Source organism: Balaenoptera borealis, assembly GCF_965194805.1.
Source record: "Balaenoptera borealis genome assembly, chromosome: 1".
NCBI classification, from domain to species: Eukaryota; Metazoa; Chordata; class Mammalia; order Artiodactyla; family Balaenopteridae; genus Balaenoptera; species Balaenoptera borealis.
This window is the reverse complement of record NC_138860.1, coordinates 193939358-194053263: the sequence shown is the minus strand read 5'-3', so window position 1 is coordinate 194053263 and position 113906 is coordinate 193939358. Positions and strand designations below refer to the sequence as shown.

At 60.2% G+C, this 113906-nt stretch overlaps 6 protein-coding genes and 2 long non-coding RNA genes across 35 annotated transcripts; 5 read left to right on the top strand and 3 right to left on the bottom strand.

The window, feature by feature from the left end:
- Positions 1 to 6358: 6358 nt before the first annotated feature.
- On the bottom strand, positions 6359 to 10336 carry LOC309623121. The gene is made up of 2 exons (XR_014241263.1): positions 10270 to 10336; positions 6359 to 9035 (listed from the first exon to the last, which is right to left on the bottom strand). It is a non-coding gene; the product is annotated as an uncharacterized lncRNA (long non-coding RNA).
- Positions 10337 to 10411: 75 nt separating this feature from the next.
- On the top strand, positions 10412 to 11757 carry ISG15 (ISG15 ubiquitin like modifier). The gene is made up of 2 exons (XM_082379653.1): positions 10412 to 10513; positions 10997 to 11757. The coding sequence occupies exons 1-2, from the start codon at positions 10511 to 10513 to the stop codon at positions 11594 to 11596; spliced, it is 603 nt and encodes a 200-aa protein (XP_082235779.1). The 5' UTR covers positions 10412 to 10510; the 3' UTR covers positions 11597 to 11757.
- Positions 11758 to 13637: 1880 nt separating this feature from the next.
- On the top strand, positions 13638 to 60890 carry AGRN (agrin). Of its 5 annotated transcripts, XM_082351552.1 has the most exons (41): positions 27383 to 27539; positions 28149 to 28196; positions 31645 to 31860; positions 32088 to 32312; positions 32401 to 32625; positions 32814 to 33020; positions 34102 to 34320; positions 34395 to 34589; positions 34681 to 34881; positions 34964 to 35121; positions 35209 to 35314; positions 36168 to 36284; positions 36367 to 36531; positions 36687 to 36830; positions 36928 to 37052; positions 37128 to 37233; positions 37326 to 37658; positions 37738 to 37875; positions 38327 to 38454; positions 38612 to 38726; positions 38806 to 38925; positions 39043 to 39390; positions 39616 to 39808; positions 39921 to 40136; positions 40606 to 40835; positions 40928 to 41062; positions 41161 to 41257; positions 41363 to 41527; positions 41643 to 41754; positions 42212 to 42328; positions 42458 to 42650; positions 42732 to 42819; positions 56901 to 56937; positions 57094 to 57190; positions 57433 to 57512; positions 57860 to 58015; positions 58227 to 58358; positions 59089 to 59243; positions 59349 to 59416; positions 59606 to 59924; positions 60067 to 60890. In XM_082351552.1, the coding sequence occupies exons 1-41, from the start codon at positions 27392 to 27394 to the stop codon at positions 60119 to 60121; spliced, it is 6432 nt and encodes a 2143-aa protein (XP_082207678.1). In that variant the 5' UTR covers positions 27383 to 27391; the 3' UTR covers positions 60122 to 60890. The 5 variants fall into 5 exon arrangements, with proteins under 5 accessions (XP_082207676.1, XP_082207675.1, XP_082207674.1 ...); XM_082351549.1 differs by lacking the exons at positions 27383 to 27539; positions 56901 to 56937; positions 57094 to 57190; ... (5 more) ...; positions 59606 to 59924; positions 60067 to 60890 and adding exons at positions 13639 to 13955; positions 16149 to 16410; positions 44073 to 44297; positions 44777 to 44880; positions 45233 to 46656 and having other exon boundaries at positions 34681 to 34872; XM_082351548.1 differs by lacking the exons at positions 27383 to 27539; positions 56901 to 56937; positions 57094 to 57190; ... (5 more) ...; positions 59606 to 59924; positions 60067 to 60890 and adding exons at positions 13639 to 13955; positions 16149 to 16410; positions 44073 to 44297; positions 44777 to 44880; positions 45233 to 46656.
- Positions 24130 to 27106, top strand: LOC309609825 (uncharacterized protein). The gene is made up of 3 exons (XM_082351798.1): positions 24130 to 24217; positions 24417 to 24539; positions 26184 to 27106. The coding sequence occupies exons 2-3, from the start codon at positions 24511 to 24513 to the stop codon at positions 27091 to 27093; spliced, it is 939 nt and encodes a 312-aa protein (XP_082207924.1). The 5' UTR covers positions 24130 to 24217; positions 24417 to 24510; the 3' UTR covers positions 27094 to 27106.
- LOC309609830 (tyrosine-protein phosphatase non-receptor type 11-like) lies at positions 48341 to 56913 on the top strand. Its single transcript, XM_082351810.1, has 6 exons — positions 48341 to 48392; positions 54254 to 54376; positions 55365 to 55562; positions 56244 to 56430; positions 56511 to 56626; positions 56824 to 56913. Exons 1-5 carry the CDS (start codon positions 48379 to 48381, stop codon positions 56610 to 56612), a joined length of 624 nt encoding a protein of 207 aa, XP_082207936.1. The 5' UTR covers positions 48341 to 48378; the 3' UTR covers positions 56613 to 56626; positions 56824 to 56913.
- An 836-nt stretch (positions 60891 to 61726) lies between the features above and the next one.
- On the bottom strand, positions 61727 to 65057 carry RNF223 (ring finger protein 223). Of its 2 annotated transcripts, none has more exons than XM_082351771.1 (2): positions 64450 to 65057; positions 61727 to 62955 (listed from the first exon to the last, which is right to left on the bottom strand). In XM_082351771.1, the coding sequence occupies exons 1-2, from the start codon at positions 64729 to 64731 to the stop codon at positions 62188 to 62190; spliced, it is 1050 nt and encodes a 349-aa protein (XP_082207897.1). In that variant the 5' UTR covers positions 64732 to 65057; the 3' UTR covers positions 61727 to 62187. The 2 variants fall into 2 exon arrangements, with proteins under 2 accessions (XP_082207897.1, XP_082207898.1); XM_082351772.1 differs by lacking the exon at positions 64450 to 65057 and adding an exon at positions 63260 to 64363.
- A 3681-nt stretch (positions 65058 to 68738) lies between these two features.
- LOC309609753 (uncharacterized protein C1orf159) lies at positions 68739 to 97300 on the bottom strand. Of its 22 annotated transcripts, none has more exons than XM_082351608.1 (13): positions 78044 to 78282; positions 77695 to 77898; positions 77010 to 77514; positions 76833 to 76908; positions 76557 to 76657; positions 75555 to 75619; positions 74156 to 74242; positions 73741 to 73806; positions 71832 to 71966; positions 71212 to 71237; positions 71067 to 71097; positions 70660 to 70848; positions 68739 to 69938 (listed from the first exon to the last, which is right to left on the bottom strand). In XM_082351608.1, the coding sequence occupies exons 1-13, from the start codon at positions 78138 to 78140 to the stop codon at positions 69841 to 69843; spliced, it is 1680 nt and encodes a 559-aa protein (XP_082207734.1). In that variant the 5' UTR covers positions 78141 to 78282; the 3' UTR covers positions 68739 to 69840. The 22 variants fall into 22 exon arrangements, with proteins under 22 accessions (XP_082207734.1, XP_082207728.1, XP_082207717.1 ...); XM_082351602.1 differs by lacking the exon at positions 75555 to 75619 and adding an exon at positions 74884 to 75201 and having other exon boundaries at positions 68739 to 70568; positions 71832 to 71917; XM_082351591.1 differs by lacking the exon at positions 75555 to 75619 and adding an exon at positions 74884 to 75201 and having other exon boundaries at positions 71832 to 71917.
- Positions 97301 to 97396: 96 nt separating this feature from the next.
- LOC309609833 lies at positions 97397 to 100071 on the top strand. 2 transcript variants are annotated; one of them, XR_014233607.1, is made up of 2 exons: positions 97397 to 97909; positions 99855 to 100071. It is a non-coding gene; the product is annotated as an uncharacterized lncRNA (long non-coding RNA). The 2 variants fall into 2 exon arrangements; XR_014233608.1 differs by having other exon boundaries at positions 97397 to 98715.
- Positions 100072 to 113906: the final 13835 nt, after the last annotated feature.

Below are 113906 nucleotides of genomic sequence, written 5' to 3'. Positions count from 1 at the left end.
AGGCTCACCTTCAGGGCGAGCGGGGGCCGCGGGAAATCTGAAAGGAAAATTCGCGAGGGGGACCGGGTGAGGCGCCCCCGAGGAGCCGGCGAGCCTCGGCCCGCGCGCCTCTGCTCTCCGCGGACCCAGCCGGGCCCTCGGGCCTCCGCGCGGCCTGCGAATCTGACCCCCGCCGGCTGCAGCACCTGCACGAGGCCCCTGACACGGTGGACGTGGAACACCAGCCGCTGGGCAGGAGAGAGGCTGGCTGGCCAAGGTCGTAGACAGGCAGAGTGGCATCACGGGACCAGTGAAGGTGATGCCACAAGGCGGGCGGAGTGACGTCATCAGTCAGGCAGGATGACGTCATGGAACAGAATGTCAGGCCGTCACTGGGCAGGCTGGTGATGTCTCAGGGTTAAGGTAGATGATGACACAAGCCAAATGGGGTGATGTCATGGTCGCTGGTGATGTCACTCTCTTCCAGATTACCCAACAGTGAGCCAAGCACTAGCAAAGTAGAGCTCACAAAAAATGAGGGACGGGCTTCCCTGGTGGCACAGTGGTTGGGAATCCGCCTGCCAATGCAGGGGATATGGGTTCGAGCCCTGGTCCGGGAGGATCCCACATGCCACGGAGCAGCGAAGCCCGTGCGCCACAACTACTGAGCCTGTGCTCTGGAGCCCGTGCTCCGCAAAAAGGGGAGCCACCGCAGTGAGCAACCCGTGCACCACAAAGAGGGGTGGGCCCTGCTCACCGCAACTAGAGAAAGCCCGTGTGCAACAACGAAGGCCCAACACAGCCAAAAATAAATAAATAAATAAATTTATTTTTAAAAAAATGAGGGACACCTGTTAAAATTTTGTTTGTTATTTCAAAGAGGCATTGTGGGGAAAAAAGAGGGCTAAGCTTATTTTCGCGTTTGATGTTTTCGTTCTGAATTCCCTTGCGCCGGCAGTCTGGTGTTTTGAGTACTGAGGGTTCCAGGCCACTGTGGCCTGGCGGCCGTCTTGTCGGCATCCCACAGATGTCTCCTGAGGCCCACGGTAGACCCGGCCTGCCCTTGGGGCTGAGGAAGCGTCTCCCGGGCTCTAATCCGACGCGGGGGGCGACGGCAAACAAGCAAAATTATGTCGCAGTTGCCAGAGACAGAAAGAAATGGGTAGGTTGCTGGGGGAGAGGAAACCCCTCTTTCGACTGGGTGGTCTGGACGGCTTCTTTGCGGTGGGTTCCAGGAAAGAAGGCAGATCTGCAAGGCCCGGGGAGGAAGTGGCATTCCCAGGGTGGAAAGGGACCACAGGGCCCGAGGGAGGAGGGGCAGGGGCAGGTGGGCGCGGGGCCCGGGAGAGTCGTGCTGGGCTTTTCGAGCAGCGGAGTGGGCCGACTGGCAGCTCCGAAGGGTCACCTCGGTGCTAGGCCTACCCAGTGGGTGGGGTCGCCGGCTGGCCCCTTACCCAACACCAGTTCCCGGGGTCCCAGCCCAGGGTCCCGGTGTAGACGCCTTTTCTCCTTTCTGAGGCCAACCTAGTCTGGCCCTAGCCTCGCCCTCTGGAACCCCCCCCATCCCACCCCCTGCGCGAAACCGACCTCTCAACCGTCTGCGGGGGCGCCCGGGGTGGGGCGGGAGGCGGCTACACTGGGTGTGTCTGTGGGCTGTCACCCCCGAGGCCAGGCCGCCCTCTCCCCTCCCCGGCCCCAGAGGCGCAGCCCCAGAGGAGCGTGCGGGGCTGGGAGCGTTGGGAAGCCGCGGGCATTGGGCAGGAGCAGGCGGTGGGGACCCATCCAGCGCAGAAAGCCCTGGGAGCGCTGACTGCCCCGGCGCCGCCGGGGTGGCTGGGACCAGCCCTGCGGTGGATGAGGCCGCGGGAGTCGCGGAGTCCCCACCCCGCCCCCACCCCCGCCGGCGGGCTGCACGCAGGAGAGAAAGCCCCCGAGTGCCCCGCTGGGAAGCGTCGGCGGAACCCCAGGCCGGCAGGCGGGGCGCTGGGACGCGGTCTGGGTGGGCTCAGCCCCCCACCCCCAGGAGACCACACAGGCAGGGGGTTCAGACCGCAAGGAGAGGCTCGAGGAGCCATGTTTGACCATTCTTTACCTGCTAGCGGTTAGACGGGTTCGCTTACGCTCCGGTACCTGTTTCCTCACCTGTAAAATGGGCTATCTTTTCATTTATCCCTGGGTTGTTGGGAAGATAAATGAGCTCCTATTCGGAAAACACCCAGCACAAGTCAGCTTCAGTTGGTACTGCCCGGGGGAAGGAAGCAGATGCAGGCAGGGAGGAGCCACCTGGACTCAGCTCGGCCACGTGCCCCTCTGCACCCTCTGCCCTCTGAGACGCCCCCTCCCCACCCAGGGTCTCCAGGGGCCTGTGTCTTGGCCTCCCAGCCCCAGCCCCGGCAAGGAGCCTTCACTAGCCCAGAGCAAAGTGAGTTTCCCTGGGGTTGTCACCCACACTGTCTGTGTGGTCGTGTCTCTGGGCCCTCCTACCTCTGGCCGTTCCCCTACCCTGCCTTTTACATCTGGGCTTGATCTCTGGTAGGGCCGCCGGGTCTCCTGGGGGTCGTAGGGGCTCCCTTGCTCTGAGCAGGGAGGGAGAGTCCTGGGCTGCAGTTGGGAAGTAGTGCTGAGGACTATTGATGTGGAATATTGCATTTTCCAAAGATGGCTACAACAATATCTCCCACTCCAAATACCCTTATGGTGCACCTTGGTGAGATTTTGTGATGACATCGACCAGCAAAGACAGGGGCAGGGGTGAGATGTGAATTCTGAGGCTGGACCTTAAAAATGCCACACACGTTCACCTTGCTGTCTTGGGAAACCCGCTCTTGGAACCCGTTTGCCCCTCTGTGAGGAAGCCCAAACTGGCCCCATGGAGAAGCCCCAAGGAGAGGCCCCATGGAGGGGCCTTGTATAAGTATTGAGCCAGGAGCCCAGAAATCTCAGCTGCTGGACAGGTGATCCCAGCCTACTTCAGAGCCCCCGCCTCATGCCTTCCCAGCTGCTCCTGGGTGCTTTGTTCCAATTCTTGATTCACAGAATACGACAGTTGTTACTGTGACCTTTGGGGGTCATTTGTTACACAACAGTAGTAACTGGAATAACTAAGATGGCCCAAGCCCTGGATCTCGCCCTCCCCCCTCCCCCCTCCCCCACCCCCACCCCACTCCCCATCTTGTTCCTTCCTTTCTCTGGCAGGAAGAGAGGCACAGGAGCTTGGAGCCCTGGCTGTCCATCTGACGAGTTTGAGTTGATTTTTGCAAGCCATCAAAGGCCAACTATCTGTCCTCCTAGATCCAGGCTTGAGTGGGCCAAGCCCCAGTTGGCTGGTGGTCCCAGAGACATCTCCAGGGCCCACTGTTGGCCACCGAGTATGGGGAGCAGGGGGCTGAGGCAGGAAAGTCAGTGGGGGAGTCTGTGTGGAAAGACAGGTGTATTTTCCAGGCCAGACACTGGGCTCCAGCCTTGGGTTGGGGGGGGGGGATGGTCCTCTGGCTACCATGACAGCGTTCCACACAACATCATTCAGACAGTGTCCCTTGGGGGTCTGCCACGTGCGATCTGTGAACACGTCCCTCCCAACCTCCAGCATGGGGATGGCACCTGCATTCCCACTCTGCCCCTCAGCATTCCACAGGCATATGAGCCCCAGAACATCAGAGACATCATAGACCACCCCCTCCCTCCGGCACCCCCTACCCTCCTGTTCCCTCCTCTTCTGCCAAGAGGCAGCGGCCTGTGGACTCAGGCAGCCAGGACCAGAGTTGCCAAGTAACCAGGCTAGACCCGTTGCAGGTCCTCTCCCGCAGCATGGGAGTTGGTCGCTGGGGTGATAAAGTGGCGGAGGCCAGGGCTGGAGGAATGCAGCCTTCAGGCTAGAGATGAGGGAAGCAGATACCCAGGACCCAGGCAGAGGCCGGGAGCACCAGGGTGCCGACAGTGAGGCTTGAGGTTCAAGGGCAGTCCCCACCCCTGCGACGGAGGGGGCGTCTTCCACCCTTGCAGGTCATGAGACCGACATACCTTCCCCTCGGCCGCCTGATGCCAGGTGGTGGGAGCGTCCTCCCAACACCTGACGCGTGACGGTACCTTCCCCGTGATCTGGGCACTGTCAACATCTTTCTCCTGAATTGGGCGTTGACACCTCTCCACGTTTGGGGAGCCATGTCCCCCAGCTTCTGGGTGGTGACAGAATCTCCTTCCAACCCCTATCTGCCTGGCACGCTGCCTCCCTGTGGGCTCCCGTGGGCGCTGCTTTTCTCTCCACTTTCCTTGGGCCACCGCTCCTGGGGAGAGGTGGGCTTCCCTGTCCTTCCTGCTTGGCGCGTCCAGACCGGTTTCTTCTTCACCAAAAAAGCCCCAGCTTTGAAACCTCACCTTATTAACAGACCACCCCTTGCTTAACAGACCACACAGACTGCAGTCGACCGCAACCGTGGGGTCGACCCCGCCCTTCCTGAAGGGTTTACTCCTGGTTCCCTGTCACTTTCTCCAGACACTCCTGTCACAGTTCTTGGTGATTTCAATATCCACACGGATGATCCTCCAACCTTCTGGACTTCCTCGCCTCCATGGCGTGTCCTGGGGTAACGTCAATAACTAAGCTCCGGATCCCAGGTGCTGGCTGTTGACTGTAGCTCTCAGTTTCCCACCCACCCTGGAGGCCCCACCCACCGGAAGCCCCGCCCACAGGGGGGCCCAGGTCGGGGCTGGAGCCTGAGGCGGAAGGTCCAGCGCCCTTCGGCTGCTGTTCTAACAGCGTCGCCTGCGGTCCTGCCTCCTCCCTCCACATCCCCAGCCCTTTCTCTCAGGTCCTGTCTCCCGCCCGCCGTGACTCAGCAGGGCCCCAGCTTCTCCTCGTGCCTTTCAGTCTTCTGGTACTTGGGGAACAAGTCTTCACACTAACTTTTCTGTCCAGACAGCTGGAGAGGTCTCTGCCTGGTGAGGGAGCCTGACTGAGGCTCCAGCCTCCTCTGCATCTGACCCTCTGAGAGTTCTCAGACCAACATTCTGCCATCATCCTTGACCCTTGGAGTCCACTCCCAATGCTGCCCCATCAGGTCCTACAGCAGCTCTGTCTCCCTGACGTATCCAAACACCCACTTCTGACCTCTTGCTCTCTCACCACCGGCTGCAAGCCACCACCACCTTCGACCTGGATTTTTGCAGAAGCTCTTTGCCATGGCAAGGAGGCCAGTGTTGGAGCCAAGCACTTGGTGGGGGGAGGCGGGCAGGAGAGGAGATGAGAGGGCCAGCAGAGTGGCCAGACGAAGCCTAAGCTCCTCTGGTCACTCCGAGGGTGATGGGAAGCCACGGGAAAGAAGGTTGTGTGTAGGTCACTCGGCTAATGGGCCAACAACAAATTATGGGGGGCAGAATAGAAGCACGACCACTGGGATGTATCCGCAGTAGCCTGGGCAAGAGGTGATTGTGCCCTGGACCAGGGTGCACAGGTGTACGTGGTGAGAACTGCGAACTTCTTGGGAGGGTTTTTTGTTGTTACTGCTGCTGTTAGATCATTGAAGGGCTTAAAAATAAAAGCAAGTGTGTTAAACATGATATAGATACTGTCTTAAAGGTTTAAGGAAGTTTAAGTTAGTTTGTAAATGAAACCAAATATTAACCAAAGAACCCTTTATAAGTGGCTGTTGTAATTTCATAAATAGGATATTCAGGCAGGTTTGTGACTAGAACTTATATATTTTGTGGTCATGTTATTAGGTGCATACGAAGTTAAAATCTTTTTTTTTACCAATGAACTCAACCTTTTATTGCTATACAACCTTCTGTATCTAATAATGCTTTGACTATAAGATTTCTTTGTTAATCTGTTAATAAAATTGTTAATGTAGCCACATGGGCTTCCTTTTAGTTAACATTTACCTGGTAGGTTTATTTTCATCCTTTTACTTTCAGTTTCCCATATCCTTATATTTCAGATGATTCATGTCTTCTGTAAGCCACATAAAATCAGATTATTTTTTTTTTTTTAATTTTTTAATTTATTTATTTATTTATTTATTTATGGCTGTGTTGGGTCTTCGTTTCTGTGCGAGGGCTTTCTCTAGTGGCGGCAAGCGGGGGCCACTCTTCATCACGGTGCGTGGGCCTCTCACTATCGCGGCCTCTCTTGTTGCGGAGCACAGGCTCCAGACGCGCAGGCTCAGTAATGGTGGCTCACGGGCCTAGTTGCTCCGTGGCATGTGGGATCTTCCCAGACCAGGGCTCGAACCCGTGTCTCCTGCACTGGCAGGCAAATTCTCAACCACTGCGCCACCAGGGAAGCCCCCCAGATTATTATTATTATTATTATTATTATTATTTTTAATTTTACCCTGTGTATTTTTTTTTTTAATAGAAGGGTTTTTTTGTTTTTATAAATTTATTTATTTATCTATTTTTGGCTGTGTTGGGTCCTCGTTTCTGTGCGAGGGCTTTCTCCAGTTGCGGCAAGCGGGGGCCACTCTTCATCGCGGTGCGCAGGCATCTCACTATCGCGGCCTCTCTTGTTGCGGAGCACAGGCTCCAGACGCCCAGGCTCAGCAGTTGTGGCCCACGGGCCCAGCCGCTCCGCGCGCACGCGGGACCCTCCCGGACCAGGGCTCAAACCCGTGTCCCCCGCATTGGCAGGCAGATTCTCAACCACTGCGCCACCAGGGAAGCCCCCCCCAGATTATTTTTAACAGGGCTGACAACCCTGGTCATTTAGTCACCCTGGATTTCAGACCTCTGCTCTGTAGAACTGTGAGGGAATAAATTTCTGTTGTTTTAAGCCACCAGTTTGTGGTGATTTAAAAGCCACCAAGACACGGAGACACGTGCTTCCAGGTGCTATCACTTTGCCTGCCTAAAGCCTTTGTGTTTAGTTCCTCTTGTCAAAAGCAGGTGACATTCAATGAAGTAACTAAAAGAAAATAAAGATTCTATTACTGTATGTCAGTATTAAGAAATCAGGAGACATATATGCCATGTTTTTGTTTTCTCTTTTTAAATTTTTAAAATTTTTTAATTTTTAATTTCTTTTTAAAAAATTTTAAATTGTTGTATCTTTGTGCCATGTTTAATAATGGTCATCTGGGGACTTCCCTGGCGGTCCAGTGGTTAAGACTCCTGGCTCCCAATGCAGGGGACATGGGTTCAATCCCTGGTCAGGAAACTAAGATCCCACATGCTACACAGCATGGCCAAAAACAGAAACAAAAACAAAATAATGGTCATCTGAAGGAGATGGAGAGATTTTCACATTCTGTATTCTTTGTTATGTTTCTGGTTTTCTTTTTATAATACTAATATTATTTATGCAAGGAATGAGTCAAGATAGAAACTTAAAATAATATAAAGAAACAATTTTTTAAACTGTTTTGTGCATGTTAACAACTTTGGTGCCATATGAGATTATTTTGGGGGAGGGGAGGTGGAATGATCAATTCATATGCAAAACAATTTGTTTTTTCCATTCTTTTACTTATTTATTTAAAAATTTATTTATTTGATTTTTAATGTATTTAAAAGTATTTATTTTTAAGTATTTATTTTTATTTTATTTATTTATTTACTTATTTATTTTTGCTGTGCCATGCAGCATGTGAGTTCTTTTTTTTTTTTTTTAAGTATTTGTTTATTTATTTATTTATGGCTGTGTTGGATCTTCGTTTCTGTGTGAGGGCTTTCTCTAGTTGTGGCAAGCGGGGGCCACTCTTCATCGCGGTGCGCGGGCCTCTCACTGTCGCGGCCTCTCTTGTTGCGGAGCACAGGCTCCAGACGCGCAGGCTCAGTAATGGTGGCTCACGGGCCCAGCTGCTCCGCGGCACGTGGGATCTTCCCAGACCAGGGCTCGAACCCGTGTCCCCTGCATTGGCAGGCAGATTCTCAACGACTGCGCCACCAGGGAAGCCCAGCATGTGAGATCTTAATTCTCTGACCAGGGGTTGAATCCATTCCCCCTGCAGTGGAAGCCTGAAGTACTAACCAGTGGACCTCCAGGGAATTACCTAAGTATTTATTTTTACTTTAGCTAACATATGGCTGTGATGTGCTGTTTGTGGGAATAACCTACATATTCAACAATATGGGATTGGTTAACTAAATTACACTCTATTCTATAATGGACTCATGAAACTATGGGCAACATATGCAGCCATGAAAACAACTTGCATAAAAGTATCTATTCATATGGAAAAATGTTTGTGATATACTTGTGAATAAAGCAGTTTACAAAATGGTGAGAGTAGCATGAGGGTTTCTTTTTTTTCAGTTTTCTTTTTTATTGAGGTGAAGTTCATGTAACATAAACTTAACCATTTTAAGGTACATAATTCAATGGCATTTAGTATATTTAGTACAACCATCACCTCTATCTAGTTCCAAAACATTTTATCATTCCCAAAGGAGGCCTTGTCTCCATGAAGCTGTCACTCCCCATGCCCCCTGCCCCCCAGCCCCTGGCAATCACTAATCTATTTTCAGTCTCTATGGACTTGCTTATTGAGGACATTTCTTTTTTTTTTTTTTTTTTTTTAATTATTTTTTTCTTTACCTTTTTTTTGGCTGCGTTGTGTCGTTGTTGCTACACGTAGGATTTTTCTCTAGTTGCGGCGAGCGGGGGCTACTCTTTGTTGCAGTGCGTGGGCTCCTCATTGTGGTGGCTTCTCTTGTTGCAGAGTACTGGCTCTAGGCACGTGGGCTCAGTAGTTGTGGCACGCAGGCTCAGTAGTTGTGGTGCACGGGCTTAGCTGCCCCTTGGCACGTGGGATCTTCCCCGGAACAGGGCTCAAACCCATGTCCCCCGCATTGGCAGGTGGATTCTTAACCACTGCACCACCAGGGAAGTCCCTTGTGGACATTTCGTATCAGTAGAATCACACAATATGTGACCTTTTGTGTCTGGCTTCTTTCACTGAGCACCATGTTTTCAAGGTTCATTCACATTGTAGCCTGCGTCAGTGCTTCATTCCTTTTTACGACTGAGTAATATTCCATTACAAGGATGGACCACACTTTGTCTATGCATCCACCTGCTGATGGGTTTGGTTGCTCCCCCAGTTTCTACCATTCATCTCCTGTGAATAGAGCTACTGTTAACATTTGTGTGCAAGCATTTCTCTGAACACCTGTTTTCAGTTCTCTCGGGCATATCCCTAGGAGTGGAATTACTGGGTCACGTGAAAATTCTGTTTAACCTTTTGAGGAATAACTAGACTGTTTTCCACAGTGACTGCACCATTTCACATTCCCATCAGCAATGTATGAGGGTTCCATTTTTTCTACATCTTCACCAACACTTGTTATTATTCCCTTTTTAATTATTATTATTATAGTTGTGCTAACAGGTGTGACATAGTATCTCACTGTGGTTTTGATTTGCATTTCTCTAGTGACCAATGATGTTGAGCATCTTTTCATGTGGTTGTTGGCCATTTATATATATATTCTATTTTAAAATGTCTGTTTAAGTCTTTTGCCCAACTTTTAGTTGAGTTGTTTATCTTTTTGTTGTTGAGTTGTAAAAGTTCCTTATATATTATGGATACTAGACCCTTATCGGACATGTGATTTGCAAATATTTTCTACCATTTTGTATACAGTTTTTTTCACTTTGTCAATAGTGTCCAGGAGTTCATTTTTGTAGAAAATAAGATACATCTCTTTCATTAAAACAATCGGGACAGAGACTTCCGTGGTGGCACAGTGGTTAAGAATCCACCCGCCAATGCAGGGGACGCGGGTTCAACCCCTGGTCCAGGAAGATCCCACGTGCTGAGGAGCAACTAAGCCCGTGTGCCACAACTACTGAGCCCGCATGCCGGAACTACTGAAGCCCGCACGCCTAGAGCCCGTGGTCCGCAACAAGAGAAGCCACTGCAATGAGAAGCCTACGCACCGCAACAAAGAGTAACCCCCACTCACTGCAACTAGAGAAAGCCCGTGCACAGCAACGAAGACCCAAGCAGCCATTAATTAATTGATTGATTGATTAATTAATTAAAAAGCAATCTGAACAAATATTGTCATAAACAAATGGTGGTTATCTCTGGGCAGTTTAGATTGTCACTATTTTATGTTATTTCTGAATTAACGCTGGCAATGATTTCCGAGTTTACTAATTTTGCAGATTGGTAAATGGAAAGTGAAAGTTTCCAATTGTTAGCTCATGTTATGATGTGTGTGTGTCTTGCAAAGGACCCGAGGTGTTGGACATGCAGGGGGTTTCTGAACACACACCCCTGGAGGTGGGGATGCTGTCACAGTCCCCAGGCCCCGCCGGCCAGGTGGAAAGCCCCAGCCCACACCTACCTCACTTTCTTGTCATTGTCATTCTGTTTTGTTTCTGCTATTCACTCCAGGGCCCGCCTTGGGAAAAGGAAACCGAAACTGAAGCTGAATTCGGCTACTGTGCGGCTGGCTCCCCGACACCGCCCTCTGACGTGGTTGCTCAGGCTTTAAAAGGGCTGAGCTGCCAGGGCTGGAGAAGAGCTGAGAGCCAAGAGGCAGCCAACCAGTGCTTGCGGAGGACCTGGCGCCAGAGCCCACAGCCATGGTGAGGCGGGTTTGACACGTGGGGCAGGTGGGCTCGTACCCCTTCCCCTGGTGGCATCTCCTAGGGGCGGAACACCTACATGTGCAAGGCAGGCAGAGCTGCTCAGAACCCCCAGGTTCTTAAGCGTGGGGGGAAGGACAGGGCTCCTTCTGACAGCAGGGTCTGGGTCCTCAGAGGTGGGTTCTGCCCAGTGGCCAACCCTGAGATCCCTTGGGATCAGCACAGGGAGGCATCTTAGCAGGTGAAGGGAGGCAACATGTGGGGGTGGTGGCTATTCTTCTAGAATGGGTGGGTGGTGGCTATTCTTCTAGAAATGCCCGCATGCGCTCTCCAGCACCTGGCGTCCCCCTCCTGGTGGGTGGGGAGGCTGGAGAGGAGGGAGCAGCATCCCCGGGGTCTAACAGCGTGCCCCACTGCCAATGTCACGCGTGCAGTGGTCCCAGAACTGGTGCCAGGGTCTCTGAGCCTGTGTGATGCCCACAGGGTAGGAACCTGAAGGTGAAGATGCTAGGGGGCCAGGAGATCCTGGTGCCCCTGAGGGACTCCATGCTGGCATCCGAGCTGAAGCAGCAGATCGCCCAGCAGATCGGCGTGCCCGCCTTCCAGCAGCACCTGGCCCACCAGGACACTCGCGAGGTGCTGCAGGACGGGGTGCCCCTGGTCTGCCAGGGCCTGGGCCCCGACAGCACCGTCCTGCTGATGGTGCAGAGCTGCAAAGACCCCCTGAGCATCCTGGTGAGGAATGACAAGGGTCGCAGCAGCACCTACGTGGTCCAGCTGACGCAGAGGGTGGCCGAGCTCAAGCAGCAAGTGTGCCAAAAGGAGCACGTGCAAGCCGACCAGTTCTGGCTGACTTTCGAGGGGAAGCCCATGGAGGACAAGTGCCAGCTGGGGGAGTACGGCCTCACAACCCTGTGCACCGTGTTCATGAATCTGCGCCTGCGGGGGGGCGGGGCAGGGCCAGGAGGGCCGCGGGGAGGGCGCCCCACTGAGCACCAGGAATACAGTTGTAGCACCCTCTGTAGCACCAGTCTGCACCCTTCCGGAGAGATTGGGGGAGGGGTGGAGGAGGGAGTGGTATGAGGGGACCCAGGGTCGCTGGGGGGATCCGCAGGCTAGGGTGGCTAAGTTAAGGGACAAGCCTAGTGGGATCAAAATGGTGACCTCCCCCCGCCCCCCGAGAAACTGAAGATGTGGAAATTAACTTCTAGAGAAATAAAAAGAGGCATATCTGCTGGAGCCTATCCCTGTCTTCACATTGAGCCATGGTCAGCCCCTGCCTGCACAACTGGTCCCCACCCCTCACATCTGGGTCAGCAGATAGCACGGGGAGGGGAAGGCCTGGCGAGGTCCCAAAGGCCACAAGGCGAGTGTCCCTGGAAGCGGTGAGTCTGTAGGGCCTGCCTGGGCCAGTTGTGAGGGAGGCTTCCCCACACCAGCTGGGGGCTGGGGGCCTCTTGGCCCTCCAGGAACCATCAGCCTACACTGTCCAGCCTGCATTGGTCTGCGGAAAAGTGGTGACAAGGCCTTGGGCACACACATCACCATCAGGGCGGGCTGCTGAATCAGCAAATACACCCTCCTTCAAGGTTCACTTCAGGGAGGGGCCACAGCCAGTAGGTGAGGGGGTACCTGGGATGGGGGTTCCTCCCATCCCTGTGGAAGAGTTTGTCCCAGATAGGGGGCACCTAATTTGGCAAAACGACAGCCACTTCCACACTGGATGCATCTTTCTGTGCCAGCTTTCCCCATGAGCCACTCGGGAGCCAGGCTGAGTCAGCCTTGGACACGGGTGCGGGGGTGGGGGGGCACAGAACGTACACCTCTCTGGGCCAAAGTCCATGACTCTGGGGACACTCAGTCCTCAGCCTTCAGACTCTTCAGTGGCATTTGGCCGGAGACCCAGAAGCCCCCTTTCTGGTCTGTGGGAGTCCGTATCTGAGCTGGGGGACCCCCCAGACCTGGCTTGCCTGTGACAGATATGTGTAGACACGCAGGTGTGTGTGTGGGAGGGCTCCTGGCTCCAACCTCATTTCCTGGGTCCCCAACCTCACCTCTTTGTCATACTGTAACTTAACAAGTGTAAGCACACCCCCTCGGTGCCACCCTCCTTTCTTGAATCCCCCCACCAGGGTCTAGGCGAGGTAGGGTCCTCCAGAGGGGCCTCTGCTGTTGTTCACCCTTCATCGCCTCCGGCTCAGAGACCTGCGACTGGCTTGGGTGAGGGGATGTGCGGCAGACCCGGCCCTGGAGGGACAGAGGGGTCTCCTCTCCCTCCCCACCCCCACCATCTTCAGCTAGGTCGGGGTCTAATTTGGACCCTCCGGATCTCGGTTTACCCCCCTGGACCCTGCGGGTCTGTCTGGAGAAGCGCCTTGGGGGAGCTGGAGAGGGGGCGTGGCTGGCCGTCCGCCGCAGACGCGATCGCCGCCTCGGACAGCAGGGGGAGCCCGCAGCCCTGCAGAGGGGCCGGAGCTGAGCCGGGACCGGGAGGTGGGCGGGTCTGCGCTCCGTTGCGACCAATCGCCGCAGCCCCCGGCCCGCATTGGTCCCGGCAGGCCGGGGGTCCCGGGCCGGCCGAGCTTCCGTCCCCAGTTCCAGCGAGGGGCTGGGGTCCCCCGTCAGGTTCCTCCTGCCGGGGGTGGGGGTGGGGCGCAGCCCTGCAGGGCTCGAGGGGCGGCGGGGCCCCGGATCTGGCAGCCCCTCCCCGCGGCCGGGGAGCCCCCGCCACCCCAGCCCCGGCGCAGCCTGGAGCCCCTTGGAAGTCCCGTCACGTCGCTTCCAGATTATGCATTAACCCGATTTCAGCCGCATTTCCTGGCGGGGGTGGGGAACGTCCGCGCAGGCGGGGGAGGGGCGTCCGTGGGGGTGCGCCGCAGCAGGGAGAGCACCCTCGATCCCGCCCCGCCCCCGCCCCTCGGCCGGGCCAGGCCCATCACCCACATGGGCCCGACCCAGACTGGCCCTCTCCCTCCCCCAGCCAGGCCTCCGCCCGGCGCCGCCGTCCCGGCGCTTTGTTCGCGGCCGCCGCGGGTCGCAGGGCGCCGGGCGGGCCGGGGCGGGGGGGGCGGGAAGGGGGTGGTGCTGCCCCGGGTCCCGCCCCCGGTCCGCCCCCGCGCCGCCCGCGCTCCCGCCGCCTCCCAGGAGCTGCGTCCCGTCCTGTCCAGTCCAGTCCCTGGCGCGGCCCGGCCCGTGAGCTTGCTCCGGCCGCCTTCCGCCGTCCTCCGCCCGCGCCATGGCCAGCCTGCGGCCGTCCGGCCGGGCTCCCCTGCAGCCACTGCTGCTGCTCCTGGTGGTGGCCGCGCGCGCCCTGCCCGGCGCCGACGGGACGTGCCCCGAACGCGCGCTGGAGAGGCGGGAGGAGGAGGCGAACGTGGTGCTCACCGGCACCGTGGAGGAGATCCTCAACGTGGACCCGGTGCAGCACACGTACTCGTGCAAGGTGGGCCCCCGCGGGACCCCCGGGACCCTGAGCCCCCTTCGGACCGTCCTGGAAGCCTGGGTTGGGGGCCTCTCCCCCGCGATCCCGGCCCCCTAGCCCGGAGGTCCTCCCATCGCGACGCCGGCCGCCCCGCTGAGACCCCCGCCCCGGGCCGTGGGAACGAACCCCAGACGCTCCGCAGCGCCCGCTCCCGCTCCCTTGGCGACCGCCGACCCCCGCGTGGGGCGCCGGGTCTGGGAAAACTCGCGAGCGCTGGAGGGAAAGTTCTTGCGGTGCCGCTGCCATCCCGCCTCGCGGTGCCCAGGCCCCGGAGACCTGATCGTGTCTGCCCCTTCAACCCAAGCCCACTCCCTTACTGGAAACAAGTGCGCCTCCCCCCAGGGAGAATGTTCGGCTACCGCACCCCCTACCCACCGGCCAAAGAAAAGGAACAGGGACGAGGGGAGGTGACGCTTTCTGCTTGGGGTGGAGGTGGGGTTTTGGCCTGTGGTCAGTGCTGTCGCCCCCCTCCCCCCAGAGGCGAGAAGGGGTGGTCAGGAGAGAGTGGAGGGGTGCACATCTTATCTCCCAACCCCAGGGCTCCTGGTGGGGCATGCTGCAGTGATGGGTGTGGGGGCCGGAGCAGAGAAGTGGGCGGGGCCGTTGCTGAGCCTCAAGTGTCGGGGTGCAGGGCAGGTGCCCCATCCTGCTCCTGAGAGACTTGGATCTCCCCCGGCCACGGGGAGGGGGGGACTTGCCTGGCCTCCCCTTCAGTTGGATCTGGGAGCCCCCTGGGATAGGTCTGGTGGGGTTTTTCCCACAATCTGTTCCTAGGGAGGGCTCAAGGGACCCAGGGCCCTGCCCCGCTCTGGCCCCTAAAACCACCTCCCCGACCAGAAATCGGATCATTCCTCTTCCTTGGAGATGGGGAGGGGTGGCAGCTTCTTTCAGCCTGGCCTGTGCGGGCTACAGCTGGGATCCCCCGCCGGGCCCCCTCCCCTCCACCACCGCCAGGGCACTTTGCCAAGTCCCTGCAGGATTTTCCCGACTTCCTCCCCGCTGCTCCTGGGTGTGGCTGGGGTGGGGGGAGGCGATGAAAGCCACTCAGCCCTCCCCTGCTAGTTGTCGTCCTTCTAGAGCCTACTGTGTGTCTAGGGGTGGGGGGGGGGAGAGTTGGCCAAGGCTCCCCCACCTCCCCTGGGCCACTGGAGGGTGGAGGGAGTCCCTGCAGATTTCTCAGACCCGAGGCTCCCAGCAGGGGCAGGCAGGTGGCCGGGCCACCATTGTCTTTCATTCCCCATTCTGGAAGTCGTGGCCCCCCAGAGCTCCTGAGGAAAGGGGTGTCTTCCCAGGCGCAGCATGCATGGGCACGTGTCCCCATGGACCTTTTCCTTTAGGGCCGCCTGTTCTGACTGCAGCCCCTGCGACCCTCCTCCCCCGACCCCCAGCAGGCCGTGCGCGTCCCAGGGCCTGGTTTGTCAGAGCAGGTACCCTCAGGGCCCCAAGAGCAGAGTGGGGAGGGCGGGGCTACCCTGTGCTGCCCAGGCTTGATTTTGAGGTTCACAGGCTGCCTTGACCGCACTCACTGTAGGAGCCTTGCAGGAGGAGGGCGTTTCACCTGCTGGGGGGCATGGTGTCTTCGCCCACCCACAGGGCTGCACGGAGCCAAGCTGGCCCAGAGCCCTGAGCTCAGAGCTCATCACCCTGAAACTTCATCATCTACCTCAGCTGCTCCTGGCTCTGCCCAGGGGTGGGCCGAGCAGTGGGTGGGTCGATAGGGAGAGTGGGGCATGGAAGGCAGGCACCCCAGGCCGGCTGGGTCCCCTTCCCGTATCCAGCCTGAGCCGAGATGGACATTATTGGAATTGGGGCGGCTGGGGTCACTTAGACCTGGGGGTCGGGGGGCTGCTTCCTGAGGAAGGGGTGTGTTTGCAGGCCAGGTGTCCTAGTGTGTGACACACACGGGTGGGCAGTGGCATCCATCGTGTGTGCGCTTCCCTGCAGCTTCCTCCCGGGGGGGCTGACCCAAAGATCTCTGCACATCTGCCCAGGGTTTGGGTCTATCTACTCTGGACATCTGGCCTGAGCAAGTGAGGTGGGAAGAGAGGAAAAAGCCCAGGCGCCAGTCTGGTGTTTGCCTCTGGCCTCTGCGGCCACCCCTCCCCAGTGGGAAGAGGATCACTGACACCTGCGCACCCCCCATGTCCACCCCAGGTTCGGGTCTGGCGGTACTTGAAGGGCAAAGATGTGGTGGCCCAGGAGAGCCTGCTGGACGGAGGCAACAAGGTGGTGATTGGCGGCTTCGGAGACCCCCTCATCTGTGACAACCAGGTGTCCACTGGGGACACCAGGATCTTCTTTGTGAACCCCGCCCCGCCGTACCTGTGGCCGGCCCACAAGAATGAGCTCATGCTCAACTCCAGCCTCATGCGCATCACCCTGCGGAACCTGGAGGAGGTAGAGCACTGCGTGGAAGGTGCGTGAAGGGCAGAGCACAGGAGGTGCCTTGGGGGGCAGAAGAGAGTTTGCTGTAGGCTAGAGCACTTGGCATCTTGCGGTCCAACCTCCTTTTCTGAGTCCCCGCTCCCTGGCTTCCCAGCCATCTCAGCTCCAATCTCTGATATTAGCAGCGCTCCCCACCCTGGCCCTGGGGATGCCACCATTTTTTGTCTTGGAGCCAAGCGAGTCCCAGACCTGCAAAGGGACAGGCCTCCTTTTTCTTCCTTCCCCTCCCCCTCCGTAGTTCTGCATGCCCCTTCCTGGAGTTCCCTGTTCTAGGAGAGAGGCTGGGACCAGGTGAATGAACATCCGTTGTTTGTGTTCTGCAGAAGCCCAAACATCTGTTTAGACAGGGCCCAGATGTTGAGCAAACCCGTTGGGGTGGGGCTTAAGGGTTGTGCTGGAGGTGGGGCTGCCCCGCCATGTGTTCCAAGAGGCCTGTCATTTCTGGGAGGGGCAGTTACGTGGAGTGGGCTGCTTCCAGGAGTTTGAGTGGGTGTGGGATCCCCTCACAGAGGTACAGAACCTTTCCTTGTCTCCTCTCCCCACGTGTCCATTCTGAATGGCCCAAGAGCATCCCTCCCCCAGCCCAGCCTCTGAGAGGTGAGCGGGACTCACGACCAGGGCTCACCCACCCACCTCAACCCAGGAGAATCCCAGCTGGGGGCTGAGATCCTTGGCTGAGGAATGTAGCAGGGAGAACGTAGGAACTGCCCGTCGCCCTCACATCCTGTCTGTCCCCTCATGGCTGCCTGGGAAGGGATGTACGGGAGAGGGCGGAGAGAGGAGAGAACGCTTCCTCCCAGGGCAGTGGGAAGGGTCCTTGACTTCCTGTCCTGGGAAGGTGACCCTGTCCCTCTGATTTGCTCTGTTGGCCAACAGGGAAGTTCCATCTTCTACCCAACTTACTGCTGTGATGCTGGCTTGGCTTTTGCGGGGTCCTGGGTGGTGGACTCATCCGGCCTGGGGTGGACTGTGCAGGGGGAGGGGCAGGGCCTGAAGTGGGGAGCCCTGTAGCACCCTGCTCAGCCTGTAGTGCGTTGCTCCTGGGGCTGTGTCCAGGGTCCCGGCCTGCAACGTCATACAGAGAGGCCAGCGGGGCTGTGTCCCTGGTCCCTTGCAGCACCAGCTTAGCTGAGGAGGTCCCAGCATGGCCCTCCCACCAAGTGAGGACTGGAGACCCTGGCCCTGCTCTGGAAGCTTGTGGTCTAGGGAAGAGATGGGAGGGTGGCATGGGGACGGGGCAGGCTGTGGGGTGTGATGCCCAGTTTTGAAAGAGGAGTTGGGGGCTAAGGAGAGGGGTCAGGGCGCAGAGAGTCCCGTTTCTGCAAGATCAAGAAGGCGCGTCACCAACTCCGCAGCTGCGCGGGTCCAGCCTGAGGGTCCACGACTCAGTAACCGGCCTTCTGTGGGGTCAGAGGGCATGTGGCAGGAGGGCCACCCCGGGCAGAACAAGATTTGCCATCTTGCCAGATCCTGCTCTACCCAGGCCAGGCCCTGGTTCCGGATACATCAGGCTGGGCAGAGGGACACCTGGAGAGGAGGGCCCACAGGGAGAGCTCCCAGCGAGACTTCACCTACTGTATGCTGGCTGCCCAGGATAGGGACCAGGCTAGGCCCCCAGCTCCAGTTGGGCCGGTGGGGGGAGGGTGGTGCTGGGACCCACAGGCCAGTGTGTAGCAATGGGGTGAGCACCCAGAAGGGGCCGAGGCCACCAGACTCTTCCGGGGTGGGCCTGCCAGGAGGAGGGTCTTGGGGAAGGATGTTCATGGAGAGGAAAGGAAAGGAAGTAGCCTTGACTGTAGCTTGGAGCCTTGTTGTAGAGCCAGGGTGGAGGGGAAGCCCCCAGGGAGGGGAGGGGCCCAGAGTGAGAAGCTTGGGGTCCGCTGTAAGGAGCCAGGGAGCCCTGGAAGTTCTGAGCCCATGACACGGATCCCTTCTTTGGAAGCAAACCGGGGCACCTTGAGGGGCAGGGGCTGCGGGCAGGCTGGGTGCATCCCAGGGACCCCAGTTAGATGGGGGTGCCTCCCCCTTGAGCCTCCCGAAGGCCTGAGGAAAAAGGCCCCCTGGAGCCGGGGCCAGGCTTCGGGAAGAGACAGGCCTGTCCCCGCCTCCCCAGAAGGCTGGGAGGAGGGCCCGCCGTCCGCTCTGCAGGAGATATAAGGACCTCAGACCCCACTCCAGGCCCTCCAGGGAGCCAAGGCCTCACCCTGGTGAGGGCTCAGGGTCAGGGGTGGGCACGGCTTGAACTAAGATGACCCCTCCCTGTCTGATTCTGACCCTCTTCTGTTCCTGGGAGCCCACAGCTGCCCCTGCCCCACAGGGCCCAGAGTGAAGGCTGGGCAGCCGCTGATTTGTGGAGGTCGCCCCGAGACCACCCAAGACCCCTGTCTCTATCACACCTCTCCCCGGCCCCCAAAAGGCCCACAGCCGCCAAGGTCAGGGGCACACCCTGCCAGGCCCACCTCCCTGGATGCCCCCAGCTCGTCTCCACCTGGGCCCCAGCTCTACCGGGACTGCCTTCCTCAGTTTCTCCCCCAGGGCCTGCAGGGTCTTCCTGGCTCTGGGCCCCTGCCCCAGCCTCCAGCCCCCAGGAAGCTCCTCCCCAGTCCTCCGCCCCGGGGAGCCACATTCCGAGCATAACTGAGACAGGTATGTGTCCCTCCCTCTGCGCCACCTGTGGGTGAGGGAGACCGCTGCTCTGCTCCGGCGCAGCCTCTTCCGGAAGGAGCCCCTCGCCCCCTGCTTTGTCAGGGAAGTGGCCTGGCCTCTTCCAGTGCCAGCCGCCCACGCACCGTGAGCCTGCCCAGGCTGGCAGCCGAGCAGGCATCTCCTCCAACCTTCAGCCACTTTGCCCTGGTCTGGGCAGCGCCCATACACTCCCACCACCCTCCCCTCCCCCACCTCATGAAGACCGGTCCTGGGGCCCCCTGAAGCCCCTAGGAGGGGTGCACGCCTGGGGCCCTTCCCTGCCACTAGGAGCCAGGAGGAGAGAAAGGAAGTGTTGTCTGCCCTCTCCAGGTCTGGCACAGGGACAGGGTCGGTGAGTCTGGCTCTGGCCCAGCTCAGCCCTGCCCGGCCCTGAAGCCTGGGGTCCTGGCGGCCGTGGCCTAGCCTGGCCAGCCTGATTCCAGCGAGCACCCTCCCTCCCTGCCAGGCCAGCCTTCTAGGGCCTGTGGGAAGGCAGTGCTATACAGCTCAGGCCGGAGAGGTGCTGGGTCCCGGGCCGCCAGCCCGGCACTGGTGCAGGCCCTGTGGCCGCGGAGCTGGGTGTGGACTGCAGGCACCCCCAGGCAGGGACTGGCTCTCCCTGAAGCGGAGCGGGGGCCGGTAGGAGTCCAGGGGGAGCTCCCTGGGCGGGTCCCTCTGCTGTCTGGCACTTAGCTTCTGTGCCCCCAAGTCCTCTGAGCCTGTCCTACTCCCGCCACATTCCTCCCTGAGGTGGGAGGTGGCTCTTTCCTGTCCGTTTCCCTCTTCCAGACTGGAGGTTCTCACCCCACCCCTCCGGACCCGCCCAGCGCCCTCTCGGCCCCTCCCCCAGGCAGGTCGTCGGAGAGGAGGCAGGCCCAGGCTGGAGGCTGCCCGCCCAGGCTTTCTCCTTCCTTCCAGCAGCCAGAGGTGGGGCATCAGCTCAGGTGGGGCGTGACCCGCCCCCCCCCATGCCTGTCCTCTCCCCACCTGGGGGTCCGTGGTAGATAGTCAGCGCTAGAATGGACCTGTGCCGGCTTTGACTTCCCCTGGGCCCACGGTGGGCTGGCTGGCGTCCTCCCTGGGGCAGCCCCGGGGGCTTGGGTGGGGGGCTGCTCCTGAAACCAAAGGGCTTTGGATCCTGTCCCTTCACTGCGCCCGACTGAGCTAGTGGAAACAGCTCTGGGCTTTTTCCAGACCCCACCCCATACCCCTGCTCCACACCCAGAGAACAGCCCTGGTCTCCATTCTCCCCTGCAGATTGGAAATGCAAAAAAAAGTTGTTTTGAAACTGTCCTCCCCTCTCCCGCTGTCTATACTGGCCTCCCCCAGGGTGCTGGACAGAGTGGATTCCGGTGGGGCCTGCCTGTGCCCTTACAGCATCTCTGGGGGTGCTGGGACCCACGTGCACAGAGGAGAAATTAGATTCATCTGGTCAGGGCTAGCTGGCCCAGGTGTGGGGCTACAGCCCCCTGCCCCGCCAATCCTACAGGCTGAGGTGGGGGGAGTGTAGAGGGTGGCATGGGGCTGCCAGGTAAGGTTAGCAGGGGAGTGGGCCCAGACTTCAGGGCCGTGGATCTAGCCAGAGGTCACTCTCACCATCACCCTGCTACAGTCAGGCCAGCACAGCCTCCTCCAGCCTGCTTTGCTTCCTTCCTAAAGGGTTAATTCCCCCCAGCCCCCTGAGAAGCAAAGCCTGCCCCCACCCCCATCACCACAGGAAGGTGGAAAACAGCTGCAGAAACAGGCCTCTCTCCTGCCCCTGCACCCGCCCGTCCTCTGCCTCCACCTGAGGGCTCCAGGCCAACTTCCCTCCCTCCCCCCCCAAGTTCTACCCTTGCCTAGAGGCCTGGGGGGGGGATGAAAAATGGGCTCCCTTTCCTGTCTTGCTCTGCTGGCCCCAGCCCCCCCTCACCATTGAGATAGGGGAACCATGGCTCCCCACGCAGGCCCCCAAGGCCCAGCTGCAGGCACAATCACTGAAATAGCCCCAGTAACCCTTGACACCCCAGAGTCCCAGGGAGTGCCCACCTCTCACTGAAGAGAAAAAGGGATCTCAGAAATGAGACAGCGCCCCAGCGCCAATTACCCTGATGACAGTGATGCAGCTCGTGAGAGGGCACTGTGCCCCCATGGGCTACACTGGGGCTCAGGAGGGATCACGTTCCAGTCCCAGGCTGTGGCTGGGAGCCGGGCAGGGGTGACCGAGGCCTCTGGTGCAGTTTCCAGTGGGGAGGGAAGCTCCCCTCGAAGGGGCCTCTCCCCCCAGAGCAGATCCTGAGAACTTCCTCTGAGGAAGGCCCCCTGCCAGGGGCTGCTTCCAGCTGGACCTGGGAAGGGGAAGATGGCCCCTCCCAACTCCCCTCCCCACCAGGGCATAGAGGCATGGGAGGGGCAAGCTCTCTATCCTCCCAGGCAGCCTGCTGTTTCCAGCTGTGTGGCCTGCACGTGTGCACGTGTGCCTGCAGCCTCAGGTGTACCAACCGGCACATGATTCTCATTGAAACCCCAGCTGGGCTGTGGTTCCTGCCACCCTTGTATCAGCCTGGGGAGGGGATTCTGCAGGTGCTCTGCCAGCAGGCTGGTAGCAGGCAACCTTGGCTTGTGTCCTAGGGGCCTGGGAACAGGGATCCAGCCCTCTGCCCTCATGTGGCTCCCATCTCCTGCCTGCTGCCCCAGTGTCCGGCTATGCCCTCCTCCCACCCCCTGTACCCGGCAGAGGTCTAGGCCCCGCCTCCTGTGGGCTCTGCCTCTGGGTTTCTCAATGCCAGGATGGAAGGACTGTGGGAGGGACAGGAAGAGTCCCTGGGGCCACTTGGATTCCCTGTCCCATCTCATGCCTGCCGGACCCTGAGGCTGGCACTGTTAGGGGTTAGGTATGGCAAGTCAGGAGAGGCTGGTCTGCCTCTGGCCTGAGGCGGGCCTGAAGCTTCCCTGCCCCTCCCATTGGCAGCTGCCTCTGGGCCGCCCCGCGCTGGCCCCGGCAGAAGCAGGCAGCCTGTCCCTCTGGCCACAGATGCGGGCTTCCCGTGTACACGAGGGCGAAATAAGAGCACAGCATCTGGGCCAGACTGTGGCCTGTCCCTGACCCACCAGTGGGGAGCAACGTGCGTCCACTTCTCTCCCTGGAGGGGAGGCGGTGAGGGTCGCCAGGGTCCATTTGTGAATCCATCCGTGGGTTCCTTCCTCAGCCACCCCGTCCGCTCACGGGCCCCCAGTAGATCCTCACAGGGCCGCTGGACGGGCTGCCGCTGCCGCCTGCACAGGGCCCTTCGAGGTTCTGGACGGGCTTTCCAAGGAGGCCAGGTGTAGCTGCGTGTTGAGGAGCGAAGGCCAAGGGGGAAGGGTATTCCGGGCAGGAAAGACAGCACAGCAAGGTTTGAGATGCAGGGAACAGCCGGTAGTCCCTGCAGCTTGGCTGAGGGGTGGGAGAAGGCAGCTGCGGGCGTGGTGCGGGCGAGAGAGCTGGAAACCAGGACTCCAGAGCTACAGCCCGCTGGCTGGGAGAGGGGGACCCTCCCCTCTGAGCAGGAGCCTTCCCACCTGATGCTGCACCTTTGCTGCTGGTCCGGGTCACCCTCCCCCATGGGAGAAACTCCGCCTGCACCCTGGCTGCCTGCCTCTGCAATCTCCTGTCCTGCGTCTGGTCTTCCGTCTTTGCGGCTCTCTCCTGTCTGGCCGGTCTCTCTGCCCCTTTGTCCCCTGCCTTTCTGGTTCCAGTAGGTGTCTGTCTGTCACTCCTCTTCATCCTGACATCCAGCCGGTCAATACCTCCAGGAAGCACCGTCCCCCAACTCAGACCGTTGTGCTGGACTGTGCATCCCTCACTGCCTGGCGTGGCCCTCAGCAGGACACAGGGTCTCCACTCACCAGGCACTGACCACACTTGGGTGCCACCCTGGCTCTTCCAGCTTTCTCTTTCCTCCCGGAGATGGGCAGGGCCTGGCCGAAAGAGGTGGCTTTGGGGCTGTCCTGGATGGGAGGGACCGAAGGCGTGGATCAGCTCCACCGCATCCCCCTCTTCTGCAGGTGCCTACCGGCCCCCTCCTCTGTTCGTCTGGCGCCCCCTGGTGGCTTCAGCCTATGTCTTGGCAGGTGTCCAGGCCCTGGACCGGGCTCCCCCCTCCCAGCGTTCCCCAGGCCGGAGGATACGCCCATGGCCCCTGTTGCCCTGAGGGGCCTCACCAGGCTGGCTCCTCCTGGTCTCCTGCAGCCTCCTGAGCCCGTTGTCACCTGGGCCTCTGTAGTTGCCCCTGTCTGGAGGTGCAAACCCCTCTCCTCATCCTTCGGGTCTCTGTACAGATAAACCCCCCGCCCCCCCCCCCGCCCCTCCGATCTAGTGCACTCTCTGTCACAGGGTAACCTCCTCCCAGGGTGCAGAGAGCTGACCCGACTCGGGACACGCCGCCTGCACTGAGCCTACCCCCGGAGGAGCTCAGACGGGCTGCTGAGGGCGGCTGGGCCCCGGGCAGGAGGAAGGCTGAGTAATGAGGGAGGAGGGAAGCCAGGGGTCAGCGGCCGCAGCTGTCGTCCAAGCCGCCAGCGGCCGCCACCCTACGAGCTGGCCCTGCTGAGCCCCTTCCCCAAACTCTCACTTAATCATACCGCCTGGCGGCGCCGGCGGCGCCGGCTAACCGGCAGAGTGTGGGCCCTGCCCGGGGGCTGGTGGGTGGGCACACAGCCAGCGGACTCAAACCTGGGCGCCTCCCGGCCTCGGCCTCACCTGAGGCGGCGATCGGGGCCCGGGCTGGACGCCGCCTCCTTCCCAGCGGCGGGCCCGGGTCCAGCAGCGACGTCCCGCCGTGAAACGCCCATTGTCTGCTGAGGCCGAGGGGGAGGGGACGGCCGTAGCCTGAGACCGGACACCAGGAGGCCGGGGCTGGGGGAAGGGGCCGCCCTGCCCCGTCCTCTTCCCCTCCCCCACCGGGACGGCCAGACACCTGTGACTCCGGGCCGCCTGGCGGCCGGCGCTCGACTGTTCGATGCGCTTCCCACACAAGCGGGGTACCCTCGAGGTCCCGGCGGTGGGGACAGGCGGACCGCGCGCTCCGCGGGACCAGCCGAAGCGCCGCCGGCCGCGAGACCCGACATTAAAGGTGTGTGCGCACGCGCGGTGTGTGCTCGCCGCCGGGAGGGCGGTGCCGCCCCACCCCCCACCCCCTCCTTTCGGGGGCAGCTGGGCCCGGCCCCTCCGGAGTGAGGGAGGGGTCATCTGCGTAAGAAAGGGGTCGGCGGGGGGCCAGTAGGTAGGACTTCCCATCCTCTCTAGACTCCATTCCCCATCTTCCTTCTCAGGGCCAGGGAAGCACCTGGAGGGGCGCAACCACACCGTGTACTTGGGGGCACACCCAGTGTGTGTTGTGTGACCGAGGGGCAAGTTTTGCATTGCATGAAGGCGTGCAGTGTGTATGCACGCAGGTGAGTGTGTGACACCCAGTGCCTGTGCAGACTTAAGTGAGTGGGTGTACATGTATCTGCGTACGTGAGGCCTGGGACATCGACTGTTTGTGTACACATGTGAGCAGTAGCGTGTTGCTGTGTGTAAGCCCAGAGGGGGGCCGATTCTTGGCTCGGAGCACCCTCTGTTCCTGGGGTCTGAGCCTGCGTGGCCTGGTCAGGGCTGAATGATTTTGAGTTTGAAGATCCCAAAATAGCCCGGGTAGCCTGAGCTCCCCTCCCCCAGCTGGCTCTGAGGCCTCAATGGCCCTTTGTCTCTCTGAAGGCATCCAAGCCCTGTGGGGGCTCAGGCTCGGGCTGGGGCTGGGAGGGACCGGGCTGCATGCGGGTCCCCTTTCCCCAGGCCAGACCTGACAGGCCTTGAGCACCGCCGCCGCCGCCACCACGTGAGCCCTAAGGCCAGCCCATTTGCTGGCAGAGTCCAGGGTCTCTGCCTGGGGGAGGCCTGCCCTGCCAGCACTGGCTCCCACTGATCCCAGGGCTTGCCCCTCCCACACTCTGGTCCCCTTGCCTCCCCTCCTCCAGCAGGGCCCAGCCATGATGTCCCAAGCTGCAGTGGCAGCAGCAGACAGGGCTCCTGTGCGAGCGTGTGCCCAGTGCGTACGTCTGTGGTTTAAACCCTGGCACTGTCTGTGGGCCCCTCCCTGAGTCAAGGGATTCAAACTGCAGTCCTGGGGGCTGCAGTGAGAAGTAAATGAGAAATGTGTCACTGCCTGGGCTCACCACACCAAGCTCTGGGCTCTGGGCCAAGCTCTGCCCGGAGGAGATAAAAAGTCAGACCCTGCCCTGGGTGCTCCAAGTCCGGGGCATCGCCACTCTCAGTGTGGTGTGGGCAGTGCCAGGGTGTGGTGTGGTGAGGTGAGGGGGTGGGAGGCTCCCCTGAGGAGAGAGTGAGGCCAGCCAGGGGCAGGGTCTCCAGGTGGCCTGACAGATTGCTGCTCTGGGTCCATCGCGGCCCGGGGTGGGGGGGGACCACTTTGTGTATTGACTTTTCCTGCAAGGTTTCAGTAGACCCTCAGGTTCCAGGGCTCCAAGAGGTCTGAAGACCTCTGCTGTGGGTGATGGGGGACCCGGACAGGGTGGGCTGAGCCCGCTGGGATTTGGTACTAGTGTGCCTGGGCGCAGGACTGAAAGGAGTCCAAGGAGATGGACCTGAAGAACTGGGTGCTGGCTGGCAGGTGGTTGTCCCAGCCAAGGAAGGGGGGGGAGAGCCCACCCGACGAGGAGGGAGTGAGCGAGCTGTGTGTGGGAGGACTCCAGGGACATGTTTGTGAGGCAGCTGCACACGTGATGGGGAGGACGGGAGTCCCGGGTGGGCCGCGCGCCCTGGCCCGCTGTGACGTCAGGGTCTCGACGTTCCCGGAAGGCCTCTAGGGGGCGCTCCAGGCGTGCGGTCTGGGCCTGGAGCCCCGCGACTATTTGCATAACGCTCATTTACATGGGACTCATTTGCATGATCCTGTCACCTCACGGACGCGAGTTGGGGGTGCGCGGATGGTTTGAGGTGCTGCTGTCAGTTCCTAGGGAGGGGTGGCGCACCCTCTGAATTGAGCCCAGCCCACTCCCCACCTGTGTGTATGTACCTGGAGACCCTACCCCCCACAGTGCCTGGGTCGCGCCAGCAGCAGAGACATTGACACGCACACGCGGTAACACGCAGACCGCAGCCCAGAACCGGGTCCTTCGTGCAGGCCGATCCCCCCCGCGGGGACACAGACAGACCCTCGGACACTCCGCCGCGCCGCTGCTCACACGCACAGCCCAGCCCAGCCCAGCCCAGCCGGGTGGGAGCGGGAGGGGACTCTGTCCCGCCCTACTCTCGCCCACCTACTCGCCCCCACTCCCCAGCCCCCCACCCCGCCCTCACCTGCCTTCTCTCCAGCTCCAGCCTCCGCTCCCCCTCATCTCCTACCCCGACCCCGGCCCCCATCCCGACCCTGCACCCTCCCCAGCCCCAGCGCCCCACCTCTGCGCCCTCCCCGGCCCCCGCTTCCTTCCAGCTCCGGTCCCCCCAGCCGTCCTCCAGCGCCCGCAGCCCCTGCGTTCTCTTTTGTGCCGTCGCCCTCCCGTCCTCATCCGCCCGACCCTCCTTGCGGCGGGAGCCGCGACTCCCCGCGGACGCTGGGGTCCCCGGAGGCGTCTTCCTTTGTCTCTGCTCCCCGCCCTCCCTCCGCGGCGCCCCTCGCCCCTCGCTCACCGCCTCAGCCCCGGCCTGGGCGCGGGGAGCGGGCGCGGCCCTCCGCGGCCGGCTCTTTATTCTCTCCCTCCGGAGGCGCGCTCGCTCCTCCCGCTCGCAGCCGGCGCCGCTCCCGCCTCCGCTGGGGACCGAGCAGCCGGGACCCGTCGAGTCCCGGGCGAGGGGCCGCTCGCCGCCCTTCCCACTCGGACCGGCTTCTCCTGGGCAGCCAGGCGGGCAGGATCCGGGGCTGCGGGACCCCCCGAGGCTGGCTCCGGGAAGACTGAGCCCAGCGGGAGCCCCGCGGAGAGCTGCCGGCGCCTCTGGCCCAGGCGCTGACCGGTGTGGACAGCAGGGGTGGTGCTGGCCCTCGGGTCCTCCTCCGCCTCCCTCCGAGCCCAAACTTGGGATTTCTACTCCAGGAGAATTCTGCACACCTCCCATTATGAGCCTCAAGGGCTGTGGAGGGGGCCTGGCGCCCCCCACTCCCCAGCTGTGACTGGAGCTGAACTTTGAGAATATAGCGGCTGTCAACTGCCCCAGGGGTCCAGGAATGGGGCGAGTGGCACCGAAGAGGCCCAAGGGCACCCCGTGAGGACCGCCACGCCTCAAGAGTGGGGGCTGAGGAGCCCGGGCCATGCCTCCACTGCCGCTGGAGCGGGACCCCCGGCAGCGGCGCGGGGTCTCCCTGCTGGTGCGATATTTCATGATCCCCTGTAACGTCTGCCTGATCCTCCTGGCCACCGCCACGCTCGGCTTCGCGGTGCTACTCTTCCTGAACAACTGTACGTCTGTGGGTGTGGCAGTCTCCTGGGCCCAGGTGACCCTGCCTCTCTGCTCGCTGAGGTCCCCTGCCTCAGCCACCAAAGATTAGGGGACAGGCAGGGTCACAGAGAGGCCACCAGCTGTGACGTGGCTCAGATGGGCCACTGCATCGTCTGGGAACACCATGGGTCGTTCTCCGGATGCCTGGGCCCCCCGAAGGCTGTCTGTGGGCTGGGGGTGGGGGCAGGGGCTGGCCCTCATCCTGAGCTGCAGAGACAACTTTCGTTGGGGGGTTGGGGGCAGCTGGCTACGCTGGGAATGGGGGCTTTGGCAGGGCCTGGGGCTCATCTCGGGAATAGGTGGCCGCCCACATCCCTGCCACTGGGCCTCCCCGACAGGTGTCAGACCATGATGGTACAGCTGGAGGGGCAGAGAAAAGCCAGGGCCTCTGTCTTTGTCCACCGCCAGGCCTCAGCCTCTGTCTTTGTCCACCTTCAGGGCTCAGAGTGGAGCCAGGGAAGGGATGTGTGCAGGCAGGGGTGACCCCTCCAGGCTGGACAATGGGACAGGCTTTGGAAGGACTGGCTCGGGTGGGGGGGGGGCTGACTTGGAGATTTGTTTTTTTCCAGACAAACCTGGGACCCACTTCACGCCAGTGCCCCCAACGCCTCCGGATGGTGAGTGAGGGCTCTATTGGTGACAGACTGAGCTTGGCAATCTGTGCCTGGAGGGGCGGTGGCACTCTTGGTGGTCAGGGGGCCATTCTTGGGGTGTGTGCATCAGACATGTTAGCTGTGTCTGGAGCAGGAGGAGGCTGGATGCGGGAACCTGGGTCCTTCCTGGGGAGTCCACAGTGGCAGACAGCAAAGGGAACGTGGGGTCCGGAGTCCCTGGGCCTGGCCCCATCTTGGCCTCAAAGTTGGGACTGACTTAGTCCTGGAGCCCACAGGTTGAGAGATGGGTCAGAAGATGTGTACAGAGGGCGTGGGGGGCCAGGGGCTCAGGGAGAGGGCCTCGGCAGGACCAACAACAGCTGTCTGAGGAGGGATGGGCGGGTCTGTTCCTGGACTGAGCAGACTGGGCCTGGCCTTCTTGACCTGCTTTGTGGGCTGGGGCCCGGCCTCCCTGGGGGCTGCTGTAATTAAGCTAATGTGAGAGGGGAAGAGAAGAAGCTGTCAGGGCCTCAGGAGGGCAGGGGAAGGGGTGGCCTGGGGTCCTCCTGGGAGAGGGGGCTGCTCCCAGGTCTGCTTTCAGTGCCTGGGCCCCCTGCTGGGCAGGCACGGCCCGGGTCCCTGGAAGTACACAGAGGGCCGTCCACACATGGGATGGGCCGTGGGAGGGGGCAGGTCTGCACTGGGCTGGGGGTTTGGGCCCAGGACTGAGCCTCTCATAGGCAGTGGACAAGAGGCCTGGAGCTGGCTGGATTTAAACACCTTCCTCTCTCCCAGCATCCTCAGCCTTCTCTCCTCAAGCCCCAAGGCCTGCTGTGTCTCTTTTCCTTCACGCATGCATTGGCTCGCCCCACAGCCTTCCACATGGGCCCCACACCTGCACTCTGATCCCATCACACATTTTCGGGACAGCTACCCCACACGACCATCGTCATCCCTCCCAGGCGCGCACACAGCACATTCTTGGTCACAGGCAGGGCTCAGGGCATGCGCTCCATCCTCCAAGCTGCCCAAGTCTGGGGAGAGAGTTAAATATACCCACTCCAACCGGCAGAGGCTTTAAAAAGCCACCACCGCCTCCGGCGTCGCACATTGTGAGGGAGCCTTGGGCAAGGAAGGAGTGAGGCTCCTTCAGGAGGGCAAGCATGGCAGAGCCCCAGAGGTGACGCTTAAGGGCCATGAAGCTTGCAGGTCTCTGGGCGCTCCACCTGCGCTAAGGAGGGGCAGCCTGCATGATGAGGGTGCAAGTCTTGGAGGACGAGGAACCTACTGGTCATACAGGAGTAGGTGTCCTTGGCCCAGGGGTTAGGACCTTGGGTGGTGTCCGGCTGGGCCAGGGTGACCAGAGGGAGAGAGAGGCTTGAGTCCCAGGGCACAGACAGAGAGCAGCTGGGCAGGGAGCCTGAGGGGCAGTGTGGTGACCAAGTCCTCGGCCATGGGGTCAGGACCCTGGGAGAGACCTTGATCAGCAGGTCCAATTGAAGCCAGATAGAGCAGCCAGCCAGACGGGGGGGAGTGCCCGTGGCTTTGGCCTGGGGGTCCCCAGGGCCTTGGGCAAGTGAGGGCTGAAAGTGAGAGGAAGTGCTAAGGGGAGAGAGAAGGAGAGCGCGGGAGATGGAAAGCGAGGAGAGGGGCTATGAGCAGGCAAAGCGTTGAGCCAGGACAGAGGGGTGGCCGATGTGCGGACAGCTCTGACTGCTCTAGCCATCGCAGCGGCTGACCCCCCACCCTGCACAGAGTGGCGTGCTGGGCCTCTCCAAGCCTTTGCAGGTATTGGCCCCTTTAGCCTCACAACAACCCTGGAGGGTAGGTTCTATTGTCCCCATTCACTGGAGGAGGTGCTGAGGTATGGCGAGGCGATAACTTGCCCACAGTCACTTGGCGGGTGAATGCCGGTGGGGCAGCCTGGCCCCAGGATCTGATGAAGCATCTGCGTGGGTGCCCAGATGAGGTGGGGGGAGGACAGGGGGGTTGCAGGGAGTTCAGGCTGGGTATCCGTGCTGGCCCCACCCTGGCCTCCAGCCCCAGTTCACTCAGCCTGTGGGCGGTGGGGGCAGGGATTCCCAGACAGACTCGAAGGAGCCTGGGGTGGGCTGTTGCTATGGTGACAGCTCCAGCTCCCCGCACTGCTCCACCCCCCTCGGAGTTGAGGGTGCTTCCTCCTGCCCCACTGCCTGAGCCTGCTGGGAAGTGATGGGGGGGCACCCCCAACCCCCATAACTTATTAATGATAAGTGCACCCAATTAAACATTTATTGGATCCAGACAGCCGCAGCCCGTAATGGGCCTGCCCCGCCTACGGGGGTGTCACCCTGGGTGGGAGTCCTGAGGAGTCAGCCTGCCCGCTGCCCTGACACTGTGCTCGGGGGGGCCTGTCCTGACGGCTCTGCGACTCAGTGAGCGGGTGTGTGCTGGCGACACTGCAAAGTTGAGAGCTAAAATGTTTAAAGAAGAAAACAGTCGGGTCCGCAGGGCTCGGTGTGCTGGGGTCCCTGAGGAGGTCACGCTGGGTGTGAGGTGGGGCAGCAGGACCTGGGGAGGGGGTGGGGGTGGGGACATTTCCTGAGGTGGGGGCCCAGGAGGATAGGTGAGGAAGGATGAGGTGTGTGGATACCCGAGGGGCCCTAGGGAGAGACTGCAGCTGGGAGGCCTAGGAGGGAGGGCAGGCCACGAGCCACAGCAGAGCACGGACCCGGGGGAGGCTGGCTGTGGGGACATGGAAGGTGGGGGAGTGGGCAGAGAAGAGCCCAAGTGGGGACAGGCCTGAGGAGAGGGGAGGCCTCCAGAGAAGCAGGAAGGGGAAGAAGTGAGAAGAGAGGGGTGGGGGCCGGCGGGGCACTGGGTTCTGGGCCGAGGGTGGAGCATGTGACCTGACCTCAGATAACCCCACCCCCTGTCCTGCAGCTGTGTGACCTCAGGCCGGTCCATGAAAGGCAGAGGAGCTGGTCCCTGGGGAGGTGGCAGGGGCCAGGTGTGGACGGGGACACTGGAGCAGCTCCCAGGGAGGGGGCGGGGCGGGCCGGGGTTCTGAGGGGTAGGTCACAGTCGGAAGAGAGGCTTCGATTCTGAGGTGGGGATGCTGATTCCCTGTGATAGAGGCGGCCTGGGGGCTGTCTGTCTGTCCTCGGTGTGGGGAGTGGGTCAGGAGCAGATGCAATGCCCCTTCCACAGTTGCGGGGCTGAGGGGGGCGGGGGCAGAGAAGGCTCTGCCGGGGGGGGGGGGGGAGAGGGTTGTTGAGAGGTGGAGGGCATGAGGCCCTGGCTGTGATGGGCGCACCCGGGGTTCCTGCGAGCGCCAGCACGAACATGGGTGGGCACGCATGTGCATGTGTGACCGTCCGTGCAAGATCCTGGCAGGTGTGCGGACGTTGGACTGTGCATGATGACCGGGGGCCTGGAGGCGGCAGGGGCCGGGCCCCTACCCACCCCGTCGCGTCTTCCGCCCCACCCGCAGCGTGCCGAGGAATGCTGTGTGGCTTCGGCGCCGTCTGCGAGCCCAGCGCGGAGGAGCAGGGCCGAGCCTCCTGCGTGTGCAAGAAGAGCCCCTGCCCCAGCGTGGTGGCACCCGTGTGCGGCTCGGATGCCTCCACCTACAGCAACGAGTGCGAGCTGCAGCGGGCGCAGTGCAGCCAGCAGAGGCGCATCCGCCTGCTGCGCCGGGGGCCCTGCGGTGAGTGCGGAGTGCGGGGCGGGGCCTTGGTGAGGGGGATGCGGGGGGGGGGGGGACTGTGGTGAGGGGGGTGGGGGTGGGGGTGGGGCCTGCAGTTGGGGGGGTGCGCGGGGGCGGGGCTGGAGCGGGCCTTAGCGAAGAGGGATGAGGGGCGCGGGGCCTGCAGTGAGGGGGTGTGCGGAGGGCCGACCGCCGGCCAGTGTGACCCCACCCTGCTCCGTCCACAGGGACCAGGGACCCCTGCTCCAATGTAACCTGCAGCTTTGGCAGCACCTGTGCACGCTCCGCGGATGGACTGACAGCCACGTGCCTGTGCCCTGCCACGTGCCTGGGGGCCCCCGAGGGCCCCGTGTGTGGCAGCGACGGCACTGACTACCCCAGCGAGTGCCAGCTCTTGCGGCAAGCCTGCGCCCACCAGGAAAACGTGTTCAAGAAGTTCGACGGCCCTTGCGGTGAGCGCCACCCCTGCGCGTGTAGCATGACCTCAGTCAGTGTGTGCACACAGCGGCAGTGCCCTGACCTTCGCCTTCCCGCCCCCAGACCCCTGCCAGGGCTCCCTCAACGACCTGAGCCGCATCTGCCGTGTGGACCCACGCACGCGGCGCCCCAAGATGCTCCTGCGGCCAGAGAGCTGCCCTCCGAGGCAGGCGCCCGTGTGTGGGGATGATGGGGTTACCTACGGTAACGACTGCGTCATGGGCCGAACCGGGGCCATCCGAGGCCTCCTCCTCCAGAAAGTGCGCTCTGGCCAGTGCCAGCCTCAAGGTGGGCGGCTCCTGGGGGAGGGCCCCGTCCTGGCACTCTGCACGACCCAGGGCCCTGCCTGTCCCCACCCTCCCCTGCATGCCTCATGGGTCCCCACTCATCACCCTGTGTGCCCGTGGTTCCCCTGCACATCCCAGCGTGGGGGCTGGCATGGTACTCTGGCTCTTCTGATCTCCTTGCCCCCCCAGACCAGTGCCCAGAAGCGTGCCAGTTCAGTGCCGTGTGTCTGTCCCACCGAGGCCACCCCCGCTGTTCCTGCGACCGTGTCGTCTGTGATGGGGCCTACAAACCCGTGTGTGCCCACGACGGGCACACATACGACAATGACTGCTGGCGCCAGCAGGCCGAGTGTCAGCAGCAGCGCAGCCTGCCCGCCAAACACCGGGGCCCGTGTGGTGAGCACCGTGGGCGGGCTCCGTGCTGCGAGCAGGCTGGTCCGGCAGCCCCGCTGCCTGTCATCACGTGCCATCTCCATCCTGAGTCATGCTTCTCCTTCCTGGGGTTGTGGGCGACAGCCGGTCACTCTGGGGAGGCTTGGCAGGGCTCTTGTCCGTCAGCGGGCTCTGGGGTGGTGGGATCTGTCAGGAAGCTGCCTGCAGCACCCGGGGGGATGTGGGGCAGAGGCAGGGGTCCATGGGCAGGCCCCCTGGTACCTGCCCGACAGCCCTCAAGTCCTCCGGGTCCCACACTCTTGGGACACACAGCCCCCTTAGAGGCAGCGTCTCAGTCGGGCTTCGAGGGACCAGGAAGGGGCAGAGACGGCGTGTCCTGCGTGGCGTGGCCTGGGGCTCCGCCCACCTCTAACTCCGTCCCCGTCGGCCGGTCTGTCCATCTTTCCGGTCTCTCTTTCTGCGTCTGTTTCCTCTCCTCTGCTCTCTCTTCCCTCTTGGCTCCACCTCTTGTGTCTTCCAGCCTGACCTGCTGGCAGGATGAGGTACCGCGCCTGCCGCCAGGAGCCCACAGCCCGAGGTCTGCCCCCCGCGCGGCAGGGGGGGGGTGGCTCGCTGCTGCCTGGCCTTGTGGTCCTCAGAGCAAGTGGACAGACACCTCCCCCCCCGTGTGGCCCTGGGTGTGGCTCTGGGTTGCAGACTCCTCCCCCCACAGAGAGAGCACCCCCCCCCCCATGCATGGGTGTCCCAGGGCTGCTGGTGGTCAGGGGTCAGTGGCCTGGGTGGGCTGGTAAACCTGGCCCTCCCACCAGCCCCTGAGATCAGTCCAGAGGCTGCTGTGTCTAGAGGGCAGCCCCGCCCCCCGCTCATGCAGGGACCTGGGGCCGTTAGAGTCTGTGTGCCTGTCCATGTCTGTCCTGCGTCTGTCCCTTTCTCTGCTGTGTCCTGTGCATCCCGCCCTTCTCCTGGTCCACTCTTCCTACACCATCCCCACCCTGGGAGAGGGTCTGCTGCGTGGGGCTGGGGGCTTTGTGCGTTGCCTAGGAGAGCAGGTGGGGACCCTGCTGAGTGCCCACATTCTCCCCAGACCAGCCCCCGTCCCCATGCCGCGGGGTGCAGTGTCCATTTGGGGCGATGTGTGCTGTGAAGAATGGGGAAGCCGAGTGTGCGTGTCAGCAAGCGTGTTCAGGCATCTACAATCCCGTGTGTGGCAGCGATGGCGTCACGTACGGCAGCACGTGCGAGCTGGAGGCTACGGCCTGCGCCCTTGGGCGGGAGATCCGGGTGGCTCGCCGAGGACCCTGTGGTCAGTGGTGGATGAGTGGGTCTGGCTGGGGGGTGGCCGTCCTGGTCACCGTGGTGATGGAGCCTTCTCCCCAGGCCGCTGTGGGCAGTGCCGCTTTGGAGCCCTGTGCGAGGCTGAGACCGGGCGCTGCGTGTGCCCCTCCGAGTGCGTGGCCTCGGCCCAGCCCGTGTGCGGCTCTGACGGGCGCACGTATGCCAGCGAGTGTGAATTGCACGTCCACGCCTGCACACGCCAGATCAGCCTGCACGTGGCCTCGGCTGAACCCTGCCGTGAGTGGGGCTGGGGGCACCCGGCGGGCTGTGGTCCTGTGCCTCCTCCACCCAGTGTCAGCTGACCCCCGCCCGGCCCCGCCTTCTGCAGAGACCTGCGGAGACACAGTGTGCGCCTTCGGGGCCGTGTGCTCAGCGGGGCGGTGCGTGTGTCCCCGGTGTGAGCGCCCTCCGCCCGGCCCCGTGTGTGGCAGCGACGGCGTGACCTACCGCAGTTCTTGCGAGCTCCGCGAGGCGACCTGCCAGCAGCAGATGCAGATAGAGGAGGCCCGGGCGGGGCCATGTGAGCAGGGTAGGCTCGGGGGCGGCTGGTGCGGGCTGCTGGGCGCCAGCCTCGGCCGGGACCCCGAGGTGACCTGGCCTCCTCCCCGCAGCCGAGTGCGGCTCGGGCGGCTCGGGCGGCTCGGGCTCTGGAGAGCACGGTGAGTGTGAGCAGGAGCTGTGCCGGCAGCGAGGCGGCATCTGGGACGAGGACTCGGAGGACGGGCCGTGCGTCTGCGACTTCAGCTGCCAGAGTGTCCTGAGGAGCCCGGTGAGGCCCCCACCCTCCCCTGACTCCCGCTGGGCAGGGAGGCGGGGGCCGTGGCCGCCCACACCTGCCCTGACGCCATTCCTCCAGGTGTGCGGCTCGGACGGGGTCACCTACCGCGCCGAGTGTGAGCTGGAGAAGGCCAGGTGTGAATCGCGGCCAGAGCTGTACGTCGTGGCCCGGGGAGCCTGCCGTGGTGAGTGGGCGTGCGGGCGTGTCCGGCTGTGTGTGGGTACACATGCGCCTGTGCAAAGGTATGTGTGCCCACGGGTGTGAGGCTTGTGGGGGTCCGTGTCTTGTTCGAAGCTGTCGCGTGTATGCCCCGGTGGGCCTGTGTGAACACGTGTATTGTGTGTGCAGTGTGTGCTGTTAGTGCATATCCGTATTTGTGCAGCTGTGGTGCGTGGACGTGTGTGCCTGCCGCTCAACAAGTGTGCGCTAAGCACCTACTGTGTGCAGGGGGGCATCAGTGAACCAGCGAGGCCCACCCTCCGGGCACTTTTCCTTCTGGGAGGAGACTGATGGTGACCGGCAATCGTTGTAGCTTTGTGCACGCACAAGTGCGCCTGTGTGTCTGCGCGCGGGGGAATGTGGCGTACGTGTGTGCCTGCCACCTTGCAGAGGCCCACTAATCCGAGCGTGTGGCTCTGGTTGTACGTGTGTGCACGGGGCTTCATGTCCACGATCTGTGGCTGGTTGTACGTGTGTGCACGGGGCTTCATGTCCACGATCTGTGGCTGGTTGTACGTGTGTGCACGGGGCTTCATGTCCACGATCTGTGGCTGGTTGTACGTGTGTGCACGGGGCTTCATGTCCACGATCTGTGGGCGTTTCACATGTTGCTGGTACCTGGTGTGCAGACACATTATTGTTCTCTTATGTGGTATGGGGTTCTCACCTGTGACCCGAGCTGCAGACCCACAGGCCCTGGTGGGAGCCGGCATCAGGAGGGCTGAGTGGTGACGGCGGGGGCGGTTGAGGCAGAGTGGCCGTGGCCAGGTTGAGCGTCTGGCCCTGCCTGGCATCTCAACCCCTGCCCCTCCCCGCAGCGCCCACCTTGGCCCCGCTGCTGCCTGCGGTTTCCCTGCACTGCGCTCAGACCCCCTACGGCTGCTGCCAGGACAACATCACTGCTGCCCGGGGCGTGGGCCTGGCTGGCTGCCCCAGTGAGTACCCGAGCCTGGCCCTGACCCGCAGCCAGACAGAGCCACGCAGCTGCAGTGACCCTGTCTTGCCCTGGCCTTGCAGGCTTGTGCCAGTGCAACCCACACGGCTCCTACAGTGGCACCTGTGACCCGGCCACAGGCCAGTGCTCCTGCCGCCCGGGCGTGGGGGGCCTCAGGTGTGACCGCTGTGAGCCCGGCTTCTGGAACTTCCGTGGTATCGTCACCGATGGCCGGAGCGGCTGTACCCGTGAGTGGCAGGGCCCGTGACCGGTCCCCAGCTGAGCGCTGCTGCCTGTCTGCCCTGCCCCTGTTCTCCTCACCCCCCCTGGCAGGGGCTGGGCCAGGCTCTGGAGCCCGTGGGGAAGCCAGGCACAGATCTCAGCCTCCTCCCCTGCCTCCCAGCCTGCAGCTGTGACCCCCAGGGTGCCGTGCGGGACGACTGTGAGCAGATGACCGGGCTGTGCTCCTGTAAGCCTGGGGTGGCAGGACCCAAGTGCGGGCAGTGTCCAGACGGCCGTGCCCTGGGCCCTGCTGGCTGTGAACCAGGTGAGGGCCAGACCTGGCACTGCCCCCTGTGCTGGGGATGAGGCCGTCATAGGGACGGGCTTTCCTGAGCCAGTGGGCTCTCCCGTGTCTGCCCCAGACTCTTCGGCACCCAAGACCTGTGCTGAGATGCCTTGTGATTTCGGGGCGTCCTGCGTGGAGGAGGCTGGCTCCGCCCACTGCGTGTGCCCAACACCCGCCTGTCCAGGGGCCAATGCTACCAAGGTGAGGGATGGGTAGTGTGGAGGGTAGCGGGGGTGCGGAGGGGCCTCCCCCCAGCATCTGTGCCCTGTGCCCCAGGTCTGTGGGTCAGATGGAGTCACCTATGGCAATGAGTGCCAGCTGAGGACCATTGCCTGCCGCCAGGGCTTGGACATCTCTATCCAGAGCCTTGGCCCTTGCCAGGGTAAGACCTTACCCACTGCCCCAGACTGACCAGGAAGGCCTGACCCTGCTCTGACCACCAGCCCCGCCACCTGGAATCTCCTCTCCTTACAGAAGACGTCACTTCCGGCCCCCGTCCGACATCCGCATCTGTGGCCACCTCAGGGCTTGACCTGAGCAAGGCACTGCTGCCTCCACCCAGCGCCCTCTCCCTGGCCCCCAGCAGTACCCCTCGCAGCCGGCCCACCTCTCGACCCGCATCACCGCCTCGGACCACCGCCAGCATCCCCAGGACCGCTGCAAGGCCCGTGCTGACCGTGCCTCCCACGGCCCCCTCCACGGCAGCCAGCCTCGCCACATCTGCCTTTGGCGAATCTGGCAGCGCTGATGGGAGCGGTGACGAGGAGCTGAGTGGTGACTTGGAGGCCAGTGGGGCTGGCTCAGGAGGTGAGCACAGGCTCCGGGACATGGGGGCAGGGCCCAGGAGGGCTGCATCTGGGGCTGGGCTCAGACGGCACCTCCCCAGGACTCGAGCCCCCTGAGAGAGACAGCGCTGGGACCCCCGGGCCACCCATGGAGAGGGCTTCGTGCTACAACTCGCCTATGGGCTGCTGCTCAGATGGCAAGACGCCCTCACTGGACGCAGAGGGCTCCAACTGTCCTGGTGAGTGGGTGGCCGGGGGCCAGGGCGGAGCGTGAGGAATGGCCTGGACGCATCCAGGGATGCCGTCTCTCCTCCCGGCCACGGGCCTGTCCAGCAGGTGGGCTCCCAGGGTTTGTGATCTTCTGGTCTTAGCACACATGTGCAAGCGGTCTTGGGAATTCAGTACATGCAGACATAACGTGTGTTCTCGGCCCCCGCACATGCGTTGGGTGCCCAGGACCCCGTGGCTAACCTGTTTTTCCTGTTGCAAGCCGGCCTGGGGCACTGCTCCAAGGAGTCTGTCTGGTAACCGATGCCAGCCCTGCCCCGGGGTCCCCACTAACCTCATGACCATCTGACTAACCGCCACCTGCCCTGCACCCCGCGTGGCTTGCTGCTGGGGCCTGTGCCCATGGCTGGCCCAGAGGCCAGGCAGGTGCCAGGCAGGACCTCACTGCTCCCTCCCCCGCAGCCACCAAGGTGTTCCAGGGTGTGCTGGAGCTCGAGGGGGTCGAGGGGCAGGAGCTGTTCTACACGCCGGAGATGGCTGACCCCAAGTCCGAGCTGTTTGGGGAGACCGCCAGGAGCATCGAGAGTGCGGTAAGTGTGGGGCCGTGGCCAGGGTGGCAGCCCCTACCCAGCCACTGGCCTTTTTCCCAGGACAGGCCCAGAGAAGCGCTGGGGTGGGTGGTGGGGGAGGGCCCAATGGTCCAGCCTCGGTGGCTTCCCGGAGCCCTAACTCACTCTCCACCCGCAGCTGGATGACCTCTTCCGGAACTCGGACGTTAAGAAGGACTTTCGAAGTGTCCGCCTGCGGGACTTGGGGCCCGGCAACTCCGTCCGAGCCATTGTGGACGTGCACTTCGACCCCAGTGAGCCCCCACCCCAGTCCCCCCGGGCAGTGGGGGGGCCGCCCTGGTCTCCACCACGCTCAGGGTCCCTCCTCCCCAGCCACAGCCTTCAGGGCACCCGATGTGTGCCAGGCCCTGGTCCGGCAGATCCAGGCATCCAGGCGCCGGTCCCTGGGCGTGAGGCGGCCTCTGCAGGAACACGTGCGGTTCATGGACTTCGGTGAGAGCCTGGTCCGGCCGCCAGCTGCAGCTTGTCCCCACCCTCCGTCCCCCACGCCGCGCACTGCGCTCGGGATCCCTGCGCCTCGCGGATGCTGACGGTTTCCCCTACCCCCAGACTGGCTTCCTGCGTTCTTCACGGGACCCACCCCTGCTGCAGCCACGGCCAGAGCCACCACTGTGGCCCGCCTGCCACCTTCGGCTGTGACCCCTCGGGCCCTCCATCCCAGTCACACGAGCCGGCCCGTCAGCAGGACCACAGTGCCCCTCACCGCGCGCCAGCCCCCCACCCCTGCCCCCAGCCGCACGCCTGCACGCCGGCCCCCGCCCCCAGGCACCCAGCAGCCCCCACGGCCCTGTGACTCCCAGCCCTGCCTCCACGGGGGGACCTGCCAGGACCAGGGCTCAGGTGGAGACTTCACCTGCCGCTGCACGGCGGGCAGGGGGGGCGCCGTCTGTGAGAAAGGTAAGGTCGTCCACGCGGGGGAGGGGCAGGGAGGCAGAGGGGGCCAGGTTGGGGAGGGCCGGGCCGCTGGGAGTCGGGGGCCGGGCAGGGGGGCCAGGCTGGGGCGAGGGGCGGGTTGGACTCCCTGGCCCAGCGCTGGGGACAGGGCTGGGGGTTTCAGACCGGCAGTCAGAGCCCGGGCAGCCGGGTCCTCTGTGCCCTCCACTGTCCCTCCGTCTCCTGCAGCTCTGCGCCCCTCCGTGCCGGCCTTCGGGGGCCACTCCTTCCTGGCCTTCCCCACCCTCCGTGCCTACCACACCCTGCGCCTGGCGCTTGAATTCCGGGCGCTGGAGCCCCAGGGTCTGCTGCTCTACAACGGCAATGCCCGGGGCAAGGACTTCCTGGCACTGGTGCTGCTGGGGGGCCGCGTGCAGCTCAGGTGGGTGGCGGGCGGTTGGGGGGTCAGGGATGAGGGTGGGGGCTGGGGGGCAGGGCTAGCCCGTGGTCCTGGCTCCGTTTGGCTGTCCCGAGCGCCTGTTCCCGCCCCCCAGGTTCGACACAGGTTCGGGGCCCGCGGTGCTGACCAGCTCAGTGCCCGTGCAGCCCGGCCGCTGGCATCACCTGGAGCTGTCTCGGCACTGGCGCCAGGGCACTCTCTCGGTGGACGGTGAGACCCCTGTCCTGGGCCAGAGCCCCAGTGGCACTGACGGCCTCAACCTGGACATGGACCTTTTTGTGGGTGGCGTCCCGGAGGACCAGGCTTCCGTGTGAGCATGGAGGAGGGTGGGGTGGCCCCGACCGCAGACCCCCAACCTTGGCCCTGATCCCTGACTCTTGGGGGTGGCATCCGGGAGGTCCAAGCTCCCTGTGGGTAACAAAGGGGTTGGAAGGATGGGTGTGGACCACGGCTGTGACCCTGGCCTCAACCCCAGCCCTTGACTGGGATCCTGATTCTGTCCTGATCCTGAGGACCAAGCTGCCGTGTAATCACCAAGGAGGGGCTGGGCTGGCCCTGACCTTCAGTCCCGACCCTTGACTCTCAACCCAACCCACCTCCTGATTCTGTGGGTTGACTGTCCATCTTGTGAGGACCAAAAGAGGGGTTGGGGATGGGGAGCAACCCTGATTCACGACCCCGGCTGATTGAGGGACGCCAGTGTGACAGTTGGTTGTGAGAGAGGACAGAGAGCTCTGGTCTCCGGCCTCTGACCCCTGACCCTCTCATCTTGGTGGCAGGGTGCTCGAGCGGACCTCTGTCGGCGTCGGTCTTAGGGGCTGTATCCGCTTGCTGGGCGTCAACAACCAGCAGCTGGAGCTGAGTGACTGGCAGGGGTCTGCGACCCGAAGCTCCGGAGTGGGCGAGTGCGGGGACCACCCCTGTGTGCCTAACCCCTGCCTCGGCGGGGCCCCGTGCCAGGCCCTGCAGGCCGGCATGTTCCTCTGTCGGTGCCTACCCGGCCGCTTTGGTGAGGGCGGGCCCTGGGCCGGGTGCTGGGGGGACTTGTGTGCCTGTGCTTGGGACTCAGGCCTCCTGGGACCCCAACCTGCCTCCCTCCAGGCCCGACCTGTGCTGACGAGAAGGACCCTTGTCAGCCGAACCCCTGCCATGGGGCAGCCCCCTGCCGCGTGCTGCCCCAGGGCGAGGCCAAGTGCGAGTGCCCCCGGGGCCGGGAGGGCAGCCTCTGCCAGACAGGTGGGGACAGCGGCGCTCAGGGCAGGGAGGGCGGCGGGGGTGAGGGGGCTCTGGGGTCAGGGCCCGGCACCCCGTGTGATCCTCTCCTGTCCTCACAGTCTCAGAGCGGGAGGATAGCCAGCCTTTCCTGGCCGACTTCAACAGCTTCTCCTACCTGGAGCTGAAAGGCCTGCACGCCTTTGAGCGGGACCTGGGGTCAGTTGGGCAGAGGGGTGGGTGAGGGGAAGCAGCCCGCAACCCCATCCCGCCATGGGGTGAGGGGGCATCGAGACACCCCCGCCTGCCCTCATGCGACCCCAGGGAGAAGATGGCGCTGGAGGTGGTGTTCCTGGCCCGGGGCCCCAGCGGCCTGCTCCTCTACAATGGGCAGAAGACAGATGGCAAGGGCGACTTTGTGTCGCTGGCACTGCACGACCGTGTCCTGGAGTTCCGCTACGACTTGGGCAAGGGGGCAGCGGTCATCAGGTGGGCCGCACGGGGGTGCAGGGGGCCGGCCTGGGCGCCTGCGCAGTGTCCCTCAGGCCCCTGCCGGGCAGGCCGGCTGAGCCCCAGTCTGCTCATGGCGCCCCCCCTTCTCCAGGAGCAAGGAGCCAGTGGCCCTGGGCGCCTGGACCAGGGTCTCCCTGGAGCGAAACGGACGCAAAGGAGCCATGCGGGTCGACGATGGGCCCCGTGTGCTGGGGGAGTCCCCGGTGAGCGAGTGTTTCCCGGGCTGCCGCACCTGCTCCCGCCGCCCTCCTCCTCCCGGGCGGCGTGCGGCCCCCGCCCCGCAGCCCGCGCTCACTGGACTGTTTTCTCTCCTCTGCCCCGGGCCTCTGTCTGTGTCTCCTCTCTGCCCCCACTGCTCCCTGGCCCTTGCTCTGCAACCCCACCCCGCTCGCCCTCCGCTCTCCGCTCTCCGGATGCCAGAAATCCCGCAAGGTACGTCCCCTCTCACCCTGCTGCACCCTCTTCTGCCACCTCCGCCCCTAGAGTAGCTCCCTCCGAGTAAGCCCGCGCGTGGCCACGTCTGTGATTAACTCTGCTTCCACCAGGCTGGAGGGCGCGGGGCGGGTCATCACCGGCGGGCGGGCCCTGGTCTGGGGCTCGAGCTGTTCCTGCCCGGTGGGTGGGCTCCACAGCCCCTCACCCTGCCGCACCTCCCCCCAGGTGCCGCACACCGTCCTCAACCTGAAGGAGCCGCTCTATGTGGGGGGCGCCCCTGACTTCAGCAAGCTGGCCCGGGCAGCCGCCGTGTCCTCTGGCTTCGATGGCGCCATCCAGCTGGTATGTGGGGCGGGGGCGGTGCCCTGGTACAGTCTCGAGGGAGGGCCCATCCCAGAGGGGGCTTCTGTCCTCCGGGGGTGGGGGCTGTCCGGGCAGGCTGGACAGAGCCTCTTGCTGCCCATCCCGCAGGTCTCCCTGAACGGCCGCCAGCTGCTGACCCGGGAGCACGTGGTGCGGGCGGTGGACATCTCGTCCTTTGCAGGCCACCCTTGTACCCAGGCCGAGGGTCACCCTTGCCTCCACGGGGCCTCCTGTCTCCCTCGGGGGGCCTCCTACGAGTGCCTGTGTCCTGGGGGCTTCTCGGGGCTGCACTGCGAGAAGGGTGAGGGCCAGGGCACAGGGCCGAGGCTGGACGGGGCGAGGGGAGCCCGCCCGCGGCCGCGCTCACCCCGCTGTCTCTCAGGCCTGATTGAGAAGTCGGCCGGGGACCTGGACACACTGGCCTTTGACGGACGGACCTACATCGAGTACCTCAACGCCGTGACGGAGAGGTAGTGTGCCCCCCGGAGCCAGGCGCCCCTCCGCCCTCCGCTCTCGGGTCCTGTCTGCGCAGCCGCACAGGGCCAGACGCGGGACCCTCCACTTCTGCCGCCGGCTCTGTGCCCACCTCCGCCCCTCCTCCACCCTCCTTCCTTCTCACTGTCTCTGTCTCTTTGATTCCAAGCGAACTGACCAATGAGATCCCAGCGTAAGTAGCTCCGCCTCCACCCTCGCTGTCACCATCCTCTGCTCCTCACCCACCGGGCAGCACATCCCAAGGGCGAGGGCAGAACTTCCGTCCCCAGTGGAGGAGGATGGGGGGTTTGGGGGTGCTGTCTGTGCTGCCCGGGGCTCAGTTTCCCAGCTTGGAAGTGGGGAGTCACCCCTTTCCCAGATGTGTGTTGAATGCCAGCCCACCCCTCCACCCCCTGCAGCTACTCGCCTCACCACAGGGCACCGGCACGGCGTGCACGCGTGTGCACACTTGTAAACGCGCACATTCATGCCCACGTGTCTGTGTGCGCACACGAGCACGTGTGTCTCAGTGTGCACGTGAGCCCACGTGCTCCCGCGTGTGCGCACATCCACGTGTGTGGGGGGCCATCCAGGGCTCCCTCCCGACCAGGGGCCCTCGGTCTTCCTTCCATATCACCCATGCCCCAGCTCTTCCCTCTGCACCTGGCCTGGGCCGTGCCCACCAGCTCTGTGTCTGCCCGTGTGTGTTGCACGTGTGTCATTGCCAGGGCTCCCGGGTGGGTGGAGCCAATGTCCCAGGGTCCTGTGTGTCTTCCATGGATGCTTGCTCCTCCCACCTTCCCCTGGTGAAGAGGGGGTGTGGGGCGGGGCTGCTGCTGGGTCCCGCCCCACCCTGCGCTACAGCCCGTCTGTCCCCCCGCTCACCTGCCTCCCTCTCTTCCTGCATCTAAGCCCTGAAACTCCGGATTCCAGGGCCCTTCCCAGGTGAGCAGCGGCCCCTGGCCCCTGCTGTCTGCCTGTTGCCTTCCCGTCTCTCTGAGCATCTCTCTGCCGAGCTGTCCCTGTGTCTGTCCACCTCGCTCTTCTGATTGCCCGTCTGGCCCCACCTCCCACCATTCACCTCTCGGCCCATCTGTCCCACTAGCGGTGTGCACCACCTGCCCGTCCAGCTGCCCCCGGGGCATCACTAGCCCTCGTGGCCTCTGCAGTCATGCCCCTCACCTTCCTACCACCCCTACCCCGTCCCCACCACCCTCCCAGAGGTCCTGACCAGCCCTCTGCCCACCAGCGAGAAGGCGCTACGGAGCAACCACTTTGAGCTGAGCCTGCGCACCGAGGCCACGCAGGGGCTGGTGCTGTGGAGTGGCAGAGCCACGGAGCGGGCCGACTACATCGCACTGGCCATCGTGGACGGGCGCCTGCAGCTGGCTTACGACCTGGGCTCCCAGCCCATGGTGCTGCGCTCCACCGTACCAGTCAGCACCAACCGCTGGTTGCGGGTCAGGGCACACAGGTCAGCAGGGAGCCTGGGGCCACCAAGAATAGCAGCGGGCGCTGCCTGGACTTGCCCGGCCAGGGCATGCCTGGCCACTCGTGGCTAGGGTAGGAGTTTGGTAGGGGGAGGAGGGTGAGTAGGGCTGGTGGCCCGACCTGAGGTCACTGCCAGTGCGGGGGGAGGGATGAGAGGGTACAGGAGAAGCAGTGATGGCCAGGGAACCCCTGATCTGAAAGGGGTTTCCCTGCTCTACCCAGACGCCGGCTGGGGACATGGCCCTCTGGTCTGAGCCTTGGCCGTCCCCTCCAGCAAGGCTTGACCCACAGGAGGTCCCCCTGCCCTTGGCCATCTGGTGCTCTCCTGGGGTCAGTGCCACTCCATCCTGGCCCCCACGGGTGACACTTGGTGACGGTCCCCATGGTGTGGTGTTGGGGTGAAAGGGATGGAGGGTTCAGGATGTGGAGCCACCTGATGGCCTCACCCCACCACACCCCCAGGGAACAGAGGGAAGGCTCCCTTCAGGTGGGCAACGAGGCCCCTGTGACTGGTTCCTCCCCACTGGGTGCCACGCAACTGGACACAGATGGAGCCCTGTGGCTGGGTGAGTGATTGGTGGGGGGGGAGCCAGGGGAGGGACAGCGAAGGGTCTCTGAGGGACAGGCCCCATCCCCTGGAGCTGGCAACGAAGAGGGGCACCCGTGTCAGCGCTATCCAGGACAGCAGATGGGCTGGCTGGGGTGGGGCCCTCTCCCCTCCTGTCTTAGCCCCTGCCGTGCCCTGGGTGGTGTGGGGCCAGGAGGCTGGAGCTCGTCTGCTGGTCCCCTGGTCACCCCCGGGCACTGGCAGGCTGCAGGTAGCTCACCTGGTCATTCAGATGCAGTGGGCCCCTCTGCCCGCCAGTGTCCGGCCTGCCTGTCACTGAGCGCAGTGACCTTTCCTCTGTCTTCCTGCAGGTGGCCTAGAGAAGCTGCCTGTGGGCCAGGCCCTGCCCAAGGCCTACGGCACGGGCTTCGTGGGCTGCCTGCGGGACGTGGTGGTGGGTCGGCGCCCGCTGCACCTGCTGGAGGACGCCGTCACCAAGCCGGCGCTTCGGCCCTGTCCTGCCCCGTGAGCCACAATGCAGCCACGACCCACCCTGCTGTAATTATTTTCTATTTTTGTAAACTTGTTGCTTTTTTGATATGATTTTCTTGCCTAAGTGTCAGCCGGAGGGACTGCTGGCCCGGCCTCCCTCCCGTCCAGGCAGGCACGCTGCAGAGACAGACATGGTGCCAAGGGACTCCAAGGGGTTGGGGGAGGAATGCTGCACACGGAGGGCTTGGCTCACTCAGCAGCCTTGGGACGCGCCCCTCTGCCCTGGGACACCGTGTCCTGGCCTCTCAGGCTGTTCCTCCCCCGAGTATCCACGTGTGCTGGCCCCCGTGTTCTCCGGCCTGTCGTCAGACCCTGCACACACACATTGCCCATGTTCCACCTGGCGGGGCCTATGTCCCCAGAGCAGGTAGGGTTTAGGGGGCCCTTCCTCTGTGTGAGCCCCACGGGGCCCCTCTGGGCTCCCATCTGAGCCGCCCCTCCTCCCTGCCTGTGCTGGGCGGGACCAGCCTCACCAGGGCCCGCCGAGCCCAGGCCTCCCTTGCCAGTCCTGTGAAACAATGTCACTGTTGAGGCCATGCTGCCCCCCTCCCTCCGGCTGAGTCCACCTGTCCCAGGGCACTGGAGAGCAGAGGCCGGGCACAGGCCTGTTCAGGGCACCCTGGCCCGCAGCTGGCCCTGCCCATCGGCCCAGCCACCCTGGATATGGCTGTGTCCCCCCTCCTCCCCCCAAGGCCCCATGAGGAGCCCTGAGAGGGCGTGGGGCCACTTGTGACGTGGTGGACGTCCACTGCCTGCTTGCCTGGGGGGGCCAGCATCCCCTCTTGAGGATGCACGTCCAGGCCTGGCCACCAACCAGAGTCTATGTACTGATTTCATTTGACAGCTGGGGTGGCGGGGCTGTTGTCTTTCCTGTCCCGGCCCGAGGGCAGCTGAGGACACCACACAGCAAACCTGTCCAGTTCTGGTGTGAGGAGTGGTTGTCCTTATGCAAGAGTGACCGGGAGCGGGCTGGGTGTCTAAGCAACACCAAAGGGCAGGTGCGGGGTGGCAGAGACGGCTGCAAAGCCAGAAATGCCTTAAACTGCAATGTTAGGTCTCATCTGGTCCCGTCCGCCCAGCCGCCCTCACCTGTCCTGGTGGGGGTGGCAGCCCCTCCCGCAGCCCCTCCCACAGCCGGGCCGGGCTGTCAGGCTCAGAGGCTGCAGGAGCCTCAGAAGTCCTGTTACTAACTCCGATCTGTGTTTGTGTCAATCACCGTGAAATAAAGTCTGAACACTTTCAAGAGGCGCTTGCATCTGTCCACACCAGCACCACTGCTCTCAGCCCCGCCTGGCCCTGTGCTCGCCCACCTGGCCGGTTCCTGTCCCGGGAGCTCCTCGCTGAGCTTCATGGTGGCGTGCAGGCTTCAAGCTCCCTTAGGTGGCTCTGGATGGAGGAGGGGGTCCTGTGCTGCGGTGGGGGCTGCTTTTGGCCAGGAGACCCTGTGCAGTGAGTGTGCACACTATTGTGCGAGGGGCTGGCCGGGTGGGCCCATGAGGCCTGCACCCCAGGTAGCCTCCTTAGGGATGGCGGGCCTTGCAGGCAGGCCGCAGCCCCTGCCACGTGTGCATGCGTGTACGTGTCTGCGCATGTGTCAGCCTACGTCCGGGTGTCTGTGAGCACAGGATGGGAAGAGGGGCTGTGAGGAGAGTGGGCTGGCGGTACTAAGGGCAAGGAGGGCCTCTGGGGGAGCCAGGATGGGGTGGAGCTGAGGCCTGGGGGGAAGGGAACGCTGGTGGGTGTGGGCGGGGTGGGCCGGTGCTGGGCTGGACACAGGGAGGAGGAGGCACTGGCCGAGGCGCGGGAGCACCTGCGCAGGCCCCCTGCTGCGTCCGGAGCGGCTGGGTTTGAGGAGCTGAGGCCACCTGAGTCGAGGCCGAGGGTTACCAAGCAGAGGGGAAGCTGGGCTGAGGCCTGGCACATGAGGGAGGAGGTGGGCTCGGCTGAGTGAGGGGAGGAGAGACCCCCATGGTGGGAGGACCAGGAGAGGGTGCTCTGGGAGCTGACGCTTCCAGAAGGAGGGGCTCTCGGGGCAACCAGTGCTGCGGGTGCAGGACCCTCAAGGTTGTCAGGAGGGTGAGGAAGAGGAAAAGCCGAGGAGGGCAAGGAGCGCTCTAACCTGCTCTCGGCAGGTGGTGGTGATTTGGGATCAGGGGTTGCAAGCAGCAGCAGGTTCCAAGCTGGTGGTGTACCACTCCTGAAAAGGTGTGTGTGTGGGGGGGCCGCTGGGCAGGCCCTGACAGTCCTAACGGGATCCCAAGGTTAGGAGCCCAGGCAAGGAAGGGTGGAACCCCCAGGCGATTGGCCAGCGGGCCCCAGGGACAAGCCGGCCTGGTGGGGGCAGTTGTAGCAGGAGCAAAGGCCCTGAGGTCAACGGGGTGTCAGCATCACTTAGGAAGTGTGGCGACTAGGCGGGTGGCAGAGGTGGGGAGAAGGGGAGCCGGCAGCCCAAGCTAGGACGGCTAAGAGGGAAGAGCTGGTTATCACGTGGGCTCCCACCTCCGCCCCTCTGGGGTCCCCCTCCGGGACGCGGGGCGGGTGGGACCTGTTCCACCCGTTTCTCTAGCTCCGAGCCCCTCCCCCCAGGGTGCGGGGAGTGCAGCCCCTCCTCCCCCAGGACGGAGGCGGAGCTGGAAAGGTTCTTGGAAGGAAAGCACCCAGACGAACAGGACACATAATTAATCACTTTCCGCGCCGCTCGGACCAGGGCCGCCTGGCGCCTTCGCCCTCCGAGCCCGTGATGTCGCGTGAGCCCCTCGTCCTGAAGCCCGGCGCCTTCGGGAACTGCTGCAACCTCCCAGCACCGTAGCGAGACCTGAGGGCGCGGCTCCTTTTAAGGGAGGTCGGGAGGGGCGGGGCCTCTGGGGGGCGGGGCGGTATCCCGGTGGGCGGGGCTCCGGTGGGCGGATCCTCTCGGTAGGCGGGGCCTCCTCCGTGCGGCCGGAGCACCCTGAGCCCCGCAGACATGACCTCGCGCAGGTGAGTCCGGCCGCCCGGTGGCCAGAAGCCGGGACCCCCACCACGTGCGGTTCCGGCCGAGGGGCGCGGACAGGGGGTGCGGGCGAGATGCTCCCCGGGACGTCTCCTGCTCCCGACCGGTGGCGCTCAAGCCTGACCTTCTGACACCCGCCCCCTTCCCCGCGTCCCGGGCCAGCGAGGCCCAGCCTCACCCCGGCGGATGGATAGAACTCTTTCTGATCGGGGGCTGGGTCTGGGTGGGGGGTCAGAGGTACCCTGACCCTAGGGAATGGATGATGCTCTTGGGTGGCAGAGGCTGGAGCCTAGAGTGGGCAGCATGTGTCAGGTCAGTAACAGACCCTCTCTCTCTCACTCCCCTGGACTCCTTGCCTTGTTCCAGGCTCCCTTTGGGCCACCAGAGATGTGTTACACCTGGCGGGGTCCCCCTTTTCCCCAGTCCTGAAACTGGGGCCATCCTGGAGGCTCTGGTCTCCCCCAGTAGTCGTGGCCCCTTGACCTGCAAGGACCAGCCCTCCCTTGACAGGCTCATTCCCCCCCCACCGACCCTCCTAAGGACCAGGTTTAGGGGTGAGCTCCCTGGCAGGGGTGTGTGTGAGACCCGGGACAGGGCTCAAGTCAAGCCAGCTTCTGGCCTCCATGAAGAGGGAAGATGGGACTTGTACGGGAAGGGGCCCTTCCTGCCCTTTCCACCAGACACCCCCCACCCCAGGGCGTGCACAGACGCCTGTGAGCTCAGACTCCAGCTGGATGTGGATGTCAGTGCGAGCCACAGCTGTGAGACGCCTGGCACCACTTCCTGGCACATCCGGAACACCCCCCTCTGGGGCTTGGTGAGGCTGGAGGTCACAGGAAGGGTCTCCCTAAGACCCCGAGTGACTTCCTAGATCAGTGAGGGGGCTGGACAAGATCTGATCTGCGGGGCCAGGGCAGTGCGTCAGCGGTGAGGGCTCCAGAATCCCTACGAGGGGTGTGGTGAGCCTGGCACAGTGGCCTCCGGCAGGGTCAAGGGCCCTCTTAGGCTCAGGAATAGTGGAAGTGGGTTGGCTCTCCAAGAACCTGTCAGCCCCAGAGCCCTGCGATTCCCAGCTTTAGCAACCAGCTGGAGCTCAGGCAGGAGAATGTTTTGGGGTCTGCCTGGAACCAGCCCTCGGGCTCCACTCGGCCTCACTCCTTCTTGTCCCCCAGGCAAGTCCTGGTGCTCAGGAAAGGTCATGTCCGTGTCATGTGCATGTGACCCTGGGCCAGCCTGGGAAAGCCCCGGGTGCGGCTCTGCCCGCCCTCGCCAACCCTCCCTGCCCCACCCTGTGATGACCATCTGGACTGTCACTCCTCTGGCCCCTGGGTCGCTGCCCACACCCCTATCAGGCCTGGGCAGGCCCAACCAAATCCCAAGCGAAGCCCATCCCCCTACACCTGCCCCCACCCTGTGGCGCCTTCCCATCGCCCTGTGGTTTGTGGGTCAACGGGCACCGTCATCGGCACCGCTCGCCCCCGGACTCCGGTGCTGCGGGCAGGGCTGGGCGCAAGTCCTGCCTCGTGCTGTCGTTTGATGTGTTGATATCGGTGCTTGGGAAGGAGCCGGGTCCCATGGGGAGCTGCTGAGCACCCTCGAGTCCCCCTCTGTTCCAGATGGGAGAGGAAAGCGTGCCTCTGGTTAGTTCGGTTCTGCACAGGCAGGACGGGCCTTGGTTGAGGTTCCTCTGGGACCAGCAGGGGCTGGGGGCAGGGAGATGGAGAAGAACACTGGCTGGGCTCTGGGGTCCTCAGCCCTGGAGTTCCAGCCTGGGACCCTCCCCACTTGCCTGTGTATCTCCCACCGTCGTGACAATGTCTTCCCTGCAGGTGTGTCCAGCCCCTGTACCGTGTGTGTAAGCATGTCGACAGGCCATTCATGGGTCTCCCAGGGTCCCAGGGTTGGAGCTGTGCCATCTACAGCTGGGACACCACGGCCACACAGAACGCTGGACCAGACAGTGGCCAGTGGGTTCAGGCTGGGCTGTTCCTGGGCTCCGGAGCACCGACTAGACTCAGCTTGGCCTTGACAGGCCCAGGCTGTTAGACCCATGGGGAGACCAGCGTGCCCTGCCCACCTCACCTGCCCCTCTCCCAGGCCTGCCTGACCATGTGACCAGGGCAGAGCTGAGTCACCGACCTGCCACAGAGCAGAGAGCCCTTTGGCACAGAAGTGACCCAGGTGTGGAGACCGGAGACGGGACCCGTAGCCTCCCCACCTCCTCCCACCCCTCAGCCAGGGGCAGCCGGCTGTGCCAGCCTGCGGACACCCAGCTCCAGCTCTAGGCCTGGTCGGGGGAGTGAGGCCTACCTCAGCCTGGGGTTGCAGCTGCTGCGCTGTGAGCTGCTGTTGCCTCTCAGGATACCCCACCCCTGGAGATTTCCACCCAGTAGACCCGGGGCAGCTTTCGGGAGGAGAGAGGGACGGAAAGTATGAGCGAGAGTCCCAGAAAGGACAAACAACGTGCCCTTCACCTTGCTCTGTGGCTTTGATGCTGGGCCTCCACCCTCTACCCCTGGTCCCACACTCTGGGCATTGCCCATCTTGGACTGGAGTCTGAGGCTGCTGGGACTGGGGGAGGCGGCCTCTGGGCACAGGATGTGGCTCAGCAGAGTGGGTGGCCCCAGGGTGGGGGGGTCGGAGGCCTTCCTTTGGGTTCCAGTGCCCCCGCACACACACTGCCGTGTCTCTGACAGCATGAGGCCTTCGCCCTCTTCCTGGCGGCCTCGCCTGCTGTCCTGTGATTGGCCCGGAGGTCATCACGTGGAGCTCCTCCCCCTGGAAGCCTTCCCTGGCAGCTTCATCTGCTGGACCACTCGACCAAAACCGCCCCCAGGTCCCACTCCTCTAGAGCCAGCACGGGAGGGAGCTTGAGACCCCAGGCCCAAAAAAGTGCCCAGGAAGTGCCTGGCTGGTGGTATCCCTCCTTCCCCCAGGGAGAGCTGGATAGGAGCTCTGGGTGGCCCTGGGCAGCTCACCTGAGCTTCTGGGCCTCTCTGAACCAATACATGGACCCTGGGGAGCCATGGAGGTCAGAACGGAGCCTGTCCTCCCCAGGGCTCACGTCTGGTGATGAAGACACGGGGAGACAGGTAAACGCAGAAGCCTGTACGTGCCCGTCTGCTGTTGCAGGTGCCACACGTGGAAGGTGGGGCAGTGATGCAGCTGCAGTGTTGATGGCAGGGGCAGCGGGATGGTCAGGGAGGGAGTGTGAGCTGTGCCCCGTAGGGCCGGCTGGAGGTGGCCAGGTGAGGAGTGAGGTCAGTGAACAGAAAGATGGACAACGGGGAGAGGGGCTTTCTAGTGGGGGGTCCTTGAGGTGTGTGTGAGCGTCCTGAGAGCCACACAGGGCCACTGGCAAGGTTTAAACGGCTCTGATGTGCATTTTCTGAGAACCCCTCTGTCTGCCATGGCTCTGCTGAGGGTGAAGGATGAGGCCCGGAGGCCTGGAATCGATACTGCCATCCAGGCAAGAGCCGGTGGGCACTGGTTCCAGGGCGGTGGGAGAAGTGGTTGGTTCTGGGGCGTTTGGAAGTCAGGGCAAGAGGGCACAGCGTTGGGAGAGTGCTGGGGAGTTGAGGGCAGGAACCTGAGTGATGGGCGGGCGGTGACCCCCTTCACTGAGTGAGGACCGCATAGAACAGGGCTTCAGGGGCCCTGTCAGGAGTTTCGAATTTTGCAAACGTTAAGATAGAGATGCTGTTAGCTTTCAGACAGAGATACTGGAAAGAGTTGTGTCTATGAGCTTGAAACTCAGAGCCCAGGTGGGGCTGGAGGCGTAGACAGTGCATGGACATGGAGACACGTGTAGGGCACAGGTGGTGGGGCTCCAGCACCGCGGGGTCAGAAGAAGGAAGGGGACCCCGGCCGGCTGAGGTGGGAAACCCGGGGAGTGTGGAGAACTCCCGTGTGGAGTGCGTGCTTCTGGAAGGCCTGAGCACTGGCCCTGGGAGGCCGGGGGAGGCCCTGAGAGCCCAGGGAAACAGGTCTGTGGAGAGTCGGGCGAAGATGGGCAGTGTGGACCAGCACAGGCCACAGCTTTCTGTGATGGTGGGAATATTTCTTTCCCACCCGCAGTCGACAGCCTCCAGTGGCCACACATGGCTTGCAGCAGTGAAATGTGGCCACTGTGACCCAGGAACTGGGATTATGATGCTGCTGAATTTTAATCCATTCACCTGCACACGCCACACCTGCCATAGGCTGTGCATCAGACAGTGCGATGTAGACTGAGCACAGTGGCTCCTTGGAGGGGTCAGGAAGGAGCTGATGGCAGGGACGAAGGGGGCCCAGGAGAGGCAAGGGAGCGGCAGGAGGGCCGGAGGAGGCGTGCAGGCCGCTTTTACGCAAGAGATGTGATCTGATTCCCATTCCAGAAAGATCTCAGTGGGGCGAGATGGTATTGGGTCAGCTGTGGGGCGGGGCAGGGTCTGCCCAGGGCACAGCGGCCCCACCCCATCTGTGCCCGGGTTATGACTGCGAACAACTGGGCGGGGCCTGGGGGGGTCGCAAGGCAGCAGAGTTGGAGTCGGGGGCCCCGGTTTCCCACTGGATGCAGGATGGGGCAGGACTACCCCCAACACCGTGTCATCTGTGCGGTGAACCAGGGACACACCTCTGAACCAGAGATCCCAAGCCCTTCCTGCAGTGACCTTTGGGAGACACAGTGTTGCCAATGGAAGGCCAGTTACTGTGTTACAGTGTCCTTCTGGGGGATCGTGCAGGGACCCTGCTCTGAGACGCTCTGGGGCCACCGCACGAGTATGATTTAATCCCAGGCCCAGAAATTCCTGCCCTAATGGGGGAGACGCACGGAGACAGAAGCCACCGGGGTAAAGTTAACAGCAGTTATGATCCAGCCGTGGGCTCATGTGCAGTCCTGATGAGGTCCCCCTGCCCTGTCCCCCCATCTCGTGCGGGAGGCTGTGAAGGTCAGTCCCAGGGCAGTGGCAGCGGCGGGGGTGGGGTCGAGTCCCTCTCAGCCTGGACCCGCAGTAGAACAGATGGTGAGTCTCTGGGATCGCCCAGCACCCACCACCCACTCGTAGGTCATTCACTTCTGAATTCAAGTGTGTTTGTTAATGCCCAGGCTCTGTTTTCAACCCTGCCGTACACACTGCCCTTGTGGAGCTTAAATCAAGGAGATAGACTACAAGCCAATAAATGTGTAACATATGTCAAGAAGGTGACCAATACTGTGAAGAAAAATAAAGCAGAATAAGTGTCGAAGAGTGAGGGGAAGAGGGTCGCTGTGTCACTCGATGTGGGCCGGGAGCGGAGAACAGTTGGTGCAGAGGCCCCGAGGGGCACGGCCTGGTGGGGGTGAGGGGCCGGGACCGGCAGGCGGCAACGGGGTGTGGGGCGCTCTCGGGGGTGATGGGCCTGTGGGCTGTGCTCTTGTTCCGGGGGTGCTGACCCAGTGACTGACGTGATATGCTGGGGTCCCTCGGGAGAGGGTGGTGGCCAGGACCGGGAGGGGCGGTGAAGGTGGGAGGGGTGGGCCACCAGGGTCTGCTGCTGGGCTGTAAGGGGAGGAAGGGAGCCCTGGGTGGCCATGGGGGGTCCCAAGTGCCTTCAGCTGAGCTGGGACGCCTGGTGGGTGGTGGGTGGGGGGGAGAGATGGCCGAGGGCTTGAGCTGAGGTTCCTGCTGGCGTCCTTGTGGGGGCTCTGGAGGGGGTCTGCCCATCTGTGTCCCCGGCCCCCTCCTTCCCCACGGACCCCAGACCCTGTGGTCATGGCTCAAGGACGGTGGTGAGTGCAGGGCGGCTCCAGCAGGCACTGTGGGCGTGGTCAGGACTGCCCCGTGTTCCTGGCTCTCTCGTCGCCAACTTGCTGTCCTCATTCCAGGTGGTTTCATCCCAACCTCGGTGGGGTCGAGGCGGAGCAGCTGCTCCGGTCCAAGGGCCAGCACGGGAGCTTCCTGGCAAGACCCAGCAAGAGCCGCCCGGGCGGCTTCACGCTTTCCGTCAGGTGGGTGGGTGGTGCTGCCAGGTGCGGACAGGCCCCGAGGCCCCGCAAGACTTCAAGGGGTCGGAACACCCTCAGGCTCCCCAGTCCTTCCAGAGGGGGTGGGCAGTGAGGACCCCTGCTGGGGGCGAGATCTTGGGGGGGAGTCTGGCATTCCTGGCCAGGTGGCCTCTGGGCAGGAGGGGGCCCCTTGGAGAGGCCTTCAGGGAGGGCTCCGTGAGGTGGGCATCGGCAGGGCCTCCCTCCCACCCTCTGAGGGGCCTCAAGGGCCGGGATCGTGCCCCCACCTCCTGGAGATGCCGCCCACTGGGGGTGTCGCCGGAGACCTGAAAGGGCCAGTGTGCGGGGAGGATGGGCAGGAGGGGTCACGACCAGCAGAGTGGACAGCCGGATCCGTGTCCACCCTGGGTGAGGCGGGTCAGTCTGGGGTCTGGGGAGGGGTCTGCCCAAAGGGCTCCAGATCCTTCCGGGTTTTCTACTAAACCTGGGCAGCAGGCGGGATGAGGTTAGCCCTCAGGATGGACTTCCCTCGCCTTGGAGACACAGACTTTCTCCCCTGGGGCTTCCCAGGCCACACTGGGACACCTGGGGGAAGCAGTCTCGGGGCCCCAGTCCCCCATTCTCTGGAGCCCCTGGGCAGGTGGTCTGGAGTGAGGCAGAGTCTGTCTGGAGAGGCTGCCCCAGCCTCGGCCTCCAGGCCAAGGGAGAGTTAGGCCTGTGGTCGACAAGCCCAATCTTGGCTGCCCCAGGGGCAGCGGGGGTGGGGTGCCCGCCACCCAGGGTGGGGCCCGGACACCGGCTGGCCGGGGAGCTGCAGAGGGGAGGGGCCTGGCCTTGGCTGTGCTGTTCGTGGCAGGGGGACAGCAGAGGCCGAGATCTCAGGGCCGGAAAACCCCAGGGACTGTTCGGGAAGCTGAGGGTGGTGATGGGAAGGAGGGTGGATGGTGGGCGCAGCAGCCCCCAACGGCGGCTGGTGCACCGGCCCTTCCAGGCGCCACGACGAGGTGACCCACATCAAGATCCAGAACACAGGCGACTACTACGATCTGCATGGAGGGGAGAAGTTCGCGACGCTGGCCGAGCTGGTGCAGCACTACACAAGCCAGCGCGGGGGGCTGCTCCGAGAGCGTGGCGGGGCCCCCGTGGACCTCTTGCACCCGCTGAGCTGCCAGGACCCCACGTCGGAACGGTAAGCAGCTGGGTCTGCATCTAGCCAGGCGTGTGTGTCTGCACAGGTGTGTGTGCGAGTGACCGAGGGGGCAGGGGCCGCTGGGCATGGCCTCTGGGTGTCCTCTGCCCCCAGGACTCAGGGTCAGGCTTGGGCACAGCTGTGGCAAAGCTGAGGGAGCCTACTGCACCCCCTCCCCTGGGGTTCTGGACTCGTTTCTTCCAGGTCCCAGGCACCAGCCACAGGGGTGGGTGCGGGGTGGGAGAGCTGCAGCCAGCCTGCCCCCTGCCCTCCTGGCTGATGACTTGGGGAGAGCAGGTTCCCCCAGCCTCGGTTTCCCCATCTGCACCGCGGAGGTCTGAGCCAGCTGCATCTGCCGAGGAAGCAGGGTGGGGCTGGCCTGGGGAGACCATCCTGCCCCTCCTTGCTGAGGACGAGGCTGCCACCTGGTGGTCACCCTGGGGCACTGCAGGGCCCGTCTGTCCTGCCTCCTGCTGCTTTCTGGGTCGGAGGAGGGTCAGAGAGGTGGGCAGGGCTGACGGAGGCTGGCCTGGGTGCGGGTGCTGCCTGGGCCCCCGAGGTCTGGGTGGGTCTGTGCCTCTCTCGGTATCTGTGTCTCAGAGCCTTAGGCTACATGTGGGCCTGTGCCCCTCACCTGGCCAGGCCGGGGCCCCTGGTCTCACCTGTGCCGTCCTGGGCCAGGTGGTACCACGGGCACCTGTCTGGCAAGGAGGCCGAGAAGCTGCTGATGCAGAAGGGGCGTCCGGGCAGCTTCCTGGTTCGGGAGAGTCAGAGCAAACCTGGGGACTTCGTGCTGTCAGCGCTCACACAGCAGCTGGACAGGGCAGGCCGCCAGGCACGCGTCACCCATGTCATGATCCACTTCCAGGTAGGAGGCGGTGGCGGGGGGGGGGGGGTGACCCAGGGGAGGGGGCACCACCGGCCGCTCACTGCCGCCCCCACAGCCAGATGGGAAGTACGATGTGGGAGGTGGCGAGCGGTTTGACACCCTGGGAGACCTGGTGGAATGCTACAGAAAGAACCCTCTGGTGGAGAGGTCGGGGACCGTAGTGCACCTCCAGCAGGTATGCCCCTGGGCACCTGAACCTTGGGCTCTGAGTGGGCTTCTCCACCTGGGGGGGCAAGGGATTCTGGCACAGCCCCACCCGGGAGAAAGGACACCAGGCTGGCGCAGGGTGGCTGAGGGCAAGGGTGTGGGGGCCAGGGCACTATGGGGTCCGCTGGACCCTGCTGAGCTTGGACGCGGGCCTCTCCCCGCCAGCCCCTCAAGACCACGAGAATCAGCGCCACAAGCATTGAGAGCCGTGTGCTGGAGCTCAACGAGGCCATGGATGCCAGCGAGAAGGCCAAGCAGGGCTTCTGGGAGGAGTTCGAGGTGCCGGACTGCTGCCCACTGCCCCCCACCCCCCGACTCCCATCCTCTGGGGCTGTGGCAAGGGCCAGCAGAGGGGTGTGGGCCAGGGGGTGTGGGCGGGGGTTGAGGGCTCCGGGGAAGGGTTGGGGCCACGGGCTAAAGCCCCACTTCCCCCAGATGCTGCAGCAGCAGGAGTGCCGGCTCCTGTATCCCCGGAAGGAGGGCCAGCGGCCGGAGAACAAGCCCAAGAACCGATACAGGAACATCCTTCCCTGTGAGGCCGGGGCCTGGGGCCACGTGGGGGGCCAGGGCTCCACTCACCACCTTCAGAGGCCCATCTGGCAGAGGGGTCCTGCGGGGTGAAGGCAGGGGTCATTCCCCACCAGTGGTGTGATGCCCCCTCTTGCCCCTGCGTCCTTTGTCTCTGCTCACCACGGGTCAGCGGGCCAGGAAGCAGGTGGGGTCCACGAGCATCCCCTCTGCCCTGGAGACCTGAGCGGCATCTTCCCTTCCCAGTTGATACCACCCGTGTCATCCTGCGTGATGTGGAGGACAGCGCGCCTGGAGCCGACTACATCAACGCCAACTACATCAGGGTGAGTGTGCATGAGGTGTGGGTGGCCAGCTGCACGCGTGGCCCCGCGTGGATCAAACACCAGTCACCCCATCCCCCATAATAACGAGCCTGGAGCTCGTGAAGTGATCTGTGGACCTTGGCAAGACAATAGATATTCAGGGGGATATTCAGATATTCAGGGTGCGGCGGTCCAGAAGGGGTCCTCAGAGCCTGCTGGACTAAATATTGGTCCTAAGACCCTCCCACCCTCAGTGGACTGCGTGTGAGCCACTGGGCTACTTTGCATATCATTTGCATCAACTTGCATTGGTCCTCTGGCACTTTAATTCCTGGAAACAGCAGGCAGTTGACCCCACCTCCTTTCAGAGTGACCCAGAGGAGAAGCCAGGCCATGGACCAGGCAAGGTGTACATCGCCACCCAGGGCTGTCTGCCAACTACAGTGGCTGCCTTCTGGGCCATGGTGCACCAGGAGAACACGCGTGTCATCGTCATGACCACCAGGGAGGTGGAGCGAGGCCGGGTAGGAGCTCAGGCTCGCGTTCCTCCCCTCCTCCTGCCGTGTGCCCCACTGGACCTGTGCTGGTGCTGGCCCAGCCTTGCTTCTTCAGTCTTAGGGATGCTGGGGGAGCAGGGAGGGCACTGAAGAGACGCCGTGTATGTCCCACAGGGCAGAGGGGCAAGGGTGCTGGTGGTCTTCCAGTATGGCTGATGGCATGCCCCCACCCTCCCAGAACAAGTGTTTCCGATACTGGCCAGAGCTGCACGGCAGCCAAGAGTATGGCCGCCTGCGTGTGTGCAACGTTGCTGAGCACCAGGCCCAGGGCTATTGTGTGAGGGAGCTGCAGGTGTGGCGGGCAGACCAGGTGAGCCTGGAGGGCAACGAGACCTGTGGGGCCAGGGTCAGTGCGGTCGGGAAGCCCCCAGGTCTGCGCTGGGGCGAGGAGGCCCTGGGCTGGCCCTGCCTCCACCCGACCCCACTGGCCCTGGTGGCCTCCACGTCCCTCAATCCAGTGGGCACAGTCTTGGCCTGGGCTCTGCTGGGCAGTGTTCCCAGTCGGGCACGTTCGCAGCCACGGTTGCCTGGCTCCAGGGTGGCCTCGCACCCACATGCACCTCTCCCTCCAGTCCTTCCCTGGGCCGTCTCAGCACCGTAGGCCTCCTTTGTATGCTAGTGGTGCCCATTCCTGTCCCAGGCACAGATCCCTCCTGGCCAGTTCCCTTTGTCTAACCACCTGGGGGGTCCTGCAAGCCTCTGCATTTGGCCTTTCCCAAATAGAATTCACTTCCCAGAAAGCTGCTCCCTCCCCCAGACCGTCTTTCTTCCTTTCCCCAGGCACCTGAGCCTCCCGGGGCCATCTGGGGGTCCCCCAAGCCCTGAATCCCATCTTCTCCTCCCACTCCCTCTTGCTCTGTCCGGGCCCCGCTGGTCACTCCTTCTGGCAAACCCCACCGAGCCACAGCCTGCCTCCTCCCGGTTCAGTCCCTGGGCCCCTCCCCACCGAGGGTCACAGCAGCGTCAGCCCCGACGCCGCGCGGGGCGCCTGGGACTCGCCCAGACCCCCCGGTTGGCGCTCAGCAGCCCGCCCTGCCCAGGAGGAGTCACCGCGCACAGTGAAGCACTGCCAGTACTTCGGCTGGCCGGACCACGGGGTGCCGGCCGCGCCCACCGGCGTCCTTGGCTTCCTGGACGAGGTGAACCGGGCCCAGAGCAGCATGCCGGGGGCCGGACCCATGGTAGTGCACTGCAGGTGCGACCAGGGACGGGGCGGGGCCAGCGGCACAGGTGCCACCGGGGAAGGGGCCACGGCTTTGTCCCGTCAACCGGCCACAGGCCTCCTGGTCCGTCCCCACAGCGCCGGCATCGGACGCACTGGCACAATCATTGTGCTTGACATCCTGGTGGACGTCATTCGCAGGCAGGGTGAGCCACCCCAGGCAGGCCCCGCCCTGCAGTCGAGCCCCGCCCCTCCCATCTAGCCCCGCCCCGGGTACCGGCCCCTCCCCTTCCATCTAGCCCCGCCCTCCTGCAGTTGCCGGCCCCGCCTATTTCATCTGGCCCTCCCACCTCCTCCCTGCCTCACCGCCCCGCCCTGAGCTCGCTCGTCCCCAGGGCTGGACTGCGACATCGACGTCCCCAAGACGATCCAGCATGTGCGGCGGCAGCGCTCGGGGATGGTGCAGACCGAGGCGCAGTACAAGTTCGTGTACCTGGCGCTGCAGCGGTACATCCGGGGCGAGCAGCTACGCCTGCGCGAGCAGGTGGGGGCAGGGCCGGGCCGGGGCGGAACCTGCGGGGGCATCACCATGGTGACCAGCGGCCCCTCCCCTCAGCGCGAGCCGCCCGAGGAGCGCGACTCCCTGAAGGTGGGAGCCTCGCCCGCCGACCCCGGCTGTAGCCCCGGAACCGCGCCGTCCCGGGCGCCGGCGGCGTGAGTGGGGCGTCGGGGACCGGGCGGGGGCGGAGTCCCGGCAGGGAGGCCTCGGGGGCGTGGCCCGGGCGTGGGGGCGTGGCCCGGGGCGAGGGGGCGGGATCGCAGGTGGCCCCCAGCCGAAGCCCGTCTCCGCCCGCAGCACCCCGGAGGCCTCCGGCCACGTGTACGAGAACCTGCTGCCACTCGGGCCGTGAGGGCCCCGAGTGCGCGCGCCCCGAGTGGGGCTGGAGCCGTGCGAGAAGGCGGGAGCCCAGCAAGGCCGGCCCTCGCGTTCCTCCGAAGGACTGAGTTTAGGACTGTGCAGACCGGCGCCCAGCCCGGAGCGTTGCGGGGTTGGGGGGCGGGGGTCCCGGGTCTGCCCCTCAGACCCTCCCTGACCAGGTCTGCACGTCCAGAAATGGTGAGGGAAGGTCAGGAGGTCCGGTGTCCCTGCCTTTCTTGGAGGAGGGGAGGCGGGGCTGCAGGGCTGCGGTTTGTCTCAGTGTGGGAGGCCACCAGTGACCACCTGCACGGCGCAGTGACTATGTGTGACCTTGCGTGTGCCACGTGTTTGAGTGTCAGCCTGTATGTGGGACACGAGTGACCAGCAAGTGAGTGCCAGTCTGTGGTCACCAGCGTTTGTGCCCCTCTCCCCTGCATCCTGCATGCCCCCCACCCCTTCAGAGCTGCTTCTCAGCCCTGCCCACAGCCGTGGTCTAGGATGTGACCCAGGCAGCGGCTCAGTCCCTGCCGTGTCCAGGCCTAGCCCAGACCGTCACACTGCGGTCGCGTGTGGACAAATGTTTGTTGAATGAGAGAATATGTGACATGCTCGTGTGACCACGGGGATGAGGGCGAGGCTCCGTGTGTGCCTGACTGGTCTGTGATGGTGTGATGTCACTGGCCTGTGGTCCACGCTTGCACCCTCCCATCACGGATGTCCCTGTGGCTTTGTGGTCTCCTCAGTAAAATGCCTTCTTCTCAGTTCTGCGTCTTTGCCTGGAGAAAGGGAGCATGTGGGTCCCCGCGACTGGGCCCAACTTCCCCAGGGTCTCCCTGAGCCAGAGGCCCAGCTGGTAGGAGCAGGAAGTCCTGGGCTTTGGGGTGAGGGATGAGGAGGCTGAGACCTGTGCGAGCCAGGACCGGCCTGGCCTCTCTTTGCCATGCCAAGCTGGTGGTGCAGGATTCCTGGGGCTAAGGGCAGAACCGGGTAGGGGAGGGGTGGGGGTTGGCAGGACTCCTGCCCGTCCCTCGCGACACTCGCTTCACCAGCCAGGCCTGGCCCAGGGAGGGTCTGCTGGAGGAACCTGAGGTCTGTGGATCCTCAGGACACGCTGGTTGTCACCAGCCCCAGCCCCGCTTCTGTGCACACTTGGGCTTTGGTTCCCAGGGGCCACGGGGTCCTGCGGCCCTCCAGTCAGGGCTCCAAGCAGGACTGTGGGGCCGTGACTTCTGGGGGATGCAGCCTGGTGTGACCATGGTCGGGGCTGGGGAGGAGGGCTCTGGACCAGGCCAAGGCCCCGCACCAGTCCCGCCTGCCCCGGGTGCTCCAGGCCCTCCCCATCTCCCTGGGAGAGCCTCACGGCCCCGGGGGCAGCCAAGTCCAGAAGCGCTGCAGCCCATCCACAGCCCGGAGGGGACAGGAGTCGGACCCCCTAGGACCTGCGGCCATCCACCCTAGGTGCTGCTGGGAGTGCAGTCCAGTGGGGGTGTCCTCTGGATTGAGGGTCTTGGCGGAAGGGGCAGACTGTGGGCTTTTCTGGAGGGAGGGGCTTAATGGTGCAGGAAAGAGGACACAGAGGGTAAGGACCCCTTACCAATTGCGAGTACAAAATAATTTATTTAAAAATGTACAATTTAGGAGGGTGGGCTGGGCTCCCTGCCACTGCCCTCTGTCCCCCTGGCCACCCAAGGGAAGGGGCCAGCCCTGCCTGGGGAAGGGAGGAGCCGTGGGTGAAATGTGAAAATAAAAGAAAGATGGCGAGCCCCCTCCCTTTTCAGCAAGGGGCTGGTCTTGCGGGCGATTCACAGTGTGTATGGGGAGGGGGCCTCGCCAAGCTGTCTCTCCTGGACCTCAGTCTCCCCATCTGCAAGATGGAAGTTAGGGCGGTGGCCTCTGGGGCCCATAGGAATCTGTGATCCCTGGGAGCTCGGGGGACCATTTTGTCCACCCCACAGGACACAGCCCCAGAGAGCAGGAGGCAGGTGTGCCGAACCAGGTATGGGTTCCTCAGAGATCCCAGGGGGCTCCTCTGGGACCCCGGGGGTGGGGGTGGTAACCCTAGTTGTCAGCCAGGGACCCAAGTGAGAAGGTGGTGGCGGCCGTGGCGGCGGCGGAGGGCGGCCGGGGGAGGCAGTGCAGGCTCCCGGTCCTAAGCGCGCACTGCACGGGCCAGAGCACCACGCAGGACAGCACAAGCAGCAGCACCACGATGAGGGCCGCGCGCCTCCAGTCCCGGCAGCGCGCCCGGCAGCGGGCCAGGCGGCCCTGACGGCGGGCAGGGCCCGGGGTGGGCACGGGCGCTGCGGGCATGGCGGGCTTGCTCGGGCCCACGTCCACATACACGAAGCCGGGCGCCGCAGGGCCAGGCGCAGAGGGCAGCGGGCGGCAGCACAGCTTGGTGCCCTCCAGCCACACGGGCTCCTCCCGCCGCAGGTGTGCTGGCATCCGCGCCTGCAGCTGGCGGCTGGTGTGCAGCGCGGGGGCCCCGGCAGCGGGCACGGCCGTGGGCCGCCGGCAGAACGGGCAGGGCACGGCCTCGCTACCCGGCCGGCCTGCGGGCTGGGTGGCTGCCATCCGTGCGAGGCACTCCAGGCAGAAGACGTGGGTGCAGGAGAGCTCCTTGGGTGTCTTGAAGATGTTGTCGTAGCCCGAGAAGCAGATGGAGCATTCCAGAGGGGAGGCCGCTTTCTCCGATCCAGGGGTGCCCGGGGACCTGGGGCTGCCGGCCGAGCCAGGGGACCCGGGCACTGTGGCCGTGGGGCTGCTCCTGCCAGCAGGCGGCATGGCCGTGTGCCACACCTGTGGGCCTGATGACATGGTTCTGGGCTGTGGGACAAACGGAGACACCGTGAGTGACCTCGATTGCCCCTTTCCCGCAAGGTCTGTCTGTCGCTGTCTCCCCGTCCCTCTCTTGCATCACCCAGAGACTCCGGGAAGGACGCTGCCCGTCTGCAGGCGCCTCCGCCAAGTCCACCTGTCCCTGGGCTCAAGGTCTTTCTGCTCAGGTTGTAACCCTGCGCTCCCCAGCTCCTCACCTGCTGAGTCAGGGCTCAGCATCCGGGGGCGCCCCAGCCTGCCTGGGCCCTGTGGACCACTGCTCTGTAGACGCCTCCCACCAGCCCTGGCCTACCTGGACGTGCCACTGGGCAGAAATAAAGGTGATGATGACAGCGGCCCACAACAGTTACTCTTTACATCGGGGCTCTGCCAGGGTGGGCCCTGGGCACGTGGTACAGAAGAGCCACGGTGCAGAAGAGGCAGCTCGGAGGCTGGAGTGACAGCCAGCGGGACCCGGGCTCTCACAGGAGTGTGGCTCTGGGTCAGGTGAAGTGGGCTTGAACACAGATCCCGGTGTGGGTGGCCGATTTGGTTGGCGCACACCCAATCTGTGGGCAGTTGTGTGAGGGTGGGTGCCAGGCCTGGCTGGGTGAGGGGTGGGACTCTGGATCTGGAGCTGGCCCGAGCTGGATGCGCTGCGGGAGACTGGAGGGCCTGAGCAAGGATGGTGGCCGCGGCCCGAGGAGGAGCTTTGTCTCCCAGCCGCGGCCCAAACCTGCAGCACCAGCTCATCTGGCTGGTGACGAGGGCCTGATGCTGGCCCTAAGGGCCTGGAAGTGCTCCTCAGCCGGTGCCAGGGGAGCGGGGGGGCGGGGTGCCGGGCGAGCCCCAGCCATCCTCTCCAGGCCGGCCCGCCACCTGGGAGGGTCACACCAGCCACAGCTGCCATCAGGAGGTAGTGGGACATGCTCCCCCTTGCCTGCTGCCCCTTCACAGGGCCCAGGTCTCCTCCCCAGGCAGCCATATGGCTCCTGCTTGGAGGAGGGCAGGCGGGTAAGGGGCTGACTCGCCCTTCACCTTCACGACGGACAGAGGAGGCCAGGGCCTTGGGAAGACGCTGGCCACGTGACCCCATGGAGCCCAGGAGGCCCCCCAGGGGTGACCTGACCCTGACTTGCTGGTCAGTCCAGGAGGGATGGTGGGATGACTTCGCAGTGACGTGCCACGAAGGCTCAGGTGTTGCTGCCTCCTGACGGTGACCACTGTGAGTCACGGTGACATCACTGTGATGTCACCAGTGCCCCGGCATCGCAGCGTGAGATGTCATTATGTTTGGTGACAGCAGTTGCCGCAGGCCAGGCGGCAGCCTCAGCAGGGTCTGGGGGTACTGCGGGCTGTCCTCCCCCAGCCAGTTCACCCCACATAACCGGTTCCTTGGCACTGAGGCCCCACCCCTCTGAGGAGGTGCCCCACCCCTCTGAGGAGGTGCCCCGCCCTGAGCCTGTACAGGTGAGAGGTGAGTGCCAGCTGAGCCGGCCTTACCTGGTAGCCGGGGTCAGCGGAGCCCGGGCATGACCCTCTTGGCTGGCACGGCCAGGCTGAGGCCCCGAGCTCACTCGTCCCGGCAGTGCTGGCTCCTTCCCCTCCGGGCCAGGCTGGCCTGGGCGCTCCCTGGCCGCTCTTCCTCTCCAGGGCCGCTGGGGGGCCGGTGGCTGGGGGGCGGGCGTGTGTACTCCTCCAGGTGTGGAGCGCTGTCTGAGGCGGGTGTGAGTTCTCTGGGCATGGGCTCCTGGCAGGTGTATTTATACGCTCGCTCGGGACCATGCTGGCCAGGGGCGTGGCCCGCTTCCGGGATTGGCTGGCCTCCTGTCCTCTCCCTGGCAGCCTGGGCAGCCGAGGGCGGGGAGTCAGGAGTCACAGGTCGGAGCCTGGGGTGGGGCTGGGGGTCAGTAGGGCTCTGTAGTCTGGGCAGGTCTGGTGGGGGGTCGCTGGATGCCTGGGTAAAACCTCTCCCCTGCCCCGTGGCCCCTGAGATGCCAGAGCAGCCCCTCCGGAAACAGGTCTGCTCACCAGCCCTGTTCAAGGTGGCGGCACCTGAGCTCCTGGGTGGGCCCCCCAGAGGGTCCCTGCAAGGAGCCCCCCACTCACAATCGGCTCACTGACGCCCTCCCCAAGCAGCCCCTGCCCTTGCCCCTCGCCCCAACTCCTACCTCACCCGTGTGGCTGCCGGTCACAAGCAGCACTGCCCCCGACCCGGGCTTCTGCCGCCCCCGCCCATCCCTCCCCACCTACAGCCTTTGGGGGCCGGGAGGGAACTCCCTGCTCTGGGCCCAGAGAGTGGGGTGAGGGGTCAGGGCTGGGAGCACCCAAGGGGTGAGCCAGGGGTGAGGGCGGGCCAGGCGCCAGGCTGGCCACAGGAACTTGTTTCCGGGGAGCGTCTGCTGGGGCACCTCAGTTACACACGCAGGGCAGGGACTCCGAGGAAGCGCCCACCCGGCCAGGGGAGCCGGAAGTCTCCCGGGGGACGGGGAGCAGTTTCAGCCAGTAGGTACGGGGTCCCAGCAGACCACAGGGCCAGGCTGTGCGGAGGCCTGGCTGGAGGCCAGGATGGAGGGGGTGAGGGCTGCGCCGGAGGGGCCTGGGTCCTAGCCAGGGGCTCCCCCATCTGACACCTGATCCTGGCCCCAGGGTCACAGCAGGCTCTCCCCCACGCCCCGTGGCTTCCCTGCCCCCACCCCCAGCTGCACGCAGCACACCTCAGAGTGCACCTGATCTAGACCCGGGGCCCAGGACCTGAGATGGGACCCCAATCACCAGCCTGTGGGAGGGGATGCTGGGCTTGGTGAGGCTGGGAGCGGCGGCCCACCCTGGTGGGGGACGGCCCAGCTCATCCCCACCCACCAGGCAGGGGCCCCCTGACTCCTCAGCGGGTAGTCCAGGACCCCCGGAGGCTGCCCAGCCCCAGTAGCAGAGGAGAAGCACCGACGGCCAGCAGAAGTCAGAGGTCAGCACGGGGAAGACCCTCCCTCAGCGTTAGGAGGTGGCCGCACAGAGCAGGCTGCCTGGGCCCAGACCCTGGGGGAGCCCCAGCGAGACGGGGGGCAGCCAGGCCGGCAGCCGCAAGGAGGCCGAGGCGCGGGGTGACTGCGGGACGAGAGGGGACCTGGGCTTCGGAAGGGGCTGGGGCTCCCGTGTGCTCCAGGAAGGGGGAGGAGCCCCAGCCAGGGGCTTGACGAGGGGGTGGGGCTCAGAGGGGGAGGGTGGGGACTCGGAGAAGGGGCGGGGGCCCAGAGAACGGGGAGTCTCGTCCGTGCGTGATGGGGCTCTGGTTCCCACGAGCGTCGTGACGCAGGGTCGGTCACATGCTGCCTCCAGGAAGTGTCCTCGGTCCTCTGAGAACACCTTCCCAAGGGCTCCTGGGAATCTCTGAGCTCCTCAGTGGACAGTCAGTGCCCAGAGGCGAGGGGACAGGAATACCTGAGGGACGTGCCATCTGGGGTGCTGGCCAGGTCTCACCACACGGGACCTCAGCACACTTGGGGCCCACCTGGTCCCCACACACCTGCTCGCTCTCCAGCTTCACGAGGCAGGAGCAGCTGCTCCGGGTGTGAGCATGGGCTTCGCCTGAGGGGGCGGGCTGTTCACCGACTCACCCCAGCTGGGTGTGCGAGCGCGCGTGTCTGCGTGTGCAGGTGCGTGCACGCGTGAGGGGAGCACGGCGGCCAGCACGTGACCCCGGGGCTGGGACTCACTTGCTGGACCGGGCGGAGGACGAGGCCCACGGTGACCACCCCCGTCCAGTCACGGCTCTCAGATGTTGGGTCCCGGAGCCCTCAGGACACCTGGGAGTCCTGGGCTGGACACACAAGCTGTCCTCGGCCAGAGCAGGAGAGAGGCCTGCCCCCCGAGGCCCCCGCTGGCCACGGCCCCCCTGCCCCAGGACTGGGGTGAGGACCGGCTTCAGATCCCTGAGGGCTGCCGGGGGCACACGAAGCGGCCAGTTTGGGGAGAGGTCCCCACACGGGCGTAGATTCTGGTGTCCCCCACAGGTCAGAGGCTGGGCTGAAGCAGGGGCTCGGGTGGTGCACTTGTGTCCGGCCTCCCCCCCACCGCCCGCCCGTCCCCACACACACTCTGGGCTCCTGACTGGCTTGGTGTGGCCCTCTGGCCACAAGGCGACTCTTCCGGTCCTGTCCCTCCAGCACCCAGTAGTGAGCTCGGTCCCCAAAGTCGGCCTGGCCTTGGAAGCCGGGTCCTTCTGGGGCCCGGTGCCCAGGCCCCCGCCAGGCCCTCTGCCCTCGGGTCACCCCCTCAGGCACCGCTCGCCCTGCTCTGTGCTCCCGCCTCCCACCTCTGCAGTGGGTGCGTCCTCTTGCTGACCTCTGACTTCTGACGGCTCTGGGTGCTTCTCCGGCGCTGAGTGAGCGGATGAATGAACGAGCTGCAGCGTGACCCCCCGGGCCGAGCCCACCAACCGCCCCCAGGCCAAGCTCACCTCCCGGGGTGTGGAGTTCCCCGTGGTGGTTGACACAGTGGGGCTGGGACGGGACACCTGCCTGCTTTGGCCTGAACTGATTACCCCAAAAATTGGCCTTATCTTGGCTTCTTACGTGAGGGCCTGGAGTCCGGGTGAGGAATGGGTGACGGAGAGAAACTGGGGAGGCGGCTGTGCATGGTGCCCGGCCCAGACGCCCTGCCCCTGCCAGCTGCCCCACCCCCATCTCGGGTGCCCCCCAACCCTGCCCACCACCGCTTTCTGGCCTGGATGCCCATCAGGGTCACGGGCTGACGAGTCCAGTGATGCCCCCCCCCAACTATCTGGGGGCCTGAGACAGTCGCACCCAGGCCCAGGGGTCTCCGGCAGCTGAGAGCCCAAGGGGCCAGGCCACACAGGCCTGGGAAGTCAGGGGAAACATCTCAAGTGTGGGGACCAGAGGGCTGCAGGTTCAAATTCAGAGTTGAGTTTTGCTGCCAGGGGTGGGGCAGAGCTGAGGCTGGGGGCTGCAGGCAGGGCAGGGGACAGGACATTAGAGAAGAGGGGCTCTGGGGGGCCCCGGGGAAGCCGAGGGTCGTCTTGCACCCACAGGAACCCCGTGGGTGACCCACAGCCCCTCAAGGCTGTCAGCCTGGAGGCAGGAGGTTCCCGGGCAGCCGCCCCCCAGAACAGAGGGCAGAGCCTCCCCACATCCCTGGCTGTGCTGACGCGGCACCCAGGGCCAAGCAGACACCCGCCGGGTGCCCCAACGGCTGCAAGCCTCAGACGGGGCGGGCCAGGCTCTCTGCCCCGCCCCAGCTCTGTCCTGGCGGCTCTGGCTGGGACGCCCGGGATGAAGCCCGCTGCCGGTCGGCAAAGATCCCTGTGCTCGCCAGCCCCTCCAAGGGCCACCCACCCACAGGACCCCACCTCCCCAAGGTGCCGCCAGCCTGCACTCTGTACCCACGTGTGGCTTCCTCCTGGGGGCTGTGAGACGGGCACCACGGCGACCTCCCCGAGGCCCCATGGGTGTCCTGGCTGCACGGGGGCCTGCAGTCACCTGTGACCTCACACCCCCAATGGGCCCGGTCACTTTACAGAAAAGCCCCCCTAGGGGGCACCCACACTCTTTCCCATCTCAGTCCTGACGGCTGGGGGCCACCAGGGAGTCCTGCTCTGTGAGGCAGCTTGGGACAAGCCCCCTTCTCCCGAGGCTAAGGTCCTGAGGGCTGAGGGCTGCCTGCGGGGGTGGGGGTCCTGGTCCTTGCTGAGGGCTCCCCGCCCTCCCCAGTGCGAGGCAGGGCTCGGCAGCAAGGCTTCACCCCTGCTGAGGAGCAGGTGAACCTTGGGCCAGCGAGAAAGGCCTGAGTGGTTTATTGACGCTGATTTCAGGTGGCCGCCCCTCTCGGCTGCCGGTCAGTCATCGTTCACGTCCTGGCGACCGAGCTCGCGTCCATAAACCACAAACACCCCAGCGAGAATCCCAGTGCAGAAAGCAGGAGGCTGGCCACACAGGCCCTGCCGTGGGCCCCGCGGACGTGGACCAGACGCCGGAGGAGAAAACGTCAGTCCCCGCGGAGGCTCTGGGGAGGCCAGGCGGCACCCTGCCCGTGCTCAGTGGGCGCCCCGACGCTCCCCCATTTCCACAGGAACCCAGAGCCATCCCTCCGCAACCGGCCGAGGCAGGGAACACGGGCTGCCGCCTTGGGGCGGAGGCAGCGGGACGAGACTGCCGGCCAGGGCGGCCCTCGGCAGGTCCAGCGAGACAGCCAGCCCAGGCGGCAGTCACAGGTAAACGTGGCCCCGGGCTGACACGTCCCTGGGGGGCCTTGACCTCCAGCAGCTTCAGGCCAGTGTCCGTCCCAGTGCCTGGGGCCCAGGCGGGGTGCACATGAGGACAGCGTGCCTCTGGGACTTCTATACAAAATGCTTTCTGCTTAAACACAGGTTGAGAGTCAGCAGGAGACCAGACGACTCACTCCTGCAGCGCCTGGAAACGGGCAGCTGTGGCCGCGCAGGAGAGCCCTGCGGGCGCCTGAGCCCGGGGGCCGGTTTGCAGGCCCCAAACCGCCTGTGTGTGGATGCAGCCGGACCCCCCGAAGGCCTCGGCCTCACTGCTCTCAGAGGGGGCGCAGGGGAATCTGCCCACCATGGGCTCCAAGGCGGAGGAGCACCCGGGTCCTGCAGGCCGTCTCTCCCGAGGACCCTGGGCCCCACGCGGCCTGGCTCCCAGCCCGGCTCAGGGACAGAGGTCGGAGCGATGCCCCAGGTCAGTCACGCTGAGCGGCTGTGTGCGGTGAGGCAGGCCCGCAGGCAGGCGGCTCTCACTCCACATCTGTGGCTGGACAGGGACGAGCCAGGGCCGTGTGCAGGCCCGTCCTGAGGCCTCACTGGGCAGCGCCCAGCCTTCGTGTGGGCCCCCCCTCGGCAGCACGCGGGGCTGTGGATGGGCCGCGGGATCAGACGTTGCTCACCCGGGCCTCCACGGAGGAGACGGCAGTGGGGCCCACGTCCCTGTCCGAGGGCCGCTCGCGCCGGACGTAGCGCGGCTTCCGCACTGAAACGGGGTCAGAGACAGGCGGGATCAGAGCGGGGCCTAGGGCGGCAGGGAGGGCCTGAGGTCGTGGGCCTCCCTCCCTGGGGCTCACGGGAGTGGGGCCGGAGCAGCCACGAGGGAGGAAGCCCACCGGGTTCCAGCTCCCGGACACCTGGCGCCCCTCGGCCCGGGAGAGGGTCCGGCTCTCCCGAAACACAGAGGCGCAGGTCATGTGGTGCGCTGTAGGGTGGATGGTATCCCCCCCACTACACACGCGCGTCCACGTCCTAAGGCCCAGAACCTGCGGGTGCAACCTTACTTGGAAAAATGGTCTCTGCACATGTGATTATCTGATGGGCCCTAAATCCAGCGACCAGTGGCCTCGTGAGAGGGAGGGAGACACAGAGGGGAGAAGCCAGCTGAAGATGCGGCAGCGGCCGGAGGGACGCGGCCACAAGCCCAGGGACGCCTGGAGCCCCAGAGGCTGGGAGAGGCAGGAAGGACCCGCCCCAGAGCCTCCGGAGGGAGCAGGTGGCCTCCAGAACCGTGAGAGAAGACACTTCTGTCCTCCCGAGCCCCCGGGCTGCATACTTCGTTACGGCCGCCCCAGGAGACTGACGCAGGCACCTTGTGTTTGGGCATGGCGCCGCTCTGGGGAGATCAGACAAGTGTCTCACTGGACAGGGCAGATCTCGCCTTGACCGAGGGACTTCTCTGTCCCCAAGGAGGAGGATATCCTCACCTGTCCCCACTCCAGACCTCCATACGGTGGCAGGAACACGGTCTGGGGAAGAGGCGGGTGGCCTGTGTGATGTGACCTCTGTGCTCACGGGGTCAACTGTGACACAGCTACTGCTCAGGAGGGACCACGGGAGGGCCCCGTGCTGGCCACTGGCTCCCTGCTCAGGCAGAGCTAGGACCTGGTGGAGGGCTGAGGGCAGCAGGGGTGACCCCCGACCCGTGTTGGGAACACCCCGCCCCCCCGACAGACTCAGCATCTCAGGAATAAAAGGGAAAAGGCACGAAAGCCGCGGTTGATGAAGGGGGGCTTGGCCGGCACCCCTGCAGCAGCCATGGGCCTGGCGTTCTGAAATTCCCACCAGAGACGAGGCATCCCGACAGGGCGAGGGACACGAAGCACTGACGCACCTGAGGACGGAGGTGGGGGAATCATCGCGGCCTTGAAAAGGGGAAGAGGCACAGTGAGAACTGCAGACAGGACGGCCCCCAGCCCAGACACACAGACACCCAGACGCACACGCACGGGGCCTCAGCCCGCCCATCGGGTACTTACAGCTTCGCCAGGCTGCAGGCCGGGGGCTGTAGGGGAGAGCACAGGTGTCACCTGGAGGCCACACAGCTGCCTCAGCCTGGGGGGGGCCCTCAGCCTGGGCGGGGGTCCCTCAGCCTCAGCGCAGGGGTCTCTCAGTCTGGGAGGGACCCTCAGCCTCCGCTGCTGGGCCCTCAGCTTGGGCAGGGGTCCACAGGCCTGAGGTGAGGGTCCATCAGCCTGGGGGTTCCACAAGCCTGCAGAGGGTCCCCGGCTACAAGCTCACTCCAGTCCCTCACTCCTGTGCCCAGCGGTGCCCTCAGCCTGCCCGGCCCCATCTCCCACTGCACTCGGGTGGTGTCCCGCCAGCGCTCTGGGGCCAGCCGCCCCCATCCCCAGCTTCCCGCCAGAGCAGACAAGCCGGCCTGTAGAGTGTCTGCCCCTGTCACCCTTCACACTGAGACCCCACGACATCCACCCAGAGCATTCCCAGGACGTGACCACCCCTCTTATCCTCAGACCCGAGAGCCACGTGACAACCCAGTCCCCTCCACGGTGTCGCAGATGCGGCCTCGCACCGGACACCTGCATCTCGGCCCCAGCCCCGCTCCGTGCCCCCGGGCACACCCCGGCAGGAGGGGTACCTTTGTTTCTTCCATAGAAGACGTCAGGCAGCTTACTGGCACGCTTGAGGTAGAAGAATGCAGCCACGGAGAGGATGAGGCCCGAGCTGATGAGAAACGTCCCCAGGAAGAGGGAGGCTGCCACCTGGGGGCCCCCTGCAAGCGAGGTGAGGGCTGCCAGGGGTGCACACCTGGGCTCCCGCAGGGGCCGAGGGGTCCACACACAGGGGTGTGGGGCCCCCCTGCACTCGAACTGCCCAGGCCTCAGGTTCTCGGGGGCCTGGGCTGTCAAGACGTTCAGTGATCCTGGCCCCCGAGACCCCCATCTCCTCCCTTGACACTCAGTGCAGACTCTGGGGCCCCCATGGCCCTGGTGTGCGGATACACCCCACCTCGCCTCTCTGGAGCTGGTCAGCTGTCACCTGGGGTGGCCCTCCCAGGACCAAGATGCCCGCCGTCTTCACCTCCACAGGTTCAGGCGGGCCGGTGGGCGGACGCCGAGCTGGAGGCTCTGCATTTAGGTGCCCGTGGGAGGCGCCTTTCTGACCCTGACACACAGGCACAAGGCCGGCCACGCTAGAGCCTCAGGAGGTACGGGTTCCAGCTACACCGCCCCAAACTTGCCAACTGGAAGCGGGCGCAACACTGGACTGCAGGGGCCTCACCTGCCACCCTCTGCTGCAAGGCCCAGGCCCACATCGCAAGAAGCTGGGGCTGTCTGGGCCCACCCTGCCCCAAACACTGCTGGTCGGCCCACGCCAGCACAAGGCCACTTGCTTCCGGTCCTGAGACTCGCAGGGAAGCCCTGAGCCCTTGGTCCAGGTCAACGTGTCCTCTGCTGAAGGACCAGGGTCTGGGGGGTCAGGACCCCCATCACAACCCAGTCACCTCAGAAGAGGTGGCTACACCCTGGGGCAGGCCCCACTCCGTGACTGCAGTGGTCCCTGGTGGCCTGGGCACCACACCCCCACAGCCTGGCCACTCCCTGTGGCTCGGCCAGCGTCCCAGGTACGACAGGATGCCTGCCAGCAGGAACAGGCGGGGGAGCAGAGCGTCTCCCGTGTCTGCACCTGAGGACCAGGTGGTGTGGAGGGCACGTCTGTCTGCCTGCAGTGTCTGCAGTCCCCTCCAAGACCGATGTCCTAGAAGAGCCACCAGGGACGGTGCAAGGGGACCTCACATGCCCTCCCACCTTGGAGAACTGCACGTCCTGAGCTCCCAGGGACCAAGGGGCCGGGGGGCCTCTAAGCAAGGCAACGGGTTAAGACGTGGGCTTCCCTGGTGGCACAGTGGTTAAGAATCCGCCTGCCAATACAGGGGACACGGGTTCAGGCCCTGGTCCGGGAGGATCCCACGTGCTGCAGAGCAACTAAGCCCATGCGCCACAACTACTGAGCCTGTGCTCTAGAGTCCGTGAGCCACAACTACTGAGCCCACGTGCCACAACTACTGAAGCCCACACGCCTAGAGCCTGTGCTCTGCAACGAGAAGCCACCGCAATGAGAGGCCTGCGCACTGCGAGGAAGACTGGCCCCCGCTCGCCGCAACCAGAAAAAACGAAAGCCCGCACGCAGCAACAAAGACCCAATGCAGCCAAAACTAACTAACTAACTAAATTAATTTAAAAAAAAAAAAAAAAAAGGGTTAAGACGTGCAGCCCGTTCAGAGGCACGTGGGGGCCCACGCCAAGTCTTTTGAATCAACCCCAGACCCTGACTTCAAAGCCGGCCGAGCTTCCATACCGTCCGGGGTCCTGCTCCGTGACCAGCGCTGGGTCCCGGGACAGAGCTCTTGGCTGGGGTGGAGCCTGCCCTTGACGGTGGACGTGGCCCTGCCGTGGCCAGCATCGGTGGTTGGGTGTGCGCTGGGAATGGCTCCGATGGCGCCCCCGTGTCCCCCCAGGACTGGTCCGGTGAGCCGAGAGACTTACCAAAGCTCGGCCGCCCGGGCGTCCCTGTGCTCCTGTTCATGGGGAAGTGTGCGCCCCGGGCAGCGACTGCGGGCGAGCAGAGCAGTCAGTGCGGCTGGCTCCACAGGCCGCCCGGACCCACGTGAGGTCCTGGACCAGGCACGGGGGCCCCACGGAGGGCCCCTGGGGAGCCAGAGACGCAGCCCAAAGGGGCCGGAAATGAGACAGGGAGGCGGCCGTGGGGGCAGAGCAGCCCCCACCCCACAGCTGTCCTGAGGGGCAAGAGGACTCGGGGAGAGGGCTCCTGGGAGGTGTCCACCGAGGGACAGTGGCCCAGGTGTGGGGACAACCACGAGAACTCCCACCCTTTCCTCCAGGACTTGCAGGTGTGGACCCTTGGTGAGAAGCAGGCAGGGGGAGGGGCGGGGGGACGTACAGCCTCTGCACTCGGAGCTGTTGTGAGTTCCGTTCCTGCAGCGGATGCAGCTGACGGTCCCGTCCTCGGCCCGGTGCCCGTAGCAGCCTGTGGCGGGAGACAGGAGGCTCGGCTCAAAGCAAGCCCACGCCAGCCGGCTGCCTTCGGGGAGCACTATGCTTTGAGTCTGTAAAACCACATTTATTCCAGGACGCTAGTTCACCCACTCTGGAAGCTTGGATGGATTTCAGAACAAGAACCGCCGCCGCGGGAACCGCAGCCAGCCCTCTCTCGCACAGGGATTCCCACCGGCCCCTTGCCAGATGTCTCGGAAAGGGTTTCAGAGGCCCGGATGGGGACCCGAAATCGACAGGTGCCGAGTATACACGCTGGAGGGGACCAGAGGCGAGCCCCACCTCCCACGTCCGCCAGGGGCTGCAGCGCACTCCCGCTCGGCCGCCACGAGGGACGAGGTCCGTCTGCGCCAGTGTGCTGCTGCCCGCCCCCGCCCCCGCCCCCGGGCGGCCCAAGCACATTCGAACCGCATTCCTGCCCTGACCAACGCCGCAGCCAGTGGCCTCCCCACAGCCTGCGGCCCGCCCTGCAGCTGGGAGTGGTCCAGCTCTTGCCAGCCAGCGGTCTGCGGACAGCCCACCTTGCCAACTGCGCCCTTTAAGGGCAGAAATTGTGTCTTACACCTTTATTTCTTCTTAACACCCCGGCACGTAGCACGCGCTGAGAGAACGCACTGGAGAAATACTGGTTGCAGGTGCTGGAGGCCAGCACAGACTTGACCAGCACGCAGTCTACACACAAACGGGCCCCTCAGAGGAAGGCCTTCCTGCTGTGACGCCAAGCAGATGGCAGGGCCTGAAGAGTGATGGGGGCAGACGGGCTGAGCGCCGGGCCAGGAGGCCATGTCAGACCCAACGTGGAATAGTACAGTATCAGGAACAGGCCTTTGTTTCTTGTAAGAACAGGGCTTCTCTTCTGAAGTAGCTGGGCTCCTTCCCTTCACTCGGCATTTCTTGGGAGGGGCTGACCTCTGGGGGGCTGCTCGAGGAGGCCTAGGAACATGGGGTCCTGGGTAACAGGCCCGTCGCCAAGGCAACGATTCTCCCGAGAGCTCCCTCCGCCAGCCCCAAGGTACCTGGGCTCCTTGGTAAAGCTGCCAGGGCTGCTGGCCACAAGGAGGCCCTGCGCTGTGTGCAGGGACAAAGCACAGCTGGGGGCCAGGACCAGCGACCAGATTTAAGGAGCGAAGGTTGACCTTGCTGAGCCTTAAAGCCCCTTGAAAAACAGCCCAGGGCCTGGCTCACTGGGTTCCCTGCCTTACCCAGTGAGTAAGGAAGGTCACCGCCTGGCAGGGCCAGGAACCTCAGCATGTGGGGACCTCAAGAAAAGAGGAATTCACCCAAACCTAGAGGTACTGCAGGCAGAGTCTGATGCTGAGTCCTTGGCTTGGCTTCCTGGACTCGAGAGGCCCTGTGAAAAGGCCAGCAAAGCAGACTTAAGAAGAGCCTCTGTGGTCAGTCACTGTTGTGGCTAAATTCCCTTAAACAATCAGGCCAAGTTTGGGGAGGCTGGACTTATTCTTAAGACAACAAGTGTCACTGTGACTCTGTCTGGTAGAAACGGGGCCGGCGGTGGAGAGAAGCGACCGTTCAGTAGGAAACTGCGATCCGTCTGTCGGAGCAGATTCCAGTCCTGCCCACCGTCCTCGAGGCCCAGCCGCCTGTGAACCGGACCGGACACTGAAACCTCCCCGCCTCCCCCGCTGTCGGGCTCTGACTCTCCACACTAACGTTTCCGCTTCTCTCCCACCCTTCTGACTTGGAATCACAAGAACCAAAACTGCCGTTTCCCAAAGCCCTGCAAACTGATGTGAACTTCAGGCCGTCACCTCGACAGGTCGTGGCAACGGCGGGCCACTGGGAAAGTTCCTGCGTCGAGGGTCTCCACGCTGTCCCCTCCCCACCTACTGCCCACACGCAGAGGCCTCACTGGTGGGGGCCCACCCACAATCCTCTTCCTGAACTGAGTCTGACGGGGCGGCCTGTCCCAGGACTGAGGGCCAGTGAGACACGGGAGCTGCTGCTTATCTGGTTCTTTTCTGCTTGCTCCATCCATTTCCTCTCCTCTTTGCTGACCTCCTATCCCACAACTTCTAACCCCAATCTCTCCACAGCTACCAACTTGGCTTTTAATATGTGAAACTTTCCGAAGGTAAAGTTTCAAGTGAGGAGGAGACAAACCCCATATGGGAGCTGCCCCCCGCCCCCCAACCAGGAGAAGACGGGAGTCGGGCGACCATGTTACAATCATCCCCGGCCTCCTTCAGCTGCCCCAGTGTTTCAGCCACTTGCCCACAATCGCCTCCTTGTTCAACCTGATGTGTAAGCGCTGAGATTCTGCCACTTACTTGGGACTCCATTTCCTCCCGTGTCCCGTAAAACTTGTACACATTTCTGGACTTTGCTGCTCCTGTCTTATGTCAGCTTGTCTCAGGCCAGCTGAAACTCCCTGCGAGGGAAGAGGCAGTCCTACCTGCCCCCACCCCGCAGGCCTGGAGCCACCGTGTCCTCCTGGGGTCCTGCCCCCACCTCCAGGACGAGGCCCCATCACCCTCGCTGCCTCTGCCCACCCCTCTGGCCCCTCCTTCCCGAGGCCATCTAGGCTGGCTCATGCCAAAGCTCACCTGGGCCACACAGGCTAGTGCCTGGGCAGGTGGCGTTGGTGTCCACCACGTCCACACAACACTTGAGCTGCTGGCCCTAGAGGGGAGATAGTGGTGAGTTTCCAGACCCTGCGGCCGGGCAGCTTGTGTGGGCCAGGCCCAGGGCGGTATCTGCAGAGGGGCTCCCAGCAAGCTCACCCCAACACCTGGGGCTCTGGCCTCTTGTAGTCAGCGTCCGGTGACTGTGCCCCGCTGACCCAGAGCAAGGTGAGGACGCACGGCCACACCGCACGGACGCTCCCCGGGACAGCACCTGGCGTCCGGCGAGCGTTTGGTGACTGAGCCAACAACCGAAGTGTTGGGCTGGCACCTGCCAGGGCACATTCCGCGGCACCTGGACTCCCAAAGGCAGGAAGGAGACCCCCTCGGGGGATCCCTCGGGGCCCACCCAGAGATTCTGTTGGGGATGGGCTAGAGCGGCCTGGTGGGCAGGGGGTGGTCCTCTCCTCCACTGCCCACCCACCCTCCCCTTGGGGCCTCCCTGCAGCCCTTTCTTTTCTCACGGGGGTCTCCTGGGTCACGGGAAGAGCTGCCATCTTCGCCTTGTGGGCCACAGGTGGGCACAGGGCAGGCATTTCAACCGTGAAGTTATTTATATTAGTCGCCACTTGCAGCTGGTGGCTTTGAAAATCAAAAGATGAAGCTGCTAAGAAAGGAAGCACATGTGTTTCTGGGCAGTGGTGAAACAGGAAGATAAATCCAGGCCCCCTTGGCCTCCCTAGTGAGAGCCTGTGCGGCCCTCACAGTGTGTCTGCCCGTGCTCCCGACCAAACAGCCCACATTCCTGGACGCTCCTGTGATGCTTCTGCAATTCTACAGACACCTGCATCGGGGTTTCCAGCTTGGCCCCCACAGAGGAAAGGTCTGGCCCAGAGCAGCAGGGTGGGGAGGAGGCAAACACGCCGGCCAGGCCCACGTGCAGGAGTGGGCGGTGTGGGCGCCGCATTCACACACCAGACGGCGGCGTCCGGGGCAGCTCTGCTCCGTGCGTTCATCCCGGCCGAGCTGGCTTCCCAGGACTGGCACACTGTGATTTGCAAGGGGCACCTCAGGGCGACTGAGGAATGGTGGGCGCCTCCCGGACACCAGCGGGCCGAGGCCAAGCCCGAGAGGGATGCCTGGGCGCCCCGCCCCACCCAACCCGGCAGGGGCCGAGCGGCTGGACGGCTCACCATCCTGCAGGACGAGCAGCTGGGTGTGTGCAGACATGGCCGGCACCTCCAGAAACCACAGCCTGGCACACCTGTGTCGCCGGCTTGGGAGAGCCATGACCTGGCCGAGTCTGAGCCTGAAGTGGGCGTCTCTGTCCGCCCCACTAGCTGTGGCCAGTGCCAGTGGGGGCAACTCTGTGGAGACCCTATTTCAGCTCCAGAAAGACGTCTAGTTGGGCAGAGGGAAAGGAGGTTCTAGCAGGCAGAGTGGAGCCAGTGCCGGGGGTGGGGCTGTGTGTCTGCTGCCCGCCCAGAGGCACAGGCCCCTCTGACCCTGACAGTGGGCACGGTCAGCATCTCGGGGACCGGGACGAGGGTGGCACCTAAAGGTGGAAGGGAGAGCCCCTGGGAGAAGAGCCCACGAGCCACGTGACGGGTGCTCACCGCACTTCCTGAGGATCTACTGGCAACTTCCACCAGGAGGCTGGCCAGGAGGACGGCGCGCTGGAGCGCCATGTCCCGGAGCTCAGGGTCTGCGAGAGAGAGGGGTGCTGTGTGGCCACAGGCGACGCCTGGCAGGGCAGGGCACCGGGCCGGAGCCAGGGCGTAGGATGCTTACCTGGCCCTCCTGGAGCCCGGCAGACCCTCGGTCCGGGGCCTGCAAATCGAGGTGGACAGGTGAGGCCGTGCTGCTGGTCAAGCGCAGCCAAACCACGCCTGGGGCTCGGGGTCCAACTGGACTTTTCATCAGGAACCCCCACGGCTCAGCCCACCCGGATCAGGAGCTGACGGACGCACTCCCTCCTCCGCCAGTTTTCCACCGTTCGCTGCTGCTTCCCGGAAGGAGGACTGAGCAGAGGGGGTCTGGGTGAGCCAGTCCTGCCCCAGAGCTCGGACGGCCCTCCCACCCGCCATCTCATCCTGTCCTCATAAGACCCGAATTCGATTTCCAGTATTTTCATCCACAGACGGAATGGCAAGGGTGCCTCTGGGGCGGCCAGGCTGGTCAGGGGCCCTCGGTCTTACAGTTTTGTGCCGTTTGCCCTGTTGTCATCATGGAAGGGTGTGTGAAAAACATCCAGCTGGGGCAATAAAAGCCGTGACATAGGCAGTACTGGGTACAGATGCTTCTGGCGGGGTGATGGATCCAGAGAGCAAACAGACAAAATACGACCACAGACTGCAAGTAAACTTCCTAACGCTAAAACCACATGAAACGCGACAGCCCACGTGATTCAGTGCTCACGGTGCCATGTTTCTAACGTAACCGGGGAAACACACCAGCCTGCACAACCCCGGAAGTAAATTGTTAGTCGGGTTTTTATTCTGAAAGGTGGGAACCACAATTATAATCTGTCCCAAACACATAAAAGTCACCTCTAAAAAGACTTTTTTCTTAACAGAAACAGCTGCAAGGTGGAGCTGCGCGTGAGGGGGACTGGTTCAGGTTCCAGAGAGGGCGCACTTGGGGCTGGGGGACGAGAAGCCCCTCTGCCCACTGGCCCAGGGCCTGGGGGTCCCGGGCTGGGGTCTGTCCTGCCATTCGCTCTGTGCTGGCTTCAGTCCAGGCTGATGGAGCGGACGCCGCCCCTCCCCACCCCACGCCAAGTCCCCCCATTAAAAACACCTGCTCTTCCCTGCGGCACCATCCCCTTTCTAGAAGGTGAAATCCCCTCAGTTGGCAACTACTGGTGTCACATGTCACAGCCGCACTGACACCTTTGATTCAGGAATCAGGTCTCAGTGGACACCTCTGTCTGCTACTCAGTGGACACGACTGAGTAGTGTCCACACCGTGCGGCCCCTCCACGGCCCCCGCCCGCCCGGCCAAGCCCTGCCGCTGCACGTGGACTGTGTCTTCTGGAATTTCAGGAGAACGGACCACACTGTCCGCGCACCTTGGGTCGGGCTCCTGCCCTTCAGCACGGCCACAGCGATCTTCAGATTCCTCCGTACTTTGCCCTCTCGGGGCTGAGTGGCATCCACTGCGAGGACACTCCCCTGCCCACTGCCTGCTGATGGCCATGTGGCTGCTTCCACATTTTGGTGGCTAACGCTGCTGGGGACGAACGTCGTGGGCCCGTTCCTGCACGGTCGCTTGCTTTCCTTCCTCTTGGGTAAATACTTGGAAGCACCGGGTCAAGGGAACTCGCTGGGAAGCTGCCCTGCTGTTCTCGGGCAGCGGCTCCGTGTGCAGCCCCAGCTGCCCTGGGCGGCTCACCTGCTCTGGCCCTGCCAGCTAGTGGCCTCGCACCAGTGGGCGGGCAGCGGTTCTCCTGCTGTTCCAACCTGCGTTTCCCTGGTAACCAGCGATAGTCAGCACCTCTGTCCTGCTTGTCAGCCATTCACACATCTTATATCTCTCATGACGTGTCTATTCACATCTTGGGGCCACATTGTTCGGCTGGGTCATCTGCCTATTATTATGTGCTAACTCTTCATGTATTTTGTCAGATATATGTACTGTAAATATTTTCTCCCATTTTGTGACTTGTGTTTTCATTTTCTAATGGGTATCTTTAGAAGAACAAATGTTTTCATTTTGATAAAGTCGAATGCATCCATTTTTTCTTTTATGGTTCTTGCTTTTTGCGTCCTAAGAAATCTCTGCCTTGATCTCAGGGTCATAAGGATTTCCTGTGTTTTCTTTGAGTTACTTTTGTGTCATGGTGTGAAGTAAAGATCAAGTTCATTTTTCTTCCCTATGTATATCCAGTTGTTGTAGCACCATGTGTTAAAAAGACTTTCCTTTTCATATTAAATTATCTTGACATCTTTGTTGAAAATCAGTTGTCTGTGTGTGGGTCTACTTCTGGACTTTCTATTCTGTTCCATTCATCTGTGTGTCACCAGTGCCACACAGTCTCAACTACTGAAGCTTTACAGAAAGTCTGAAGTCAGGTAGAGTGAAGCCCTGCTTTGTGTAACTGCTTTGGCAATTCCAGGTCACCTGCATTTCCATGTTTTAGAATCATCTTGTCAATTACTACAAAAAGCCTTCTGGAATCTTGACTGGGATAATTGACATTTTAACAATATTGAGTCTTCTAATCTACAAACATGCTCTCTCTCCATTTCTTCAAGTTGTCTTTGTTTATTTTTTAAAATATTTATTTATTTAGGCTGCACCGGGTCTTAGTTGCGGCACGCGGGATCTTTTTTTAGTTGCGGCATGTGGGACTAGTTCCCTGACCAGGAATTGAACCCGGGCCCCCTGCATTGGGAGCGCAGAGTCTTAGCCACTGGACTAACAGGGAAGCCCCTTCAAGTTGTCTTTAATTTCTCTCAGCAATGTTCTGTGGCTTTCAGTGAAGAGGCGCTCTTACACATCTTTTGTTAAACTTATTACTAAATATTTTGTCTTTGGGTATTATTGTAAATATAATTAACTCTCTAATTTCTTTTTTTTTGAACAACACTTGAATGACCTTTAATGTGCTTAGAACAAATCACTTTACAAAAAGCATGAACACTTTTTAAAACATAATTTTGGGGACTTCCCTGGTGGTGCAGTAGTTAAGAATTCGCCTGCCAATGCAGGGGACACGGGTTCGAGCCCTGGTCTGGGAAGATCCCACATGCCGCGGAGCAACTAAGCCCGTGAGCCGCAACTGCTGAGCCCGCGTGCTGCAACTACTGAAGCCCACAAGCCTAGAGCCCGTGCTCCACAACAAGAGAAGCCACCGCAATGAGAAGCCCACGCATCACAACAAAGAGTAGCCCCTGCTCGCCCCAACTAGAGAAAGCCCACGCGCAGCAATGAAGATCCAACACAGCCAAAAATAAATTAATTTTTTTAAAAAGTAACTTTGGACACTACACAAATTAAAATAATAACACAGTCGCATGGTGTGATCCTCTAAACTGGACTTTAGGAATCTCTGAGCAATTTACTAGAATTTTAAATGTTCATCCAATGAGCCTAGGTATGTTTCTACAGATTTGAATGTTGCTCTGAGAACAGGTGCTCAAAGACGAGTTCCCTCTGTCAATCTCCACAGTTTTCCAAGGTCAAGTTACCTGTGAACCCATTTGCAACCTCACTCCTTAAAAGTGTCCTATGAAATAAACCAGCAGGAAGTATCGGGCAGAAACCGATTCCCAGGAGACATACGGATAAGCAAGTCAAATATTAAACATTCTATTTGAAAGAGAAAAAAAGCGAAGAAAGATGCACCAGTACACCTCGTTCAAAGAACAGAAGTTTCTACTAAAAGGCAAAAGTTGCACAGCAGCAGTTACAACTTTCAATAGTATTTTGTTACACTGAAAGACATACCCTGCCATATATCTTGCAGGGAAACTTTCAAGAGGGGTCATGCCTAATCCATCCCATAAACTTAAAAATGGCCAAATCTGAAACTCACCAAGTCGTTTTAGAGATGAGGAGCAGGGCCACAGATGTTAGGTGCCATCGTTTATGGCCATCAGGAGTCAGCATTTTATTCACTAGCCCCTGGCTGAAGCACTCTATCCTTTACTGCAGGACTTCATCCCCTTGCTAAAAACCCACGACATCAAAAAATGTCCCCCTGTTCTAACCACGAAGCAGTCTGCAATGTAAGCCACCTGCTCCTTTGTTTTCCTTGAGGCCAGATTATCACCAGCCAGGACTTCTGTATAAGGACCTTCCCCACGCTTGAAGTGGTGTATTAAGTCAACCGCAGGCCAAGCTCTTTAACGTTTCCTCTGTTGGAATTACTTCTCTGCCCCGGACGAGCACCTGCTCTGCACCTCTTGAGCTGGGCAGCCCCAGATGTGCTAACTGTCCTAACAGAGGTATGTCCACAGGGTAACCTGAGCCAGTGCTGACTGTCATGGTGACGTGACATCAGAAAGTTTGAAAAGCAGCGTGGGAACTGCAAACCCATGTGAACGGTTCAGGTTAAAACAGTCAAGTTCAGAGTAATACTGGCAGACAGGGGAGGAAAAGAGCGTGCGAAAAAATGGTCTAATTCACCTGCGTGAGTCGATCACACTTGGTAAGGCAGTGGGACAGAAGTGAAGAACAGAGAGGAACACTGAGGGGAAAGAGACCACGATGGAAAGCAACGGTTAACTCGAGGCCAGAGGGACAGAAGCACCTCAGTCTGTGCTCCTGCAAAATATACACAGTGATCTGCCAACTGGCATGCTCAATGTGGTGTGTTGCCTCTGGAGTCCTTAGGAGGAAGCGGTGAAGGGCCCAACATTTCAGAGGTTTTCCGGGGTAATTTCAAGCTCTGTAGCCCCAGCTCTCAGACAGCAGCAGTCTGATTCTACTATGTCTCGTCCTTCTCTTGAACTTTGTCCACTTGTTCCGCTTCTGGTGGTCCCTTCTCCTTCCTGCTTTTATTCAGCGTGGCTGGTGCGGACCACCGCCAGCCCCTCGCAGCAGCAGCACCCCACCCCCACCGGCCACCACCGCCCCGGGACTGAGCCGTTCACTCGCTCGCAGTTCCCCTTTTCCAGGCTCCCAGGGGCTACGGTGGCCTCTAATTGCATTTCATAACAGTTTGCTGTTAGTATACAAAAATACAAGTAAAATTTGCATATTAACCTTGAGTTCTGAGATTTTGCTAAATTCACTTAATAGTTCTAGCAGTTTTTCACAGATTTCTTAGTGTCTTCTATATAAATAATCATGTCCTATGCAAATAAATACAGCTGTACTTTACTTTTCTTAGAAACTTGTTTTAGGGCACAGCAGTTGGTCTTTGTTAGAGAATATGCACTTAGAAGGAATTTGTGTTCTGCTTCTGATGGGTGTGGCTTTCCACAAATATCAATCAGGTCAAGATGCCTGGGAGCACTGTTCAGATCCTCTATGTCTTTACTGATTTCTTTAGGTCTTTTGTTCTAATAACTGGTGAGAGAAAGATGCTACAATTGCCTACTATGATTGCTTATTACTCCCTTTATTGGGTGCATTCATAATTGATGTTTTCCTGATGAAACCACCTCTTTCTCATTAGAATTTCCTCGTTCTCTTTAGTAATACTCCATATTGTGAATCTACTTTATCTGGTATTAAAATAGCCACTCCAGCCTTCTTACACTGTTTGTATACACACACATTTTGCATTCACTTATTTTCAACCTGTGTTTTTGATATTTAAAGTGAATCTCCCATAGACAGCATGTAGTAGGGTCTTGCTTATTTACCCATTCTGATCATCTCTACCTTTTAAGTGGAGAGTTTAGTCCATTAACGTTTAATGTAATTATCACTGTGGTTAGACTTAGGTCTACCATTTTATTATTTTTCTACTTGTTCCTTGGTTTTAATACATAAAAGACTTAATTTTTTTTAGAGCAGTTTTGGGTTCACAGCTAAACTGAGTAGGAAGTAAGAGAGTTCCCATACACCCCCTGCCCCCACACAAGCAGAGCCTCCCCCACTGTCAACATCCTGCCCCAGATAGGTACTCTGATGAACCTACACTGACACATCACTGTTGCCTCAAGTCCATATTTACATTAGGATCACTCTTGATGTTGGGCATTGGCAAATGTATAATGACGCTATGGTTGGATTAAGGCTACCGTTTTATTATTTGTTTTCTGCTGTCTCTCTGGTGTTTTATTTCTCTCTTCTCTCTTTCCTGTTTTATATTATTTGAATATTTTTTAAAATCCCCTTTCAATTTATCTTTTGGTTCTTTAGTTATGATTCTCTGCATTATTTTTATGGTTATTGCTCTAGGACTGCAACACACATCCCCACTGTTTCACAGCCTACTTAGAATTAATACTGCAGCACTTCATGTAAAGGCAGAACCTGCAGGTCCACAGATCCCCTTCACTGTTCCTTATGCTACAGTTATCATACGTATTTCATCTGCATGCATTACAAACCCAAGACATGTTCTGATTTTTTCTTTAAATACGTATTTTAAAGAAAACATTCCCCCCCAGATATTTACCTTTTTTAATGCTCATCACTCACTCATAAAGACCTGAGTTTCACTCTGGTGTCATTTTCCTTCAGCCTGGAAAGACTTTCTTTAGCATGTCTGGCAGTACACAGATGATGGCAACAAATTCTAGCAGTTTTCCTTCTTCTGAAAATATTTGTATTTAACACACTCCTGGAGGGTTGACTATCTTTCTTCCAGAACTTTATAGATGCAGCTCCACTTGCCTTCTGATGGTAAGTTCCTAGTCTTTGCAATGCTGTGTGTATGTAGTCTTGTTTTTCTCTGGCTGCTGTCAAGATTTTTAAAGTTAATCTTAAAGTTTTCAGTAATTTGAAAATGATGTGCCTAGGTATGGTTTTAGTCATATTCATCCTGTTTGGGACTCACTGAGCTTCTTAAATCTATAAATTTGCGTTTTTCACCATATTTGGAAAGAGTCTGATCATTGTTCTTCAAGTACTTCTCCTGCCCCACCGTGTCTCTCGCCTCCCCTCTGGGCTCCATAGTTACCCTGCGTGAGACACTTCACACTGCCCCATGAGTCCCTAAGGCTCTTCATGCTTTTCCCCCAATCATTTCCCCAGTTTTTCTTCAGACCAGATGATTTCTACTGATTTGTCTTTGAAGTCTGACTACTTCCTGTCATTTCCATTCTATTATGCCCATTCAGTGAATTTTTTTATTTCAGGTGTTATATTTTCCAGTTCTAAAATTTCCAACTGGCTTTTTTTTTTTAATTTGTTTATTTTATTTATTTTTGGTTGCGTTTGGGTCTTCGTTGCTGCGTGCAGGCTTTCTCTAGTTGCAGTGAGTGGGGGCTACTCTTCGTTGCAGTGAGTGGACTTCTCATTGTCATGGATTCTCTTGTTGTGGAGCACGGGCTCTAGGCACACGGGCTTCAGTAGTTGTGGCACGCGGGCTCAGTAGTTGTGGCTCGCAGGCTCTAGAGCACAGGCTCAGTAGTTGTGGCGCACACGCTTAGTTACTCCGTGGCATGTGGGATCTTCCCAGACCAGGGCTTGAACCCATGTCCCCTGCATTGGCAGGTGGATTCTTAACCACTGTGCCACCAGGGAAGTCCAGCAACTGGCTTGTTTTGAAAAATATTTTCTACTCCTCTACCGAGATTTCCTACGTTTTTGTTCATTATGAGTGTATTTTCCTTTACCTCACTGAACACAGTTGCTAAGCCAGCTGTGAAGTGCTTGTTTGATTATCCAACACCTGGGTCATAACACGATTGGTGTCTGTTGACTGTCTTTTCCCTGAGGATGGTTCACATCTCCCTGGCTCTTTGTATGTTGAGTAATTTCAGATTGTAACATGTATATTGCAAATGTTATGTTGTAGAGACTTTGAATTCCATTATATTCCCCTGAAGAGAGTTTATGGTTTTGCTTTAGCAGGCGATTAATCTCATTAGAGTCAAACTGCAAACTGTGCTGCTGTCGATTTTGTGGTAAGCGGTGGCCTCGCTCTCACTCCAGGCGGCTTCTCCCCCTGCCCTGTGTGTGTGCACGGTTCAAGGCTTGGCCAGAAATCTGAGCAGAGTTTATTTGCAGAATTCCTCGTTCCAGGATTTCTCCCCAGCAGCTGTGGATACCAGCTCCTCCCCTTAGTCTAACGAGGAAGCGCGCGGTCTTTCCACCAGAGTTTTAGCCACCACACCACCCCTGCAGTGACTGTGCTGCCCTCAGAGGAAAGACGTGCAAACAAGAGACACACTGTGTGCCGGCCATTCCTCTAAGTCTAAGCTGCCCTCAGGATCTGCCTGCTGTCCCCTCTCCAGAGTCCTCAGGTAGCTGCTTTTTGTATCTTGTCCAGGGCTGATAATTGCCATCTACGGGAGAGTCATTTGTTGGAGCTGAATCTTCTATGCTGGAAATGACTCCACTGCATGGCTTTTCTATTCAGAAACCCAATGGTAGGCACAGAGGTCAGCAACAGGGCACTCGGAGAGAACTGCAGTGCCACCGGAGCCTCGTCTCCACTGGGCAGGAGTCGGCCTCAGGGAAGCAAACGGGGATGGATGCTAAAACGCTCTTCTTGGTTAACGTGAATCCAGTTGCAAAAAGGTAAATTTGAGATAATAAGTTACACTTAACATTATTTTAGTAGCCCCGTTCATCTCTAAAACATTCCCCAAAGAATGATCAAATTAATAATCTGAGGTTTATTCTCCTATGAAAAGTAATTTCACACCTTAGAGGTCTGTCACATACACAGCTAGGGCTGGACTTTCACGCCCATGTTGGTTTGCGAAGGATGAAAAAGTCTCTTTTTGCTGCAGATCCTGGATCTCCAAGGGATGTGAACCTGCTCACTGTGTAACAACAGCAAGAACAGCAATTACATAGCACTTGCTGTGTGCCAAGCACCACTCTGAGTTATTCACTTATATTAACTCATTTTACCCTCCCAACAATGCCTATTATCGACCCCCTTTTTTTAAATTAATTTATTTTATTTTATTATTTATTTTTGGCTGAGTTGGGTCTTCGTTGCTGCGCGTGGGCTTTCTCTAGTTGCAGTGAGCGGAGGTTACTCTTTGTTGCGGTGTGCGGGCTTCTCATTGCGGTGGCTTCTCTTATTGTGGAGCACAGGCTAGGGATGCGGGCTTCAGTAGTTGTGGCACACAGGCTCAGTAGTTGTGGCTCACAGGCTCTAGAGCGCAGGGTCAGTAGTTGTGGCGCATGGGCTCAGTTGCTCCGCAGCATGTGGGATCTTCCCGGACCAGGGCTCGAACCCGTGTCCCCTGCATTGGCAGGCGGATTCTTTCTTAACCACTGCACCACCAGGGAAGTCCCTCGACCCCTTTTAAGAGGAGAAAACAGGCTTGCACAAGATCACACAGCAAGTACACGGCACAGCGAGTACACAGCAGGGTGAGGACTGGCCAGGCCCCTGGCTCCAGAGCCTCTACTTACCCCCCACACTGACCTGGGGTCTGAGGGTTTTCTACAGGAGCCGGTGGGTACTGCTTGTTTTACAACGTTCAACTAATACATTTAGCATGTCTAGCCAAGTACGGTGCAGTTCTACAGAAATTCTGTCTTTCTTTTTTTTTTTTTGGCTGCACTGGGAGGCCTGTGGGATTTTAGTTCCCCGACCAGGAATTGAACCCGGGCCCTCGGCAGTGAGAGCACAGAGTCCTAACCACTGGACCCAGAAATTCTCAATTTAGTAAACAAAGGCATCCAAGACTTTAACAATTAAATGTAATACACCTCTAACTATTTTTAAAGACTATTAGCTGAAGTAAAGATAAAAACTGTGTTGTAGAATTTTCTAGCACAAGAAGTAAAATATATGCGGCCAAGAGCACTAGAAGTAGAAGGTGGTCACTGGGACCCTCTGTATTTCTTGTGAAGTACAGGATTAACTTTTAAGGTAGACCATGATAAATTAAACACACATATTTAATCTCTATAGCAACCACTATAAAATAACACAAAAGGGCAAAACTAAGAAGTCAATAAAGGACATAAAACAGAATTTTAAAAACTTGATTCACCAAAAAAAAAAAAAAAAAGGGAGGAAAGGAGAAACAGAGAAACAGATGGAAAAATAGAAATCAAACATCAAGATGGTAGATTTAAACCCAAACACTCTAATAACCGCACTAAATGTAAACAGACTAAATACTCCATCAAAAAGTAGAGATTAACATCACTAATCATTAGGGAAATGCAGCAAATATACTACTCCACACCCATGAGGATGGCTACTATCAAAAAAACAGAAACAACTGGGACTTCGCTAGTGGTCCAGGAGCTAAGACTCCGTGCTCCCAATGCAGGGGAACTGGGTTCGATCCCTGGTCAGGGAACTAGATCCCACATGCCACAACTAAGACCCGGCACAGCCAAATAAATAAATAAATATTAAAAAAAAAAAACAGAAACAATGAAGGTGGAGAAATTTGAACCCTTGTCTGCTGCTGGTGGAAATGTAAAGCGGTGCAGCATTACCATATGATTCAGCAATTCCACTTCTGATTACATACTCAAAAGAACCAAAAACAGGGTCTTTAAGAGATATTTGTACACCAGTGTCCACAGCAGCATTATTCACAACAGCCAAGAAAAAAAAAAAGTGGAAGCAACCCAAATATCCATTGACCAACGAGTGAATAAACAAAATGTGGTCCATCCATACAATGGAATGTTATTCAGCCTTAAAAAGGAGGAAATTTTGACACCTGCTATAACATGGGTGACATTACACTAAGTGAAATAAGCCAGTCACAAGAGGACAAATAATGTATGATTCCACTTATATGAGGTCCCTAGGGTCGTCAAATCCATAGAGGCAAGAAGTAGGAGGGTGGGTGCCAGGGCTGGGGAAGGGGATGGGAGTTAGTGTTTAATGGGGACAGAGTTTCAGTTTGGGAAGATGAGAAAGTTCCAGAGGCGGACGGTGGTAAGTGTTGTACAACATCATAAATACACTTAATGCTACAGGGTATATACTTTAAAATGTAAATTTCATGTTATGTATATTTTACTACAATAAAAAAAAATCTGGAAAAAATGAAATTACATAATGCATATAAAGTGCCTCAATAAATGCTAGTTATTATAGTTATTTTTTTGAAAAGTAGAGATTGTCAGATTGGATAAAAAGCAAGACCAAATGATATGCACTTTATAACAGACAAACTTTATACATAAAGACACAGAACACTGAAAGCACAGGATGGAAAAGATAGTCTATGCAATTACTGAGTATAAAAACACTCATGCAGATATACTGAGATCAGACAAAGTAGACTTCGATCTTTCACAACAACAACAGAGTAAATTCATCAAGAAGATAAATCAATCGTCTTGTATTGATTTGTATGCACTGAATAAAACCTTGCAAATACATGAAGTTGAGAGAACTAAAAGGAAAAAGACAAATCCACAACTGTGATTGGAAACTTTAATATCCCTCTTTCAATAACTGATTGAACAAGTAGACAAAAAAAAAAAGAGTAAGGATATAAAAGATTTGGGCAATATTTGACTCAACTGACAATTACAGAATACGACACTCAAAAAAAGTGTAATACACACTCTTCTTAAGTGCAAACAAAATATTCACTAACAGACCGTATGTTTGACCATAAAACAAGTATCAACAAATTCAAAGGGTGAAAATCATACAGAGTATATTCTCTGACTAAATGGAATTATATTAGAAATCAGTAACACAAGATATTTAGAAAATCACCAAATACTTGTAAATTAAACAACAGACTTCTAAATAACTCATGGAACAAACATAGGAAATTTTAAAATATTTTTAACAGAAAGATAAAGTGTGACCTATCAGATTTTGTGTAGGAAACTAAAGCAGCGCTTAGAAAGAAATTTATAGTTTTTAATGACTGTATAAGAGATGAAAGCAAGTGTGAAATCACTGACCTGTGCTTCCGTCTTAAGAAGACAGAAAAACAAGAGTGAATTCAACCGTATTAGGCAGATGAAAGGAAATAATCTGAATTAAGATGAAAGGAAAGAAATTGAATTAATATTTGTAAAACTTCCCACAAAGAAAACAGTGAACCCAGACAGCTTCACTAGTGAAGTCTACCAAAAAACTAAGGAAGAACTAATGCCAATACTAAACAAAGTCCTTCAGAAAACAAAGGGGAAGGGAACCTGTCCTAGCTCGTTTATAAGGCCAGCAAGCAAGACTCAAACATAGGCCAGCATAACCCTGACAGAAATCCAGACAAGGACATTACGAGGGAAAAAATGCAGACTAACATCCCTCATGAATACAGACCCCAAACCCTAACAAAACATTAGCAAACTGCATTCAGTAAAACACAGAAAGGTGACAGAACACGACCAAATGAGTTTCTTCCAGGAACATAAGATTGACTTAACGTAGGACTTCCCTGGTGGTCCAGTGGTGAAGAATCTGCCTTCCAACGCAGGGGACACGGATTCAATCCCTGGTTGGGGAACTAAGATCCCACATGCCGCGGGGCAACTAAGACCCAACGCAGCCAAAAATAAAATTTAAAAATAAATAAATAAACATTTTTAAAAAAGTCTTTGTAACTTCGGGGAAAAAAAAAAGATTGACCTAACATACAAAAACCAGTCAATGCAATCAACCACTTTAATAGATTAAAGAGGAAAAAAACCATGTAACCATTTCAGCAGATGCAAAACAAGCATTTGACAAAATTTCAGGCCCATTCATGATAACTCTCTGCAAACTGAAAACAGGAGACCCCTCAGCGTGAGGCAGGGCATCTCCAAAAACCCCACAGCCTATGCCATAGTAACAGTGAAGAGGCCAAGGCCACCCAGCCTTCGCAGGTCTAGTCAACACCGCTCTGTGGCTCAAGCCGGTGCAGTGACGACAGAAAACAAAGCAAAAGCCACAAGGTTAGAAAGAGGAGTGATCGTGCCTCTGTGCACACGGCATGGCTGTTCACATGGAAAATCCTAGGAAATCTTAAAAACCTACTGTAATTTGTAAGTGAATTCAGCAATGTTGCAAGAATATAAAGTCAATATGCAAAACCAGCTGTCATTTCTATATAGTAGCAACAAGTAATTAGAAAATGAAACTTAAATAAATATCATTTACAACGGCATTCAAAACAGTCTGTTTGTGGGGATAAACTTAATAAAGGATGTGTAAGACCTGTACACAAGAAAAGATAAAACTGCTGAGCGCTGTTCAAGATCCAAATAATGGAAGACATACGATAATGGTGTATATATATCAACATGAACACACACACGTATATGTGTGTATCTCCATTCATCCATGTGAATGGATTAGAGGACTCAATATTACTAAGATTAATTTCTCCCCAAATTGACCCAACATTTAATACAATCACAATCAAAATTACAGCAGCCTTTTTTTTTTTTTTTTGAGGAATTGACAACCTGATTCTGAAATGTATATGAAAATAAAAAGAACCTAGAATAGCCACAGCAATTTTTAAAAAGAAGAACAAGTGGGACTTCCCTGGTGGTCCAGTGGTTAAGACTCCAAGCTTCCAATGCAGGGGGTGCAGGTTCAATCCCTGGTCGGGGCACTAAGATCCCACATGCCACGGGGTGCGGCCAAAAAGTAAAAAAAATAAAAATTAAAAAAAAAAAAAAAAGCACAAGCATGGAGGACTTACACTGACTTACCTGAAGACTTTATAAAGTCACAAGACAGTGTGGATTGATGAACAGATAGACCAATGTAACAGAATAGAGAACCCAGAAATAGATCCTCACAAACACAGTCAAATGATTTTTGATAAGATGCCAAAGCAATTCAATGGAGAAAAGAAAGTTTTTTTCAAGAAATGGTGCTGGGGGTTTCCCTGGTGGTGCAGTGGTTGAGAATCTGCCTGCTAATGCGGGGGACACGGGTTCGAGCCCTGGTCTGGGAAGATCCCACATGCCGCGGAGCAACTGGGCCCATGAGCCACAACTACTGAGTCTGCGCATCTGGAGCCTGTGCTCCGCAACAAGAGAGGCCGCGATAGTGAGAGGCCTGCGCACCACGATGAAGAGTGGTCCCCGCTTGCCGCAACTAGAGAAAACCCTCGCACAGAAACGAAGACCCAACACAGCCAAAAATAAATATAAAAATAAATAAATAAATAAAAGACTACTATAAAAAAAAAAAGCAAATAGCTTTCACTTAAAAAAAAAAAGAAATGGTGCTGGGACAGCTGGTTTCTTACATGGAATAAAAAGTGAAACTACTAGACTCACATCACATGAAAAATTAATTAGAGATGGCTCACGGAGCTAAACACAAAACTGAATCTATAAACCTTCAACAACAAACTACAGGAGACTATCTTTGTGGCTTTTGGTTAGGCAAAGACTTTTAAATAGGACACAGAAAGCATGAACCAAAAAAAGAAAAACAATTGATAAACTAAACTTCATCAATATTAAAAACTTTTGCTCATGAAAATACACCATTATGGTGGATATAAACTCTATGCATTTACCAAAATCCATAGAATGATATATCACAGAGAGTAGACTTTAATACACGCAAAAAAATCACCAACACCCACCAGAATGTCAGGGATGTCAGGATGGAAGGCAGACTGTGACCACTGAATCTAACTGTATCACAACGTGTGACACAAACACACTGAAGGGGACAGGAAGACAGCGTTTTGACTGGGAACTGTAAGACCAACGATAAGAAGAAACCAAATATAAACATGGTACTCAAGGTGATAAATTTGTTTCTCAGAGTGGGGAGGTACATGGGTGAACAATTCTGAAACTGCTTTCTATGTACACTGGGGTGGGACAAATAAGAAAACGATGGCGATGGCAGTGAGAAGGTTACACATGAGCACTTTTGTTACAGACACACAGCTGAACAGATACACAGCTACCTATCTGCTAAGAGGACTACAGGCAGTGACGCCCCAGCAGCAACGCCCACACCCGCTGCCGGCGCCTGGCGTCTAAACCCCACTCTCCCGGGAAACGAACCAGCGCTCCCCGGAGAACTGGCTGATTCTAGGGCTGAGGCAGCAACACAACAAGATGAAGCGAAGCTGGAGCGGCTGGCATTGCAAGGAACAAGGAAGCGCTCACGAGGGGCGGGGCGTGGGAGGGGAGAACAGCGACAAGGTCCGGGCGGCCAAGGCTGGCACGAGGTGGGCGGCCAGACCAGCAGCGCGAGCTGCGCCCCCGCCACAGCGCAGACGCCGCCCACGAGGCCGCCCTCCTCACGGGACTCCAGGCCACAAGGCGGGTCCTCCCCTGAGCTTCGCTCCCACCCCCGGGAGGGTGCGCTGCCCCCGAGCGGCTGCCAAAGAGACGGGAGGACAGGACGAGGAGCGACTCCCCACGGCAGACACCCCCCGAGCCAGGTGACCAGGCCGACAGCCCCCGTGACGTCGTGCGGACGTCAGGTGCCCTGATGTGATGTGACGCGAGCGCCACCTCACCTCTGGGCTCTTCTTTCCAAAAACCACAACCCCTGTCTAACCAGGAGAACACACAGCAGACAAACCCCAAGTCAGGGACATGCTACAAAACACCTGAGCGGTCCTCCTCAAAACCGTCAAGGTCACGAAAAAGTCGGCTCCCGGATGGGATCCCGGGCAGAAAGAGGGCCCTGAGGCAGCGCGTGACCTGCAGCCTGGGGCGCGGGGAACAGCAACGGAGCGCCGTCGCGCCTCAGTTTCCACACATGCGCCTGGGTCTGCACCTTTCTGTAATCCTAAAACCACTCCAAAAGAGTTTAATTTTAAAAAGACGCTATTAATAATGCAAATAGGCAAGTCAAACAATGGGAGGTAACACTCTCTTTATATATACATATATATATCTGACATGGCTTGTATCCAGAAGACCTAGAGGAAATTACAACTTGATAATTTTTATAATTGTTTTATTTATTTATTTTTGGCTGCATTGGGTCTTCGTTGCTGTGCGAGGGCTTCCTCTAGCTGTGGCGAGTGGGGGCTACTCTTCATTGCGGTGTGCGGGCTTCTCATTGTGGTGGCTTCTCTTGCGGAGCACGGGCTCTAGGCTCGTGGGCTTCAGTAGTTATAGCACACGGGCTCAGTAGTTGTGGCACATGGGCTTAGTTGCTCCGCGGCATGTGGGATCTTCCCAGACCAGGGATCGAACCCGTGTCCCCTGCATTGGCAGGTGGGTTCTTTACCACTGTGCCACCAGGGAAGTCTCTACAACTTGATAATTTTTTAAAAAGGCAGGGGACTTTCCTGGTGGTCCAGTGGTTAAGAATCCACCTTCCAATGCATGGGACAAGGGTTTGATCCCTGGTCGGGAAACTAAGATCCCACATGCTGCGAGGCAACTACTGAGCACATGGGCCACAACTAGAGAGTCTGCGTGCTGCAACTACAGAGCCCATGTGCCGTGGAGCCTGCGCGCCACAGCTAGAGAGAAGCCCACGCACCGCAGCAGAGGATGCCGCATGCTGCAAGGAAGATCCCATGTGCCGCAACTGAGACACAGCCAAAAATAAATTTTAAAAAAAATATTAAAAAAATTTTTTAAATTTAAAAAGGCAAAAATCTTGATCAGATGCTTCGAGCGGGTGTCGCAGACGGATGCATGCCCAGCATCACTGCTCAAGGAGACGCAGATGGAAGACACTAGTGAACACCGCCCTGCCCACCAGGCCCCACACGGCAGTCTCACGCCCACAGAACACAAGTGCAAGAATGTGCATAACCCCATCACCCAAGACAATGCCAGGAACCCACCCAAGTGCCGTCCCAGGTCGGGCATTGCGCTGTGGACAGCCAGGGCACTCCACAGACCATGGAGTCTAACACAGCACCATGAAGGAATGTGGCAGAAATCAGAACCATGCCGGCTTCTGGGGGGCAGGGCTGGGAAGGCTTATGAGGTCTCAGTCAGCCCAGGGCAACTTAGACACACATTGTTACTCACAGAACCGGGGCTGGGAGGCCCAAGGTCCAGGTGCCGGCAGATCCGGCCTCTGGTGAGGGCCCTTCCCGGCCTGCAGACGGCCACCTTCTCGTGGTCCTCCTGGCCTTGCCTTGGTGTGTGAGCAAGGAGGGGGGGTCTCTGTCTTCCTCTTGTTATCAGGGCACCGATCCCCTCATGGGCTCCCCTCACCCTGATCACCTCCCCGAGGCCCCACCTGCAGACAACATCACGCTGGGGGTCAGGGCTTCGACACAAGGATTCGGGGGACACAACATGAGGGAGCCTTTAGGGATGACAGAAATGTGCTCTATCGTGACAGCGTGCAAGTTACACAGCTGTATACATCTGTCAAAACTGGGCAAACCGAACCTATGCACTTCACTTATGTGGATTATGTGTAATCACGAGCTGAATAAATGCAATTCATTTTCTATTTTGAAAATCTTATTGGAGCCAAAGATCTAAGGAATTGGGTCCAAAAATTTCTACAAGGTAATGAAAAGTTTGGTGAGAATTTAAATTGTACCATGTGTTCTTTCATGACTCTCATTTTTCCTTAGAAGCATTGGTTTCAAGGAAGAAGTCACTGTGATTCTGAACAAGTAACACGTCAGTTAACGGTGGGGGGGGGGCGCGGAATTATTCTGGTCCATCAGTAGCTGTCGGGTGCTGGGCCAGAAAACCACATAACAGCTCTCCAACAGGAGGCCCTGCCCGGGTGACCACGGCAGGGGGCGGATGCGATCTTCCAGCCCTGTGGGCAGCTGTGGCTGGAGAGGGGATAGGGGCAGGTGGTCACCAACTTCACAGTTCACGTGTGCTGACCTTTCCTTCTCCCACCGTCGAGCACAACGCAGGAGGGCCCGCTGCATCTCCAGCGCCTCCGTGCGGGTACCTCCAGTCAGCCTCTCAGCGAGCAAAGGGCGCCAACGGGCAATATGAGAACGGCGGACCTCGTCATTCTCCTGCTTCCCATTCTGAAAATCTCCCCACGCTCAAGGAACATCAGCGCAGTGAACGATCTGACCGACGTAAAGGACACACTCCCGGCTGCTGACACTTACGGCTCGGGGGCCTCAGCAGCCCCGAGACGGAGCTGCCGGGCGGACCCTTAGAGCCCACCTGGGGGGTCCCTGGCCTTGGGGACGCGGGATTCCCAGTGCTGTGGTGACCAGAGGTCGTTCTTCAAGTGAATTACGCGACAAATCACAGCTTACCTCGCGGCACAGGGCGATGCAGGGAGGGGCGGGCGGCGCCCCCGGGGTGCGGGGGGTGAGCGCCCTCGAGCCGCGGCTGCTCCGCCTTTGGGAGGAGCGCCCAGGGCCAGGTGGGGTGAGCGTGTGCCAGCAAGGGAAACTTTCCGGAAAACCCAGGTTTGATTTCCTTCTAGGAGCTCCTGAGATCACCGTGGCCGTTCAGACTCTGGCTAACACAGGCTGCTGCGGGGGCGCGGGGAGGAGCAGAGAAGCACGGGGCCCAGCTCTGCCCTCGGCCCCGCAGGGGCCCGGGGAACAGGACAAAAGGGCCACCCTGGCGCTCGGGCACCGAGGAGCTGCGTCGGCTCCAACGCTGCTCCTTGAAACGCTGTGATATGCGCGTCCGAACCCCGGTCTCAATTAAACCGAAACTAAAGCGTCAATTAAATCGTCCTGGTGACGACGCACACAGACTCTGCTAGACCAGACTGGACACTGTGGGGGCGATATATCCACCCGCGGGCCCTCCGGGGCGGCGGGGGGCGCGGAGGAGCAGGGCGGCCGGACCCCGCGCCCTCCGCCCCGCCCCGCCGCTACCGCCCGGCCCGGGGTCCGCACCCCGAGGGCCACCCCCGCCCTCCCCCCGCGCGCCCGCCTCCGGCCCCTCACTCACCCCCGCGCCCTTCGGGTTCCTCTTTCGTACCCCCCGCCCTCCAGGCGGTCGCGCTGCGCCCCCTGGGACTTGTAGTCTCTCCGCAGCCCGAGCCTGGGTGCCAGGGAGCGTGGCTCCCAGCCCAAAACTACACCTCCCGGCGGTCCACGCTACAGCCCGCCCCCGCCATGTAGGTGCCAGGTCAGTGTTCTCGCGACATCTGCAAGCGCGCGCGGAGCGGCCTGGGAGTGTAGTCTAGGGCCCTGAATAGGGCAGCGGAAGCGACGGGAGGTCTGTGCTGGCCACACAGACCAGACCGCGGGAGGCCAGCTGTTCGCGGACGCTCGGCTAGGCTGCCCGTCGGTGTCCGGCGGGGCAGCGATTCCGGAGACAGCACGGGGTTACACAGCCGCGTCCCGGAGGGCGGCGCCGCGCTGCGAACAGGGTTCCCGCTGCGCCTCTGGAATCGGCCTGGGGGCAGCTCCCGGCGCCGTGGACGGAGGGGCCGGGAAAAGGCCTCTGTGGGGTTTGCATCCTCTGTGCGCGGTTCCCCAGGAAGGACGCTGTTCCTGGGCTGCCCCTCGCCCAGCTCTGCCACTTTCGGGACCTCAGGCGGAGCCCTGCTCACGGGGTGGGGTCGGGGTACGTGGGATCCCCAGGGTCTGGTCCGCACCAAGGCTGCCTCTGGGGAAGGCTGTGACGAGGAGCTTGGAGAAAAGAGAGTAAGACCGACCACCGCCCTTGTCGTGCTTTCTGTGCCGTTGGGCGGGGGCCGACCTTCCTCAAGGGCGGCTACTCGGAGAGCAGTGTCTGGGCCGGTGGGTCTGAGCAGAGAGGCCTGGACCGGGACGGGCGCCCACGCCGAAGACTGCGGTCCGCATGGACACCTATAACACGGGCTTTTCGCGTCTCTCCCGAACTTCCTCATTCAGTATGAAGAGGGGTGGGTGGGAAAGACGCGTGGTCTCAGGTTTCTTTGAACTGGTGAAGCTGGTCGGACTGGTGGTTCTTTCCAGGAAAGCTCCCACCCCGTGGCCTTGTGGTGCCTCCCAGGCGCTGGGAATGCTCCCCACAGCCGGTCCCAAAGACCATGGGGTCTAGGTGACGGGACTGTTGGCATCCCAGGCTGGTTTGTCCCGACAGGATGACACCGGAGGATGTCCGCCTTGTGGTCTCAGGCTCTCCCTCTGCTCTGTGTCCTGCACGCTGCTCACTTCTCAGCACATGGGGTCGCATGTGTGCGATAAAAGGGCCGGGACCCTGTCGGCGTCGGTGGGGGCATCGGAGTGAGAGTCGGGTGCAGGTTAGGGTCAGGGTCTACAGGTGTACGAAGTGCTGTAGGACAGCTGGCACCAGCCTATGCCTGGCCCCTGGACTCCCAGTTGGCTTCTGCACCAGCTGGCCATCCGGCCCGAATTCCACGGGTTCTCTTCCCCTTGGGAGCTGCCTCAGGACGTTCATCCCAAGTTTGAATGTCCACAATTTTCAACAGAAATAAAGCATCTTGCGCTGTGAGGCTACTCTCCAAGTAAGAGTACTGGGGCAGAGGACAAGTCGCATTTGTGTCTTCTCTTCCCAAGGACAGCGGTAGCTGAGTTTCCTTAGTTGGCGATGGGGGGGGGGTGTCACTGACGACAGGTTTTCAGGATGGTGTGACTCTTCTTTTTTTTAATTTATTTATTTTTGGCTGCATTAGGTCTTCGGTGCTGCGCGCAGGGTTTCTCTAGTTGTGGCAGGCGAGGGCTACTCTTCGTTGCGGTGCGCGGGCTTCTCATCGCGGTGGCTTCTTGTGGAGCACGGGCTCTAGGCGTGCGGACTTCAGTAGTTGTGGCTCACGGGCTCTAGAGTGCAGGCTCAGTAGTTGTGGCGCACCGGCTTAGTTCCTCCCTGGCATGTGGGATCTTCCTGGACCAGGGCTCGAACCCGTGTCCCATGCATTGGCAGGCGGATTCTTAACCACTGCGCCACCAGGGAAGCCCAATGGTGTGACTCTTGATGGCGATGGTAAAGTCTCTCAAGGGCGAAATTGTGCCTGGGAATGTGACAGCTCTCGTGGGCCCGTGCAGTCGGGAGGAACCTGCACGGTTCCTGCACTGGGATGTTTGAGAAACATCCTTGGGCAGCAGAGCAGCATCTCTGCCTCCTGGGGGCCCCGCACCCGCCCGCCGTGCCTGTTGCAGAATCATTGCTCCTTTGGACTTAGTCCACTTCCACTTTCTTGGTTGTCTTCTGAAGGCAGGGGAAACAGTGTTCTTCGCCGCCTGCTTCAACCCCACGTGCCCCTAAGATCAGGCCATTCATTAATAACAGATCATTTAATATCAAGGGGTGATCTTCTCACTCCAGCGATTCTCAGTCCTGTCAAATGTGGGTTTCCTGGAAATGCTGCCAAAGAAGCCTGCAGACAGGCGAAGCAAGTGTATTCTCGACTGACTCTCTGCAGAGTCCCCATCGGGTGGCTGGAGTCTGGGTCAAGGTGGGCGTTCAGTGGGGAGGAGGCTTGGTTCAGATGGGGTAAGGGTCCCCAGGCCGGGGGACGCAGCAAGGCAAGGGATCTGAGGAGTCTTTTCGTGGGATCTATTGAGAACCTCGTGTTTACATTTGTTTTCCCATGAAGTTTCTGAAATGAACAATAAAATTATCTGCAACTTTTATCTCTCCTTGTAGGAGTTTCTTGAAGGCTCATGTAACCCGCTGTCCCCTCGACACCTCTGCTTGGAAGTCTCCTCCATCCTTCACATCCGTGGGCCCACGGGGAGCCCCCATCTCACTAAGCTGAGGAAGTTTCTTCTACTTCTGCTCGGTTTTTCTGTTTGTTTGGTTTTGGTTTTGGTTTTAACCGGGAATGGATGTTGGGTTTTGTTAAAAGCTTTTTAAAAAATCTATGAGAAGTCTGTTCATGTGGTGCATGACATCGATTCTCTGACGTTCAGCCGGCCCTGCGGGCCACCTGGTCGTGATGTGTTCCCCTTTCTATATATTGCTGTGTCAGCTTGCTAAGGTTCTCCAAGTTAAGAATTAATTTGCTAAGAGTTTTTGTATCTGTGTTGCGAGGGACATCGGCCTCTGGTTTTCCTGTAAGGCCTTTGTCTGTCATCAGGGTCGTGTCGGCCTCATAAAAGGGTCGGGGTTGGCTTCCTCTTCAATATTCCCGACCAAGTAGCAGAGAATTGGTCTTGACTCTTCCTTAAATGTGTGGTAGACTTTTTACCAGTGAAGCCATCTGGGCCTGGAATTCTCTTTGTGAGAAGGTTTTTAACCATAATTTCAATTTCTTTAGTGAAGTTATCTACTTAGGTCTGAGCAAGCTTTGGCGATCTTTGGTTGGTTGCCAGATGTGAATTGACCTTGGTGTTGGACAGTTTTGTATTCCATCAGTATTTGAGCTTTGTTCTAGGATGCACAAAAGTTACTTGGAAACAGTTTGACCCTTTTGGATCTTCCGAGCTTTGTGAGGGGCCTCTGGGCCGCACTCACTGCTCCTCACTCCTGAGGCCGGCCCATCTGAGTGCCCTCCCAGCCCCCGCGGCTCCGAGTGTGCACGTGTGCTCGCCTGTGCCTGCCCACCCTGCCCGCCCGCCTGCGGCTCCATCCGGGCACTCCAGCCACACTGGGCCCTCTGGACCATCAGCTCCGTCTCCTGATTCGGGGGGCCCTGGGCCCCGCATCTTGGGGGTCACTGTCCTTGGTCACCTGATGTCCAGTGCCTTGAGGGCGGTCGTCTCCTGGATCTTGCCTGGGCTTTAGCTGGTTGGGGGAGGGGGCGACTGACCCCTGTGACGCCATCTCGCTAGGAGCAGAAGTCTGTTTCTGTTTTTGTTTTTATCTCCAGCTCCACCCTTTCCTTCCAAACTCCCAGTTCCTGCTCCTCAGAGAAAACTTCTGTGCGTGTGTGTTGTGGTTCCCGCCTCCCCAACAATACGCGTGAAAGTTACGCTGGCTTTCCGGGTCAGCTTCCAGTGTCAGCTGCCAAGCGCTTGCTCTGGGCAGCGCCGTGCTGGACTCGCCCCCAGCGGCCCCCCGCACAGGCCTGTCTCCGGGCAGTGGCATCCAGGGCCATGTCTTCAGGGGTGTGGAGTGTCAGGGCTCAGCCAGCTCCCTGAGTGCCAGCCCCTGCTCTGTAAGGCGGGCAGGGGGTTACCTGGCCCCCTCCAAGGGCAGGGAGAGGCCTGGCGAGGCCTGGGGAGCAGTGGGGGGCGGGACACGTCATGGACGTGAGGAAGAGTCTGTGCCAGGTGAGTGGCTGCTGGGCGGTGGCCTCGTAGGGTCCAGACGAGGCTGAGAGAGATGTTCTGGGACCTTCTGAGGGTCCCCGTGAGCTGCACAGTCCCAGTTCCATCAGGTTGCTGGGGAATATGAGGACGTCTCTTAGGAGCCCGGCTGGCTGAAGAATAACTTCCAGGCTGAAATGGAAAATATTTTTACTGTCTTAAGGACCACAGAAATGCCAAATCCCTTAGAGCAGTCACGTGGGGGGAGGCGCCCTGAAGGCCACAGGGAGCAATGTGGGATGCGGGCCGGCTGCCAGCAAAACCCGCCAGGGTCAGCGACTGGATCTAGCCGGCACCCCGCAGAAATCCCTGCGATCGAGGTTTCCGCCCGGGCCTGTGCGCAGACTGTCCGTGAGTGGGCGCCTCCCCACCGGGGGTTTCAGTTCACTGCGGGGAGGGCTAATAGGAGAAACAAGACGCCAGGCACTGATACTTGTTTGTGTTGAAGTGGAATCAGTACATGTTTTGTGTTTGTCGTGCATCTCCTGTTGAGATGGTGAGCTTTGCCACCAAATCATCGTTCAAGGGAGGACTTTATTTACAGTTGTTGCTTTAGGATGAAATCCTACTAAACTTATGTAAGTAAGTGTTGAAAATTTAAGAGAATTTTTGGACTAACCTACATATAAGTTTAATTAAAATAGGTATCTGTCAGTTATTTAATTGGGAGGATTTTGTTAATTCAGATAACGTTTAAAAGGAAATAGAATGTCGGGAATTCCCCAGCGGTCCAGCGGTTAGGACTCAGCATTTTCACTGCCGGGGCCCAGGTTCAGTACCTGGTCGGGGAACTAAGATCCCACAAGCCGAGTGGCGAGGCCAAAAAAAAAGGAAAAAGAAAAAGAAATAGAATGTATTACATTTGTAAATAGTTTAAAATATTAGAAGGTGGGCAAGAGACATGAAGGGACATTTCATTGAACAAGGTCTACAGGTGGCAGATAAGCGGATGTAAAGATGCTCAGCATCATTTGCCATCAGGGAAACGCAAGTTAAAACCACGTGACGTACCACCACTCACCCATCAGAGTGGCTAAAATTAAAAATAGTGACAGCACCGAATGCTGTCGAGGCTGCAGAGGACCCGGATCGCTCCTGCATTGCTGGTGGGTGTGAAAGGGGAACAGGCCCCGGAAGGCTGTCTGACAGTTTCTCATAAACCGAGCATCACCTACCGCGTAAGCTGGCAGTGGCACTCCTGGGCATTTATTCCAGAGAGACGAAAACTGGTGTCCACACAAAAAACTGATGTTCACAGCGGCTTTGTTTGTAAAACCCAAACCTGGCAACCACCCAGGTGTCCCAGGTGGCAGAGCAGGTCAGCCAGCTGTGGGGCACCTGCACCAGGGGGACTGCGGGCATTGGCTGGGTGAAAAAAAGCCAGTCTCAAAAGCACCCTTATTCCTGAAATGGCAGAGTTATGGAGGTGGAGAACAGATGACAGTGGGTGGGGGCAGCTGGAAGGCTCCTTGCGGGGGCCACTCTGCACCTGACTGCGGGGTGTTCCCGGGATCACACGTGGAACCAGATGACAACTAAGCACACAGCGAGCAATGCCACGGTTTTGGGGAGATGTTCCCGTCGGGGAAACGGGGTAGCTTCTCTGTCCCCATCTGGACTTGACCGTCTCAGGGTCTTTGTTTCTGTCCCGTCTCCTGAAACCCAGTGGCCCTTCTCATGCTCAGCTTTTCCTGTAAGATGGCTGCTCAGACAAAGGGTTCCCAGCCCCTCCACATCCTGCTGCTGCAGAAAGGGGGGACACTCTGGCTGGGCCAGGGTCACCCAGAGGAGCCTGAGGCACAAACAGCCCGCACCCCCAACCCAGGGCTCCCAGAGCTCCTGTGGGCATTTCTGTTGCGTCAACCCAGGAAGGAGGTACCCTGGGCGCCCAGGGAGCAGGCGTGCCCAGGCTTGCCTCCCACTGCTTCCCGCTCCTGGAAGGGGGGGGCAGGCAGTTATCCGCTCTGCACTGGGTTCCCTGGGGGCTACCCTCCCCCGACCCCCACAGTAAGAGAGTGTTCTGTGCAGGTACTCAGAAGGTGATGTGACCTGGGCGGGCATGGGCAGGCTCAGGACCCCCAGCCCCACGGAGCCCCTCAGGCCTGTGCCCCACTCCCCGCCCCCGCCGGGCATCTGCACAGCCCGGGGGGAGCAGGTGAAGGTCCTTGGCTCTCCCCAAGCAGCGCCTTACGCTGGGGGAGGCGGATCATCCGCTAATTCATTGCCCGCAATTAGAAGGCGGCCTTCATTGCTCTTTACGACCCTAACCCCCACCCGGCCCTTCCCAACCTGGCCTGTTTCCCTGGGCTGTGGGCTGCCTGCAAATGTCGTGCAGACCGATGGGTGGGGCTGTCATCTGAAGACCAGCAGGAAGCCGTGCCGGGTGCCCAGACACTCCACCCGGAGCTTACATTTCAGGGTCCTCACCGCGTGGGGACTGTGTAGTCACCGGTCACCGGGTGAAGGGCTGGGTGGGGGCAGCACCTTGGGAGTGCCGACCTCCTGGACGCCGTGCCTGCCAGGCGGACCTCTGGGCCCCACGTGCACCCCGCTCACGGCTGAAAGACCAAGAGCACGTTTAACCTTTGCTGGAAACTCCTCAGAGCTCCAGGGACCCAGCCCAGCAGGGAGGCCAGTCCCCTGCTTGTCATTAGCAAACCTCTGGGCTGGGCTGGGATGACCTGGGTCTGGCTGCCTCTGGGGCTCAACCATCCCTGGCTGGGGCCCTGGGGACGGCGCGTTCCCAAGCCAGCCTGCAGGTGGCGCCCTCGTGCAGCAGGTGGCGGCCAGCGCCTCAGCTGCCCCAGGCCCTCGGACTGCAGAGGGAGCAGGCCTGGGCCTGGACCCTTTCCTGGAGGCGCAGAAATGTGTGTGTGGGTGCTCCTGGGCTGGCACTGAGGCCCCCTTCCCTGGGGGAGGAGAAGGGGACCCCGCCTCGACCAGCAACACCCAGTGCCTCCCTGTTCCAGGAACCCGAAAACCCCCCACCATGGCTGCCTGGGGTCCCCAAAACTGGGAGCAGCCCCAGCAAACTCGGGCTGTCAGGCCTGCCCAGCACACAGGGCCCCGCCCTCATTTTCTGTGTCATCCCTGGGACTCGGAGGGGCTGTTCCTTCCCCTGCAGTCGTGTTCCTGTACCTCATCTCAGACCTCAGACCCCCCTTCCATCCGATCACACAGCCCCTCGCCCTCGCCACGGGAGGGTCCTGGTCGGTTCCTGGGCCTGGTCGCTGGGACCCCCAGTGGCCCACCTCCCTGACCCACGCCCAGGCCACCCCCACCCACCGAGGCCCGCGTGGCCACAGCCACCCATTCACCCAGACACGCGAGTCAGGGTCTCCAGAAAGAGACCAGCAGGACGCACATGGACAGACAGAGATTCATTATGAGGACTTGGCAGTCATGGAGGCCGAGAGCCCCTGGGTGTGCAGTTGGCCAGCTGGAGGCCCCGAGAGCGCAGGGTCGCTCTGGGCCAGAGGCTGGAGGCATCCCCTTAGTGGGGAGGACCGGCCTCCTTGTTCCATTCAGGCCCTTGACATATCGGACGAGGCCCACCCTCACAGGAGGGCCATCTGCTTTCCTCTGACCACCGATTTGTGTTAATCTCACGGAAAAATGCCTGGGACGAGGTCTGGCCACATACCTGGGCTCCCCGTGGCCCAGCCAAGCTGACACAAAATCAGCCCAGACCCTGGCTTGCTGTGGGGACTTGGGATGGCGTCAGAGCTGCTGCAAAGAGTGACAAACGCATAGGATGAGTGCACACATGTGCCCGTGAAAAACAGATTGAATGCTTGGAAAGCCTGGTGGAGGACATGTGTCCCCACGATTCCCCAGACAGCAGGAACCGCCGCAGGGCCGGCTGCGCGTGGCCTGGCGTTCCTAGGAGTTAGGTTGACTCCAAATGTGTATCTTTTCAAAACTCCTCCCACTTTATAGTCTTAACCGACCAACTGCCAGTCCATCAGCAAAAACAAAGAAACGCCCACCAAGGGACGAGTGGCTTCCAGGACACAAACCAAATGCACTGATCCTGACCAGTGCCCCGGGATCCCACCGCCCCAAGCAGCCCTCCCCTCCGACTCCCGACTCACTTCTCAGTGGACGCAGTGTGAGGAAGAGGGAGGCGGCACATCCAGGGCTGGTCATCAGGCGGCTGTGGCCACCCTCGCAGGCAGCTGCGGGACCCTCCCCGCGGAGCCTTGTGCCACATCAGCCGCTCTGGCTTCCCAGCCACAGAAAGACAGAGACACTGCTGTTTCCAGGCACCGTGCTGGGGCCACCTGTTACGCAGCAGCACCTGACTGACACGGGGTTGGTCTGGAAGTGTCTTTTCCTGCCTCGTCCCCCGTTGCTCAGGACCAGCCACGTCCTGGCTGACCTCTGGGTGGACAGAGCCTTCCCTTGCACCTCGCATTTCCAGGATTTCCCCTGCCTCTGTCCTCCTCGGTCCCTGGGCTGGCCTTTGCCCCGGGCCGGGGTCAGCTCTGCCTTCCCATCTGGGCAGGGTGGCTGGGGACGTGGCCAGGCCAGCATCCCCACGCCCCCCGGGCCCTCCAGGGCGGCCATGGGGTCCTCCGACTTTCAGCCCATGTAATACTTAACCCTGAGCACCAAGCCCCACCCTGGGCAAATATTTATTTGGCAATTAAGGGCTCACCAGGACGAAGGCCACGGAAGGTTCTCACAGCCGCAGAGGCACAGGAGTAAACCGCAGTGGCCGACTGGCGGGGAGTGGGGAGGGGTCATCGGCGTGGGGGCCCTGGGCCGTGGGAGGGGAGCTGGCTGCACCTTGGGGATTTCGGGCTGCTCCACAACAACGTCCCACCCAGCAGGAGGCCACGCTTGAGGGGCTTTGGACATCCATCCCCAGTGCAGGGGGCGTGGGCAGCCCGCACCGGATGTGTCCCAGTGCCCGGCCGCAGCGTACTGATGCCCCGATAGCTGGACCGGAAGCGCTGGTACCCTGCGGGGGCCGAGGCCTGGAGACACGCCCGAGGGTGGCAGAGCTCCCAGCCTGGGGGCGGAACGGTGCCCTTGCCCCGGAGCTCGGGTACAGCAGTGGGACTGCTGCAGGCCGCTCCTGACGGCACCACCCCTAGCCCTTGCTCACCGTGGAGGGGCCGTGGTGTGTATGGCATGTCCTGCAGGGGCCTCAGCTGGGCAGGCTCAAAGGCCAGGAAGGGGGCTGTGGCCTGTCTCTCCTGACCACAGCGGCAGTGTGGGCAGGGCTGGGCAGGGATGGGCCCAGAGCTGGCTTCCGCCTGGATTCCAGCCAGGACACCTCACGGTGCCCTGGAGGGAGAAGCTGGGTGGGGGTTGTGTCCTCGGTCTAGCCTCGGTCCCCTCGCCGACCCCCAGGAATCTCCTGGGCAGGGGCAGGTGCCACCCAGGCAGACCCTGTTCCCCTCTGCTCTCTGGGCGCTGGGCCTGCGGTCAGGTGCATGGAGGGGCCACACACCACAGAGCCCGACCCACTTAGAGCTGAGCCATCCAGGGAGTGATGGGCCTCGTCCCAGTCAAGGGCTGGCCGCCAGCTGAAAGAGAGCCCCAGGGTCCCAGGCAGAAAAGTGAAGCATCGCCGTCGCAGATCCTGGCAGGACCCCTCAGCCCCCGGGGGCATGAGCACACACGTGCAGCTGGTGAGGATGGACAGCAAGGGGGGCGGTGGGAGGGGAGGAGGGGGCACAGGCCAGGGGGGCGGGGGAGGCCCCACAGTTCTGACTGGGGGCAGCCCCCCTCTCCGGCCACCCTGGAGTGTTGGCCTGTGGGGTGGTCCCAGTGTCCCCAGGGAGCGGCACCAAAGGGACCACGGTGCCCGGCCTTCCGTGTGGCCTAGGACGCGGCCAGCCTGCAGGGCCTGGGGGCCGGTTCTCCGCCTACTTCTGACTGGACCTGGGAGGAGCCAGGAGGCCTCCCTGTGGCTCATCTGTAGAGTGGACGTGAGCCGGGGACACCAGTGGGGCAGTCACCTACCAGGCCACTGGCTCTCTGAGCTCATCCCTGGAATTCTGATCAGAAACAGGCAGCAGGGCGCTCACCCAATGCCCCAGAAACCAACTTGTTATGCACAGATAATACAGGCCGACCTCTGCGGGTTCCGTTCCAGACCACCCAACACAGCGAATGTCACAATAAAGTGAATCACGCATTTGCTTTCCCAGAGCATATAAGCTATATTTACACTGTACTGTAGTTTATTAAGTGTGCAATAGCATTATGTCTAAGAGAACCAACGTGCACACCTTAATTTAAAAATACTTTATTGCTAAAAAATGCTGTCATCTGACAATGCAGGGTTGCCACACACCTTCAATTTGTGAAACACACAGTATCCGTGAAATGCAATGAACACCGCAGTGGGCCTGCATTAGGTTGTGCGGCTACCACGCCCCATCAGGGAGGTGTCATAACAACAAAGTGAGAAGATACAACATGGCCTTGGATGGCACGAGCGTAATTGGGTTTTTAACGCAGTATTTATTTACTTAGATTTACTTACATCAGTGCACAGGAAAACGTTTGTAAGGAAGCGCACGGAGATGCCAGCGCCTTCCGTGTGGGGTGGCGCTGCTGGTGGCTCCTTCCCACAGTCCAGCGCATCTTCCGCCGTGAGTACTGGCTTCATGGCCAGGGAAAACCCTGCCGTGTGCCGGCGATCTCCTGCCCGCGGCGCGGCTCCCCGGCGCTTTCTGCGTGAGTGGTGCCCGTGGGTACCCCGCAGTTGCCTCCCGCTGCCCGGCTCACTGCCAAGGGTCCCTTGGTTAAACACGGGAATTGCCAACCACTTTTTTTTTTTTGAATGAATTTATTTTATTTATTTATTTATTTTTGGCTGAGTTGGGTCTTCGTTTCTGTGCGAGGGCTTTCTATAGTTGCGGCAAGTGGGGACCACTCTTCATCGCGGTGCGCGGGCCTCTCACTATCGCGGCCTCTCTTGTTGCGGAGCATGGGCTGCAGACGCGCAGGCTCAGTAGTTGTGGCTCACGGGCCCAGCTGCTCCGCGGCATGTGGGATCCTCCCAGACCAGGGCTCGAACCCGTGTCCCCTGCACTGGCAGGCAGAGTCTCAACCACTGCGCCACCAGGGAAGCCCCCCGACCACTTTTAAGAGCTGGTGCCTCCCACCCAGGGGCCCACCGAGCCCCCCACCCTGGGGCGGGCCGTGCAGCGGGAGCCACGGAGAACAGCACTTGTCGAGTGTTTCTGGCGGCAGCGAAGTGCTGGACACGGATGGCTCTCTTCTCATCTCCCACGGCCTCGACTCTGTCTTGCAGTCCCAAGGCCTGGCCTCCGGCTGCTGCACTGCCCAGCGCCTGCGCGGGCTGGAGGGCCCGGCGCCTCACCGTTCTTCAGAGGGAGCTGGGGGTGGTCGCAGGTTCCAGCCCACAGGCTTCTCGAGTCCACATTTCACCCCAGGAGGAAGCTCTGCGGAGCTGATGCTACATCACTGCAGCCCTCTCACCCCGGGGAGAAAGCCTGGCGGTTGGCCTTGCGAAGTTGCAGAAACGCAGCTCACGGGGCCTCGTGGGAACAGCTTCTCCATCACCACAGCCCTCGGCTGCTGCTCCGGCCTTGCAGGCCCCTGCCTGGACCCCGGGGCTCGAGGCGGGCTGGTGCCTGGGGGAAGGGGCGCCCCACTGGCTGGCATGGGCCTGGGAGCTCCCCAGACGTTGGATTCTAAGGGTTCTGACCCTGGGCCGACCCCAGCCCCCCTGAACTTCTGACAGCCTGGACCTGGACACGCCTCTGCAGGCACACCTTCCCAGCCGAGGGCCAGGCTGTGCCCTCAGCAGCCACACAGCGGGCTGGACCTGGTCCTCAGTCACTTCCCGGTGGTGAGTGGGGTGGCACGGGCACACGCACACGCGTGCACACGCTCCGAGGAGGTCCTGCCAGCCGCCCGTCAGTGCCCTGCCACCACACACACTGGTGGACACGGGAAGCCGTCTCCCGGTGCCCCCAAGGGCTGAAAGAGCCTCACGGTCGGCGCTGCCCTTTTCTACTCCGGGCATCTGAGCTGTCCCTGCAAGCAGAGGTGATTGCCCCAGAGGCACAGGACAGAAAGCTGGACGTGGGGAGGCTGTCACCACGCGGAGGCTGATGGGGGGCCAGCTCTGACACCAGCCCTGGCGCAGGGCAGGCCCGGGCTCCCCTGTCTGGGGTCAGACCCTTGCCCTGACCCAGTGCTTTGCTCCAGGGACACCACTGACCCCCGCTGTTGGGGGTCGTGGTCATGGTTCCAGCACCGTGGCCTCCCTCCCACCCTCCCTGGCCTGGACCTGCTGGTCACCCCCATCCTCAGACCTGCCCCCGGGCAGCGGGGCCCCTCCTGGTCTCTGTCTGCTGCCCCTACTTGTCACTCCTTCCCGGGCGAGGGCATCTCATCCTTCGCCAACTCCCGTACACGCATGGTTTCTCCACAGATCCGATCCCGCACGCTCCACCAACGGTCCCTCCAGTTCCTGCTCCCCCGGACGTAAATCTCCCCCAAACTGGGTGAGAAGAGCCAGCACACACCCCGAGATCCTGCAGCCGCACCCCTTGGGTTGGTGCTCTTCACCTGTTTCCCTGGTGGTGCCCTGGCTCCCCCAGCAATGTTACGAGTCTGAACAAAATTCACCTCTCGATGCTTTTTCTCATGTTTCTCTGATTCTTGGTGCTGGATACTTGCCTAAGCACAGCTTCCTGGAGGTGACTCCCTTGTGAAAAGATGTTACCTTGAGGCCAGAGGATTCTAATGTGTCAGTTCTTCAAATCTCTTTTTTTTTTTCTTTTTGGCCGAGCCACGTGTCTTGTGGGATCTTAGTTCCCCGACCAGGGATTGAACCCATGCCCCCTGCAGTGGGAGCAAGGAGCCCTAAACGCTGGACCGCCAGGGAATTCCCTCAAATATCTTATATGTCGGGACAGTAAGCTCTTTTCCTGTCATGTTTTCCATTGGAAATGATGAGACATGTTCCTTGTTCCCTGCATATGATGATTTGTTTTCTGATATGCTGTCTCTACTCCCCTTGCCTGGATTCTCTGTCTGAGAACTGCATGAGCATCTTAAATGCCAGTAGAATTCACATCCTACAACGAGCTAACACCTGAGTCCCTGTGAGGACTCCACCAATGGTCCCTCTAGTTCCAAAGGGGCCTCATGATGCAGCCGGATGTGAGGGAAGGGACCTGCCCACTGCGTCCACTGCTGGACCCCAGCGCCCAGCACAGAGAATGTGGACAGCAGGCAGTCTTCCTCGTGTTTGGAAGCTTGGTGCTCAGTGTGCTGTGTCTTGGGCCACCCCTGACTCCTGTGCATTGCACACCTTCCCATAGATGAGCAAAGGCTAAGGGAGGTCAGGGCTGAGGAAGGTCAAGCAGCACTGTGGGAAGGTGTGCCCTGCTGTGCGGACTTGCAGTGAAAGGGCATGTAGGGTTTGCCTCTTAACATCAAGATCCTCTCTGTAACTAATGAAATGCAACAGTGTATTAAAAATAGTACATCATGATCAAATGGGCTTGTAACAGGAATTCAATAGATTAAAGGAGAAAATGTGGTTACCTTATTTGATTCAGAAAAAGCTTTAAATAAATTTCAAAACCTAATTGTGACTTTTAAAATACCTTTTAAAAAACTTGCGTTAAAAGTGAAGTTCAGGGGCTTCCCTGGTGGCGCAGTTGTTGAGAATCTGCCTGCCAATGCAAGGGACACAGGTTCGAGCCCTGGTCTGGGAGGATCCCACATGCCGCGGAGCAGCTAGGCCCGTGAGCCACAACTACTGAGCCTGCGCGTCTGGAGCCTGTGCTCCGCAACAAGAGAGGCTGCGATAGTGAGGAGGCCCGCGCACCGCAATGAAGAGTGGCCCCCGCTTGCCGCAACTAGAGAAAGCCCTCGCACAGAAACGAAGACCCAATGCAGCCAAAAATAAATAAATAAATAAATAAAAATTAAAAAAAAAAAAAAAGTGAAGTTCAGGACTTCCCTGGTGGTCCAGTGGTTAAGACACCACGCTCCCAATGCAGGAGGCCCGGGTTTGATCCCTGGTCAGGGAAATAGATTGCATGCGCTGCAACTAAGACCCGGCGGAGCCAAATAAATTTAAAAATAAATAAATGAATAAATAAATAAAGTGAAGTTCACTAACACAATAAAGTTCACACATCAAAACCTCGTAGCAAACTTTACACTAACTGGAGAAACTTCCAATGCATTCTCTTTAAGATCTGGATGAGGTCAAGGGTGCCCCCATATCATGGCTACTGCGTAACATAGGACTGGCGATCATGGCCAACATGATAAGGAAAGAAAAATAAATGAGGCATATGATTATAAGAGAAGAGATAAAAAATCAGTATTATTTGCAGAAGATACAATCATCTATCTAGAAAAACCAGTAGAATAGATGGGAAAACTTTAGAATAAGAGCCCAATAAGATTGCTGAATAAACGACCAATCTACAAAAATCAATAGTATTGATTAGAACATTAGGCTGAGTGAGATAAACCAGTCACAAAAGGACAAACAATTATGATTCCACTCATATGAGGTCCCTGGAGGAGTGAAACTCGAAGACTGGAAGTAGGAGCGTGGGTACCAAGGGCTGGGGGAGGGAGTGGGAAGTGAGTTTTTAGTGGGGACAGAGTTTCAATTTGGGAAGATGAAAAGGTTCTGGACGTGGATGGTGGTGGTGATTGCATAACAACGCGAATGTGCTTAATATCCCTGAGCTGTGCACTTAAAAATGTTTAAATAGTAAATTTTATGTCAGGTGTATTTTATCAAAATAAAAAAACAATAGTATAAGAATGAAGCCAGACAAGTCGCAAAAGTCGCATACTGTGTGAGTTCATTTCATTTCTATGAAATATCCAAAATAGGCAAATCCATAGAAACAGAAAGCAGACTGGTGGTTGCCAAGGAGAACAGGGAGTCACTGTGTAATGGGTACAGGGTTCCCGTGCGGTGGTGACAATGTTAAGCAACTGCATATAGAGGGGGTGTAGTTGCACAACATTGTGAATGTACTAACTGCCACTGGAACGTACACTTTAAAATGGTTAATTTTATGTTATGTAAATTGCACCTCAATTTTTTTAAATGAAAAAATCAATAATATTGCTCTATACCAGCAATAACCCATTAGGAAAAAAAGAATTCACAATAGCAAGGAAGAAAATAAAGTATCTAGGAATCAACTCAGGCAAGAATATACACAACCTGAATGGAGAGAACTGTAAACTGAGATAAAGGCTGTGGGTGCTGATCTGGGTCAGTGGAGAGGTCTTCTGCCTTCTTGGGCACAAAAAGAATGTTACACAGACATTGCCTCTTCCTAATTAATCTGTAAGGTCCATGCAATCCTAGTCAAAATTACAGTTGGAGTTTCACAGGGACTAGACAAATTTACTCTAAAATTTATGAGCGAAAAAGTCATGAATAATGAGGTAAACATTTAAAAAAAGAGGGAAGAGGGGAGCTAGCTCTTCCAGATGTTGGGGCGCATGGCAAGGTGACAGTTACACAAACCAGGCAGAAACGACATGTAGGCAGAGGGACGGGATGGTTTGCAGGCACAGACCTGACAGTCATGTGTGTTTAGTGTACGATGACAGGGCCAGATGGAGTAACCGGGATGGGGATGGGACGCAGGCTCACGGTATAGAGCACGTGCAAGACAGGTGGTCCAGGGAGAACCCATCGGTGACACCCGGTGGCCTGGGAGAGACGGGGAAGGAGGCCTTAGGCACAGCCCCAAACGCACGAACCCTCGGGCAAACAAAGGATGCATTTGATTCTACAAATCAGGATTTCTGATCAATGGATAGGCAGAGCTGGAGAAGATGACTGAATGTGCCCATCCGTAGGGACTGTTATCTAGGACATACAAGGAACTCCGCAATTTAACAGGAAAGGAGAGGAATCCTACCAAAAAAGTGAGAAAATGATCATGTTTCAGAAGACCTCGTGTGGGGACACCTTCAAGCCCGTTAGCAGTTAGAGAAACACACGTGAGTCACAAGGAGGGGCCGTCCCACCATCAGACTGTCTGACATGGAGCATTGGAATGTGTGCGGGCATGGGACCCGTAGGTGAGTGTAGACAGGGTGGGCAGGTGTGGATGGCGCAGCCCAGCTGGGGACGTGGCCAGCTGGGTGAGGGCATCCCCAAAGAGCTGCATGGGGGTGGCAGGCATGTGTGGGTGGGCAGCCTGAGGAGGGCAACTCACAGGGCCTGGAAGCTCAGGGCTACACAGATGCCTCCTGAAATCCGATGCTGAGTGAATGGGGGGATGGGAGGAACGTGGGGTCAGCAGTGCTGGCACCGAAAACAACCAGTGCAGCCTGTAGGGAGCAGGATGGGGCGGGGGGGCGGGACCGGCAACCCTCCTCGGAGGTCAGAAGGACCGAAGCCCTCTTGTCCGAGGAGCCCCAGCCATGCGCACCCGGCCGGCTGCACCGGAGG

Excerpts from the sequence above, each read along its gene's own strand:
- RNF223 (XM_082351771.1), bottom strand. The coding sequence starts at position 64,731 with ATGGTCCCGAGCGAGCGTATAAATACACCTGCCAGGAGCCCATGCCCA. Across the intron at positions 62,956-64,449 it reads CCGCTGACCCCGGCTACCAG|CCCAGAACCATGTCATCAGG; the intron begins GTAAGGCCGGCT and ends TTTGTCCCACAG.
- LOC309609753 (XM_082351591.1), bottom strand. The coding sequence starts at position 78,140 with ATGGCTCTCCCAAGCCGGCGACACAGGTGTGCCAGGCTGTGGTTTCTG. Across the intron at positions 76,909-77,009 it reads CCAGAGCCCCAGGTGTTGGG|GGCCAGCAGCTCAAGTGTTG; the intron begins GTGAGCTTGCTG and ends TCTCCCCTCTAG. Across the intron at positions 75,202-76,556 it reads GGGAGGAAATGGAGTCCCAA|GCCTCCTCGAGCAGCCCCCC; the intron begins GTAAGTGGCAGA and ends CCATGTTCCTAG.
- LOC309609825 (XM_082351798.1), top strand. The coding sequence starts at position 24,511 with ATGAAGGCGTGCAGTGTGTATGCACGCAG. Across the intron at positions 24,540-26,183 it reads TGCAGTGTGTATGCACGCAG|TGCCTGGGTCGCGCCAGCAG; the intron begins GTGAGTGTGTGA and ends TACCCCCCACAG.
- LOC309609830 (XM_082351810.1), top strand. Across the intron at positions 55,563-56,243 it reads CAGGACCCCACGTCGGAACG|GTGGTACCACGGGCACCTGT; the intron begins GTAAGCAGCTGG and ends GTCCTGGGCCAG. Across the intron at positions 56,431-56,510 it reads ATGTCATGATCCACTTCCAG|ATGGGAAGTACGATGTGGGA; the intron begins GTAGGAGGCGGT and ends CCCCACAGCCAG.
- AGRN (XM_082351552.1), top strand. The coding sequence starts at position 27,392 with ATGCCTCCACTGCCGCTGGAGCGGGACCCCCGGCAGCGGCGCGGGGTC. Across the intron at positions 32,626-32,813 it reads TGGCCAGTGCCAGCCTCAAG|ACCAGTGCCCAGAAGCGTGC; the intron begins GTGGGCGGCTCC and ends TTGCCCCCCCAG. Across the intron at positions 36,285-36,366 it reads GGGCCTGGCTGGCTGCCCCA|GCTTGTGCCAGTGCAACCCA; the intron begins GTGAGTACCCGA and ends CTGGCCTTGCAG.